The 144,179-nt window shown below is 44.8% G+C and overlaps 1 protein-coding gene across 1 annotated transcript; it reads left to right on the top strand.

Annotated features, from left to right (window-relative positions):
* The first annotated feature begins 25,643 nt into the window (after positions 1–25,643).
* LOC117368835 (sialic acid-binding Ig-like lectin 8) lies at positions 25,644–122,551 on the top strand. Its single transcript, XM_033962580.1, has 4 exons — positions 25,644–25,757; positions 103,566–103,973; positions 109,296–109,598; positions 122,418–122,551. Exons 1-4 carry the CDS (start codon positions 25,706–25,708, stop codon positions 122,549–122,551), a joined length of 897 nt encoding a protein of 298 aa, XP_033818471.1. The 5' UTR covers positions 25,644–25,705.
* The last annotated feature ends 21,628 nt before the right edge of the window (positions 122,552–144,179 follow it).

Raw genomic sequence — 144,179 nt, 5'->3', positions numbered from 1 at the left:
AGGACAGCTGAGGACATCATGAGATCATGAGAGACACATCGAGGAGGAAGTCAGGGAACTCGAGAAATTCATTGAGGAATCATACAGGAAGAGGGTGGAAGAGAATGAACTTCAGATGGAAGATGAAGTTACACCAACATGAAAGGGAGAACAACAAGTAGATGACCTCAAAGTCAGAAACAGAGGAATACCACACGAGAGGGAGAAATTGGCTTGTCGATACCCAGAAGAAGAAAGAACGAGGAACATCGAGGACATTGACTTGAGACCGAAGCGAAATTTGAAGAAGGGAAGAAGGTATCCCATGAAGATACTGAGGGGAAACAGAAGTCAACTAACCCAGAAGAAGAGGTTAGAAAGATTGTAGTAAAAGAGAAGACACTAAAGACCGCAGCACAGGAAAAGGAAATGAAGACAACAAAATACCAGGATCTAAATTGCATATATACTAATTCAAGGAGCCTAAGAAATAAAATGGGGGAATTAGAAGCCATGGCCAATGCAGAGGACATTGACATCATTGGAATCTCTGAAACATGGTGGAATGAGGAAAGCAAATGGGATACAGCACTGCCAGGGTACAAGCTCTATCGCCAGTAAAGGTCAGGGCAAAAAGGAAGTGGAATAGCCCTATACATAAAAGAAAGCATACAATCGACAAGAATGGACACAGCAGAGACGACAAATAGGCTAGAATCACTATGGGTTAAAATACCGGGAAGGAAAGGGACTGAAATAAAGATGGGCCTATACTATCGTCCACCCAGGCAAACCGGAGATATCGAGGAAGAAATGGAAGCCGAGATGAAGCGAGAATGCAAAAGCGGTAACATGGTTATTATGGGAGATTTCAACTACCCTGGGATAGACTGGAGTCTTGGAAGATCAAAATGCGCTAGGGAGACAGAATTCCTGGAGGCTACACAAGATTGCTTCTTGGAGCAGCTTGTTAGGGAACCAACGAGAGGAAATGCCACTCTGGATCTAACCCTAAATGGGTTAGAGGGACCTGCAAAGGAAGTAGAAGTAATGGGTTCGTTGGGAAACAGCAATCATAACATGATCAAGTTCAAGGCTGAGGTAGGAATACCGAAAGGGAAGAGAACCATAGCGACAACTTTTAACTTCAGGAAAGGAAACTACGAAGCAATGAGGGAAATGGTAAGGAAGAAACTTAGGAGAACTTCCAAAAAATGGCAAACGGTAGAACATGCCTGGTCTTTATTCAAGGACACGGTGAGCGAGGCACAAAATCTGTATATCCCCAGATTCAGAAAGGGGTGCAAAAAGAGTCGAACAAAAGACCCAGTGTGGATAACTAAAATAGTGAAGGAAGCGATAGGCAATAAGAAAAATTCATTCAGAAAATGGAAAAAGGACAAAACTGAGGGGAATAGGAATGAGCACAGGAAGTATCAAAAAGAATGTCACAGTGTGGTTCGAAAAGCCAAAAAAGAGTATGAAGAGAGTCTAGCCAGGGAAGCTCCAAATTTCAAACCGTTCTTTAGATATGTTAAAGGTAAGCAGCCGGCTAGGGAGGAGGTAGGGCCGCTGGATGATGGACAAAGGAAGGGAGTGGTGAAGGAGGAGAAAGAAGTTGCGGAAAGATTAAACACGTTCTTTTCGACTGTATTTACAAATGAAGACACAACCAGCAGACCGGAACCTGAGCAATTCTTCAATGGTGATCAAGCAGAAAAATTAACATCCTTGGAAGTGAGCCTTGAAGATGTGCGCAGGCAGATAGAAAAACTAAAAACTGACAAATCCCCGGGTCCGGATGGAATCCATCCAAGGGTTTTGAAGGAATTAAAGGAGGAGATAGTGGAACTAATGCGGCAAATTTTCAACTTATCCCTGAAAACAGGCGTGATCCCAGAGGATTGGAAGATAGCCAACGTCACGCCCATTTTTAAAAACGGATCAAGAGGTGTCCTGGGAAACTATAGACCGGTGAGTCTGACCACGGTTCCGAGGAAAATGGCGGAAGCACTGATAAAAGAAAGCATCGATGAACATTTTGAAAGAAACGAACTTCTGGCTTCATGGTTTCTGCAAGAGGATATCGTGCCTAACTAACTTATTGCACTTTTTTGAAGGAATTAACAAACGGATGGACAGAGGAGACCCCATAGACATCATATACCTTAATTTCCAAAAAGCCTTTGACAAGGTGCCTCATGAACGTCTACTCCGGAAACTGAAGAACCATGGAGTGGATGGAGACGTACATAGATCGATCAGAAACTGGTTGGCGGGTAGGAAACAGAGGGTAGGGGTGAAGGGTCACTACTCAGACTGGAGGACGGTCACGAGTGGTGTTCTGCAAGGCTCGGTGTTCGGGCCGTTGTTATTTAATATATTCATAAATGATCTAGAAACAGGGACGAAGTGTGTGATAATAAAATTTGCGGACGACACCAAACTATTTAGTGGAGCTCGGACTAAGGAGGACTGCGAAGAATTGCAGAGGGACTTGAACAAACTAGGGGAATGGGCGATGAGATGGCAGATGAAGTTCAACGTTGAAAAATATACAGTATTACATGTGGGAAGCAGAAACCTGAGATACAACTATACGATGGGAGGGATGTTATTGAATGAGAGTACCCAAGAAAGGGACTTGGGGGTAATGGTGGACATGACAATGAATCCGATGGCACAGTGTGCAGCGGCCGCTAAGAAGGCAAATAGAATGTTAGGCATAATCAAGAAGGGTATTACAACCAGAACGAAAGAAGTTATCCTGCCGTTGTATCGTGCGATGGTGCATCCGCATCTGGAGTACTGCGTCCAATATTGGTCGCCGTACCTTAAGAAGGATATGGCGTTACTCGAAAGGGTTCAGAGGAGAGCGACAAATCTGATAAAAGGGATGGAAAACCTTTCATACGATGAGAGATTGGAGAATCTGGGTCTCTTTTCCCTGGAGAAGAGGAGACTTAGAGCGGATATGATAGAAACTTACAAGATCATGAAGGGCATAGAGAGAGTAGAGAAGGACCGATTTTTCAAACTTTCAAAGAATAAAAGAACAAGAGGGCATTCGGAAAAGTTGAAAGGGGACAAATTCAAAACAAATGCCAGGAAGTTCTTCTTTATCCAACGTGTGGTAGACACCTGGAATGCGCTTCCAGAGGATGTAATAGGGCAGAGCACGTTACTGGGGTTTAAGAAAGGATTGGACAACTTCCTGCTGGAAAAGGGAATAGAGGGGAATAGATAATTACTGCACAGGTTCAGGACCTGTTGGGCCGCCGCATGAGCAGTCTGCTGGGCACGATGGACCTCGGGTCTGTCCCAGCGGAGGCATTGCTTATGTTCTTATGTTCTTAGTGCCCCCAGTGCTTCCTTCCCATGTCCTTAGTACCCCCAGTGCCTCCTTCCTATATCCTAAGTACCCCCAGTGCCTCCTTCCTATGTCCTTAGTTGCCCCCAGTGCTTCCTTCCCATGTCCTTAGTACCCCCAGTGCCTCCTTCCTATGTCCTTAGTCCCCCTTGCCATGTCCTTAGTTCCCCTAGTGCCTCCTTCCCATGTCCTTAGTTCCCCTAGTGCCTCCTTCCCATGTCCTTAGTACCCACAGTGCTTCCTTCCCATGTCCTTAGTACCCACAGTGCTTCCTTCCCATGTCCTTAGTGCCCCCAGTGTCTCCTTTCTATGTCCTTAGTGCACCTTCCTATGTCCTTAGTGCCTCCTTCCCATGTCTTTAGTGCCCCTTTCATGTCCTTAATACCCCAGTGCCTCCTTCCTATATCTTTAGTGCATCTTCCCATGTCCTTAGTGCCCTTAGTACCTCCTTCCTATGTCCTTAGTGCACCCAGTGCTTCCTTCCCATGTCCTTATCACCACCAGTGTCTCCTTCCTATGTCCTTAGTGACCCTTACTATGTCCTTAATGCCCCCAGTGCCTCCTTCCTATGTCCTTAGTGCCCCTTCCCATGTTCCTAGTACCCCGTGCCTCCTTCCTATGTCCTCAGTGACCCTTATTATATCCTTAGTGCCCTCAGGGCCTCCTTCCTATGTCCTTAGTGCCCCTTCCCATGTCCTTAGTGCCCCCAGTGCCTCTTTCCCATGTCCTAAGTGCCCCTTCCTATATCCTTATTGCCTCCTTTCCATGTCCTTAGTGCCCCTTCCTATGTCCTTAGTGCCCCTAGTGCTTCCTTCCCATGTCTTTATTGCCTCTTCCCATGTTCTTAGTGCCCCCAGTGCCTCCTTCCTATGTCCTTAGTGACCCTTCCTATATCCTTAGTGCTCCCAGTGCCTCCTTCATATGTCCTTAGTGCCCCTTCCTATATCCTTAATGCCCCCAGTGCCTGCTTCCCATGTCCTTAGTGCCCCTTCCCATGTCCTTATTGCCCACGTTGTCTCCTTCCTATGTCCTTAGTGCCCCTTCTCATGTCCTTTGTTACCCCAGTGCCTCCTTCCTATGTCTTTAGTGTGGAAAATTTCATGGCGACACCAGAAAGTATTTCTTCACAGAGAGAGTGGTTGATCATTGGAACAAGCTTCCAGTGCAGGTGATCGAGGCAGACAGCGTGCCAGACTTTAAGAATAAATGGGATACCCAGTGGGATCCCTACGAGGGTCAAGATAAGGAAATTGGGTCATTAGGGCATAGACAGGGGGTGGGTAAGCAGAGTGGGCAGACTTGATGGGCTGTAGCCCTTTTCTGCCAACATCTTCTATGTTTCTTCCCATGTTCTTAGTGCCCCCAGTGCCTGCTTCCCATATCGTAAGTGCCCCTTCCCATGTCCTTAGTGCCCCCAGTGCCTCCTTCCTATATCCTTAGTGCCCCCAGTGCTTCCTTCCCATGTCCTTATTGCTCCTTCCCATGTCCTTAGTGCCCCTTCCCATGTCCTTAGTTCTTCCTTTCTATGTCCTTAGTGCCCCCAGTGTCTCCTTCCTATGTCCTTAGTGCCCCTTCCTATATCATGTCACAGTGTAGGCCTTGTGACTGAGCTGCGTAGTGAAAAGACGCCGATGCCTAGGGCTAGGCAGGGAACAATACTCTTCCAAAAAGAAAGGATACTACCTACACCTACACCCAGAACCAAAGCCAGACAAGGAAAGTTTAGTGTGGAATAGAGAATGACACGGTGGCGGTTTACCTGCGGCCACCCCGTTTAGCCGTGGGTGACCCGCCCAAATGGGGAACGAAAACTAGCAGTCGCTGCGGCAACGGGGACAAGGCCATTCACCGCCCCGTGGGGCAGTGAATGGTCTTGTCCCCGCAGTGAGGCATGAAGGATCACGCGGTCCCCGCAGCCCACACCCGCCTGCCCAATCGATCCTAGTGTTTAGCCAGCTCTCTCCCTTCTCCTCACCTTAGTTTGTAGGTTTTCTTTTTCGGCGACCCGCACGCTATCAGAGAGCCGCGCACCCGCTGCTGCTCAGTTTCGATCTTCTGCTCTGACGCAACCGGAAACAGGAAGTTGCAGCAGAGCAGAAGATTGAACACTGAGCAGCCGCGCGTGCAGGTCGCCGAAAAAGAAAACTTACAAACTAAGGTGAGTAGAAGGGAGAGAGCTGGCTAAACACTAGGATCGATTGGGCAGGTGGGTGGTGGCTGCGGGGACCGTGCGATCGCTCGTGTTCCCGGCTCAAACTGGAAGGAGGGAGTGAAAGGGAAAAGGATTCTGGGCCAAGGGGATGAAGACGGAAAGAAAAACCCACAGCAGGAAAGAAAGGGAAGGACAGGCAGGTGAGCCAGATGCTAGAAGCAGGGGGGGGGGGGGAAGAAAGAGGGAAAAAAGCTAGATAGGGTTGAAAAGAAGAGACACACTGGTATGGAAGAGGAAGATAGGGGAAATCTGGACACAGGTAGGTAACAGAAAGAGGGGAAATTATGTGCATGGGGCATAGGGACAGAGACATAAAGGGGACATGCCATGGGGATGGTATATGGACACAGGGGGGGGGGCAATGGCAGATACATAGGGGAGATATTAGAAATGGGGAAAATAGGAGCACAGAAGCGAGATGGTTTGTGGGGATGGACAGGGACCGAGCTCGCAGGCTCCAGTGGCTTGCACAAATTACATTGTAACGTGCCATGAAAATAAGAGGGAGGAAGGTAGATAGATAGGCCAAGCGAGAGGAGCTGAAGGGTAGTAGAAAGGAACAGATGGTAAAGGAGGGAGGGAAGGGTGGTGGTGGAAAGGAATAGGACAGACATTGAAGGAGGGTGGAGAGGAACAGACCCCGAAGGGAAATGTGGAAGACAGAGTGGGAAGAAGACAGATGCCAGACTATGGGGGAGCGGAGGGAAGAAGATGGGTGCTAGACCAATTGGGGGGTGGGGGTGAAGGGAGAGGCACAGTAACAGCAAATGGAAGACGCAGAGAGAAGACACACAGTGGATGGAAGGAATTGAATGAGAAGATGTGGAAAGCAGAAACCAGACAACAAAGGTAGAAAAAAAAATTATATTTATTTATTTAATTTTTTGCTTTAGGATAAAATAGTATATTAGTTGTGTTGATAAAAATTTATAAACAAAGCCCTGCCAGCTGAACATCTCTTTCTCTAGTTCAGCAGCAGGAACTTTGATTTATAAGAAAGGAATAAGCTAAATATTACAGTACTAAGGCTTATATGGATGCAGCGGGGACGGTGACGGGGCGGTGAAAGGGATGGCGGTGCAGAGGATGGTGGGCCGGGGACGGGGCGGTGATGGGGACAGATTTTTTCTCCGTGTCATTCTCTAGTGTGGAGCAAGAAAGTACCATTTGTTTTCGCCTGAATTAGAGAAGGGAGAACAGTGGGCAGGGCGAACTAAAAGTGCTCAGGATAGTGTTCCTAGAGGGAAGGTGCACCAATTCCAGGTGACACCAGGAACATTCTAGCCCGGAACAAGCCACACCCATAGCTCATTATCCTGAGGCTTATAAGGACCAGCAGCAATACTCAGTGGGGATGCAGCCACTGAACCAACCCGCACTGGAGAGGAAACAGAATGCTGAAAGTGAAGGAGTCTGGGACTGGTTTCCTGAGTCTTGAACTAAGTTTTCTCCTTAATAAAATGCTAAATTATGTTTAATTGCAGACCTGACTTATCTCATGTTCTAGCCTGCCTACACTGGGTGTTGTAGCTTGGGCATTTTAGCTTCTTATGGTTATCTCAGCATACACAGTATTTTATTCCACCCTCCTGGACATGTAACAGAAAGACTGCAGGGCTTAGATAAGTGACCTGCTAGTGTGAGCTTAGGACTAGAGAATGACACGGGGAAAAAATCTGTCCCCGTCCCCATCCCACCATCCTCTGCACCGCCCTGTCACCGCCGTTCCCTTCACCGCCCCATCACTGTCACAACCATCCCTTTCACCGCCCCGTCACCGCCACTGCCATCCCATTCACCGCCCCGTCACCGTCACCGCAGCATGCATAAAAGCCTCAAACAGGTATGATTTTATATACTTATCTTTATTAACGTATTCCCATGGGTTACATACTGAACATGTGCTGGATTCCTCCATTCTTGCAGCACATGTTCAGGAATAGGATTCAGTAACCCATGGGAATGGACACAGCACACTACTACACTAGTACTCAGATTTAAAAAAAAAAAGAACCAGCTCCCAGCTCAGCCAGACTCCCGTCTCCAACCGGTCAAAGAATCCCCACCCCACCCCCACCCCCACCCCTGCCGCCGCCAACCCTGGGCAGGCAAGTAGTAGGAAAGTGTGCACCTTACCTCTACTTGTAGCGCCGAAGTTTTCAATGAAATTTCAGCTCCTCCAATCCAGGCAGCGACTCCAAAAAAAATCCTGGGCTTGCCTCTCAGCTCCGAAATCCCCCGATTTCCAATCGCTACTGCAACCCATTAAATATCATGAGTGGCAGTAGCGATTGGTCCCCTTCTTGAGCAGGAAAGAACTGACTAATGAGGAGCCAGAATATTGAAGGGGGCGGAGTCAGGCAACGTGTAAGTCGGGTGGAGAGAGACGAGTTGGAGGAGACCACATGGCCGACAAGCATGGCCGCCGGAAAAAAATCAGACACCCGTCCCGAAGTGAACCGAACACACGGTGAAGACCCGGTAAATCGCGGTATGTAGAAGGGGATACATTTGCCTGTGGGGACAAATCTTTTCACCGTTTTTGCGGGCGGTGAAAACTTTTGTCCCCGTGTCTGCAGTGATTTGGCTATGGAGTCTCCATAGTCTGCAGCCAAACCGCAGCCACGCCGCAGTTCCCTGCGGGGTTCACTCCCTGTGTCATTCTCTACTTAGGACCAATGATTGTTAAGAAAATGTAGCAAAATTAACAAATGAGAAGCTTTATCTAGCATTCAGTTGTTTAGCCATAAAATGTATAAATATCACTGTAACTTCCTGTTTTTGGGACTTCTGAAGCTGCCAGCATATGCTGAATAAAACATTTGTGCTTTCTTCAAGTCTCTAAGTTTTGTGGCTGACCAAAGTGACCTTTCAAAAGAAGACCAGTTCCAAGGACGTGTAGCAGCATACCTCAGCCTAACACCCAGGTCAGACCTAGTTATATGGAATGTGAAATGTTAGAAGATTTCATGAGTGAAGCTTCAGATAATGAAGATTATTTAGACCCTGAGGAAGTCATGGACTTTAAAGAGGGATATGGGGATACTGATCTTTGGGATATGGAAACAGAAGGGGTTTAATTGAGTTAGGCTGGGTCTTTGACAAATAGCAAAACTGAGAAATTAAAAGGACTTGCTAGTTTGTTCTGCTAGTTAAGGGGCTGGCTGTCTCAATAAACTTAGGTTAAAGAAAGTTTACTGTTAAGCCTGTAAGGCTTGTGTAGGATCCTGCATCCTTCTTGTGCAAGAACCAGAGTTTTTTCTGGGCTGTGGCAGGTAGCACTGCACAGCTCTGACAGTAGTTTTGGAGATATTTTTCCTTTTTGAGTTTTCTCATTAGACTGAATTGTGGGTCCTATGTTGGGAGGGACCACAACCAGCGGTCATTGTGGGAGGAGGCCCCTTCTGCCCTGAGCTCTGGATCCAAGGAGCTCAGAGGCAAGATCCAGTCTGAAGCTGTCAGAAATTATTGTGAACAAGAGACTGAATCAAACTGCATGAAAGTATTTTGAGACCCATTGACTAAAGATCTAGGAAAGCAAAGAGTCATTTTGGACTGTATCTTTGGAATACAAGTTTTTCTGTTGAACTATGAGTGCAATTTGGGTTTTTTGGAAATTGAAGTTCCTAATGGAATAAAGTATTTTGAGTTGGAAGCAAACTGGGTGTTTTATTTTACTTGATCCACCAACTCCAATTAAGAACTGATAATCCGCTCGGTTAGCACCGTGTGCTCCGGGCTATTTCGGCCATTCCCTCTTGGGCACGGCCCTGCCTGGTGACGCACGGTGACAATTCTTAGTGCCTCCTTCCCATGTCCTTAGTTCCCCTTCCCATGTCCTTAATGCCCCCAGTGCCTCCTTCCTATGTCTTTAGTGCCCCAGTGTCTCCATCACATGTCCTTAGTGCCCCAAGTGCCTCCTTCCTATGTCCCTAGTGTCCCTTCGTATATCCTTAGTGCCCTCAGTGCCTCCTTCCTATGTCCTTAGTGCCCCTTCCCATGTCCTTAGTGCCCCTTCCCATGTCCTTAGTGCCCCAGAGTTCCTCCTTCCTATGTCCTTAATGCCCCCATTGCCTCCTTCCTATGTCCTTAGTGCCCCCAGTGCCTCATTCCCATGTCCTTAGTGCCCCCAGTGCCTCATTCCCATGTCCTTAGTGCTCCAGTGCCTCCTTCCTAGGTCCTTATTGCCCCCAGTGCCTCCTCCCTATGTCCTTAGTGCCCCCAGTGCTACCTTCCTATGTCCTTAGTGCCCTCAGTGCCTCCTTCCTATGTCTTTAGTGCCCCAGTGTCTCCATCACATGTCCTTAGTGCCCCAAGTGCCTCCTTCCTATGTCCCTAGTGTCCCTTCGTATATCCTTAGTGCCCTCAGTGCCTCCTTCCTATGTCCTTAGTGCCCCTTCCCATATCCTTAGTGCCCCTTCCCATGTCCTTAGTGCCCCAAGTTCCTCCTTCCTATGTCCTTAATGCCCCCAGTGCCTCCTTCCTATGTCCTTAGTTCCCCCAGTGCCTCATTCCCATGTCCTTAGTACCCCCAGTGCCTCATTCCCATGTCCTTAGTGCTCCAGTGCCTCCTTCCTAAGTCCTTATTGCCCCCAGTGCCTCCTCCCTATGTCCTTAGTGCCCCCAGTGCTGCCTTCCTATGTCCTTAGTGCCCTCAGTGCCTCCTTCCACTGTCCGCCTATCTGCCTTCCTCCCTCCCTGCCATGCCAAAGCCTGCCTGCCTACCTACCTCCCTCCAGCGCTGATTTAACCCCCCTCCCAGGTCCTCCGCAGTCGCTGCTTCTTGCCGCCCAGAAGCCTTCTTCCCGACATCAATTCTGATGTCAGAGAGGAAGTTCCGGGCCAATCGCTGCCTGGCTGGCCCGGAACTTCCTCTTCGACATCATGATTGACATCAGGAAGAAGGCTTCTGGGCGGCAAGAAGCAGCAGCTGCAGTGGACCAAGGGGTGGGGGGTTTTGAAACTGGAGGGATGCAGGCTTTAGCGCAGCAGTGAGGGGAAGTGATCGCTGTTCTGTTGTCTCCATGCACAGCTTTGGGATGCTGTCACTGAATGCGGGACATTTCGGTGTCCCGAAGCAGTGGGTAGGAACAACGGGACGGTTCCATTGAAAATGGGACGTATGGTCACCTTACAAATACCTTATAAATATATAAATTCTCCCTCCAACCTTGCAATGTTCTTTTCCTCCCCTTTTGCTACCCTTGTTGACATCTTTTCAGCTGCTTCTCCTCCACCCATTTAATACTCTTCACATCCGTCTCCATCCAATACTTCCCCTCCACTGATCTCCCGAAGACTTCATAGGAGACCACCATACCTCCTCCCCTCCAATACACCTTTCGGGGTCCTGCACTCATAAATGCCACTACCCATTTGTGGGCCCCTCATTGGTTAGTTCTGGGATCTTCCCCTCCTCTACCCATCTCCTTCCAAAGTCTTCCACTCCCACTCTTCATCCTCCATATACCTTTCCCATGTCCTCTCCCTTTTGGCTAGCCCCTGTTTCCCTCTCCTCATTCCACAAGTTCCTGGTACCCCTGCCAACACTCACAGACCCTGTAGCACACCAGGTCCCAGCTCCTCTTTCTGCAGGAGTTTCCTGTTACCAAGGTAACCATAGTGAAGGTGGCATGGCAGCAAGGCTCAACTATGACTTAGTGGCCCAGGTCCCGCCCCCTCCTTCCTTTACCGAGGGAACTAGAGAAAGGACAGGGAGGTAGCAGGTCATATAGTCCCTACAGTAACTCTTGCCCACATTTCTTCTTCCTTACGAGCTTTCTGTTAGTACAGTAAGGTGGAGCGAAGGTCGGGGAGCAAAAATCCAGGTATCAATTGGATCCACATGCTGAATTTTCCTTAGACTCTGGGCCGGGGTTGTTCAGATTCGTATTTCTTTGGTTCTGGCCAGTGCTCTCCAGAGGACTCAGGCCCAGAAGAGGCAGTTGGCCAATCCACCTTCGATCTGTGAATTTACAACAGTTCCTGAAGCTGAGAAGCAGCTGCCCTTTCTAAAAGTCTCACTAAATCAATTTCTTGCCAGACATGCTGAAAACTGTGTTGATTTTGCTGATCATATTATGGAAAGGTATGTGTGAGACTGACATACTATGGAAGTTATGCAGTGGAGCTAAAGGTGGCTCCATGAATGATGTCTCATAATTTTGGTTCTTCATATTTTGTCACATTATTCTGACTCCCCTTCAAAATGACATCACAAGCTGAAGACACCCCCCTCAGCCTCAAACAAATGAAATGCCTAATGAAAAAAAGCCACATTGTAAATAAAGCAAAAATATCAGTCTGTGCTAGCTTACTAGGACAACATCATTCATAAACAATGTGCCCAGTATAATTAGGCCTAATGGAAATAGCTAAGCTGCTAACACTATATCAAGTCAGTGTGCAATCAGTTCAGCTGTGCAACTACAACATAATTGTGTGCATGCATTTGACTTGCCACCACATAATGCTGCTAGATTGACTTAATTCAGTGTTTCTCAAACCTGGTCCTGGACATATTACAGCCTGTCAGGTTTTCAGGATATCCAAAATGAATATTCATGAAAGAGATTTGCATGCCATGGAGGCAGTGCATGCAAATATCTCATAGTTACTCATTTGTCTTGTAATGGTAATGAAAAATAGTCTGTTATTGTTCAAATAGGAAGTCTGCTGACAGTCTTGCTTCCTGCACTAGTAGTTTGCATTAATCCAGATCATCTTTTTCATGCCACACCATACTTTCTCCATTCTCAGCTTGCATTATAATTAAGGTTGCCAACTGGTGGATCCAGATTCATTTGACATTGATCCTGAGATTACCCTGTTGCATGCAGGGGGCTTGTAGTTCTGATTTCCCCAGTTCATTCCCTAAAGAAAACAGGACTACAAATCCTAGCATACACAGGGGTAACTCGAGCACTGGATCAACTCTGTCCTACAAATCCCGATCCAGCTGGAAACCTTAGCTATAAATACCATCATTTCAAATTGCCAACAGGCAGTTACTCTCAAAGATCTATGTGAAGTAGTGATAGCATGTTTTGCATATCCTGTCATACAATACAGACTAGACTGATAGACAGGATAGGTCATATGGAATACTGGGCTAGAATCACTAAGCTCACCGATTGTGTCCCGACCACTTTGCGAGCCTTCTCCAACCCTGCCCTGATTCACTAACCTGCCCGATCCGATCCGCACCCGATCTGATCCGCACATGCAAATGAGGGGAAATGGTATGCATAAGTAGGAAGGCAGCGATTCACGAAACAGAAGAAGAAACACCGATTGAGCTTGCCAATCCAAAAAGAAGCGACTGCTGAGGACCAGTTGCTTACTGTCCCTGCCGATTCTCCTGCTCTCTGCTGCCCTGAAATCCCTGAAATCTCCCTGCTCTCTGCCGCCCTGTGAACCCATGGTTTTAACCTGTGGGTTTAAAGCATGTTCTGTTCCGTAGTCTGGCTGCAAAGCGTGTTCTGTTCCATTCTGCCTGCACCAATTTAAATGATTCCTTTCGGGAGCTGCATATTGCTGACCTGTCTGTACCTATGTCACCCCTCCCCCTTTGTTTTGACCTCATTTGTGCGGAGAGCAAGCGCATGCGGATTGCATCTACAGCCACCCAGGATGGTCTGGGCGTGCATCGCGATAGCTCTGTAGCGATCCATGGGACGTGCGTCTGATCAGATAATTTGCATGAGAACTCTTTAGCGAATCAGTCGCCCTGCAAGACTCGGCCACGGATTGCCCAACAATGGTGAGTTTAATGAATCAAGACCATTATGAAGTATTGTAGCTGAATAGTGAAAGATGTTGTTCACCTTCAAATTAAAAGCTTAAAATAGGCATGGAAATTAGACAGCTTTCCATCTTTCCTTCACTTAGGGGTCCTTTTACAAAGCCGCGCTAGCGGTATTATCGCACGCACCAGATTAGCGTGCACTATAGCAGGAAATCTACCATCTGCTCAAAAGGAGGTGGTAGCGGCTAGCGCGGCTTTCTAAAAGGAGCTCTTCATTTCAACAGTAGGTAAGAGAGGTGGAATAAACCTGTGTGTAATCACATGTAAATATTTATTTAATTCGATTTATATCCCGTCCTCCCCAGGGAGCCCAAAACGGGTTACATACTAACATACATAACAGCAGACAAGACATATAACAACAACAGGGAACAGAGGACTAAGGCCCTAGGGCACCGTGAGGTGTGTATAGTTCAATTGTTCTGGATACTTGGAGCCTGAAACATGCAAAGGAGTCAGTTGAACATCTATTAGGAATAGAGTACTTTGGTTATAAGTCTGAATGTTAACTTGTCCTGAGGGGTGAAGAGGTGGATTTTTATTGCTTTCCTAAAGCTCAAAAGTCCGTCAAGGGATTCCAGTACTTTGGTAAGAAGTGAGAGTATGACCTTCGTCTGGAACTTTCTAGTTGGAGGCTCCGACCAGGGGGTATTTGAAGGTGCATTTTCTCCTGGGAGCGGAGAGGTCTGTTTGGGACATAAGGCAGGAGTTTGGCTGATATGTAGCCAGGCGCCATGTCACGTAAGGACTTGAACGCAAATACTAAGCCTTTTAAGATGCAATGTATGGCTATGGGTAGCCAGTGATCTGATGCTAGTGCTTGGAATACTGAATTGTGGGTGCGAAGGTTCTTCAGTAGTCTGATTGCTGCATTTTGTACACGTTGGAGAGGCTTAATATTTTTTTGCCATCAGTCCATTAAATAATGCGTTGCAGTAATCTATGCAGGAGAGGACGAAGGCATAGAGAAGTTGTGAAAAGTCTGGTTCATAGAAACATAGAAATATGATGGTAGATAAAGGCCAAATGGCCCATCTAGTGTGCCCATCCACAGTAACCATTATCTCTTTCTCTCTCAGAGATCCCACATGCTTATCCCAGGCCCTTTTGAATTCAGACACAGTCTCCATCTACACCACCTCTTCTGGGAGACTGTTCCATGCATTTACCACCCTTTCTGTAAAAAAGTATTTCCTTAGATTACTCCGGAGCTATCACCTCATAATTTCATCCTATGCCCTCTCTTTGTAGAGTTTCCTTTCAAATGAAAGAGACTTGACTCATGTGCATTTACATTACGTAGATATTTAAACATCTCTATCATATCTCCCCTCTCTAACACCTTTCCTTTAAGTCTATACCCATACGCCTTATGATGAAGACCACATACCATTTTAGTAGCCTTCCTCTAGACCGAATCCATCTTTTTTAGCTAGGCTCAGCTCCTATCTTCCTACGGCTGGCTTGAGTGCTGTCCCCAATGGACTCTTCGCCGTTGGCTCCTCCCCTTTTATGGGGGAGTTCGGCTGGTGACGTCGGGCAGTATGTCATGGGCCGTATCGAGGTAGAAGATATCTTTTTTTCTTAAAGGACCCACGACAACAAGAGGCCATCTGTTGAAAATCAGGGGTGGGAAATTTCATAGCGACACCAGGAAGCATTTCTTCACCGAAAGGGTGGTTGATCATAGGAATGATCTTCCACTGCAGGTAATTGAGGCCAGCAGCGTGCCAGATTTTTTAAAAAAATGGGATCAGCATGTGGGATCTCTTCATTGAAGAAATTAGGGGGGGTAGGTCATTAGAGTGGTCAGACTTGATGGGCGTGGCCCTTTTTTGCCGTCATTTTCTATGTTTCTATGTTTTTATATCTTTTCCAGAGTTGTAGATAGTAGAACGAAGACGACATCACTTGCAAGATATGACAGTGAGTGATAAGTTAGAGTCGAAGTACCCCTAGGCTGCGGACATGATTGTTGGAAGTTATGGTAGATGATTCCTAGAGAAGAGAGGGGCGGTTGTAGGCACAATATTCTTTGCGGATCCAATGGAGTTCAGTTTTTGTGGTATTTAATTGGAGCTTGTTTGTGGACATCCAAATTTTTATTTCTGAGAGACAGTTTTATAGTTTTGCAATCTGGGAGTCACAGTTGTCTTCTAGCGGTAGGCATAGTTGGATGTTGTCGGCAAAGTAGTGAATCTTGATTTGGTGTTTGTGGACTATATCCAGGTTAGGAGTAATATAGAGATTAAACAGCAGAAAAGATTGTAGTTCTCCTTGTAGTACCCTGTACTTAATCGGCTTTGGTTTTGATAGAGTAGTATCAAGTAGAATGCATTGGAATCTGTCACTTAGGAACAACGCAAACCAGAGTAGTTCCGTATCTTGGATGTCAAGCTCAGTAAGTCGGGCAAGGAGGATATCATGGTCAATAGTGTCAAATGCTGCGCTGAGATCTAGTAGCACCAGAAGGACATCGTTTCCTTGGTCCATGAGTTTCCAACAGTCATCAATGATATCAAGGAGGACAGTTTCAGTGCTATGAAATTTCTGGAAACTTGATTGGAAAGCAAATAGGGTTCAAAAGCGGCACTCGGCACCGGTTGCTTTCGCTACTTGCTTATCCCCAATAATCACACTGACACCTCAGCTTTTCATTGAAAGAAGAGTGGATTTATTAATGGCCGCGGCCATAGACAGGTTAACACCAACTTTACATACCAATGCAACAATTAACCATTAATTTAACATTGCTAACTTTGCAAATCATACATCACTGTTCAAATCCAAGACATCATTCTCAAGCTGCACATCACACCTCCTACTCCACTTGTCCGAGGGTCTGCCTTGGATTCAACATCCCATCTCTTAGTGGGGGGTGCCGTTCAAGATGCCCCCCTCCATGTCGGCCTTCCCCCTTTCCCGTGTAAGAAAGGGGGGCCCTTACTTGCCCGGTGAGTCAATGTAAACAGGCCTCCCCACCATCCAGGCAGAGAGACACGCATCTTTGTTGTTCCCGTCAGCTGCTTCACTTAGTGCTTTGCACTGCCCCTTTATACTCTCACCCCATGTGCTGGTGTGTGATATGCGTGATGCCCCGCCACAAACCGGGCATAGCGAAACCTCGCTTATCCTGGTTCCCCACACATCTATGTCTGCGGCCATGTGCCTTGCAACACCGCTTCACTGACATCTAGCATAGTGCTGAGATAAATGTTCAGCCTGATATCGGACAGGTGTACCCCGTCAGGCCTGTATACCCATGGGCAACTATCTTCAAAGAGCCCATGTCCTAACGCCCGACCCCCTATTCTAAACATAAACTTATCCATCCATTTATTGATCTTTTTCCTAGTTCTCTCAATTGTTTGGTGTGACCTGGCCTACCTCTACATGAGCCGCGGAATGATGTGGGACCAAATAAGCACAGTGCTGGGAAGAAGACCCACCTGGGCCAGAAAGTCATTCTGTATCTTCTTTGTGAGTACCACACTGTTGGTTGAAGTCAGGTCATTGCCGGCCAAATGCACGATGAGGGCGCATGGCGGAGCATGAGTTTTTCGGGCCCAGAGGATGGTCGGGATCAAATAGTCCCACATCATTCTGCGGGACCCCATCCATACTATGACAGCCTGTGATTTTTGCAGACCCAAGTTTTCACCCATAGGCCATGTTTGTGCTCTCTGCTGTGCACAATGGATGAACGAGTGTCCGCAAATCCAGATCTGTCTTTGGTTCCGGCCATACCTGTAAGGGCAGACATTAGTTCACATTACCCGGAGGAGCAGGGGGCTTCTCCAGCCTAATGTACCGCCTATAGGCGTTGGACTTCTATCTGCTAAGATCCCTGATCTGCTGATTGGAGAGGCCCCAGGCTGCCGCGGCAGTAGCCGCCCCGATCCTGAACGAGTGCGACCTAAACTGGAGATCCCCCATACCCAATCTGTCCATGCCCAATTGCATGATTCTAATAAATCAAATCCTGGTTAGGAGAGAGCTATCCTCATGTATTAGGAGGAACCCAGCGTCTGCTGGCCTTTGGGCCATGTAAGCCTGAAGATTAAATATGGGACATGTGACCACCCCCTGCTGGTGTGCAAGGTGATTACTGCCCCCTTGCCAGCTGGTCCATCTTGGATCGGGGTACTACCACCGTAGCTGCATCCATCCCGCACCGGGTGTTAGCGAAAGACAGACCTTCCTTTGCGCCTGGGGCTTTAGAATTTGAAACTAGACGCCATGATATTTTTTCAGTCAAAGCGCCACTTATTTGGAATACTCTCCCTTTATATATCAGAAACATCAAAGACCTCACCTTATTTAAAACTAATCTAAAAACATTTCTCTTCAAAGCTTCTTTTAATCTTTAAAAAGGAAATTTTTTCCTCGATAATTTAAAATAATAAAAGGGAACAGTCTTTATTCTTTTAATACCCCATCCCTAGTGTTTTTTCCCATCCTTCACCGTTTTCTTCTCTTCCCAGTAGGGAAACAACACATTTGTAACTTTTATCCCCTTATGTTCTTTCCTAATTATTCCAGTTTTGTCTGCATTGTTAGTCTGTATTGTCCCTGTTTCTTTTTGTTTTTTTAAATTAATTGTTCTACCCCAATTTAACTGTAATGTAATTCGCTTAGAATTCATTAAGCGAACCATCAAATCTAAATAAACTTGAAACTTGAAACTAACTCACCCACCCTGAAGGCACCATGGAAGGCCAATGGAAAGGCATATTTGAATAGCAGGACTTTGAACTCAGAATGACAAATGCTATGCAAAACATCCAGCAGCCTCGACAGATGGTCCACCATTATGGGAAGTCTGCTGTCGGACTGAGATCCCTGTAAGCCCTCCCACCCCCTCATCATCTTGCGCACCACAAATGCCTTGGTGGGATTTGGCATGGCCAATGCCTCAGCAAAGAAACTGATGCTAGATAAAGTGACCACCACCCAGCTCCGCTTCACGCCATCCCATCTGCAGTCCATTATGAAGCGGACCATGGACCATATCAGGATGATAGCTTGAGGGCCCCATTGACTTGCTGTCCTCTCATAGGCCCTAAACACCTGCAAGTACTTCCTTCTGGTTGCCTCTGACAATGAGTGGAACATCAGGTCCCAAACCTTGGTGGGCTAAGTCGCCATACTGCCTCTGGGATAGATGTGGGATCTGGATCCACCTCTGGTGCAAGTGCTCGGAACATGGACATCTTAAAACGAGAGAGGGAATCAGGGATGTTGTTCAGAGCCCCAGGGATATGTTTAGTGATGTTATGCAACAGCCAAAGCAATACAATCTCCCTCAGGTTGATAGTGGGGAGGGAGTTGGCCGAAAATCTGTTTATTGCAGCTACTACTGCTGCATTATCTGACCTACACAGGAGGGGCTTGTTCACCAACATGATAACATGATAATAATAGTTTATATACCGCAGGTCCGTGAAGTTCTATGTGGTTTACAATGATTAAAAAAGTTACAGATTGAGTAGTACTAACAGAGTTAAGATTTAGCGGTCAGTTATTGTGGGGAATGATTGTGCAGTGCAGCTGCCTAAATACTTTAGGAACAAATATGTTTTTAGGTGTCTTCTAAATTCCCCATAAGTATTCACAAGCATGAATAATTATTTGAGATCTTTACCCCATAATGCTGCCTGATAAGAGAAGAGATGTTGATGATATCTTTTAAATTTACATCCTTTAACTGGTGGAGAAACAAAATTCAAGTTTGAGCTTCTCTTAAGTCTGGTTGAGAAACAGAAAAGGTCAGTTATGTATCTAGGGGCTAGGCCAAAAAGTACCTTAAAGCAGAAACATCCAAACTTAAACTTCACACGTACTTCCAGCAGCAGCCAATTCTTATGTTCTTAATGAGTTACATGGTCGAACTTCTTCAGCCCAAAAATCAGCCTGATCGCCACATTTTGCACTAGTTGTAATCATTGCAAGTTCTTCTGGGAAATTGCCAGATAGGCAATATTACAATAGTCAAGTTGGCTCAGTATAAGGGATTGTACCAGAATTCTGAATGATAAAGCATCAAAATATGTTCTAATGGACTAAAACTTCCAGAGAGTAAAAAAACCCTTTCTGATCAAAGAGTCCACCTGGTCTTTCATGGTTAGGCCCTGGTCTAGTATTACATCCAGTACCTTCATAGTAGATTGGATAGGGTAACTGAGTTTGTTGATGCGCAGCGATGTTTTAGTGTCAAGTGGGTGTAGCAAGGCTATGAAGAATTTTGTTTTTTCTGAGTTTAGTTTCAATCTAAATTCAGTCATCCATTGTTTCATCACATTTAGTACTTCTGTTGCCATAGGAGTGACTTCGGAGAGAGAGGTCATGAATGGGATAATGGTCGTGAAGTCATCTGTGTAACTAAATAATTTTATCCCCAGTTGGGACAATTGCGTACCTAGTGATGACAGGTAAACATTGAAAAGCAGTGGGGACAGTGGAGACCCCTGTTGAATGCTGGATGGATTACTCCAGGTTTCAGATAGATTGTAGTTAAAGCGTACTTGATAAGTGCGGGACGTAAGGAAACCTCGGAACCAGTCTAGCACCATACCTCTGATACCAATTGCGTCTAAGCATTGTAACAGTTTCCCATGGTCCACTATGTCAAAGGCAGAGCTCATATCAAATTGCATAATCAGTGCATTAAGGCCCCTACTAAACAAGGAGCGTAAATTATCCAACATGGCCGCAATTACTGTCTCAGTGCTAAATAGAGGTCTGACACCAGATTGAGTTTCATGTAAAAGAGAGAACTGCTCAAGATGTTCCATCAATTGGGTATGTACCAATCCTTCCATGATTTTTACAAAAAGTGGAATGGATGTTATTGGTCTATAGTTGGTGGCTACTGTTAATGATTCTTTATGATTTTTTGGAATTCGGTTTATTATAATGTGACCATTATTAGTAAGGAATTTTTCATTTTTTAAATTATCGGTCAAATAATTCAACAAAGTTAGTTTAAAGCCTGATGGGGCTGCTTTCATAATTTCTGGGGGACAGGAGTCCAAGACGCAGTATGATTTAGTGTACTTGTTATATAATTTGATATAATCATTCCATTCTAAATCTTGAAAGGAGTTCCAAATCATATCCGCTGGTATTTCATTTCTTTATATGTTAACTATTTGATGTTCATATATATCATTTGTCGAGCAGTTATTTCTTAGGTTTTTAATTTTTGAATCAAAATGCTGTGCTAGATCGTTTGCTGAAGATAGCTTACTATTGTGCATGGATTGAGTGTAGCGTGTGGTGTCGAATAAGTTCGTAACTAGGCTGAACAGTTCTTTTGTATTGATTTCTTTTGAGCTAGTGTTGAATGAGTCAATTTTGGATGAGTAAAAAGCTTTACATTTTTCTTTTATCAATTGTTTGTAGATTTTTATGTTGGATCTCCAGTTGTTCTGGTCTGACAGTTTTCCCGTTTTTTTCCAGATCCTTTCCAATCGTCTTACTACTTGTTCATTTTTAGAAGTTCAGTGTCAAACCATTTATTGTATTTATTTGAGCAGCTTTTGCTATTTTGTTTAGGGGCAATTTCATCTAAAATGGATTCGCTTGTTTTCATCCAGTGATCCCATAATTCAACCCCTTCTCCTATCGCCTCTTGTAATTCGTATTGTGACCAATATTCCTCTGGATTGATATGGCCCCTTGTGAGATGTTCCTTTTTTATCCTTGGGTGTGTTTTGGATTTTAGACGAGTCCAGATTAAAGTAAAATAATAAGTAAAGTGGTCAGACCAGATATCATGACACCAAGTACCGTCAGATAGAGAGATGGAAGGTTCTAGAATCTCCTTTGTGGACATAGCTACCACATCTAGATGATGGCCTTTTTCATGTGTTTGTGTGGTTAGAGGGAGATTATAATTAAGCAAAGATAGAAAGTTTTTTAAATCTTTCGCTTCTGGATTGTCCTCTTTGTCTAAATGTAAGTTTATGTCTCCTGTAATAATGTTATATGAAGGAGTAATTGAATTATGTAGAACAAATTCACAGAAGTCCTCTCTAGCTTTTGTCCAGCTTTTTGGTGGGACATAAAATAATATGCAAGAAAGGGATTCTTCTAGTTCCTTATTGCTAATTTTACAGGCTAATATTTCTAACTGATTGGTCATTTTGGTATCCATTAGTTCAAATTCAAATCCTTCCTTAAAAATTTCTGCTAATTCTCCCCCTCTTCTGCCATCACGATTTAGCATGTGAATTTTAAAATTATCTGGTAGAAGGTCATTTATTATTGGATCCTCTTCGGACAATAGCCATGTTTCCGTTAGAAAAAGACAGTCTATTTGTATGCTGATGATCCAGTCTTTGATTTAAAAAGTTTTATTCCTTACAGATCTAGTATTAAGATATGTGCAAGGAATAAAAGTGGATGTGATAGGTCTGGTAGATGTGGTGGTTCTGATAGATTGTACTTCCCTTGCCCTTTTTTTTAAGGATACGTTGATGTCTTCCGTTGCTTGTAATTACTTTAATATGATTTGCTCTGTCTTCCTGTTGGTTAGTAATGAGCCTAATGGGTACCTCAGGATAATAGACTAAGTGTAGTTGTGGACAGAGTGAATTAACATCCTTAATGCTTCCGCTTATTAAATAGATTAGTAGTATCAATAGGAGATTCATGTTTGCAGATTAATGTGTCTCCTTCCTGTCCCACTAACTATATTGTTTTCCTATCTCTCCCAATTTTTAGGTCACATTGACGACAACTCCCTCCCCCAAATGTACAGGGCCGTCATGATGGGGAACAACTCCAGGAATGTGATGTCTCGTAACATTGATAGAAATAGAAGTAGGTGCTTGAAATTGAGCAGCCCATGGGGATACACTTGTCAAAATAGAAGTGGCCCTCCCAACTAAAACCCAAGAGAGAAAAGGAGTCAGGGTGTACTGGCAAAAGCCAAAATGCAAATTTGATATCAGCCTTTGCCAGACAAGCCTGCCTACCAAATTGCCAAATGACTTGTACAGCCTGGTCAATAGAAGTGTACTGTATAGAAATAAGTGTATGTGTGTGTGTGTGGGGGGGGGGGGGGGGAGGTCGATGAAGTCATTCACTGCTTCTCCCGCTGGGTATGATAAATTATGAATTATCCAGAACTTGCCCAACTCCTTCTTAGAGACAACCCCTATTGGTGAGATGATCAAGTTAGCAAAAGGAGGATGGTCAAAGGGACCAGCGATCCTACCCTTGTCAACCTCCCTCTGCAACTTCTCCCGCACCACAATTTTACTTCACAAGCTCCATCCAGTTTCACTGGTTCAGTATATTCATACTATATGTACCGGATAGCTGCATCAGCGAAGAACACATTGTCCATATCCGTGGGACAGTGTGTTGTCCCCTGATGCAGTTATATACGAAATAGGGAACCCTTGCTTAGCTTGCTACCAATAAAGCCTGCTGCTTTTGCTGGAGAGATGGACAGTGAGTTGACAAAGTGAAGGCTTTCTTGGTATAAGCTGCTGCTTATCAGATAAATGGAACATTTATTATTATAGTTTGCACATCTTTCAAACTGTTCTGCCATCAGTACTGTATATGTTAAGAATGGCTCTGGTACTGTCATATGATCTGCAGAGTTCTGGGGTGAGACTCATAATAGACTAGCAGTGTTTGTTTGTTAGTTTGTTTTTACCAACTTATGCCTCACTGAGGTCTCTTTTTATCTCCACCTTTTTGTTATTTTTAATTATAACAATTATGGAATGCTCTCATATACTATATTTTAGATTTTTTTTGTGTGGTTCAGAATATTCAGAAACAGATGAATAATTGCCAGTTATCAACTGTGACCATATTTCTGCCAGAATCTTCCTAATGAAATTAAAATTATTTTCTTCAGTTTGGAGTCAGTGGTGTTCTCTTTCATCTACACTTCTCCCTCCGTATTCACAGTTTTTAGCTTGCTGGCTCCTCCCCCAAAATTACATCAGCTTGCATAGAGAAATCGCTGATTCCAAGCATTTACAGAGAAAATCGTCAATTCCGGCACTTTCTTCACCGTGTTTTGCCTCTCCTTCAGGAACAGGCCAGGTCTCCCACCATGTTATTCGCGGTTTCACCATATTCACGATGGTTTTTAATAGAAAACAGCGAACAGAATATGAAAAAGTTATTTGCGGTTTTTCTGTATTTGCAGTTCTGTTAATCCCCTATCACAGCGAATACGGAGGGAGAAGTGTATTCGAAATGACTGCCATAATGATTGTGAGGCAGGATCCATTCTCTCAGTTTGGTAATTAAAGGCATCATCATTTTTTCAACCCTGCTGAATGCACTTTGTCATAGAGTCCAATCATGGGAAAAGCCAAACTGCATGACTGTTTGGTAGTATGGATTTTCATTGGGACCTCAATGTAAATACAAAAACTGGCTTTAGCAAACAATCAGTACCAATCTTAGGGCACTTTTTGCAAAGCCCTGGTAGCAATGCTGCTGCGGTAAATGCACTGAAGCCAATAAGAATTGAATGGACTTCAGTTCATTTATCAAGGCAGCATTGCTACCGCAGCTTTGTAAAAGGGACCCTTATAACTTCAAACTCCTCCAGATTCAATAACCTTTCAAAGTCGAGACCACTGAGTGCTGTCGACAAGCGTTTTCCTGATCTGATTGCGATATAAATTGGACCTAAGTAGCTATGGCTTCCTTGTTCCCAAGTAATTAGAATATCCAACCCTAGAATTGTAGCAATCAATAAAACATGAACCATAAAATCTTCCTACAGAGCAATTAGTGTATGTGTGTGACCCATTAATTCACATATGAACTATAATCTCCAAAAGTGTATAAATACTTATTGGCGTAAATGCAACCGAGGAAAAAGCCTCGGAGCCCCTCCATTGCCCTGCAGAGATGTGTGGAGTTAAGAGCACGTCACTGGCAATAAAAAACCCTCCTTTTCCATGTTGAATAATAAACAAATAGCCTTGTGCAATGCAAGAGATAATCTACAAAACTTTAATTCCATATAAATGCTGTTGGAACACTGAAGGACACTTTGTTATTTATCCTAATATCGTGCAGCCCAGCAGGGGCTAATTTGTAAAGTTTCCAAGTTTATTTACCATTTGATTGATATACTGCCAAAAAGGTCCAGTTCTTGGTTGGGCTGAGATCTTTTCACCCCTTCATATTGGAAATATTGAGAAGTCACTTTATCAAATTTATTTGTCTTACCAAGCAAGTGCATGGCTGTATTTTGAAGAGTTTGTAACCATTTATGATTACATTACAATAGTGTTTGTGGATTGCTAATATTCTCCATGAGGAGTTCTATGCAATTTACAGTAAGAAGAAACTGGTTATTTCCAGGAGTTACAGTTTTGCATTTGCTGCATACTTAGGGATTACAATCTTAAATGGGGATTGAGACAACATGATATGTAATGTAATGTAATTTATTTCTTATATACCGCTACATCCGTTAGGTTCTAAGCGGTTTACAGAAAATGGGGAGTAAGGTATTTATATTATGGGTATATTTAGTGGTATGTCTTTCTTGAGGATGTAGTTGCATTTTCTCTAAAGGTGTCATTTTGCTTGTGTTAAGTATTTTGTGACTAGATAGATTTTCAGGTCTTTACAGAAGTTTTTATAGGAGGATGAGGTTCTTGAGTTAGGAGAGAATGCCACCATTGCTGCTTGGTATGAAAATGTTGTTGAATGTATTGTGTTGTATTTAATGCCTCTGGGGCTAGGGAATCTCAGTCTGAGGTGGTTGCTTATCAGGTTGTAGTTCTTGTTTGGTGATAGTTCTACTAATTTTTGTCAAGTAGTCAGGGGATTCACCATGAAAGATCAGTGTGCATAGTGTGACAAACCTAGCACCAGCACTAGTTTTGCCCCTAATAGGAACCAGGTTAATTCTGGTGACCAACTGGAGGCTGACCTCCCTTGCCCATATGACCAGAGCAGTGGTGATCTGGATCAGGGGCAGGCAGACTGGCAGCAACAGCAGGCTGTTCATAAGTCAGCTAAGGCAGCCAGAGATAAACTAGGTGAGCCTAGGAATCCCAGGCAGAACAAACAAGAAAAGCCTGTATGGGAACCAAAGCCCATCCCCTCTACAGGCTGAAGGGGATTGGCTCTGGGCTGATTAAAAGCAGGCTGAAGCAGACAGCAGGGGGAGGAGCAAGTGACGAGGGTGAGTCACTCCAGCAGCCCAAGGCAGGGCCGGAGCCTTGGGATCAAGCAGCAGAGGCAGAGTTTTCAGATTGGTCAATGCAGGAGGTGGAAGAAAGCCTCCCTACTTCTGACTTCCAGATTCCTGAAGGTGTAGAAGGAATGGAAGTGCAAGATGCTGGCCCTATACCAGAGAGCCAGGCAGAGCTCATGGACACAAACTGAAAGTCAGTGAGTAGCTGGAAAACTGGGGGGTGTTTTGTCCCTTTCTAAGCCAGAAAAGCTTTAAGTATTTTTGCTGCCTTTGAGCTATCTATTATTTTGGGTACAAAAACTGTACTGACCTGCATGTAGATAGCTTGTTTTCCTAAAGGGAAGTTTGTGGCTAAGAAACTTAGGAACTGTATGAATGGGTTTTTTTTTTTCTGTTTGAAAAAACAATACTGTGACTGCCGTTTGCTGGTGAAAACAAAAACAAAAACTGTGGATACTGATGTTCTGGAGATAATTTATTAAACACTGATATATAAAACCATGAAAATTCAATTAAAAAAGTACAATGATAAAAAATACTGTGATAAAAATCCAACCGGACCCTACACGGTCCGTGTATCGGCGAACACGCCTTCCTCAGGGGTCCAATGGTTTGCAACCTCACATAATTACCTGATCTCCCACAGCTGCAGAGTGTTCCAAGAGGTAGCTGCAGATACTGGGAGCCCTTTTGCAAAGCTGTGCTGTTGCTTGCTGACTGGCAGGGTATCTAATCTTGGCTGTTATAAGAGTTTGTTTTGAACTTTACATGAATGCTGAGAATCTAGGTTTCTTTCCTCCAAGACAAATACTGCTGAGAGGAAGTTTGGAATATGTTTTGAACAACCCTAGAAATTCATTGCTGAAGCAGAATATAAGAATTCAGGCAAGACAATCTGTATGTGATTTTTGCTTTTGTACTTTTATTTTTCCTTTGCAACTGAATTTGTTTTGAATGAAATTCTACAAATATTTGCCCTGGTGTTATACCTTTTTGACTTCTAAGGTCAGAATAAATACGCAATTCTTTCTTGAAGAACTTGGTCTGAGTTGTGGTAACTTGAAACCAGTATTTACCTTGTTTTCTCCCAGGCCTAGGCAGTTACCTAGGGCCAAACAAAAGTCCTGAAGATTCCCCTGGTTATAGGGGACACGCCAGAACAGGTTTGTCATAGGGTAGCTTCACTCTGAGGACTGTTTGTGACAATAGTTTAAAGACACATCTTGCTTTGATGGGCAGCCAGTGTAGTTTGAGGTATAAAGGAGACATTTTCTCATATCTTGCTGAGAATATTTGCCTTGCTACTATATTCTGGAGGGTGTGTAGTTTTTTTTTGTGTGTACATCTACTCTGCAGCCTATGTTGCAATAGTCTGAGATAATACCAGTGATTGGATTAGGAGCTAATAGGCTTTTCTTTCAAAGCAGTGGCAAATCCTTCTCAGGTTCTTCAGTGTACGAAATAGTCTCTTGGTTAAAGCTTGTGCTTTCCAGGATAAATACCTGTCAAATACGATCCCTAGGATTCTCAGATATGGTTCCAGTTTCAGTGGAGTATTAGTCAGTAGAAGTTGTTATTGTGTCTGCCCTAAAAACAGACACCTAATCCCCTCATTTTCTAACCATCTCCCATGTCACAGGCACTGGTTAGAGAATCGCGTCGTTTCTGATAAATCCCTTACCATTAGCTGATTGCAGCAAGGGAATCCCCAATCAGCTGAGCTGGCATGACTCCCCGAAGCCGCGCTTTGGAGAGTCCTACCAGCTCAAGGCTCAGCTGATCAGGGGGAAAATACCCCTGCTGTGATCAGCTGAGCTGGCTGCATCAGAGGCCCCCCACGACACATACTCCCGAAATCAGCAGGAGAGATGTCCACTCCCTTCTGCTGACACCCCTCTGAACCCCCGACACTCCCCTGCTGTAGCCCAGCAGGAGGGATGCCCACTCCTTCCTGCTGACACCCTCCCCTGAACCCCTCTAACCTCCCAACTGCTGACACCCGCAAACCTCAATATCTCCCAACACCTCCAAACCTCAAGACTCACACCTCGGCACTCCCAAACCTCAAAATCCCACCCCAAGACCCCCTCAAACCTCATGACGCCCACCCCAACTCCCCCACCCCTGTATCTTTTTTGAAGAAAGCCAGCCATAGGGATGCCTACTCCCTCCAGCCAGCCTCTTCAAAATGGCAGACCTTTCCCTTCCCATTGCATCCTGGGATGCACTGTGGAGGGGCCTAAGGCCCTGATTGGCTCAGATGGCTAAGGCCCCTCCCTTAGGCATTTTGCTGACCTACATTTCAGGCATCTGTCGTGGCTCTAGGGAGACACCTAGGGCCGCTATAACTCACCCAAGGCTATTTCCAGGCAAAACCCATGTGCACACCCAGCCTCGGGTGAGCTTAGGTGTTCCTATCCATCTATCTAGACCCATGATAAATGCCTACAATGTAGGTGTCCTACCTCAAGAATTTTTTTTTTTCTAAAAACATGTGTCCCGACTGGCTGCCAGATGGTGGTAGGATGACTACTGCCATCTATAATCGGAACGCTCATTTATAGAATCAGACCCTTATTGATTTAGTTGTTCATTCTGTTGGTGTTGCTAGGAAATTCATTATTTAAAACAGTTTTTCTCAGGTCTAGTTTTTCTTTTACTATTTTTTCAGTGTAGTATTTTCTTTAGGCTGATTTTGTTTGGTTTTTATATATGAGGTTTTATATTTTTTTTTCCTTGCTATCCTAACTTCATTTTGATTCTTGTATCATTTCCTTTCCAGTTTCTACATTTCTGTTTCCGTGATAGCAGTTTGTCTGTGAACAGGAGGAACCTCTTCTGAATGATATTTCTTCTTTTTTCATTTTGGAGTTATTTCGTCTAGCATTTCATTGACATTTTCATTCCATTTGTTGATGGCTAGTATTCCATTTTGATCATTCATTGTTTTGTCCATTTTATGCCAGAATAAAATGTTATCTATTTTTCCTCTTGTTTCTGTCCTTTTAGATGTTCTGGCCAATAGATTGTGAAATGTGATAGGTAATGGTCTGACCATATTACTTGGGACCATTTTTTGTTTACTAATTTCAGGTCTAAATCAAATTGATAACCTTTGTTGTAAGTTTTTTGGAAGGACAGGATTTCTAGATCTATGTCTTCTAAGAAGGAAAGAAATTCAGCAGTATATTGTCTTATCCCAGGACAAGCAGGCAGCATATTCTCAACATATGGGTGACGTCAACCACGGAGCCCTGATGCAGACAGCTTGACAAGCAGATTTGCTTGAAGAAGTTTTAGAAAGTTTGCGACTGCTGCACCGCGCATGCGTGAGTACCTTCCCGCCTGACGCATCTCCTCAGTTATAAGTTTTCCGTGGAGCTGAGAAGCCCTCATTTCAAGGCTCTGCATGAGAGTTAGTTCTTAACTCGTGCCTTCTCTACACCGCGGCTCATGCATTTCTTTTCTTTTACAGGGTCATTTGTGTATGCGTGTTAAGAAAAAAAGGAATTTATTGTTTTTTTCATCGGGTCATGGCGGGGCCTACTCTGCGGCCTCAGCCTGCGGACTTCAATTTGGCCACGGCTGTTTTTCATTCCATGTCTCGGCCGGTCATGGGGTTCAACAAGTGTAGCCGGTGTCAACGCACGATCTCTATCACTGACCCACATAAGTCCGGAATTGTGCACCCACTGTGCTACACTTCAAAATTGGGCCCTTAAACAACGTGTTCAACTTGAAAAAATTTGGGGGGCCATGGATCTTCCTCCAACCAAATCCTCAGCCCTGGTTGCAACTTCAACCTCGATTGCGTCAAAGCCTTCTGCGGGGTTTAAAGCTTCGACCTCGCTAAAGCCTTCTTCAATGGGGAAGTCCTCATCTTTGGCGAAATCTGCTAAATTGTCTCCGGAGGGGCCGTTATCTTCAGTGTCTCCATCAGGTCAGTTAGCTAAGCCACTCCTTCAGGAGTCACAGCCCATTTCACCAGTTGCTTCGAGGCTTCCGAAGAAGCGGGTCTCCAAATCGAGGAAGCACTCTTCTTCGAGGTCGTCTTCCTCTGAGTCTATAGCCACACCAATTGTATCAGCTCTAGTGGTCTCTGTGCCAGTTCTGCAGAATATATTGGAAACTATTCTACATCAGGAGTTTGGTAACATGCTTGCCAAATTGACTCCTGCCTCAACCCTGCTTCCTGCAGTCCAGCCTGAGCACTCAGCAGTCTTAAAAGGAGTTGAGTCCTTGAGAGTGCCTCGAGGTCAATCTGAACACTCTAGACAAGGGGCCAAGCCCTTTCAAGTGTCTCAAACTCGATCTTCAACTTTGTCACCAGTTGGGCCCACAAGGTGACTGTGGGGGACCGCCGACAGGTGGCAGCACAAGCCCTAGCGCAGCTCCCAAAGAGGGAGATCCTACAAAGCAAACAGTTCTCAGGTTTAATGCTAAAAAAAACCACTCCAAAATGCTTCAGACAAATGCAATAGGTTTAATCCGCAATAAAAAAAAAACAAAACAAAACTTTTCTACTGGCTTTTATCCCACAAGCAAACAGTTCATGATAGCCAGTTTGTATTCTCAAAACAAACTCCAGTAATTCTCCCAGGTAAGTAACCTCAGGTTCATAATAATATCCTGGGCAGCCTCATACAGCCCCAAACCAGGAAAAAGAAAAAAACACCAAAACACTTTTATTCCTCTTCCTAGAGACCTGGGCTTCAAGTAACACAGTCCTGCTCTTCACCAGGCTCTTGCAGTTTCCAAAAGAAAAAAAAAAATCTTATAGAATCACAGTTCCACACTGTTGCCTCTCTAGGCCGTATCAACTCTCCAGTTCCTGGGAACTGAGACAGAATTGCTGGGGTCACTCTTAATAACAGCTTTTAACAAGCACCCACAAAATTCCCTAACCGAGGTATTCTGTGAACCCACTCCATAATTCTGGAAGTCACCCTGTTGCAATGCAGCAAACAAAAACATACCAGCTTCCTTAGTGCTCAGTCCTAGCTGGTGTACAGCAACTTAATTAGGGCTCTGCACAATCCAAGCCCAGTTTCAGCCCAGCCCCCACTGCTGTGAAAAACAAACTTCTTAAATGCAGTTCTTTGTTAACCAGTTCATTCAGCACATTGTCCCAGCAAAATACCTCAGAAAAAAAAAAACTGGCAAGAAACTGCCAAACTCACATCCATTTGCTCTGCTGTGTCCCCAGGCATTTCAAAGGCTGTTATCTCCATATTTTCTTTTGGGGCTTCCAGCTCTGGAGTACCGTGGAGTGCAGGGCCTTCCCATTCCATGAGCTCCTGCTTGGTGCTTTGCACTTGCCTAGCCAGAAGAGTCCTATCTGCCAGGTCTTCCTGAGCTGCCTGCCTCACACTCTTTGAGAGCTGTTTTATTTTTTTTAGTTCAATAATTTTATTGAATATTATAAGAAATGTACAGAAGGCAGTTCAAACACATAGAATCTGAATAAGAAACATTGGTGTAGAAAAAATCCGTATCTACAATCATTAGTATACAACCAGACTAGCAAAAAGGATCCAGAGTATGCGGAACTGCTAATGAAAGATATAGGAAAGACAGTAAAGCAGGAAGAATGAAATAAAAGAGAGAGAAAGAGAAAGAGAGAGATAGAGAGGCAGAAGTGTCTACGGGGCAGAGTGAACATATGAATCTAAGAATGACCAAGGTGATTTATTTCGCACCAAGTTTGTGGAGAATCGAGAAATCATGTTCTTCTCATATGCATAAGATTCAAATTTGTGGTACATGCTCAAAGAGTTCCACCAAAAGGTGTAGTCCAGCAGCAAGGATGATTTCCAGTTTTTCAAAATATGCATAAGAGCTGTTACAAACATGGTGTCAATGAGTTTAGGTGGACAGTTTGATTGTGCAAAACAAGGGTGTTGAGAACGAAGGATTACAATGTCCATGGAAATCTCTTCTGAACACTTAGTAATACATTTTATGGTATCCCAAATACGAACCCAAAAGGAATGAACCATAGTGCAGTGAAAAAGCATGTGATCAAGAGTTCCAGGCTCTTTCAAACAGTTCCAGCAGGTAGAGTCTTGTTTTAGCTTCGCTTTCCACATGCGAAATGGGGTCCATATTGCATTCCACATAATAAAGAACATTGATTGCGAAACTCTGGAGGATAAAATAGGACGATTTGTAGAAGACCAGAAAAGTTCCCAATCTATTTCAGAAAGCGTAGTTTTCAGGATAGAGTCCCAATGGTTCATGGATTGTGGTGAAAAGATGAAGGAGCTGTTTTAAACTGTTAAAGCCACTCCCTAGCTTATGTGGCTGGGGCACAGGTTTGTATGCTCTCTGGCTCCATCTCAGTTCACTGGGTATATTACAGTTTAGGAACTAAACTGAACTTTCTAAGGGAGCTTGCTCTCCTGACAGGCTCTGGCTCAAGGATGGGTTCTGGGTCAGAGTGAAGCTCATTCCCTTCAGGATAGGCAGTCCTGGCTTCTATAGCCTCTGGGCTCTACATTCAACTGGTTTCCTGCCTCTGGGAACTAGTTTAGCATAGGACTTAAACCATGACAGGTTCATCCCTAGGGATGGAAATGTCACAACTTCCAGTCCTACCTCACAACATAAGGCATCGCCTTCATCGAGGCACAGGGCGAGGACACCTCAACATTCTTCATTGAGACTGGATTCAACTCAATCAATACCTTGTTCTTTGAGGCATAGTTCATCTCCATACCATCTGTTGAGACATTTGTCTAGACTAAGGTCTTCTTCTTCATGCAGACCTCGTTCATCAGGGCATCAAGACCCTTTGAGGCCACCAACTCCCTTGTTGAGAAAATCTATTGTGGAACCTCATATTCGGCAGCCACAGGATTCTTACCAGTCAAGTTTGTCTCCTGCGAGATTTTCTTCACCAGCTTGTTCCTCACAAAGAAAGCTTTCTGCTTCCCCTCATTCCAGGAGTGGACTTTCTTCCACATCTTTGCCTATGGATTCAGATCTTCACTACCAATATTCCAGAGAGGCTTCACTTTCTTTCTCTGCAGTAAGGGGAACTTAGAGGGGCTCTTGTTCACCTTCACCTCAACAGGGTCATCCCTCTTCTGATTCAGAAGACATAGACATCATTGCAGTCTCTGAAACATGGTGGAATGAAGAAAACAAATGGGATACAGCACTGTCGGAGTACAAGCTCTATCACCAGGACAAATCAGGACAGAAAGGAGGTGGAATAGCCCTATATATTATGAGAGACTTCAACTATCCTGGGATAGACTGGAGTCTTGGAAGCTCAAAATGTGCTAAGGAGACAGAATTCCTGGAGGCTACACAAGATTGCTTCATGGAGCAGCTTGTTAGAGAACTGACGAGAGGAAATGCCACTCTGGATCTAATCCTAAATGGGTTAAGGGGACCTGCAAAGGAAATGGAAGTAATGGGACCGTTGGGAAACAGCGATCATAATATGATCAAGTTCAAGGTTGAAGTAGGAATACCGAAAGGAAAGAGAACCATAGCGACAACTTTCAACTTAAGGAAAGGAAACTATGAAGCAATGAGGGAAATGGTAAGGAAGAAACTTAGGAACACTTCCAAAAAATGGCAAACGGTAAAACATACCTGGTCTTTTTTCAAGGACACGGTGAGCAAAGCGCAAAATCTGTATATCCCCAGATTCAGAAAGGGGTGCAAAAAGAGTCGAACAAAAGACCCGGCGTGGATAACTAAAATAGTGAAGGAAGCGATAGGCAATAAGAAAAATTCATTCAAGAAATGGAAAAAGAACAGAACTGAGGGGAACTGGAAAGAGCACAGGAAGTATCAATAAGAATGTCACCGTGTGATTTGAAAAGCCAAAAGAGAGTATGAAGAGAGGCTAGCCAGGGAAGCTCAAAATTTCAAACCATTCTTTAGATATGTTAAAGGGAAGCAGCCAGCTAGGGAGGAGGAGGGACCGCTGGACGACAGAGACAGAAGGGAGTAGTGAAGGAGGAGAAAGAAGTAGCAGAAAGACTTAACATGTTCTTTTCGTCTGTATTTACAAATGAAGACACATCCAATATACCGGAACCCGAGCAAATCTTCAATGGAGATCAAGCAGAAAAACTAACATGCATGGAAGTGATCCTTGAAGATGTACGAAGGCAGCTAGAAAAACTAAAAACTGACAAATCCCCGGGTCCGGATGGAATCTATGCAAGGGTTCTGAAGGAACTAATGGAGGAGATAGTGGAACTACTGCAGTAAATTTGCAATCTATCCCTGAAAACAGGCGTGATCCCGGAGGACTGGACGATAGCCAACATTACGCCCATCTTTAAAAAGGGATCAAGAGGTGACCCAGGAAACTACAGACCAGTGAGTCTGACCTCGGTTCTGGGGAAAATGGTGGAAGCGCTGATAAAAGACAATATCGATGAACATTTTGAAAGAAACATACTTCTGATAACCAGCCAACATGGTTTCTGCAAGGGGAGTTCGTGCCTAACAAACCTATTGCACTTCTTTGAAGGAATTAACAAACGGATGGATAGAGGAGAACCCATTGACATCATATATCTAAATTTCCAAAAAGCCTTTGGCAAGGTGCCTCATGAACGCCTACTTCGGAAACTGAAGAACCATGGGGTAGAAGGAGATGTACACAGATGGATCAGAAATTGGTTGGCAGGTAGGAAGCATTCTACTATTTTATTTTTATTTATTTTTATTTATTTAGATTTATATCCCATTCTCCCAGTAGCTCAGAACGGTCTACAAGTAAACATACACAGTAGAAGTAATTAGGCAAATAAGATGTACAATAGGTTTAGATGCTTGGACATACAAGATTGTGCAGTATTTATCAGGGTACAAACAATTTTTCAGAGTACAGACAATTTATCAGAGTACAGACTAAGAGAGGACTATACTGAAATTTAGGAGAAGTTAAATAGGGGAGAGAAGAGAGAGGTGGGGTTTAAGGGGGGGTGTAGACTGAGGGAGACCTTTAGTTGAAGAGGAGGGTCTTTACCATTTTACGGAATGTCAATAAAGAGTTCTGTTGCCTGAGTTGGGGGGGGAGTTTATTCCAGAGATGTGGGATGAAGTGGCTGTAGGATCGTTTGCGGGCAGTTTCTGAGAGGAGGGACCTTCCAGGGGGAATGCATAGGCGTATTTCCGATTTTGAGCGGAGGGTGCGAGTGGGGGTGTAGATGGGAAGCTTAGATTTTATGTAGGAGGGGGTGGTGGCATAAATTCTCTTGTGGGCTACTGCTAGGGCCTTGAAAGCACAGCGCTGGCTAATTGGGAGCCAGTGTTCAGCGCGGAGTGCTGGGGAGACGGGATCATGGTAGTTGAGGTTGTGTAGGAGGCGGATAGCTGCATTTTGGACACGTTGGAGGCGTTTGAGATTATTTTTGGTTAGTCCATTAAATAGGGAGTTACAGTAATCCATTCTGGAGAGGACATATGCGTAGAGGAGTTGGGCGAGGTCAACTTCACATGCATATGGTTCAGGCTGCATATGATGCTTTTGAAATGTCCTCCAGGGTCACTGTGTTCTCAGTGGCCATGCGTCGTTTAGCCTGGTTACGCACTGTAGACATGGATCCAAACCTGCAAGATCAACTGGCCAACATTCCATGTCAGAGAAATGAGCTGTTTGACTCCATTGAGGCAGCCACAAAGTGCTTATCTGAGCATGAGAAATCGTTTGCCTCTGTAGTTAGACTGAAGCCTTCCACTGCTAAGAGTTAAAGGCCTCCCCAATCTTATCAGAGGTGTTATCCTCAGAAGTCAGCACCTTATTCAAGGCCGCCGCCTAAGAAACAACAGCAACAACAACAGCAGCATAAAACTTAGGGTCCTGCTGCGCCCAAGTCCACTCAGCCTTTTTGACCATCTAACACAGAGCATATCATCAATCTTTCTGCCTCTGTCTTCCCCTATTTCCATTGGCGGTCATCTCCATCATTTTTATCAATGATGGGAACTAATTACATCTGACCTCTGGGTCCTCACAATAATCAGGGAGGGTTACTCTCTTCAATTTCTTCAGGTTCCACCAGATCTCCACCCAAGAGAGTGTCCTTCCAATTCGTCGCAGCTCACCCTTCTTCTTCAGGAAGCTCAAGCTCTGCTTCATCTCTGTGCAATTGAGGAAATTCCTCGAACAGCAGAACACGGGATTTTACTCCAATTACTTCCTTATCCCAATGAAGACGGAAGATCTATATTGGACCTCAGAGCTCTCAACAAATTTCTTGTCAAAGAAAAATTTCAGAAGCTGTCTCTAGCATCCTTATATCCCCTATTGGATCACAACGATTGGTTATGCTCTCTAGATCTCAAAGAGGCTTACACTCACATTCCCATTCATCCAGCGATCTGCATGTTTCTTAGATTCCGGGTGGGAAATCATCATTTTCAATACTGAGTGCTACCTTTTGGCTTGGCATCATCTCCCAGAGTTTTCACCAAGTGCCTAATAGTAGTAGCATCAGCTCTGCGCAGCCATGGTTTTCAGGTTTTCCCATACCTGGACGACTGGCTTATCAAAGATTCAACATCTCAGGGGGTTATTGCAGCGACCCAATGGACTATTTGGTTCCTCCAATGTTTGGGATTTGAAGTCAACTTTCCTAAATCCTAGCTACAGCTCTATCAAACTCTACAGTTCATTGGAGCTGTGCTGGACACAGTGCAACTCAGAGCATTCCTTCCTCAACGTCAGGATACTCTCATACAACTTTGCCACAAAGTGTTGCCCCTCACTTCACTCTCAGCGAGACACATGATGGATCGCCTAGGTCACATAGCCTCTACAGTTCACGTGACTATTTTTGCCAGACTTCACCTCAGAATTCCTCAGTGGACCCTGGCTTCTCAATGGGCACAGGCTTCTGATCCTCTCTCTCAGAACATTAATAATAATAACTTTAATAACTTTATTTTTTTGTATACCGCAATACCACAAATCAGTTCAGAGCGGTTTACAGGTTAAGAGACTGTACATTTACAGCGAAGTTACAGCATATCAGAAAACAGTTCAGATCAATTTATGCATTGCAGGTGCAGAGAATAGTTAACAATTATTTGGTATAAACCAGTGAACAATTACAAAATGATCCAATAATTGTTGCATGGGGGGTGCAACTGGGGAGGGTAAGGGTAAGGGAGGGAGGCGAGGTTGGGATTATTGGTTTGGTAGGGGGGCGGGGGTTAGAGGAATTTATCAAAGAGGTATGTTTTGAGAGATTTCCTGAAGGATTGATAAGTAGGGGCAAGAGAGATGAGAGTGGACAAGCAGTCATTCCATTTGCCAGTGACTCCTTTGTTCAAACAGTCTCTCCATTGGTGGATGCTTTCTTCCAATCTCTCCAGAGGTTTACTGTTTCAAACGCCCCCTCATCAGAAGGTCCTCACGATAGATTCCTCAACCTACGCTTGGGGGGCTCATCTCGATGGTCTCCGTACTCAAGGACATTGGTCCATCACAGATTGAAGTCACATAAATCTGTTGGAACTTAGAGCGATTTTCAATGCTGTCAAATCTTTTCAGCATCTTCTTCACGATCAAGTAGTCCTCATTCGTACAGACAAGTAGCCATGTACTATGTCAACAAGCAGGGAGGAATAGGATCCCTTCCCCTTTGCAAGGAAGCTCAGAAGGTTTGGAATTGGGCAATTTTTCACAACATCTTTCTGAAAGCAGTCTACATTTAAGGAGAGAGAAACTTTTTGGCGGACAAATTGAGTCATCTTCTACAACCTCATGAATGGACACTCCATCACATTTTTTTCTCAGTGGGGACCTCCTCAAATAGATCTCTTTGCGTCTCCCCACAACAAGCTGCCTCCGTTTTGCTCCAAGATTTACTCTCCTCACTGCCTGGAAGTAGATGCTTTTCTTCTGGAATGGATGAACAAATTTCTGTATGCGTTTCCTCCATTCCCTCTAATTCTCAAGACACTCGTCAAACTCAAACACGACCATGCCACCATGATTCTAATAGTTCCTCGGTGGCCCAGACAACCTTGGTTCTCCCTTCTACTTCAATTCAGCAGCAGGATGCCACTACTTCTACCAGTTTTTCCATCTCTGCTTACACAGAGTCAGGGTTCTCTGCTTCATCCCAACCTGCAGTTTCTGCACCTGACAGCTTGGTACCTCTCAACATAACTGACAGCCTACGGTTTCCTCAATCTATAGCAGACATTTTAGAGGCTTCCAGAAAACCTACCACTAGACAGTGTTACAACCAGATATGGACTAGGTTTTCTGCTTGGTGAGCTCTTCACAAGAAGCCTCAGTCTACCTCCTTATCTTCAGTTTTGGATTGTTTTATTTATCTCAATCAGACCTCAAATCAACATCCATTAGAGTCTATCTCAGTGCAATTGCTGCTTTCCATCAGCCACTGGAGGGGAAACCCCTCTCTGCTCATCCTGTGGTTTCCCGAATTATGAATGGACTTTTTAATGTCAAACCACCTCTCAAACCACCTCCAGTAGTTTGGGAGCTCAATGTGGTTCTTGCTAGATTGATGAAGAACATAAGAACATAAGAAATGCCTCTGCTGGGTCAGACCAGAGGTCCATTGTGCCCAGCAGTCCGCTCGCACGACAGCCCAATAGGTCCAGGACATGTGTAGTAGTCCTCTATCTATACCTTTCTATCCCCTTTTCCTTCAGAAAATTGTCCAATCCCTTCTTGAACCTTAATACTGTACTCTGTCCTATCACACCCTCTGGAAGCGCATTCCAGGTGTCCACCACCCGTTGGGTGAAGATAAACTTCCTAGCATTGGTTTTGAATCTGTCCCCTTTCAACTTTTCCGAATGCCCTCTTGTTCTTGTAGTTTTCAAAAGTTTGAAGAATCTGTCCCTCTCCACTTTCTCTATGCCCTTCATGATCTTATAGGTCTCAATCATATCCCCTCTAAGTCTTCTCTTCTTCAGGGAAAAGAGCCCCAGTTTTTCCAGTCTCTCAGTGTATGAAAGGTTTTCCATACCCTTTATCAAATATGTCGCTCTCCTTTGAACCCTCTCGAGTATCGCCATATCCTTCTTAAGGTACGGCGACCGATATTGGACGCAGTACTCCAGATGCAGATGCACCATTGCCTGATACAACGGTAGGATAACTAGATTTATAGTTTGACATAATAAACAGTCAATTCAAAGAAATATTCCAATACCAGTCTCAACCATTGTTACATAATAATCAAAAAGGTAAATTAAAATAACAATAGTGCAGTACATTAGGAAAAATTTTCCCTTATAATTCTAAATATACTGGTTTGGAGAAATTAGACCTCAATAAAGGGGGAGAAAGCTACTTTCGCTGAATTTTAAATCAAACATTACTAAGAAAATACAGATGGTATTGAGTAGGGGCAACGAACCTAATTAAACTAAGCGGGTTGTAACTACAATTCTCTCGGGAATATTAACTTTGCTCTTTTGCAGAAATAAATTTTATCAACTACTGAGGTTCAAAATAAACATGTCTATTCCCCTGATAGACCATCACACATTTACAGGGGTATCTGAGTACGAACGTGGCACCCAACTGTATGACCCTCGGTCTCAAAATGAGAAACTGTTTTCTTCTCTTTTGGGTCAATCTTGACACATCAGGATACATTCTCACAGTTTTTGTCATAAATGGTCCTTAAACTTAAAAAACATCTTAAGCATCCATTCTCTGTCAGAGTCTATAGCAAACTGTACTAGTAGCGTCACAGTTGCCGGTGGTTCATTATGTAATGTAATTTATTTCTTATATACCGCTACATCCGTTAGGTTCTAAGCAGTTTGAAGAAAATATACATTAAGATTATAAATGAGAAGTAAGAATGTACTTAAAAAATTCCCTTACTGTCCCGAAGGCTCACAATCTAACTAAAGTACCTGGAAATTAATAAAGAAGAGAAAATAAAGATGGTTGAAAAAAGAAAAATTCTATGTGAACTTATAGGATGGAAATTAAACTGACAGTGAAGAACTGTATGAAAAATACATATGGAATGCAGTTAGAGAGGGTAGGTTACAATCTATTTATGGTATTTGTTTAATTGGAAGGTGTTAAGGTGGGTAATTTGGGGGAAGGTTATCTGAAGGTAGGTGAATCTTCTGGAGGTAAAAGAGGAGGGGTTAAGATATTTGGATGAATTTTATGAAAAGCAGGGTTTTGATTTCTTTTCTGAATGTTTTGAAGTTGTCTGATATTGTCATAAGAGTGGAGATGGAATGGTTGATTTTTGCTGCTTGTGTTGCCAGAAGGTTGTCAAACATTTTCTTGCGTTGTGTGCCTTTGAGTGGGGGGAAGGCGAAAGGGTTTGAGGTTCTTCTGTGTTTTGAGGTGGAGATTTGGTTTAAGCGGTTGTTTAGATAGGAGGGGGAAGAGCCGTGTAATGCTTTGAATATCAGGCAGTGGAATTTGAATTGGATTCGTGCTTGTATGGGTAGCCAGTGAGAGTCTAAGAAGGCAGTTGTTATGTGATCATATTTTTTGAGTGAGTAGATCAATCTGAGGGCGGTGTTTTGTATGGTCTGGAGTTGTTTTATCATAGTGGCTGGACAAGGAAGATATAGGGAGTTGCAATAATCCAGCAGACCTAAGACTAGGGATTGGACGATTAGTCTAAATTGTGCTTGGTCAAAGAATTTTCTGATTTTACGGAGATTTCTCATGGTTAGAAAAGCTTTCTGGGTTGTTTTGTTGATCTGGGGCTGCATTGTGCAACATCTGTCTATCGTAACTCCTAGGAGTTTTAGTTCGGGTTGTATTGGGTATTTGGTATTTTTGATTTTCAGTTCAGTGATGGTAGGAGTTTGGGCTTTTTCGAGCAAAAGGAATTTTGTTTTTTCAGAATTTAGTTTTAGTTTGTGATCCATCATCCATTTTTCTACTGTGTCTAAGGTTGTTTCTAGCTTTGTTGTGGTGGTGGTCTCTGATGGGTCGAAGGGGAGGATTATGGTGATGTCATCAGCATAGCTGAAAGATGTGGCATCTAGGGTATCTAAAGGAAATTTGTTAGGTCCAAACTATCAGCAGACAAATTCTGCTGGCCTGGTTCCTGACCCAAAGTCCTAGTTGGCAAATAATATATTTTAGTGAGGGGTGGATAAGAAGTTTCGGGCACTTTCAAAATCTCTTTCAGGTATTTCTTTTTTTTTCAATGAAAAGCTTTTATTGAAATACACTCCAAACTGTACAATTTCACAGGAAATGCAAGAACAAAGATACATAGAGCAAAATACCTCGCTCCAAAATAACAACAGAAACATGTGCAATTCCTCCAGACTAATAAGAGCAGTCAAAAATACCCACCAAATCACAGCCCATACCCCCCCCACCCACCCCTCCAGGGACATAACACAATACCTACAGCTCTCAATAAGGTTGAGAAACAATCCATTCCAAACAGAAACCAAAACGTGAAAAGGAATATGGTTATGGGAACCCCCCAAGTATCGCCCATCCATTCCTACTCCAAAACCAACCCAAATCCCCTAGCCTCCCCTGCCACAAACCCCCACAGAAGCCCGAAAACTACACCAGATATGAGCATAGCCATGTAATTTACCATGACGCAAAGCCGTTAAGTGATAAAGGTTCTGCCAATTAAGCAAGCGTTGCTCCACCTGGGCCCACGTGGGAGGGAGCGCCTGATTCCACAAAGAGGCAATGGCCAATCTAGCAGTAGTGAATGCCAACTTACAAAATAAAGAGTCACCCCAAGCCAAATCCCCCAAGCCAAGGGGGGAGGCATAGCACTATATATAAAAGACTCTATCTACTCGGTCGGGATGGATATGGCAACGAAGGCAGAAGGGCTGGAATCGCTATGGGTCAAATTGCCGGGAAACAAGGGTGCAGACATAAAACTGGGGCTATATTATCGCCCACCTGGTGCGCCGGAAGGAGTCGGACACGACTTGGAAGCTGAACTGAGACAGGAGTGCAGGACTGGAAGTGTAACAGTGATGGGGGACTTCAACTACCCGGGGATAGACTGGAGTACGGGTCACTCCAACTGCACTAGGGAAACAGGATTTGTAGAAGCTGTGAGGGACTGCTTTATGGAGCAACTGATCAGGGAACTGACGCGGGGGAGTGCTACTCTTGACCTCATCCTGAACGGATTAGGAGGGCCTGCAAGAGGGGTAGAAGTGGGAGGACCACTAGGCAACAGTGACCACAATGCGATCAGATTCACTTTAGAAAGGGGGACACCCATAGTAAGGAGGACCACAACAACTGCGCTCAACTTCAAGAAGGGGAACTATGTTGCTATGAGGGAAATGGTGGGGAGGAAGCTCAGAAACATCTTTAGGATGGAGACTGTGGAAAGCGCCTGGACCCTATTCAGGGACACCCTACAGGAAGCACAAAAAATGTACGTCCCCAGTTTCAGGAAAGGCGGCAAGAACAAGCGGTCAAAGGACCCGATTTGGATCTCAGCAGAAGTAAAGAGGGCAATAAACGACAAAAAAGTATCCTTCCGGAGATGGAAAAAGGATCCAACGGAGGAAAATCACCAGGCGCACAGGAAATGCCAAAAAGAATGCCACCGAGAGGTTAGAAAAGCAAAAGGGAAATACGAAGAGGGGCTGGCCAGGGAGGCGAAAAACTTCAAGGCATTCTTCAGTTACGTAAAGGGGAAACGACCAGCGAGAGAGGAGGTGGGGCCGCTGGACGATGGGGATAGGAGGGGAGTGATTAAAGAGGATAAAGAGGTAGCTGAGAGGCTGAACACGTTCTTCTCGTCGGTTTTCACGAGAGAAGACACATCTAATATACCGGACTCAGAGGAGCTCATGAGTGGGGAACAGGCTGAGAAATTGGAGCACATAGAGGTAAGTAAGGAGGATGTCCTCAAACAGATAGACAGGTTAAAATGCGGCAAATCACCGGGTCCGGACGGGATCCACCCGAGGGTTCTGAAGGAGCTAAGACAAGAAATAGCGGGCACAATCCAGCATGTTTGTAACCTATCCTTGAAAACTGGAGAGGTACCAGAGGACTGGAAATTGGCGAATGTCACACCTATCTTCAAAAAGGGATCGAGGGGTGACCCCGGGAACTACAGGCCGGTGAGCCTGACTTCAATTATAGGGAAGATGGTGGAAGCTATAATAAAGGACGGCATTTGCGAGCACATTGAGAGAAATGGCCTACTGAGAACAAGCCAGCACGGATTCTGTAAGGGAAGGTCATGCTTAACGAACCTTCTATACTTCTTTGAGGGAATAAGCAGTCGGGTGGACAATGGGGAACCCATCGACATCATTTACCTCGATTTTCAAAAGGCTTTCGACAAGGTGCCACATGAAAGGCTGCTTAGGAAGCTGTGGAACCACGGGGTGGGAGGGGATGTGCACCGATGGATAGAGCACTGGTTGTCGGGTAGACTGCAGAGGGTCGGAGTAAAGGGCCAATATTCTGACTGGCGGGGAGTCACGAGCGGTGTGCCGCAGGGATCGGTGCTGGGGCCGTTACTCTTCAACATATTTATCAATGACCTGGAAAAGGAGGCAAAGTGCGAGGTTATAAAATTTGCAGACGATACCAAACTGTGCGGCAAAGTTAGCTCCAGGGAGGAGTGTGAGGACCTGCAAAGGGACCTAGACAAGCTGGAAGACTGGGCGAACAAATGGCAAATGCGCTTTAACGTGGAAAAATGCAAGGTCATGCATATAGGGAAAAAAAAACCCGTTGTTCAACTACAAATTGGGGGGGGGGGCATTGTTGGGAGAAAGCAGTCTTGAGAGAGACTTGGGAGTGCTGGTGGATGCATCACTGAAGCCATCTGCACAGTGCGCAGCGGCCTCAAAAAAAGCAAACAGGATGCTGGGCATCATAAAAAGGGGCATAACAACCAGGACGAGGGAAGTCATCTTGCCACTGTATCGAGCGATGGTGCGTCCGCATCTGGAATATTGCGTTCAATATTGGTCGCCGTACCTCAAGAAGGACATGGCGGTACTTGAGAGAGTCCAAAGGAGAGCAACAAAACTGGTAAGAGGGCTGGAACACTGCCCATATGCCGAGAGGTTGGATAGGCTGGGGCTCTTCTCTCTGGAAAAAAGGAGGCTCAGGGGTGATATGATAGAGACCTTCAAGATCATGAGGGGCATAGAGAGGGTGGATAGGGACAGATTCTTCAGGCTGAAGGGGACAACAGGTACGAGGGGGCATTCAGAGAAACTGAAGGGAGATAGGTTCAAAACAAATGCAAGGAAGTTTTTTTTCACCCAAAGGGTCGTGGACACTTGGAATGCGCTACCGGAGGACGTGATTGGGCAGAGTACGATACAAGGATTCAAACAGAGACTGGACGGATTCCTGAGGGATAAAGGGATCGTGGGATACTGAGAAAGCTAACCAGAAAATAAGTATAGAAACCCGACCAGGTCGTGCATGTGCAAGACCGGAGGGCTAGGACTTTGATGGGAAGATAGGACTCAATAGGAAACCAAGGTGGCATGGGGGCCCCTTCTGGTGATTTGGACAGGTCGTGACCTGTTTGGGCCGCCGCGGGAGCGGACTGCTGGGCAGGATGGACCTATGGTCTGACCCGGCGGAGGCACTGCTTATGTTCTTATGTTCTTATGTTAATTGATGCCAAAACAACAAGGCGTGTCGCCAATCAGCCGGTATCTGGACATCTAAGATCCGGGATACCCGAACAAAAACCTCAGTCCAGAATCCACACACCTGCCCACACTGCCACCACATATGAAAGTAAGTACCCACTTCCCCACAGCCTCTCCAACATAGGACACTCGCACCTCCCTACCAACGAGCCACAACCTGAGGGGTATAATACCACCGAAAGAGGACCTTGTAACCATTCTCGATCAGCAAAGCAGCTACACCTGCCGAGGAGATCTCCGACCATATGTCACCCCAAGTGTACCAGGAAATAGCCGAACCACAATCATCTTCCCAGGCCCTCATATAGGGAAGGGGAGCCCCTCGACAATTAAGGCACCTATATACCGCAGAGAGAGCTCCCTTCCGAAGCACTGGACCTAATAGCAGCTCAAAGGGCATCTTGCCACCCCTCAAGTCTCCCAGAAGACCCGAGGTCCTGATATAATGGAGAACCTGTAGGTAGGGGAACAAATCCCTTATCCCAAACCCAAACTTGCCCCTGAGTTCTGTAAAGGGTCTAACACCGCCCAGGACCGGGTCCCACAACTGTCCCACACAAACTAAGCCCCGTGACTCCCAGTCTGCAAACACTCCCCCATCCCTTCCCGGTGGAAAGTCAGGGTTATGTCTCAACGGAGTATACCAGGAATGTCGCCTACTCCCCAATAAACAAGATCGGGTCTGATTCCATACCCTCAAGGAAGTCACTACCGAGGATACCTCCCCTACCAGTCGCACCCTACCAGGCACCCACGGCCGATGCAACAAAGGCACCCCATCACTTAAACTTTGCTCAATTTCCACCCACGGTTTCGGCGTCTGCGTCTGCCATTCTAAAAGGGCGCGCAGCTGAGCAGCCTGATAATATTTCACCACATCCGGAACCCCCAACCCCCCATCCCCTCTCCCCATACATAAGACCTTCCTATTCACCCTTGGCCGCCGACCAGCCCAAATAAAATTAAAGATATGCCTTTGAACCCCCTCTAACGTTTTTCTACCCACCCAAAGAGGCAATACTTGGAATAAGAACAACAAACGAGGCAGAATCATCATCTTCACAATGGCCACCCGGCCCAACCAAGAGAAATACAGATCTTTCCAATTAAGCAAATCTTGGCGAATACGACGAAAGAGCGGAGGAAAGTTAAGGTCATATAAATCCACTCCCGGCGGTCCAAAATAAACCCCGAGATATCGCAAAGAACGCTGAACCCACCGAAACGGATACCGGTCTCGGAGATAGGATACCCGGTCAGCAGGCAAGTTAATATTGAGAAGCTCCGATTTACCAACATTGACCCGAAATCCCGACACCCCACCATAAATATCCAACTCCCTCAATATAGCCGTCAGGGAAGTTGCAGGGTCTTCCACCGTAAACAAAATATCATCCGCAAACAAAGCCAACTTAAAATCACCTCCCGGCACCGTGACCCCCTTAATATCCTGATTCATCCGCACTCGCTGCGCCAGGGGTTCCACCATCAAAGCGAAAAGGAGCGGGGAAAGGGGACACCCCTGACGGGTTCCCCTTGCCAGAGAGAAAGTCTCCGAATAACCACCATTCACCTTGATGCAACTCAGAGGTCCACTATATAGGACCCGAATCCAGTCCCGCATTCGTGGTCCCAAACCCACAGACTCCAGGACCTGAAATAAAAAAGGCCAAGATACCCTATCAAACGTCTTCTCAGCATCGATAGACAAAAACACCGTTTCTCGCACCCCCCCCCCCCCTGGCCCAGTCATACAAGTTATAGACCCTACGAGTATTATCACCCACCTGTCTGCCTACCACAAAGCCCGACTGATCTGGATGGATCAGCCGAGGGATCCAACTCATCAATCGGTCCGCCAAAATTCACGTGAAGATCTTAGTATCAACCCCCAACAAGGATATCAGCCTGTAGGAAACACATTGGAGGGGATCCTTCCCCTCCTTAGCCAACACTGTCACTCCCGCCAAGCGCATAAAGTAAGGGAGGGCACTATTCCCTTGTAAAGAGTTAAGAAAACGCAACAAAGGAGGCAGCAGCAGATCTTGAAAACATTTATAGTACCGAACGGTAAAACCGTCTAACCCAGGCGACTTACCAAGTTTCATAGAGCGCAACGCATTGCGAGCCTCAATCAACGTAAGAGGGCGGTCCAACCGCGCCACATCAGCCTGTGCGATCCGGGGCAACTCTGCTGAGGTTAAATAAGCGTCCGGGTCCTGTGAGGGCCCTGGAGCTTCCGGAGTATAGAGTTGGGAATAATATTCCACAAAACGGGCCCGGATAGCATCCTCAGTCTGTAACACCTCCCCAGAGGCCGCCCGGAGCGAAAAGATCTGGTTGCGCGTCTGTCGCACCTTAAGACGATGTGCAACCAGTCGACTAGCTTTATTAGAAAACTCAAAATATCTCTGTTGGAGGAGCTGTAAGTTATGATTCAATCTGTCTAAGTCTAGAGCCTGGAGATCCCGACGGGCCTGAAACAAGCGCTCCCGCAGTTCCACATCCCAAGGAGAACGCTTATGCAAACTCTCCAACCTACCAATCACCTTCAACAGGCCCGCCGCATCCTCCCGCCGTTTACGCTGCCGGGCCAACGACAGGGCTATCAATCTGCCCCTAAGGGTAGCCTTTAACCCCTCCCAAACCGCTTCCAACGAAGCTCCACACTCCACATTTACATCTAGATATTCTTGTATCCACCCTTCAATCTGTGTTCCCACCTCTGGGTCATCTAGAAGACTATCATTGAAACGCCAAAATTTCCGTCCCGCGCCTCCACCCATCCCCTGGAATCGCAACCACACCGGGGCATGGTCCGACCACGTGAGGGACTCAATCCCCGCGGACTCCACCCTCCGGAGTAGTCCCCGCTCCACAAAAACATAATCAATTCTAGAATATGAGGAATGTATTCCCCCCATATAACACAAACCCAAAACCTTCAACTTCCCCCTCCCGTCTCATCCCAAACCAGGTAGTATATAACCCCCACAAAACTCTCTCCCAAGGAGCAAGACTCAACAATCCAGTCCCTCGGGGGGGAGTCCAAAGACCCATGCTGCCACGTGCAGCCCGGCTCAGCGCTTGTTCCATCGTGCGCTGGCCGGGTTTGTCGCCAGGCAACTTTTTTCGCGTTGCCATAGTGGTCACTGTGACTTCGCACACCTCACCAGCCCCCGGGGACAAAAAAATTTGCGCTGTTTACACACCGAAATGATAGTTATTTCGCCGGCCCGAACGGAGCTCTCAGTTCAAGCTCCCATCTGTGGCGATGACGTCACTTCCTCTCTCTTTCAGGTATTTCTTAAACATATCTTGTGGAGAAATAGTTGAAAGTTTTGGAAAATTTATAATCTGAAGATTACATCTTCTGGTCATGTTTTCCAGCATTTCAACTTTAAAATTAAGATTTCCACTATCCCTGACCCACACCGAGGCATGGGACTCCACAGATTTTATTCTGGTCTCATGTCCATCCACTTTTGTTTCCACACTAGATAGTCTATTTTTCAATTCCATATTTTCAGAAACAGTTGTATATCTTGTGGTAAGTTGCTGCATTTGAGATCCTAAAGAGAGTTGTAATGTAGATATTGCTTCCCATAATGTTTCCATAGTGAAGACTTTGGGCCTCTGCATGGGAACTAGTTCAGACCCCTGACCCTCTGTTGCAAATAAGTTACCTGAGACCTCAGCTGGAGATACGTTCAATTTCAAGAAATCCTGATGAATTTGCAGTTTCAATTTCTCCGAGTGCTCAGATAATCCACTTGGCTTCCATTCACCGCTAACCGAGACGTCTCCCGATCTCGGCTGCGCTGGTGAGGAAACACCCTGGGGCGCTCCGACCTCCATCTGCTGGTCTGACGCCCCCGGGCGACTCGGAGGACTCCGCTCCTCCGGAGACAGCGATGTTACTTCGAGGGAGGGATCTGACGCCTCAGCCAGCGCGTCTCTCCCAGCCGAAGAAAACCCCGGATGACTCATTCCGGCCCCACGCTGGAGGAAAGCATCCATTGGGCCCGCAGCTGCCACTGAAGATTCCTCCGGGAAAACCCGGAGCTTAGTTTTTCGTTTAACCATCAGGTAAAAGCTGGCATGCTCAGAGCCTGCGTGAGTGCTCAACGCCAGCTACTCGCGGCCATCTTGTCCAGCACACGCCCCCCCACTTCCACCGTACTTGACTTCTCCCTCGAAGCTAGTCGAATATTGTCACACTAGGAGAGTATCTTGAGGTCTAAGACTTTATAAAGAGCCGAGATTTCATGAAAATGTGGAGTATATTAAAAACTGGAATGAAACTTTAACCAGATGCTCCATTGATCTTATGCTCCTCACTATTGATGCTCTGGCCCCCATTATTGAAACACAACAAAACGAATTGAAGACTAAGTTGGACCAGATGAAACAACAGGAATCAGAAGAGGAATTTAAGAAATCATTTGGGGAATATACTTCCGCTATGGACAAATACAAAGCGGAACAGCGACAATTTAAAATCAAAAAGTTCCGTAGGGACGAAATGGATTTCACTAAAGGGTATGTGTACCCATGGATGAATCATAATTCCAAAACAAAGCGACAACGTAAACATTTGAATAATAAAAAAGTTGGTTTCTCTTTATCTACAAGCGATTCATCATCAGAAAATGAGAAAGTGATCTCCAATTCAGTAAAATCTTCAGGAGCTTCAGCTAGATCCAATAATCTATCTGAATCTTTTTTACGCATTCCATCAGTGGAACCTTCAACGAAAGAGTCGTCCAGAATAGAAACCAGAAGTTCCAACAAGTACAAGAAGTAGTCTCGGCTTCAAATAAAGGAATATTTAATATTTTGTCAAGAACACTTAACAGACACAAGGAAGAATTATTCTCCAAGGGGTTATCATTTTTACCTAGCATCAAATATGACAGTTTTGATATGCATACATGTTTAAGTAGATTTTTTAGATCACTAAAACTTAAGGTATTTTTTCAAGACAGTCCAACAGATATGAGTAATTCTGTTTTACCTGAGGGTTTAATATATAAATCATCTTGGCTTCCTCCTGGCCCCCCTGATCCAGTAGTTACTACTTTTGAACGTTTAGTACAGAGAGATGTAAAAATCCTAGAAGCTCAAAATAAGAGATGTAGTTCCAATATTTCAACTGATCAAATTAAAATCATTCAGAGTTTACAAAATGATCAAACTATAATCATACATAGAGCTGATAAAGGGGGTGGTATAGTCATCCAAGATTATAGGGATTACCAAAAAGAAGCCTTAAGCCAACTACATGATACTGCCTATTATACTGTCTTGTCAGATGATCCTACTAATGATATTAAACAAAAAATCGATCATTTAATTCAATCAGCTAAAGATGAGGAATTGATTACTTTAAAAGAATTTTGTTTCCTGACCAACAATTACCCGAGGACACCACACATATATTTCATCCCTAAAATACACAAATCGAGTACCCATCCTCCTGGTCGCCCTATTGTAGTGGGGATCGATTCAGTATTGGAACCATTATCCAAGTATCTCGATGGATATCTGAAACAATTTGTTCCATATGCTGAATCATATATTAGGGACTCATCTCATTTTCTCCAAATTATTGATAATTTTGGTCAACAACCTTTACCTGATAACAGTATTTTAGTGACAGCTGATATCACGGCAGTGTACACAAACGTCCCCCAACAGGCAGCTTTGGCAGTGGTCGAATTAGCGTCCTCTAAGCTTGATATAGTAGAGTCTAAAAAACATTTTCTCAAACAATTAGCAGAGATGGTCATATTTAACAATTATTTCAAATTTGAAAATACCCTATACTTACAAACTAAGGGGGTGGCAATGGGGGCGGCTGTCGCCCCCACCATCGCCTGCCTTTATATGACCAACTTTGAGGAGACGTTTGTGTACAGTTCCAGTCATTATTGCCATGTGAAGTGTTGGAGGCGATTTATAGATGATGTATTTTTTGTGTGGACGGGTGGTGAAGATGAATTGGGTGAATTTTTGACAGAAATGAATCATAAGGATCTTAACATCAAATTCACGTATAAAATCAATAAATTTCACCTTTCATTCTTAGACATCAGTCTCTACATTCAGGATAAAGTTATCACCACCAGTCTACACAGAAAACCTTCTGATCGCAATGCCCTTCTCCAGTATCAAAGCTTTCACCCTCGTTCCCTTAAGAACAGCATTCCAGTGGGCCAATTTTTGCGTATACGTCGCATTTGTTCAGATGAAGATGAGTTTAACAAACATGCTACTGAAATGTATTACAAATTTATTGAACGTGGATATCCTAAAAAAAATCATTAAAAGAGCTTGGAAACGAGCCAGGAACTGCCATCGTTCCTGGCTCATGCAACCAATTGTTAAAGATAAGGAATCTCATACTGTTTGTGTATTACCTTTTACTAATAACAGTAATTCTATCAAGAATATAATCTTAAAACATTGGCCCATTGTTCAATATTACTCCTCATTAAGGGACAAACCCAAGTTTGCGATCACTAGGGCCCGGAACTTGAGTGAAAAACTTAGATACAGGAGGGGTATTCCAAGTAGTCAGAGATTACTCGCTCATAAACCCTGTGGACATTGTAGCACCTGCGGTAATGTGTGGTGTTTTATTATTACTCCAACACCACAGAGGAAAAGATTTGATCTTATTACGGGTACCAACTGTGATTCCCAGGGGGTCGTATACTGTGTGATCTGCCCCTGCGGATTATTGTATATTGGTCAAACCAGTAGAAAGATTAAAACCCGTATAATCGAACATCTTAGCAATATCCGCAGGGGCAGAGTATCCGCCCCCCTGGTAGATCATTGGTTGAGGGAAGATCATTCTTTGTCTGATTTCAAATATACAGTTCTTTTACATATCAATCACTATGAAGGAGATATCTGTAAATTCTTATTACAGAAAGAACAATGATTCATTTATAATTGGAATACATTAACTCCGAATGGTTTGAATTCAGAGATCGAGTGGTTGAATATTTAAATTGATGTGTGGTGCCCTCGGGTAAAAGGTTACTTCCGGTTTATAAGTCAGCAAGTTTTGATCTGGTGGGAGTGTCTGTGTGAGTATATTTAAATCCGGGGATTTAGGTTGTTCCATCCAGTTCCTGTTCCGGTGCCGTTCCCCGGTTGAGTTCGCCTGCATAGGTATGTTTATTAATCCTTTAATGGTATATGAAGGGTAGAGTTGTGGATTATAGTGATTCAGTTATGCAAGTAGCTATGTGTTAGTTTTATTTTGTAATGTTTTTAACTGTAGTTTGTTTTAACCTAGACCCCTCCTGACGAAGAAAACGAAACCTGGGTCGGGGGGCCAGGCATTGAAATTAATATGCACAAGGCACTTTAACAACACTTTTGCACTTTTCACTATTGTTTACATTAACTGCATTAGTTGCACAAATATTCCATTGACGCTGCTATTGAACTGTATATTTGCCCGCCATTTGCTGGTAGGAGCATGAAGAAAAATGTGGTTGGTTTTTTAGCCATATGAACTTTTCCAGTGTTATTGGAAGCTGAATCAATGCAATGTTGCTGTGAGTGAGTGATTTGGTTTTAACATACAAGTTTGTAAGCCAAGAAAAGCTGTGATTCAATAAAGATTAAGATACTTGTAGAATCTTTCACATAAGATGGAGCTAGAGGGACGTGAGATTTGAGATAGGAATCTAAAAAAGCTGATAACGGTTCTAACAGTGAGCCTATCCCTGACACGATAGATCTCCCTGGAGGATCTGTCAAAGATTTATGTATCTTCGGGACAAAATAAATAACTGGAATATGAGGATATTTGCAGTTCAAAAATTTGAACTCCATCTCAGTAATAATGCCCGATTCAAGAGCTGCTACCAAAAGGTGGGAGATGTCCTTAATGTCCCACCGGTTCTTCAAGCAAAAGTTCATAGTATGTAGAGTCTGAAAGTTGACGCACAGCTTCCTCTGCATACTTCACTGTGTCCATAACAACCACCCCTCCTCCTTTATCAGCAGATCAGATAATAATACTGTCATCATGTGCCAAAAAGATTAATGCTTCCTTCTGAATACATGAAAGATTAAATCGTGTCCTGAAAGAGTTTTGTAAACGTGCCACATCTTGATGTACTACATTTTCAAATGTTTGAATATGGGGGTCCACTATGCCAGGGGGACACCATGTAGACTTAATCCACAAAGTTGTATCCCAAACCTGTGATTCTTATGTTTGGTGCTAATCCTTATAGAAAAAAATGCCTCAACTTGCATAGACCTAAATTTAAACAATGTAATTTTGATGTCTAAGGGCTGGTAAGTTGCCATGGGCACAAAAAATAAACTTTTGATTAACACTGATACTTCAATGGACGTAAGAACTTTAGAAGACAGGTTGAATACATTAGATGTCAGGGTTGCGGTTTCGTCTGCTTGGTCTGGACAGATCTTTTGTTGGCTGGTCTTTGGACCCCTTGGAAATGGACATTCTGGCCTCTGGAAGTGGCTTTAGATTGTTTTTATCCTCGTCAGATGTATCTGTAGATGTCTGAGCATATGTCAGATGTTTAACATGTCTGTTGGTCCTGGTCTTATCCATCCATAAGTACACAAATCCTTTAACGTAATCAGTTTCATCCCAACGTAGTTTTTTTAATTTTCATCTTCTTCAAATCAGTTCTGAACTTCTATTTTGGAATTAAACTCCTGTAACTTCACACTATAGTCATCTGCTGTAAAAGCACTCTCCAAAGCATGCTTTCATTTTTGTATGATAAATTTCCAATTCAGTTTTAGTTGTTTCAATAATGAGAAGCATGAGATCTAAAGAGCACTTGTTAAGTACAGCGTTCCATCTTTCCAAAAAAGTAGAATTGTCCACAAACAATCTGGGTTCTGTCTTCATGCGTAGGTATCATTTAGGTATCCTCTTTAGGTGACAATATTCTGCCAAAGTTGCGGCATGCAACTCTGCCCTAACAATGCGTTTCTGTAAAATTTCATAATGATCCCAATCCGTGGACATGGTACTTCTTTCTTCTTCTGCGGTGAACAGATGGAAAGTATACAGCAGGTTGCTTGCAAGCTGGTCATTGTATGATAGGGCTTCCCACCCCATGGATGTCATGTTAGTAACCCTGAATATAGGTGCAGACTAAATCAACAAAACTGAACAGGGTAAATTGTGTAGAACAGGGCTGCCCAAGTCCGGTCCTCGAGATCTACTGGCAGGCCAGGTTTTCAGGATATCCACAATGAACACGCATGAGAGAGATTTGCATACCAAGAAGGCAGTGCAGGCAAATCTCTTTCATGCATATTCATTGAGGCTTTCCAGAATACCTGGCCTGCCAGTAGATCTCGAGGACCGGACTTGGGCAGCCCTGGTGTAGAACAAAAGGAGATGAGAAACAGTATACAGTACATGTAGTATACCAAAAGATACAATTATATAGCGTTTCTCCTACTACTCGAAGCTAGATGTAGACAAAGTCACAAAATGACAATGCTTCCATATGCTCAGAGGTGTGAAAACTCTATCAGGGGGTTTTCTTGCCCCCTTGTTTAAGAGCTTATTATTCCATCATTGCATAGATTTTGCTTTGTCAATAAATAGCTGTATAAGAATAACATACTCCATTCTTCAAAAACTGGTTGTCATATTATTCAAATATAATTCAGTTTCTCACAGCTGTTTTGAGCTGACCACTAGAAAAAGTGATGTCATGCTAAGGCCCTAACGTGATTTCGTAAAAGGAGCCCTAGATGTAGAAAAAGTTTAAAAATGACAATGCTTCCATATGCTCAGAAATGTGAAAACGGTGTCAGGGGGTTTTCTAGCCCACTTATTATCCAATCATTGCATAGATTTTGCTTTGTCAATAAATAGCTGACATTTTGAAATTCTGACCACAGTGAGGCTTTCCGCTGGTGACTCATCTCATCAGCGAAGTGCTTTAGAATCCTTCGAATTGGGTCTCCTGAAGCAGATAACAAAACGGGGCCGCATTGGGCCCCCCCTACCTTGAAATTTCGTGCTTCTCTGGCTAGCCTCTCTTCATACTCTCTTTTGGCTTTTCGAACCACATTCTTTTTGATACTTCCTGTGCTCTTTCTAGTTCCCCTCAGTTTTGTCCTTTTTCCATTTCCTGAATGAATTTTTCTTATTGCCTATCGCTTCCTTCACTATTTTGGTTATCCACGCCGGGTCCTTTGTTCGACTCTTTTTGCACCCCTTTCTGAATCTGGGGATATACAGATTTTACGCCTCACTCACCGTGTTTTTGAAAAATGACCAGGCATGTTCTACCGTTTGCCATTTTTTGGAAGTGTTCCTAAGTTTTTTTTCTTATCATTTCCCTCAGTTTCCTTTCCTGAAGTTAAAAGTTGTTGCTATGGTTCTCTTTCCTTTCGGTATTCCTACCTCAACCTTGAACTTGATCATATTATGATCACTGTTTCCCAACAGTCCCACTACTTCCACTTCCTTTTCAGGTCCCCGTAACTCATTTAGGATTAGTTCCAGAATTGCATTTAAGAACATAAGAACATAAGCAGTGCCTCCGCCGGGTCAGACCACAGGTCCATCCCGCCCAGCAGTCCGCTCCCGCGGCGGCCCAAACAGGTCACGACCTGTCAGAATCATCAGAAGGGGCTCCCTTGCCACCTTGGCTTCCCATTTAAGTCCTGCCTTCCTATCGAAGCCCTAGCCCTCCGGTCTTTCACATGCACGACCTGGTTGGTTTTTACTCATTACCTGGTTAACTTTCTATACTTGTGTTACATCCCAGCTCCTCCTTCAGTATCCCATGATCCCTTTATCCCTCAGGAATCCGTCCAATCCCTGTTTGAATCCCTGGACCGTACTCTGCCTGATCACTTCCTCCGGTAACGCATTCCAAGTGTCCACGACCCTCTGGGTGAAAAAAAACTTCCTTGCGTTTGTTTTGAACCTATCTCCCTTCAGTTTCTCAGAATGCCCCCTCGTATTAGCTGTCCCCTTCAGTCTGAAGAATCTGTCCCTATCCACCCTCTCTATGCCCCTCATGATCTTGAAGGTTTCTATCATATCTCCCCTGAGCCTCCTTTTCTCCAGAGAGAAGAGCCCCAGCCTATCCAGCCTCTCGGCGTATGGGCAGTGTTCCAGCCCTCTTACCATTCTCGTTGCTCTCCTTTGGACTCTTTCAAGTACCGCCATGTCCTTCTTGAGGTGCGGCGACCAATACTGAACGCAGTATTCCAGATGTGGGCGCACCATCGCTCGATACAGTGGCATGATGACTTCCTGTGTTCTGGTTGTTATGCCCTTCTTTATGATGCCCAGCATCCTGTTGGCTTTTTTCGAGGCTGCCGCGCACTGTGCAGATGGCTTCAGTGATGCATCCACCAGCACACCCAAGTCTCTCTCGAGTCTGCTGTCTCCCAACAATACCCCCCCAAATTTGTAGCTGAACAGCGGGTTCTTTTTCCCTATATGCATGACCTTGCATTTGTCCACGTTGAAGCGCATTTGCCATTTGTTTGCCCAGTCTTCCAGCTTGTCCAGGTCCCTTTGCAGGTCCTCACACTCCTCCCTGGTCCTAACTCTGCCGCACAGTTTGGTATCGTCTGCGAATTTTATAACCTCACACTTTACCTCCCTTTCCAGGTCATTGATGAATATATTAAAGAGTAACGGCCCCAGCACCGATCCCTGTGGCACACCGCTCGTGACTCCCCGCCAGTCAGAATATTGACCCTTTACTCCGACCCTCTGCAGTCTACCTGACAACCAGTGCTTGATCCATCTGTGCACATCCCCTCCCACCCCGTGGCTCCACAGCTTCTTAAGTAGCCTTTCATGTGGCACCTTGTCGAAAGCCTTTTGAAAATCGAGGTAAATGATGTCTATGGGCTCCCCATTGTCCACCCGACTGCTTATTCCCTCAAAGAAGTACAGAAGGTTCGTTAGGCATGATCTTCCCTTGCAGAATCCGTGCTGGCTTGTTCTCAGTAGGCCATTCCTCTCGATGTGCTCGCAAATGCCGTCCTTGATCATAGCTTCCACCATCTTCCCTATAATTGAAGTCAGGCTCACCGGCCTGTAGTTTCCTCTCGTCGGTTCTCTAACAAGCTGCTCCATAAAGCAATCTTGGGTAGCCTCCAGGAATTCTGTCTCCCTAGCGCATCTTGAGCTTCCAAGATTCCAGTCTATCCCGGGGTAGTTGAAGTCTCCCATAATAACCGTGTTACCGCTTTTGCATTCTTGCTTCATCTCGGCTTCCATTTCTTCATCAATATCTCCAGTTTGCCCGGGTGGACGATAGTATAGGCCCATCTTTATTTCAGGCCCTTTCCTTCCAGGTATTTTAACCCATAGTGATTCCAGCTTGTTGGTTGTCTCTGCTGTGTCCATTCTTGTCGATTGTATGCTTTCTTTTATGTATAGGGCTATTCCACCTCCTTTCTGTCCTGACCTGTCCTGGTGATAGAGCTTGTACCCCGGCAGTGCTGTATCCCATTTGTTTTCTTCATTCCACCATGTTTGAGATTCCAATGATGTCTATGTCCTCTGCTTTGGCCATGGCTTCTAGTTCCCCATTTTGTTTCTTAGGCTCCTTGCATTAGTATACAGTGGTACCTTGGATTATGAGCATAATCCGTTCCAGGAGCATGCTCGTAATCCAAAATGCTCATTTATCAAAGCGAGTTTCCCCAAAGAAAATAATGGAAACTCGCTTTGATATGTTCCTCCCCCCCCCCCCCCCCCCCGATAACCGGCATCATTCCCCCCGGTCGCAAAGGCCCCCTCGCTCCAACCGGCACCCCCCTCCGCGCGAACCGGCCTCCCCTGCCCAAACAACTTAAACTTATCTCCCCCCCTGTTTAGATCAGGCACAGATCGTGTGCCTAGAAGATCTTCCGGCTTCTGCCTGCCTTCCTTGAGCATGCATCTGCGCATGCTCAAGGACTAGGGAGAATTAGAAGTCCTTGAGCATGCGCAGATGCATGCTCAAGGCAGGCAGGAGCAGGCCGGAAGCCGGAAGATCTTCTAGGCACACAATCTGTGCCTGCGCTAGACAGGGGGGGAGGTAAGTTTAAGTTGTTTGGGCGGGGGGGGCGGTTCACGCGGGTGGAGGGGTGCCGGTTGGAGCGAGGGGGCCTTTGCGAGCGGGGGGGAGCAATGCCGGTTATCGGTGGGGTGCTTGCAAATCGAGTCAACTCTCGGTTTGTGAGTCAAAAGTTTGCTGAGTGTTTTGCTCGTCTTGCAAAACACTCGTAAATCGGGTTACTCGTAAACCGAGGTTTGACTGCATATGCAATTTAGATCCTGGTATTTTGTTGTCTTCATTTCCTTTCCCTGTGCTTCGGTCTTTAGTTTCTTCTCTTTTGCTACAATCTTTCTAACCTCCTCTTCTGGGTTACTTGACTCCTGCAATTTGTCCCTTGTTTCATCCCAGCCTTTTTTCCCCTTAGTATTTTCACGGGATACCTTAATCTGAATCATCGACGCTTGGTCGACTGTTGGCTTTCCCCTTCTTCTTAGTTTAAAGCCTGTTCTATTCCTCTCTTGACGTTGTTTGCTAAAAGTCTAGTTCCCGCCGCGCTCAGGTGCAGTCCATCTCTCCTGTAGAGCTTGCTCTTGCCCCAGAACGTTGTCCAGTTCCTCACGAAGTGGAATCCTTCTTCCTCACACCATTTCCTCATCCATGCATTTATTGATTGTAGTTCCTCATGCCTTTTCACATCTGCCCTCGGAACCGGTAGGATCTCTGAGAACGCTATCTTCTGGGTCCTCATCTTCAGCTTCCTTCCCAGAATCTTGAACTGTTCTATCAGCGTCCAACTTTTCTTCCTCTCTCCTCCACCCCTCTTGGCAACACGTCTCCCTCTCTCTCCCTCTGTTATGATCTTGCATCTCTCTGTTCTTCCTCATGGTCTCTTCTGCCTGCATTTCCCATAGTCCAGCATCTTCTTCCTATCTTTCCCCTTTGGTCCAAGCCTCTCTCTCTGTCTTTCTTCTGCTTACAACATCCTTCCTCCCATGCCCATCATTTGTTCTCCTTTCTTCCAGTTCTTTCACTACCTCTCTCTCTCTTGTCTTCCTTCCTCCCTCATCCAGAATCTTTCCATCTCTCTGCAGTCTCTTTCTCTCTCTTCCCTCTACACACCCCAAGTCCAACATCTGCCCCCTCTCTTCTGCCTCCCCTTTGTTTCAGGTTTCTCCCTCTCTCTATATTCCTTCTGATAATATTTCGAGTCCTCCCACTTTTGTTCCATGTCTTTCTGTCCCTCTCACTCTCTTTGTCTTCCCCCTCCTCAGGATCTGGCATATCTTTCTCCTCGGTTCAGGGTGTTTCCCCTCTCTACCCCCTCTAGTCCAGAATGTGCCCTGGCTTCCTCCTCCCTTTTTGTTCAAGTCTGTTTTCTGTCTCTCTCTCCCTCCCCCCCGGTGTCCAGATCCAGTATCTCTATGACAAACCCCATCCTGCTGGGGCCCTCACGATGGATGGGGACTTACCTCCGCTGCATCCCGCACCCAGCGAGAGAGGTTGTCTTCCATGCTGTGATTTCACGCTGTGATTCCACTTGGGGGCGTTGCCATATACGTCAAAGAGGAAATTGAATCTACTGGAGAGAAAACACCACAACTGACGAATAAGTTAGTCTCTATGGGTCAAAATTACAGGAACAAATGGCCTGGAAATGAAGATCGGCATCTACTATCGACCCCCAGGGCAGTCCGAAGAAATTGACGGAGAAATGACAGACGAGATTAAACGCAACTGCAAGGGAGGCAACACAGTTATCATGGGTGACTCCAACTATCCAGGAATAGACAGGAACCTAGGCACCTCTTGCTGCATTAGAGAGACCAAGTTCTTGGATGCTGTAGGCGATTGCTTCCTGGAACAACTTGTCAAGGAAAATACTAGAGAAAATGCAATTCTGGACTTAATTCTAAATGGCCTGCGAGGATCGGCACAAGATGTAGAAGTAGAAGGGACACTGGGAAGCAGTGATCACAATATGATCCGCTTTGATCTGGACGCAGGGGATAAACATCGGTTCAATAAGACAGTCATGGCACTGAACTTCCGAAAAGGGAATTATGAAGGGATGAGACTCATGGTGGGGAAGAAGATTAAGAAGAGGATAACCACTGTAAAATGCTAGAGCAAGCTTGGTTCCTTTTTAAAGACACATTCACCCAGGCACAAAATCTACAAATACCGCATCAATAAAGGATCCAAGAGGAAAAAGAACAAAGAACCAGCCTGGCTCACTGTAGAGGTGAAGGAAGCGATCAGAGACAAGAAAACTTCGTTTAAGGAATGGAAAAAGTCAAAAACAGATGAAAACTGGAATAAGAACAAACAACATCAACGCAGGTGCCACAAGCCGGTATAAGGGGTCAAAACAGACTACAAGGAAAAATAGCCAAGGAGGTGAAAAACGTCAAGCTGTTCTATCAATATATTAAGGAGAAACGACCTGCGAAGGAAGCGGTGGGACAGTTGGATGACCAGGGAATAAAGGGAGCGCTAACAGAGAACAAAGCAATTGCCAACAAACTGAACACATTTTTTTTGTCTGTATTTACTGAAGAAGATGTACACAGCATACCGGAACCCATCAGGCTATATGCTGGAAATGAAGACGGAAAGCTGACAGGATAGACGGTCACTCTAGAGGAGGTGTGTAGGCAGATTGATAGGCTTAAGAACAATAAATCCCTGGGACTGGATGGCATCCATCCGAGGGTCATAAAGGAACTGAAAGGGACCATAGCAGAACTGCTTCACCTAATAGCCAATCTGTCGATCAAATCGGGAAAGATTCTGGAAGACTGGAAAGTGGCGAATGTTACGTCGATCTTCAAAAAAGGTTCGAGGGGAGATCTGGGAAACTACAGACCTGTCTGGGAAAGATGGTAGAGTCACTGATAAAGGACAGCATCCTCACGATGGATGGGGACTTACCTCCGCTGCATCCCGCACCCAGCGAGAGAGGTTGTCTTCCATGCTGTGATTTCACGCTGTGATTCCACTTGGGGGCGTTGCCATATACGTCAAAGAGGAAATTGAATCTACTGGAGAGAAAACGCCACAACTGACGAATAAGTTAGTCTCTATGGGTCAAAATTACAGGAACAAATGGCCTGGAAATGAAGATCGGCATCTACTATCGACCCCCAGGGCAGTCCGAAGAAATTGACGGAGAAATGACAGACGAGATTAAACGCAACTGCAAGGGAGGCAACACAGTTATCATGGGTGACTCCAACTATCCAGGAATAGACAGGAACCTAGGCACCTCTTGCTGCTTTAGAGAGACCAAGTTCTTGGATGCTGTAGGCGATTGCTTCCTGGAACAACTTGTCAAGGAAAATACTAGAGAAAATGCAATTCTGGACTTAATTCTAAATGGCCTGCGAGGATCGGCACAAGATGTAGAAGTAGAAGGGACACTGGGAAGCAGTGATCACAATATGATCCGCTTTGATCTGGACGCAGGGGATAAACATCGGTTCAATAAGACAGTCATGGCACTGAACTTCCGAAAAGGGAATTATGAAGGGATGAGACTCATGGTGGGGAAGAAGATTAAGAAGAGGATAACCACTGTAAAATGCTAGAGCAAGCTTGGTTCCTTTTTAAAGACACATTCACCCAGGCACAAAATCTACAAATACCGCATCAATAAAGGATCCAAGAGGAAAAAGAACAAAGAACCGGCCTGGCTCACTGTAGAGGTGAAGGAAGCGATCAGAGACAAGAAAACTTCGTTTAAGGAATGGAAAAGGTCAAAAACAGATGAAAACTGGAATAAGAACAAACAACATCAACGCAGGTGCCACAAGCCGGTATAAGGGGTCAAAACAGACTACAAGGAAAAATAGCCAAGGAGGTGAAAAACGTCAAGCTGTTCTATCAATATATTAAGGAGAAACGACCTGCGAAGGAAGCGGTGGGACAGTTGGATGACCAGGGAATAAAGGGAGCGCTAACAGAGAACAAAGCAATTGCCAACAAACTGAACACATTTTTTTTGTCTGTATTTACTGATGAAGATGTACACAGCATACCGGAACCCATCAGGCTATATGCTGGAAATGAAGACGGAAAGCTGACAGGATAGACGGTCACTCTAGAGGAGGTGTGTAGGCAGATTGATAGGCTTAAGAGCAATAAATCCCTGGGACTGGATGGCATCCATCCGAGGGTCATCAAGGAACTGAAAGGGACCATAGCAGAACTGCTTCAACTAATAGCCAATCTGTCGATCAAATCGGGAAAGATTCTGGAAGACTGGAAGGTGGCGAATGTTACGTCGATCTTCAAAAAAGGTTCGAGGGGAGATCTGGGAAACTACAGACCTGTCTGGGAAAGATGGTAGAGCCACTGATAAAGGACAGCATCATTAATCACCTTGATGGACACGGTCTGATGAGGACCAGTCAGCACAGTTTTAGCAATGGTTGATCATGTTTGACGAACGTGCTGCATTTCTTTGAGGGAGTAAACAGGCAGATAGACAAGGGCGATCCAGTCAACATTGTATATCTGGATTTTCAGAAGGCATTCAACAAGGTTCTGCATGAATGACTACCGTATTTTCACGCATATAACGCGCGCGTTATACGTGTTTTTACAAACCGTTCATAACCTTGCGCGGTATATAACATTTTTTTTACATAGTTCCCACCCCGCCCGACGCCCGATTCATCATCCGGAAGGACCGCTCGCACACCCACCGCTCGCACTCCCACCCTGATGGACCGCTTGCACTCCCACCCGAAGAACCGCTCGCACCCCCAGTCTCCCCCCCTCCCCCATGGAGAAGCTGTCTACCTTGTTTCCGGATGCCAGTGAGCCCAGCTGTTTCCTCTGCCGGCGGTCCTGCCCCTTCTCTGAGCCCTGCTGCGCTGCTTCCTCTTCCGGTGGTCCCGTCCTTTCTCTGACGTCAGAGAAAGGGCGGGACCGCCGGAAGAGGAAGAAGCATAGCGCAGGGCTCAGAGAAGGGGCAGGACCGCCGGCAGAGGAAACAGCTGGGCTCACTGGCATCCGGAAAAAAGGTAGACAGCTTCTCCATGGGGGGGGGAGGCTGTGGGGGTGCGAGCGGTCCATCAGGGTGGGAGTGCGAGCGGTGGGGGTACGAGCGGTCCTTCCGGATGATGAATCGGGCATCAGGGGGGGCATCAGGCTTTTAGGATGGGGACAGGACTTCAAGGGGGGACAGGCAGACCTTCAAGGGGGGACAGGACTTCAAGGGGGGACAGGCAGACCTTCAAGGGGGGACAGGCAGACCTTCAAGGGGGGACAGGACTTCAAGGGGGGGACAGGACATCAAGGGGGGACAGGACTTCAAGGGGGGACAGGCAGGACTTCAAGGGGGGACAGGACTTCAAGGGGGGGACAGGCAGGACTTCAAGGGGGGACAGGCAGACCGAAGGGAGTGAAAAAGCTATAAAATAAACCCACCAGCGTGTCAATGTGTTGAGAGGAAGAGATGTTCTGGGAAATTCTGCTGAGAAAACTCCGGGTCCATTTCCACCCCCCAGTTACCGTAGTCCACTCCACTGAACTGGTTCACACACTGAGTGGTGTTGTGCCTGCGTAGTTGTTTTGGGATCTCTTCTAGTGGTTTGTCAGTACCTCCTTGTGGTCCAAGGAAGGAAACTTTGTTAACCTTAGCATTGACCTTCAGAATATATTTGTGTGGCATTAGGCTATGTAGTGATCGAAAGAAAAAAACAGACCTTTGCACATTTTTGCACTATATGGTGGGTGTATGAGGAGATTCACATTTCCTGCACAGCTAAGTCCTTGTGAAGTTACCTTGTTCTTTCTGTATTTGACATCTAGCAAGGTCTCTGTTTGGAAGGAAAGATTTAAGTTATGGTAAAAGCAGATAGCGTTGCTGGTTTTAAAAAGGTTTGGACAAATTCCTGGAGGAAAAGTCCATAGTCTGTTATTAAGACATGGGGGAAGCGTCTGCTTGCCCTGGATCCGTAGCATGGAATGTTTGCTATTCTTTGGGTTTTGACCAGGTATTAGTGACCTGGATTGGCTACCATGAGAATGGGCTACTGGGCATGATGGACCATTGGACTGACCCAGTTAGGCTATTCTTATGTTATGTTCTCATTTGTAGGGGCCTTTGTTTTCACTTCTTATTTTAATGTATTTTTTTTCTGGAAACTTATCAGTGTTTTTTATAATGGGAACAAAAATGGAAGAGAATTACCGTAATGTGTGTGGAATGGGGGGGGGGGGGGTGTTTAACTACCATAATTTCTTCAGCTAAATACCGGTAATTCAATCCACCTCAACCAGACATAGGAGAACTCACGCACCATTCACACACCCTCCAACCAAACACGTGAAAAGAAAAAAACTGTTCATTCTTATAAACAACCGTATAACTTTTAATCTAGAGTTAGTGAGTATGAATTCAGCAACAAGAACAGAAATTACATGTTCATTCTTATAAACTATAACATTAACCAGTAGATCAAACGAAGTATCGAGGACAAAATAATCTAAATACAGTTACCGTAATTACGGTAAAGTTGTAAATAAACAAAGTTTACAGGTTTATTCAGTCATCATCATCACAGTCATCTGAATCCTTGAATCCATCAAAATCCGAATTGTCATCATCGTCATTAAATAAAGTGAGCACGGCCTGCAGACGATCCTCGTTTATTTCCGAAGTAATATCGTCATCATCGTCATCATCATCGCTGATATCCATGTTGTTGCCTCCTTCCGCTGCACTGGTAGTACCCCTAGTGTCATTGGTTTCATAAACAATGCCCGCTTTTCTAAATCCGTTTCGAATGGTATCTGGTGTTATTTTGTCCCATGCTGAAGCCACCCACTTGCAGACTTCTGTGAAAGTTGCCCGCTTCAGCCGCCCCCCGGGTGTGTACTCATGCATGCCGCTCTGCATCCACTCCTCCCACTCCTTTCTAATAAAAGTCTTGAATGGATGATTCACTGCGATGTCAAGTGGTTGCAGCTTACACGTCAGGCCTCCAGGTATCACAGCGATGTGGGCACGAGTAGAATTAATGTAGGCCTGAACATTTTTTTCTTTGTGGGCAGCCATGGCATCAAAAATTAACAAGGATTTTTTTGCAAAGAATCCACCCTGTCTTGCCCTAAAGCATTTATCTACCCACAATCTCATTACGTTGCAGTCCATCCATCCCTTCTTATTGCAGTGCACAACCACACTGGTGGGCAGCTTTTCACGGGGCATAGTGACCCTTTTGAAAATGAGCATGGGCTTTAACTTAACCCCGCTAGCTGAGCAACCAAGAATGACTGTAAAACACGTTCTTTCATGCCCAGTTGTGGTGATGGCAACAGATTTAGTACCTGTGGGGGCTATGGTTCTTGTCGCTGGAATGTCAAATGCCATTGGAATTTCATCCATGTTGATGACGTCCTTTGCAGTGATGCCAAGTTCAGATATTTCTTTGGCGACAAAGTCACGGAAATCAATCAATTTTTGCTGCCAGTCATCTGGAAGTCGCTGGCCAACAGTTGTTCTCATTCTAACTGATAGTCCGTTCCTTTTCATAAATTTTGAGATCCATGTGAAGCCAGCTTTGAAGTCGGGTATTCCTCTTCCATTGGCAAGTAGTTTTGCCTTCATCTGAATCGCAACAGTAGAGACTGATTGATTTTGCTCCCTTCTCGCCAGAATCCACTGCTTCAAGTCATCCTCCAGCTGAGGCCATTTTGGTTTGGCCCCACGATGTGCCCGTTTTCGCGGATTGCATTTCTCCAGTTCCTTCTTATCTTTTCTCCATTCACGCACCGATGTTTCTCTAACTTCGAACTCTCTCGCTGCGGCCCGGTTGCCTATTTCCTCAGCTTTCGCAACGACTTGAAGCTTAAAGTCCGCTGTATATGATTTTTGTCTCATTCCTGCCATTATGGCGGTAAATTTAAATTTAATTGATAAACTCTACTACCGGGTAGATAAATGCAGAATACCAATCTGAAGAGATCAAATTAAAATGTGGACTCTACATGCAGCATTAATCTTTTATAGGCTTACCCAAAGGCTGAGATGCTGTTGTATAGTCAAAATAGTATTCACTGGGCAAATTACAAGGCCAGATAGAGGGGGGCCACAGCCACGTGGTGAAAAGCACACCGCCAGAAAAACCGCCTTGGTGACAGGTCAAAAGCGCACCCCCACAACCCAGCGCAGAAAACTAAGCGGCAAGCATGCTCAGACCATTGCGCATGCTTACAGAGCTGGGAGCAGGGCAGGGCGGGCGAAAGGAGAGTCGGGACAGTGAACGGAAAGTCGGGGCAACCAGAGGAGAGTCGGGGCAGCGAACGGAGAGTCGGGGCAGCGAACGGAGAGTCGGGGCAGCGAACGGAAAGTCAGGGCAGCCAGAGGAGAGTCGGGGCAGTGAACGGAAAGTCGGGGCAGCGAACGGAGAGTCGGGGCAGCGAACGGAAAGTCAGGGCAGCCAGAGGAGAGTCGGGGCAGTGAACGGAAAGTTGGGGCGGGTGAACGGAGAGTCGGGGCAACCAGAGGAGAGTCAGGGCAGCGAACGGAGAGTCGGGGCAGCGAACGGAAAGTCAGGGCAGCCAGAGGAGAGTCAGGGCAGTGAACGGAAAGTCGGGGCGGGTGAACGGAGAGTCGGGGCAACCAGAGGAGAGTCAGGGCAGCGAACGGAGAGTCGGGGCAGCGAACGGAAAGTCAGGGCAGCCAGAGGAGAGTCGGGGCAGCCAGAGGAGAGTCGGGGCAGCGAACGGAAAGTCAGGGCAGCCAGAGGAGAGTCGGGGCAGCCAGAGGAGAGTCGGGGCAGCGAACGGAAAGTCGGGGCAGGTGAACGGAGAGTCGGGGCAGCCAGAGGAGAGTCAGGGCAGCCAGAGGAGAGTCGGGGCAGCGAACGGAGAGTCGGGGCAGCCAGAGGAGAGTCAGGGCAGCCAGAGGAGAGTCGGGGCAGCGAACGGAAAGTCGGGGCAGGTGAACGGAGAGTCGGGGCAGCCAGAGGAGAGTCAGGGCAGTCAGAGGAGAGTCGGGGCAGCGAACGGAGAGTCGGGGCAGCCAGAGGAGAGTCAGGGAAGCCAGAGGAGAGTCGGGGCGGCATGCGCGGTATACCCGTGAGCGCGGTATATAAAAATTAATTTACATAAATTTGTGTTTTCCGCGCGCTATACCCATGTGCGCGTTTTACACGGGTGCGCGTTATCTACGTGAAAATACGGTACTTTGGAAAATTGCGGGCCATGGAATCGAGGGTTAAATACTCACGTGGATGAAAAATTGGCTGGAGCATAGGAAACAGAGAGTGGGGGTAAATGGACAATACTCGGACTGGAAGAGCGTCACCAGTGGGGTGCTGTAGGGCTCGGTGCTTAGACCCGTCCTCTTCAACATCTTTATAAATGATCTGGACATTGGTACGACGAGTGAGGTGATTAAATTTGCAGACGATACAAAGTTATTCTGAGTAGTGAAGATGTGGGGAGATTGCGAAGATCTGCAACGTGATATAATCAGGCTTGAGGAATGGACATCGACATGGCAGATGAGGTTCAACGTGGATAAGTGTAAAGTGATGCATGTCAGTAACAAAAATCTCATGCATGAATACAGGATGTCTGAGGCGGTACTTGGAGAGACCTCCCAGGAAAGGGGAGTTCTGATCAACAAGTTGATGAAGCCATCCACGCAATGTACGGCGGCGGCAAAAAGGGCACACAGAATGCTAGGAATGATAAACAAGGGGATCACGAACAGATCAGAGAAGATTATCATGCCGCTGTACCGGACCATGGTGCACCCTCAACTGGAGTACTGCGTCCAGCACTGATCGCCACACATGAAGAAGGACACAGTACTACTCGAAAAGGTCCAGAGAAGAGCAACTAAGATGGTTAAGGGGTTGGAGGAACTGCCTTACAGCGAAAGATTAGAGAAACTGGGCCTCTTCTCCTTCGAACAGAGGAAATTGAGAGGGGAAACCCAAAGTACAGCTATACGATGGGAGGGCTGGTAATGGGTGAAGTACCCTAGAAAAGGACTTGGAGTAATAGTGGACAAGACAATGAAGCCGTCGGCACAGTGTGCAGCGGCCTCTAAGAAGGCGAATAAAATGCTAGGTATTACAACCAGAATGAAAGAAGTTATCCTGCCGTTGTATCGAGCGATGATGCGCCCGCATCTGGAGTACTGCGTCCAATATTGGTCGCCGTACCTTAAGAAGGATATGGCGATACTCGAGAGGGTTCAGAAAATAGCGATGCAATTGATAAAAGGTATGGAAACCTATCATAAGAACATAAGAACATAAGAAACGCCCTCACCGGATCAGACCGAGGTCCATCTTGTCCGGTGATCCGCACACGCGGTGGCCCATTTAGGTACTCCTTTTTGGAGACCCGGATTTACCGTATCCCTCAATATGATATGCAAGAAGGTGTGTATCCAACTTTCTCTTGAATCCCAGTACAGTAGTCTCCTCCACAACCTCCTCCGGGAGCGCATTCCAAGCACCCACCACACGCTGTGTGAAACAGAATTTCCTGACGTTTGTCCTAAACCTGCTGCCACTCAGTTTCAGGCTATGACCTCTTGTCCATGTCACCTCTGAATATTTCAGCAATGGTGCCTCCTGGTCTATTTTATCAAATCCTTTTAATATTTTAAAGGTCTCTATCAAATCCCCTCTCAGTCTTCTCTTCTCAAGGGTAAACAGTCCCAGCCTCCTGAGTCGATCTTTGTAGGTCAAATGTTCCATTCCTTTGATAAGTTTCGTGGCTCGCCTCTGCACTTTCTCCAGCAGAGTTATATCCTTTATAAGGTATGGAGACCAGTATTGGACACAGTACTCCAAGTGCGGTCTGACCATTGTTCTATAAAGTGGCATTATGACATCTTCCGATCTACTCGTAATCCCCTTCTTAATTATGCCCAACATCCTGCTCGCTTTCTTCGCCGCTGCCGCACATTGTGCCGATGGTTTTAGGGTACTGTCAATCAGTACCCCCAAGTCCCTTTCCTGATCGCATTTTGCTAACCTCACCCCCAACATCCTGTACTCATGTTCCTTGTTTTTCTTTCCTAAATGCATCACCTTGCATTTGTTTATGTTAAAGTTCATTTGCCACTTTATTGCCCATGTTTCCAGCTGGTTCAGATCCTTCTGGAGGTCCTCGCAGTCCCTTAGAGAGCCAACCGCCCGACATAGTTTTGTATCATCTGCAAACTTTATTATATTGCATGTTATTTCCTCTTCCAGGTGGTTTTTAAAAATATTGAACAAGATAGGCCCAAGAACCGAGCCCTGGGGCACGCCGCTAGTCACTTTCTCCCAGTCCGAGAAATTCCCATTTATGCTAACCCTATCATGTGCTGAAAGATTAGAGAAACTGGGTCTCTTTTCCCTGGAGAAAGTGGAGAGGGACAGATTCTTCAAACTTTCAAAAACTACAAGAACAAGAGGGCATTCAGAAAAATTGAGAGGGGAAAGATTCAGAACCAATGCTAGAAAGTTCTTCTTTACTCAAAGGATGGTGGACACTGTCACAAGCCCGACTCTCATGACAGCCTTGTGCCAGTTAAGAGCCACAGAAATTGCCAAATAAAATTGATTAGAGCTGACCAGTATGGTCCTGCTGGGCAGGAACAGGAAATGCAGGCTGAGTTTAGGCAGGCCTTGGTACATAACCCTGGGGAAAACAGTTTGGCCCCTTTAAATCCTCCATCTTGGAAACTGCTGACCAAGCAGGGTAGAAGGCAGCCTCAGGTGGAGAAAGCCTTTCCCCACGTAGGGCTGGGCATGGCACAGCAACTCTGGAGCACTTAGCGAGCTGGTTGTCTCAGAGGAGAGGGCAGTCAAAGGAGGCTCTCATGTTGGAAGAGCCTACACCTCCTCCAGAGCTCATGGATGTGGAAATGTTGAACCCGGAGTCAGAAGAAGCAGCCCTGATAAACCAGGAACATAAGGAAATGGACTGGAGTGCGTTGCCAGAATTTGGGCTTGCTGAAGAGATGGAAGTAAGCTGATTGAATTGTGGGCTTGTGTTTTGAAAAGCTTTCTTTATGGTGAACTTTCTTTTTTGGATTTTTTGGGATGTTTGAGTGCTGGGACAATAATTTAACTACGGTGATGTTTTGAGGGAAGTCACTGCTGTATAAGTGAATTCTCTGTGTATAATAGCAGAGGGAAGTGTGCTGGAAATTTATTCTGCTTTGGAAGTTGTTTTTTTTTTTTTTTTTTAAACCAAGATGGCTACTGCAAGCTGAGGCTTGGCTGCAGTGAGGAGCTACTTGCAGTGTTCTTCCTAGAGTGAGAAAACCCTGAAGGCTGGGGCAGGATCTGCCCAACATCTTGGTGGAGGGATTTGAGGGTTCATTTTTGCTCCTTGTCCTGATAAGGAGCCATTCTTGGCAAATTCGCCAACCTTCTACTCTGGAACTCTGAGGAGAAGGGAAGATCTATGATATTGCAAGGTGATAAGTTTTTTTCATTTGCATTGGGGACTACAAGAGACTGAACTGAGCATTGTTGCAGTATTAATAAAAAGAAGAAAGACTTACCTGGGACATAAAGTGAACTGTTTTTGAATATTAATCAGACCAGGCTGATAAGCGCAGCATTATTGAACTGTCAATTAATGTTACTGTTGTTTTGCACTTTTGTTTTTTTCTTTTGATCCTGACTGGATAACAAATTTAATTTATCCTTTTGATACTTACCTGTGAGAGGGCATTCTGTTCAGTGTGCACAGTGTAAGCTATCCACCACAGGACTTCCTTCCATTTGAGGAAGCACACCGGGGCTATTCAGTTGTCGTGTGCCAGTCCCTGCTATGCCCTAAGGGACGGCCACGCTACAACACCTGGAATGCGCTTCCAGAGGGTGTAATAGGACAGAGTACGGTATTGGGGTTCAAGAGGGGATTAGATGATTTCTTGAAGGAAAATGGGATAGAAGGGTATAGATAGAGGATTACTATACAGGTCCTGGACCTGATGGACCACCACGTGAGCGGACTGCTGGACATGATGGACCTCTGGTCTGATCCAGCAGAGGCACTGCTTATGTTCTTATGACATGATCAAAACATTCAAGATACTGAAGGGGATAGACTAAGTAGATAAGGACAGGTTTTTCACCCTCTCCAAGGTAGGGAAAACGAGAGGGCACTCTCTAAAATTGAAAGGGGATAGATTCCGTATGAACATAAGGAAGTTCTAATTCACCCAGAGTGGTAGAAAACTAGAATGTTCTTCCGGAGTCTGTCACAGGGGAAAACATCCTCCAGGGATTCAAGACAAAGTTAGACAAGTTCCTGCTGAACCGGAACTTATGCAGGTAGGGCTAGTCTCAGGGCGCTGGTCTTTGACCAGAGGGCCACCGCGTGAGCGGACTGCTAGTGTCACACCCACGCTCTTGAGCTGCGTCACAAGCCCACGGGATCGTGACAAAGTTCTTGGGCCCGGCATGTCCCTTACCACCAAGGGACCATATAATAATAATAACAGTTTATATACCGCAGGACCGTGAAGTTCTGTTTACAATAATTAAAAGATGGTACAACTTGAGTGAAATAAACAGAGTTAAGAGCTAGTAATTAGCAGGTATAAATTAACAGTTATTTTGGAGTAAGAATTGTACAGGTCAGCTGCCTAAATACTTCAGGAACAGATATGTTTTTAGGCGTTTCCTAAATTCCCCGTACGTAGTAGGCGTAAGCAATTGATCTAGATCTTTCCCCCATAGTGCTGCCTGATGTGAGAGAAGGTGTTGATGATGTCTTTTAAGTTTTCATCCTCTAACTGGAGGGGAAACAAAGTTCAAGTGTGAACTTTTCTTATGTCTGTTGGCTGAGAAGGAGAAAAGGCCAGTTATATATTTAGGGGCTAGACCGAATAGTGCCTTAAAGCAAAAACAACCGAACTTAAACTTCACACGCACCTCCATCGGCAGCCAATATAGTAGTCGGTAGTAAGGTGTTACATGATCAGACTTCTTCAGTCTGAAGATCAGTTTAATTGCTGCATTTTGCTCCAGTTGTAATCGTTGCATATTCTTTTGGGCAATTGCCAGATAGGCGATATTACAGTAATCAAGTTGACTTAAAACGAGGGATTGTACCAGAATTCTAAAAGCTGACATGTCAAAATATGCTCTAATGCACTGAAGCTTCCATAGAGTGAAAGCTCTTTCTAATTAAGGAGTCAACTTGGTCTTTCATGGTTAGGCTCTGATCCAATGTTACACCCAATATCTTCATAGTAGATTGAATAGGGTAAGTAAATTTATTGATGCAGAATGATATTTTGGTGTCAAGTGGACGTGGGGAGGCTACGAAAAATTTTGTTTTTTCTGAGTTGAGTCTCAGTCTGAATTCAGACATCCACTGCTCCATCAGATTTAATACTTCTGTTGCCTTGGGAGTAGCTTCCAAGAGAGAGTTAGCAAATGGGATGATGATCGTAAAGTTATCTGCGTAACTGAATAATTTTATCCCCAGCTGAGTTAATTGTGCTCCTAATGAGGACATGTAAACATTGAAAAGCAGTGGTGAAAGTGGTGACCCCTGCGGTACGCCGGATGGGTTGCTCCAGGTATCAGAAAGATCGGTGCCTGATACCTTATGTCATGTACCTTATAGGTGCATGACATAAGGAAACCCCGAAACCAGTCTAAGACCTCTTCCCTGATACCAATTGCATCTAAGCATTGTACTAGTTTCCCATGGTCCACCAAGTCAAAGGCAGAACTCATATCGAATTGCATGATCAGGGCATTAAGGCCCTTACTGAACAAGAGATGCAGATTATCTAAGATAGCCGTAATTACCGTCTCAGTGCTGAACAAAGGTCTAAAACCAGATTGAGTCTCATGTAGGAGAGAGAATTGATCAAGATATTTCATCAATTGGATATGTGCCAGTCCTTCCATGATTATTACAATAAATGGGATGGATGCTACTGGTCTATAGTCGGTTACTAGTGCTAATGATTCTTTACTATTTTTTGGAATTGGGTTTATTATTATGTGACCATTATTAGTGAGGAATTTTCCATTTTTTAGTTTATCGGTTAGGTAATTCAGCAAGGATAGTTTAAAGTTTAATGGAGCTGCCTTCATAATTTCTGGGGGACATGAGTCCAAAACGCAGTATGATTTAGAGTATTTGTTGTATAATTTAATATAATTATTCCATTCTAAGTCTTGAAAGGAATTCCAGATCATGTCCGCTGGTATTTCATTTCCTTGTGTGATAGCTATTTGGTGTTCATTGATGTCATTTGTCGAACAGTTGTTTTGAGTTGAAATGCTGTGCTAACTCATATGCTGAAGGTGGTTTAAAATGTGCACGGTGTTGAGTGTGATGTGTGGTGTCAAATAAATTCATAACCAAGTTGAACAGCTCTTTTGTATTGATTCCTTTTGAGCTAGATAAGTCAATTTTAGAAGAGTAAAATGCTTTACATTTGTCTTTTATCAGTTGTTTGTAGATTTTTATATTGGATCTCCCGTTGTTTCGGTCTGACAATTTTCCTGTTTTTTACCAAATTCTTTCTAGTCGTCTTACTAGTTGTTTCATTTTTAGAAGTTCAGAGTCAAACCATTTGTTATATTTATTTGCACAGCTTTTGCTGTTTCGTTTAGGGGCAATTTTATCTAAAATGGCTGTGCTAGTTTTCATTCAGTGATCCCAAAAGTCGACTTCTTCTCCTGTCTCCGCTTGTAGTTCATATTGTGACCAATATTCCTCTGGATTGATATGACCCCATAGTGAGATGTTCTCTTTTTATCCTTGGATGTGTGTTAGATTTTGAATCAGTCCAGATTAACTTGAAATAATAATTAAAATGGTTGGACCAGATATCGTGACACCAAGTGCCATCAGGTAGAGAGATAGAAGGGTCTGAAATCTCCTTTGTGGACATAGCTATCACATCTAAGTAATGGCCCTTTTCATGTGTTTGTGTGGGAAAAGGGAGTTCGTAGTTAAGCAAAGAGAGAAAGTTTTAAAAATTCTTTCACATCTAGGTTGTCCTCTTCATCTAGATGTAAGTTTATGTCACCTGCGATGATATTATATGAAGGAGTAATTGAATTATGTAGCACAAATTCGCAAAAGTCCTCTTTGGCTTTTGGCCAGCTTTTCAGTGGGACATAGAATAAAATGAAAGAGAAAGATTCTTCTAGTTCCTTATTGCTAATTTTACAGGCTAATATTTCTAACTGATTGGTCATTTTGGAATCCAATAGTTCAAACTCAAATCCTTCCTTAAGAATAATTGCTAATCCTCCCCCTTTTCTTCCATCACGGTTTAGTGTAAGAATTTTAAAGTTATCTGGTAGGAGATCAATTATTATTGGATCTTCTTCAGACAATAGCCATGTTTCCGTTAGAAAAAGACAAGCTATTTGCTTGCTGATGATCCAATCTTTAATTAAAAAAGCTTTATTTCTGACAGATCTAGTGTTAAGATATGCACAGGGAATAGAAGCGGATGTGATAGTTTTCATAGATGTAGTGGTTCTGATGGGTTTTACTTCCCTTGTCTTTTTTTTAAGGGTAGGTTGATGTCTTCCTTTATTTGAGTTAACAATAATCTGATTTGCCCTATCTTCCTGTAGGTTAATTATGTGCCTGATAGGTAGATCAGGATAATGGACTGAATGTAACTATGGATAGAGTGAATTAACATCCTTGATGCCACTGCTTATTAAGTAGATCACTAAGATCCATAGGAAATTCATGTTTGCAGGGTAATGTCTCCTTCCTATCGCAATAGCTATATTGGTTTCACCTACTCCTCCCAAATTCTAGGTTGCGTAGTTGATAACAATCTGATAGTTCAACTCTTAGGTGTAGCTAGTATCTGATGGCAATGAATTGTGTTGGGGGGGTTAGCTCTCACAGCCCTAGATCGCACATGCGTCTAACAATCATACATGCATCTAACAATCTAGCAGGTACAGTGCAGAGTGCTAAAATCTTGAATTAATTTCACAACCCAATTCATTGGAGTACACTGAGCAGTCTAGCAAGTAAAGTGCAAAGTGCAGAAAACCTGAATTACACAAGCATTTTACAGACTAGCAGGTAAAGTGGGGAGTGCAGATAGCCTTTGCTTATTTCTCGCCGTACTCACAGTTCAGTGAAGTGATTGGAATTTTGAGTAACGTCTCTTCTATGAATTCTGTCCAGCGAGTGAAGGGCCAAATCTCTGTTTTTTAGGTTCCACACGCTTTCCGCAAAAGCGCAAGTCAAAGGCGAGCCGAACGGCAGTGCGCCATTATGCTCTGCCTTTTCACAGGGCTGAAGATTGTCAGAAGAGGCTTTGGGGGAGGGACCAAGGCCCCGATGTTGTCTGTGGTGGTCAGGTCGGTAAGGCAGGGAGGGATGATGGTGACTCCCTTCTTCTCTGTCATATCTTTCAAATCACAGGATTGTACCAAGTTATCTAATCCTAATGACTTTAGTATCTCACTGGGTTTTTTGTCTAGCAATGGATCCATAACAGCATTAAAGTCCCCTGCCACTACTACATTAGAAGCAGCCAGTGGTAGTATCAACTTCTGAAGAGTTTTGAAAAATTCAACTTGATTTGAATTAGGCGCATAGATGTTGAAAAGCGCCAGCATATTATTCCCCAAGCTCATATCCACATGAATCTATCTGCCTGAGCGTACTGCAGGAATCAAATTAAATACAACTGAACATTTCCTATGGACCAGGAAAGCCACCCTAGCCTTCTTACCCACAGCAGGAGTGAAAAAACAATGTTTTACCCACCCCCTTCCAACTTGCTCGATTCTATGGCGGATAAATGTGTTTCTTGTATATAATAGATATCCGCATCCTGTTGCTTTAGAAAATTAAGTATTTTCTTCCTCTTAATTGGATGGTTGAGCTTATTGACATTTAGGACTCCTTTTATGAAGCCGCATTAGCGGCTTTATCGCAAACACATTTTTAGCACGCACTAACCCCCGCGCAAGCTGAAAAGCTACCGCCTGCTCAAGAGGAGGCGGTAGCGGCTAGCGTGGCTGGCAAATTAGTATGTGCTATTACATGCGTTAAATCGCTAATGCAGCTTTGTAAAAGGAGCCCTTAAAGAGAATAATTTTAAATTCATTTTTCCATTTAACATATCCAATCAATTGTTCTCTTAATTTCCCACTTAACAGATGACTAATTAAAATTTTCCCCCACATCCAGGGTCCCCAACAGAAAATATCTTCATCACCCCAACCCACCCTAATTTTAAATAATCATGCATATCCAGACTCCCTCCCCCTAAACCCCTTCCTTCCCTTCCCTCCCCTGACCTATCCCAGTTCCTCATACGAAAGATTGTATGCGAACATATGGACTAGTGAAAACTCCCCCACCACCACTCAATTCCTAGCATACAGTAATAAAATATTTGAATATAAAATCCTTCCTAAACAAACATATATGGATATTCTCCCTTATATTTAAACCCAAATTTCATTTGCAATTACCCTTAAAATATATTTCTCCCTGCATAATTAGTTGTCATTAATACTATAAATAATCATATAATATTTCCCATAAATATATCATTTAGCATAGTAACAGCTCTTATTACCATACATTCCGGAACTTGGAGGCGAGGAGGATGGCAGTTTGAGTGCAGAGCTCCTCTCCCTGGACAATCTGCCTGCTTTTAAATATCAGCAGCAGTGGGAGATCAATTGCTTTTACACCTAAGCAGCAACGGGACCAACCCACCAAAAACCCACAGTCCCGGTCCTGCAAAAATATGAGCTCCACCCTCCCTGCAGTTCGCTAGGAAAATCAACTGCTTTTACACCTAAGCAGCAGCAGGACCAGCCACCACTACCAAGAGCCCTTTGCCCCGATCCAGCCAGGCATGTGAGCTCCTCCCTCTGCAGTCCATTGGAGAGATCAATCTACCTGCTTTTAAATATCAGCAACAGTGGGAAATCAACTGCTTTTACACCTCAGCAGCAGCGGAACTATCCGCAACTACCAAGAGCACACAGACCCGATCCAACCAAGAGTGTGAGCTCCACCTCCCCCTGCAGTCCACTAGGAAGATCAACTGTTTTTTACACCTAAGCAGCAACAGGATCAGCCACCACTACCGAGAGCCCTTTGCCCTGATCCAGCCAAACAAGTAAGCTCTTCCCCCAGCATTCCGTTGGAAAAATCAATATGCTTGCTTTTAAATATTATCAGAAGTAGGAGATCAACTGCTTTTACACCTAAGCAGCAACGAGACCAGCCACAACCACCGAGAGCACACAGACCCGATCCTACCAAGAGTGTGAACTCTTCCCCCCATGCAATCCGCTAAGAAGATCGACTGTCGGCTCCGGGCGGCTTTCCCGCAGAGGAGAGAATCCTGCATTCACCGTGGGCCTCATCTGGGGCAGCCTCCTTGGAGCGGCTGGGGCACGGGCAGTGTATCTGGGAGGGAATGCATGGATGGGAGAACATCGCAGGGGAGGAGACATAGGCATCCTGGGACTGTCTGCCAAGTCTCTTCCCTGAAGAAGCCCTTTCTGGAAACGTCAATCGCTCCTCCTAAACTTACTTGCTCCACTTCATCACTGAGGCTGAAACCATGGATTGAAGACAAAGTTTTATTTTATTTTTCTTTCCAGCTTATGATTTATCTTTAATCTTATCTATTGTTTTGCCTTTTGTCTTTGTTTTGTTCTATTTCTATCATTTAAATTTCTCCAGAATTCTACTGTTCAACGGCTCCCCCTTCTGCTTCTATTCCTTTCTCTCCTCTCTTCTACCTTCCAAAGTATTTAGATCAATGCTGTCTTGTTAAAATGTTTATTTTATTTTTATTTTTCCTCGAACTCTACTTTTCACTTCTCTATTACCCTCCAGGTACTTTAGTTAGATTGTGAGCCTTCGGGACAGTAAGGGAATTTTTCAAGTACCTTTCTTATTTCTAATCTTAATGTATATTTTCTGTAAACCGCTTAGAACCTAACGGATGTAGCGGTATATAAGAAATAAATTACATTACATTACAAATTACATTACATTCAAATTGAATCACCTTAAATAAGATTAAAAGCAATCTTAAAATGCATGACATCACTAATATAACAATTTAACCCTGTTACCCTCATTAGCTTAAATTGTCACTACATAATTTACTACCCCCAATCAATTTATTGAAATTAGTTGTGCCAAGTAAAGCTTAAAATACTCTTTCAATTAAATAAGCTGATATACAATCATATTAATTTCTATCATCACCAATATATGTTCATCAAATTTCCATAGCACAATGCTCAGACTAATGTTTAATAAGTAACAAGTAATTAGCAGGAACTGAATCAAGTTGATGGCTCCTAGAATACAAAAAAATAAAGTAAATTCTGGCAAGTGTAAAAGAACAATTGCAGATAAATGGAATACAAACTTCACCATACAGGATCTGCCAATTATACAAATCCATGCTTCTCATTGTAAACAAACTTCATGGCGGTGACAGCTCTAACTTCCCCTTCACTCAACGTGCCACTTTCGCTGGATTATTCCTACCCATCCGAAGTCAGTAAAAAGTCCCAGTGCAGGAAAATGGACTGCGAGGACTGGCACAAGGTGTAGAAGTAGAAGGGATGCAGGGAAGCAGCGATCACAATATGATCTGCTTTGACCTGGACACAGGGAAGAAACATTGGTCCAGAATGATGGCCATGGCGCTGAACTTCCGAAAAGGAAATTACAAAGGGATGAGACTCATGGTGGGGAAGAAGATTAAGAAGAGGATAACCACTGTAAAAACGCTAGAGAATGCTTGGTTCCTTTTTAAAGACAGTCACCGAGGCACAAAATCTACATAGACTGCATATCAACAAAGAATCCAAGAGGAAAAAGAACCGGCGTGGCTCACTGTAGAGATGAAGGAAGTGATCAGAGACATGAAAACTTTGTTTAAGGCAGTGTTTTTCAACCTTTTTTGGGCAAAGGCACACTTGTTTCATGAAAAAAATCACGAGGCACACCACCATTAGAAAATGTTAAAAAATTTAACTCTCTGCCTATATTGATTATATATAAAGTAATTCTCTTGAATAGGAATCAAATAAACACAAAGAAAGTATTTTATAATTACTTTATTATGAAATATTAAGTAAACAGAATAGTGAAAAATTATAAAATACTTTATTCAGTGCGAAACCTGAGCCTGTTTGGCTGAACACAAAGCTGATATTCTGGCTGGAATCGAAGAAAGACACACACGTAGCTCTTCGTCAACAGCTCTCAGTCTCTCTCTGTATTTGGTTTTTATAGCATACAAAAATAGACAAATATACCCTCCTCCATCCTTTTTATTAAACCACAATAGCAGTTTTTAGCGCAGGGAGCTGCGCTGAATGTCCAGCGCTGCTCTTGACGCTCATAGGCTCCCTGCGCTAAAAACCACTATTGTGGTTTAGTAAAAGGTGACCATATTGTAAAATATAGACAGCAGATATAAATTCAGAACTGTGCATAGTAAGTGAAGGGAAGTTTTCATCTCTGGGAATTTACCCAGTTAACTATTAAGTTATTTGGGCAAATTCCTTTGAAAACTGTGGTAATACTGCCTCCACTTTGCTAAATTTAAAATAAAATCATTTTTCCTACCTTGTCTGGTGATTTCTGGTTGCACTTTCTTCTTCTGACTGTGCATCCAATCTTTCTTCCCTTCTATCAACCTGTATGCTTTCTCTCCTCCATACCTCATTCCCTCCCCCAACTTTTTCTTCCTCTCTCCCTGACCTTTCTTTCTTTCTTTTTTTCTGTTTCTCTTCTTTCCTTCTGTTTCCCTGCCTGCCCCCTTTCTTTCTTTCTCCCTGCCGTTCCCCAAGCCACTGCCACTGCCGCTGCCATCGGGGAACAGGACCCACCAATGGATAACAGGCCCCAAAGCCAACTCCGACGCATGCTCTCCCTGACGTCAATTCTGCAATCGGAGAGGAAGTTCCGCCCAGCCAGGCAGCGATTGGCTGGCCCGAACTTCCTCTCCGACTGCAGAATTGACGTCGGGGAGAAGAAGACTTATCGGCTCGATAGATTAGATCGCCAAGACAAAGTGAGTCCTGGGTGATCGACTCACTTTGCCTTGGCGAGCTACTGGCGCCCCTGCCTCAGGCCCCCTGTCAGCTCCGGGCCCGGCGGCCCTGCGGCACACCAGGCAACATCTCGCGGCACACTAGTGCGGAACAGCGGTTGAAAAACACTGGTTTAAGGAATGGAAAAGGTCAAAAACAGATGAAAACTGGAATAAGCACAAACAACATCAACACAGGTGCCACAAGCCGGTGAGAGGGGTCAAAACAGACTACAAGGAAAAAATAGCAAAGGAGGTGAAAAACATCAAGTTGTTCTTTCGATATATTAAGGAGAAACGACCTGCGAAGGAAGTGGTGGGACCGTGAGATGACTGTGGAATAAAGGGAGTGCTAAAGAAAGACAAAGAAATCGCCAACAATCTGAACATATTTTTTGCATCTGCATTTACCGAAGAGGATATATACAGCATACCGGAACACATCAGGCTATATGCTGGAAATGAAGAAGAGAAACTGACAGGGTTGACGGTCAGTCTAGATGAGATATGCAGGCAGATTGATAGGCTAAAGAGCGATAAATCCATGGGACCAGATGGCATCCATCCGAGGGTCATCAAGGAACTGAAAGGGACTGTAGCTGAACTACTTCAATTAATAGCCAATCTGTCGATCAAATCGGGAAAGATTCCGGAAGACTGGAAGGTGGCAAATGTTATACCGATCTTCAAGAAAGGTTCGAAGGGGGATCCGGGTAACTACAGACTGGTGAGTCTGACCTCAGTACCAGGAAAGACTGTAGAGGCGCTGATAAAGGACCGCATCATTGATCACCTTGACGGACACGGTCTGATGAAGACCAGCCAGCACGATTTCAGCAAAGGCAGATCTTGTTTGACGAACTTGCTGCACTTCTTAAAGGGAGTACCAGGCAGATAGACAAGGGCGACCTGGTCGACAATGTATATCTGGATTTTCAGAAGGCATTTGACAAGGTTCTGCATGAACAACTACTTCGGTAAATTGTGAGCCATGGAATCGAGGGTTAAATACTCACGTGGATTAAAAACTGTCTGGAGCATAGGAAACAGAGAATTGGGATAAATGGACAATATTCAGACTGGAAGAGCATCACCAGTGGGGTGCCGTAGGGCTTGGTGCTTGGACCCGTGCTCTTCAACATCTTTATAAATGATCTGGCATAGGTATGACGAGTGAGGTGATTAAATTTGCAGACGATACAAAGTTGTACAGAGTTGTGAAGACACAGGGGGATTGCAAAGATCTGGAACGGAACATAATCAGGCTCAAGGAATGGGCATCAACATGGCAGATGAGGTTCAACGTGAGTAAGTGTAAAGTGATGCATGTCGGTAACAAAAATCTCATGTACGAATACAGGATGTCCAGGGCGGTACTTGGAGAGACCTCCCAGGAAAGAGACTTGGGAGTTCTGATCGACAAGTCAATGAAGCCGTCTGCACAAAGTGCGGCCATGGCAAAAAAGGCAAACAGAATGCTAGGAATAATTAAGAAGGGGATCACAAACAGATAGGAGAAGGTTATTATGCCGCTGTAATGCGCCATGGTGCACCCTCACCTGGAGTACTGCGTCCAGCACTGGTCGCCGTACATGAAGAAGGACATGGTACTACTCAAAAGGATCCAGAGAAGATCAATTAAGATGGTTAAGGGGTTGAAGGAGTTGACGTACAGCGAAAGATTAGAGAAACTGTGCTTCTTCTCCCTTGAACAGAGGAGATTGAGAGGGGACATGATCAAAACATTCAAGGTACTGAATGGAATAGACTTAGTAGATAAGGACAAGTTTTTCACCCTCTCCAAGGTAGGGAGAACGAGAGGTATAGAAGTACACCTATACTTCTATATCTCTTTGAACCCCTCCTCCCCTGAAGGTTTGTTCCCTCTGAAGGCCTGTAACCCCATCCCTGAAGGCCTGTCCCTCACTTGAAGGCTTGTCCCCCTCTTAAAGGCCTGTCCCCCTGAAGGCCTATGCTACCATACCTGGCCCATTGTCCCCTTAAAGGCCTGTCCCCCCCCTTTAAGGCCTGTCCTCTCTGAAGGTCTGCCTGTCCCCCTGAAGGCCTGTGCCACCATTCCTAGCCTGTCCTCCCCCTTGAAGGCCTGTCCCACCCCCCATTCTGAAGGACTGTGCAACCCCCCTCCAGGAAGGCTTCAGTGTTCCCCCTGGCCTCCCCGCACTGTTTACCTTATAGGTGCAGCCTCCAAAGAAGATCGTGGTTATAGCGTCTTTGAAAACTGCTTTGAGCTGTTTCCTCTGCTGCGGTCCCGCCCCTCCTCTGACATCAGAGGCAGGATCGTGGCGGAGGAAACAGCTCAAAGCAGTTTGCAAAGACGCTATAACTGTGATCTCTTCAGGCTGCACCTATAAGGTAAATGGTGCGGGAAGGCCAGGGTGGGAAACTGGACGCCGGGGGGGAACCAGACACCAGGGGGGAAAGCCATATAGCAGCAAAGCAGCACTTTCCGACTGACCCTTCCTCCTCGCCCTCTAAAGCAGGTGCGGCAGTTGCTGGCCAGCAGGAGCAGCGCTGCCGCTCCTGCTTTAGGGGGTGAGGGGGTAGGGTCCGAATCGGGAAGCTGATTTTTTTTTGTTTTAAATCGATTTGAATCGATTCACCCAAAATGAATCGGTGAACCGATTCGAATCATGAATCGGGCAGCACTACTGGGAACATGCAGGGCTCTCAGAACGTTTCCCTGCTGAGACGTTACTGTGATCAATTATGCACAGCTGTAGGGGAGGAACGTACTTTGCTCAGCCTGATAACAGGGAAATACCTTCAAACATTTGTTAGGCTCAAAATTAAAGCTCTCAGGCACAAACTTAAAGTTCAATATAAAAGGAGAGAACTGCAAATCTCCTTCAAAAGCAAAACACTGTCTTCCCTGGGGCTCAGAGACTGCAGGCAAAACACAGCACCAAAGGCTCACTGCATTTCTATATCCAGTGGAAAAACATCAGGTCCTACCAGACTGTCCTGCATGTCCATGGCTTCCCCTGGGTTTTGCTCCCAACTCTCAGAAGCAGACACCAGCTCCTCTGCATCTGTCATATGACAATCAGTTTCCTTAGCCTCCTTAGGCTGGGGAGAGAAAATCTCCCTTTCTCTCAGGCTCCTGCCAGCTTCCGTTCCCCACAGTCCAGCTTGATTCTCTCCTGCTGGTCTCCACTCGGCTTGCCTTTTTACTGCTCTGCTTCATTTTAAGCTGTGGAGAGCCACTCCCCCTGAGCCTAGGTGGGTGAAGGGCCTTCCACACACTAGCTGGTTCCATCTGGCTAAGTGCAAGTTCCTTTCTAGCCTTGACTCTTACAGGGACAGGCTGCTGGAAAGATAGACATTTCCTGGCAGACTTAGGGACAGGTTTAAACTGTGTGCAGCTTTCAAGTCTGTCCTCTCCCTGCCATACCTCATCTGTTGCCAACTCTCTGTCCCAGCAGTAGTCAGCTAGTTCTGTAGTCTGTGATTCTACTTGGTCAGCTCTCTTGCATAGGGGTATAGTGTATTTCTTCCCTATCTCTGGGACAAAACCCGAACAGGACTTGGGTTTGTCACAGACAAAACCCAAAATGGACTTGGGTTTGTCAGACTGGGCACAATGGACCACTAGTCTGACCCAGCAGCGGCAATTCTTATGTTCTTATGTAAAATGATGAGGTGACTCTCAGACACCAAACGTTCAAGATAAACAACTCGATGTCACTCAGCCAGGACTTGAAGATTTTTTTATTAATGTTCCATATTGCCAAAGAACAGTGACTGAACACATCACCAGAACTCGATCATGTGACTCTTTAATATGGTTCCACCCCTCCTGAGAACAGCAAACAACTTCATCTCAGGAACTCAATCTGTTGACTTCCAGCTGCAAAGCCCGTGGGGAAAAGTAGTCCACAGTCATTCAGCCAGGACTACAGTCCTCCAACAGACCAACAGTCTTTCAAAATCGCTGAATGCTGACAGTTACAAAATCACATCCAGAATATTCAAACTCCCCTCTCTCACTATCCAGACATAATTTGTGTCTCGTCTCATTTCTTACCCCAGTGCGATTCTGCAGCTCACCATTTTTTCCTGCTCCCCGGGTCTCCCCACTTGCAATTCATTTGAGATCTCCTTGAACCTTATCTCTCAGAAGTATAAAGTCCATAGTGTATGTCCCGATATGTTTCAGCCTAGGATCACAATTTACATTTTCTGCCACTTTTGTATAATGACCGTTAAGCAATTCCCCTTTTGCCAGTGTTGAAGAGAATAAAATAAAAACAAACAGTAGCAAAAAAAAAATCAAGAACTTTACTGCCTTTTAATCAGTTCATTGGTTCAGCACATTGACTAATGTATTCTTTTAACTTGTCTGGATCGTCATACTGTATAGTTTTATTAAGATGAGTCACCTTTATCAAGGCTGGGTAGAAGAGCCCATATTGTGCTTCCAACTGCTTTATTGCCGGACGTAGGGCTAAAAATCTCTCTCTCAAATTAGCCGTGTTTTGAGCAAAATCTGTTACAAGAATTAAGTTTGAATCGTGCCACTGAATATTTTTTTTATTTCTTTGGCTGAGTTTAGGATCAGCATGGCCTGCTGAAATCTTAAAACTTTAAAGTTTAATGGCATGGCTAACAGTTCCTTGCACAAGCAGATTCTATGAGCCCTCTTTATCTCAAATGGCAGTTTAAACTTGATATTTAATAACTTAGGGATTAAATCTTCTAAAAAGGCAATGGGATCATTTCCCTCTACGTGTTTAGGGAGTCCCAATATCCTCACATTGTTTCTTCAGGATCTATTATTCATGTCTTCAAGAGCCCTCTCCAGCTTTTTAACAGTCAGGTGATCCATTTTACTTTGAATCATAATAATCTTCATTGCTTCAACTCTTTTTTTTCTAGTTGATCTATTCTGCCATTGGATATTTGTAATTGATTAGACATTCCAGCCACTTCTTCTTTAACTTCAGTAATCCTGTCCGAAATTTTCTCCAGCCATTCTCTAATGGATCTCAGCTGATTCATTACCTCTCCTTCCTCCAATTTGTCCTTAGGAAGGGGGATCTTAGAAGGAGTGGGAGGATCATGTTTTTGTCTCTTGGGCTGGAAATCCAGATAAGATTGTTTCCCAGAAGACATCTTTAAGCAAATTATAATCCAATACTGCCAAAAAAATTCTGTATGTCTGAAAAAAAAAATTTAGAATACCTGGGAAGGAGGAGCAGCACACTCACACGTCCATCTTTATTGGCATTCAAGCCATGCCCCGATGATTGAAGTCTTTAACTTCTCCCTCTGCTAGCATATCCTGGAGCATGCCCCTTGGACACCAGTCATGCTTTCTACAAGCCAGCCTCTAAGAGCTTTTCTCTTCTGCTTGTGTTTCTTTTGCTAGTTTTCAGTATATTTTTTGGTATTTCCTTTGCGGGTTTGCCCTCGTGTTATGGAGGATCCTTGCATGGACATCCTTGTGGTTGGAGATCGCAGACTGTTGGGGAAAGTCTGCTTCTGGGCAGTTCCCAGTGCTGAGGTAAGCCCCCTGGACAGCCTGCAGGACAGATCAGGGTTCCAGGATCAGGAGCTAGCTCACCCCAGGTTCATCCGATAGTGGGTATAGTGCAGGCTGAGCTATTCCATGGAGACACAACCAGGATCATAACCGGACTGCGTGCCTCCACCTTGTGGTTGTGCGACATATCTAAGGGTAACGGAGGTCACTGGCTGTGGTGGTCGAGCTGATGAGGCAGTCAGAAGTCTTGAAATCCAGCTTTCCAGCTGCCTGAGGCTTTGGATCTCCCTACATGCTGTTCCAGCATTGCCTGCATTTTCTCCCATTCAGCACAATGGAACAGTGTGTAACAGATTGACAGCCTGTTATAACGATTTGGGGAGGGGTTTCTTAGGGGGTTTTGGGTGGTTTTTCTGCATGCCCTATCCCTCCCCACCTCTAAAATCCCAAAATCACCATTTTCTAGGGATTCCTGTTGCTTTCCCGGGCCATGTTATTGCAAAATCGGCACCTGCGGTGGCTATTTTGAATTTTTCTTGATTGGAATAATTAGAGCTTCATTTTTGCTCCAAATTTCACAGATGGCCTTCTGAGGTTGGGATGGGATGGATTCATGCTTCGTTTGCGGTGGATGGCTGTCGGATGTGCAGCCATGTTCCTTGTGCGCTGCGGTCCATGAGGGGGGGCGAAGTTTGCAAGGATGCATTGCATTCCACCTCCAGGGAGACCCTTCTTGAACCTTCTGCCCCAAATTCAGCAAAAATTGTGACTGAGGGTTTTCGGGAGAGCGCTGGCAGCATTTTGGCGAAACGCAAGTGCAGTTCCGGAAAAAAAGGCCTCATAAGTCTTCCAAGTACTCTAAGTCAGGAGCATAGGGCAGCTCACATTGTATGAGATATTTTTTCTCTGGAATGTGTGAAAAAAGGCTCTATCAGGCATACTTAGTTAAAAAGTCCATGCCTGTGGTCACCCCACCGACATCTGAGCTGTCCATGGAGTTTCAGCTTCTGCTGGATCTGAGTCTTTCACTTTGTTCCCTGGTGGGGACAAAGGAGCAGAAATGGGCAATGCTTGCGATTGTGTCGAGCACTCTCTTGATCCCTCTGCTTTCACAGGGAGGTTTGGCAGCGTCCACAGATATGGCAAATTTGACAGGATCCATGTGGCTGGCTCATGATCCAACAGGTTCTTCAAATCTGCTCATCTGGAGGACCTCATTACAGAATCTCTGCTGGAATTAAAACTACAGCCGGATCAGCCGATCGAGGCGGAATATTCTCTCATGAATGATCAGAGGCCACTACCAGCCTCCTTTCCTGATAACCATGTTGTGGTTCATATCCTGTCTGAGATTTGGGATATCTGGAGGGTCCCTTGAAATGTGCTTGGGCCATGGTGAGGCTTTATCTCATGGTGGCTGGTTTTTCCAAGTGTTTTGCTTTTCTGAAGGTGGATTCAGCTGTGGCTCAGGTCACCAAGTGTACTTCCCTCCCTTCTGACAGAGGGGTGGTCCTGAAAGATGTTCAGGACAGACGTGTGGTTTTTATCCTTAAATGCCTTTTTGATTTGGCTGCGGCCGGTGTTAAGGTGGAGATAGCCTGGCCCTTCATTGCTTGGATCTGCCACTCCAAACTACATCATGACTCTGATACTATGGTGATGCGTGATTTGGTCTTTCTCATCTCTGGGGTGGATAATGTGGCTGATGTCTTCTATGACATACTGAAGATTTTTGCCAAGCTGGGTGAATATTCAGTGTCCGCCCAGAGTTTGCTATGGATCAATCATTGGTCTGGAGACTCCTCCTCTAAGGCCATCTTGAGCAAATTGCCCTTTAGGGAACAGCTTCTGTTCGGCCAGGGTCTGGATGACCTTGTGGCAAGTATACAAGATGGCAAACCCAAGGCCTTGTTCGGGAACAGGTCATGGAACAGGTCGGGAACAGGAGTTCGGGGCATTCCAATTTTCATCTGTTTTAACATTCTCCCTCCTGTGATCAGATTTACGTGGGAATGACAACAAGTTTTCAAAAAAAGAATGTCTCTAGCAGGATATATATTTCAAATCTGATATATTCTAATGACAAAATAGATTAAATGATTTTTTTTCTACCTTTTGTTGTCTCTGGTTTCTGCTTTTATCTTCTTTTCACGCTTTTCCTTCCAGTGTCTGCCCTGTCTCTTCAATCCAGCATTTGCCCATTCCATCTACTGTCTGCCCCTTCCAGATCGGCAACTCAGCTTCCTGTTTCACCCAGGCAGTTCAGTCAGAAGGAAGCTTTTGACTGAGTACCACGTTGCCGATCTGAAGTGCTGTTGATGCTGGGGGCAGAAGGAGGCCTGTTGCCGATCTTATGTGTCATCGCGGGGGGGCGTTGCTGATCATGAATTGCATCATGGGGGGCTGCCTATGCCGCTCATGCCGTTGCAGCCCAGACGCTGCTGATGGCCCCAATGCGATTTTGCTGGCCCTGCGCAGACCGGCACCGGATGACCCGGACCTGGCTGGCTGTGCACCCCCCCAAGGCGTACACCCGGGGCAGACCACCACCCGCCCCCCCTTGGTACGCCACTGTATTAGTTTGTTAATCCATTATTTAAAAACTGTAATTGTTCTATTGACTAAAGTAAGTGAGTTATTTTTAGATTTAATTCAGTGACAATGTGTTATATCCACCTGAATTTTAACTTTTATAGTCACTTATTTGGTTAAGTTTAAAATGTAAGATGTATTAAGTAATTTGATAGTATGGATGTATGAAATTTAAGGTTATTTATATGGTAACAGAATAGGTATTTATAATTATGAATTGTCATAAATTAGATAATTATACTTATTCTGTATAGTATTCGATTATTTGTTTAAGTTATATGTGACATGAATTAACAATTGATTATGAATTTTTATGGAAGTTTTTAATACAGTCATAAGGGTGTCAATATTGCATGTTAGTTTTGATTTTTGTAAATAATGTTTTTGTATTATGCAGAGCTCCTTTATGGATCCTTGAAAAAGCTCTTGTGGGCGAAACGGGTCCCGTCGGTGCATGCTAGAGACATGCATTAAAAGGATAAGTAAAAAAGAATTGCTGTTGTTTAGTATTTGTTTTTATAAAGGAATAGTAAGAAATACAGCAACAGACAAGCAAGCTGCATTTAAAGAGGAGGCAATTAGATGAGCCAAAGCTGGATCATTGGCTTTGCTAGCTCTCTTGCCATCCTGTTATTGACCTAAATAAGTGAGGGTTGTGATTGCTGTGGATGTTTCCAGTTTGCCTCACTTTTTCATCTTCTACATCCTTCTAGTTATTTCTAGATTCCCCTGAAAGCTGCCCCGAGAAGGCACTTTGGGTGCAGGCCACGGCCCGCAGACTGTTGGATCTTGCGGCAATGAAGCCCATGCCAGAGGGTGACTTGGGCTCTGGGAGATACTCAATACTACATTGTCCCATAGAAAGGCTGCGAAGATTGGAGACCGATCCTGGATCTCAAAGCGGTCAATTTGGCACTGGAGGTGCCCCACTTCCTGTGACAAACCCAGGTCCATTTCGAGTTTTGGCCAAAACAAATCCGAATCCGTCCCGGGTTTTGCCTCAGTGATCAGGAGAAAACACAGTGTACCTAGATGCAGGAGAGCTGATCAGGTGACTAACCAATTAACTGAGCAAGCTGACTTCTGCTCTGATAATGATATGGAGGTAGAAGAGGCAGGGCAGGAAAGATTAGGAGGAAAAGCTACACTCCATGCAGACCTGCCCCTGCCACTGTCAGAAATCTGAGTCAATTTGAACAGCCGGTTAAAACCAGGACTAGGGAGAAACCTGCCTGTAATAGTGTGTGGAAAACCCTTCCCCCACCTTCTCAGAGGGGGAGTGGCTCTCCACAGGATATAACGTGGCTCCTGAGAACAGGAAGGGGGCACACAGGAGAGAGGCATTCCGGAGAGTGGAAAGCTGGGGAGAGTCAGTCTCTCAGACTGGCCTATAGTAGAGGCAGAGGAGTTGTCTCCTACCGGGAATCCATGGGAACAGCCAGAGGAAGAAGCTATGGAGGTACAGGCAAGCCATGCAGGCACTGAGACCCAGCGATTACCCATGGAAACACAATAAGCATGAGAGTTGGGTTTTTCCTGTTGCTTATACCTCCGTGCTGCCAGCTAAACTATAGTTTGTGTGAAGTAAATTTAGAAACTCTCTTGGAAAGCCAAACTTGGGGGGCTTTCTCTGAAGCAGTAAAGTGTGAGGTTCTAGCAAACGTATGAGTGTTTGTTTTCCCTGGATTGTTGCCAAGCTGAGCAAGTACGTTGCCTTCCCTAACAGCTGTGCCGGATTACTGCAGCAACGTTTCGGAGAGAGAGAAACATAGGCATGATACTGAAGTTTCGAGCATTGAATTTCCGAGTATATAGCAACATAGGTAGTTAAGTGGGATATTCAGTACTTAACCAACTATGGGTTATCACATAGAGAGGAATTATTTATGCAGTAAGCCTGGCCAGTTAAGTACCGAGTATTGGTACTTAACCAGCAAAGTGCTGACTTCACCCCTGGAGAACCACCAAAATAGCTGATTTTAGATTTTTCAACAGCACTGTCTGTGCCACTAAATATGTTCAGTTTGTCCAGGGCAAGTGATTTAAACAACCAGGAGCCTTTCCTAGCCGTTTAAATTGTTTTAAATATCAGGCCCTTAGTTTGCTGAATAATATTTTCTCACATAGAAACATGAAGGCAGATAAAGGCCAAATGGCCCATCCAGTCTGCCCATCCTCAGCACCCACTATCGCAGTGATCTCAAACTCAAACCATTTGGGGGATTTTGTTTGATATGAACTGTTTGATAAAACATGATTTGCTTAAAGCATTACTGCTCTGGTGAAGAGGACTGTGTTACTCACCTGATTTAAGTCTAGAAGCAGGGGACTGTGCTTAATGCAGTGCTAACCAAGCTTTAACTTTCTGTTTGCATTATTTGAACTTTCTTGCTATGATTGCATGCAATATAAGTTTACACTGATCTGCAAGGCTGAAGCCTATATTTTTGATTTATTTAACCCATGGCTGGAATAAAGCTATTTTTGTTTTGCCATCTCTGACTTGGACTCTTTGACCTTGCTTTATTCCTGAGGCACATATTGTGCTGATAGTAAGACTTGAAGGATTCCCTTGGTAATAAGGGACACGCTGAATCGGAATTTTGGTCACGGACCCATGTGCTCACTGCGTCTTCAGGAGCGCGGGTGTGACATTCCGCATGGAGACAGTGCAACCCGTCATTGCTTCAGTAACACCAGGGGAGTTTCTGGCCTCTCTGGATCTCAAAGAGGCGTATCTTCATATCCCCATTTTTTCCAGCGCACAGGAAATTTCTGTGGTTTCACGTCCTGTGGCAGCACTTTCAGTTTGCGGCTCTTCCCTTCAGATTGGCGACGGCACCCAGGACCTTCATTATGCTTATGGTGGTAGGGGAACTTTGGCAGTTGTTTTGGATGTGGTCCATTTTCTATGCGACGATGTTCATCTGAGGCCTTCTTGTGCTTCCCTTGTCTGGCATGGAATCTGAATCTGGTTCTCTGCTCCCTGGCTTGCCTGCCTTATGAGTTTCTGGAACAGGCGTCCTTGATGGACCTCACTATCAAGACAGTATTCCTTGTGGGAAAAATGCTTGAGTACCTGAATAAATTCATGTAAACCATTCTGAGCTCCCTTGGGAGAACGGTATAGAAAATTGAATAAATAAATAAATATCATATCAGCTCGGAGAGTTTTGGAGCTTCAAGCTCCTTCATGTCGGGGTCCTTTCTTGCATATTATGGATACTGTGGTGGCCTTCTGTACTGTCCTTTCCTTCCTTCTGAAAGTGGTTTCTGTGTTCCCTGTGAATCAGGAAGTTTGACTTCCGGCATTTGTTCCTTCTGATTCAAAGGCCCAGGACCGAGTGCTACAGTCCCTGGATGTGCGCAAGCTTTGCTGCAGTATTTAGAGGTCCACAACGAGTTTCTTGTCTCAGACAATCTGTTTATCCTGGTGGGTCCTGCCCACATGGGCAAGCCTGCCTTTCAGGCTACCATATCAAGATGTATTTGAGTGACCATTTCTATAGCTTATGTAGCAGTAGGAAAGAAACCCCCCCTCGGTGTGCGGGCTCATTCTACCAGAAGGGTTTCTTCCTCATGGACCGCGTCTTCGGCAGTGTCTCCAGATGAGATTTGCAGGGCTGCTACGCTTTATAGGCTTGATGTGGCGGCCAATCAGGATGTTGCATTTGATGCGTAGGTGTTGGCAGTGAGCTCATCAGTCCCACCCTGATGTTTTTGGGACTGCTCTGATATGTCTCACTTGTCACGGAATAAAGGGGGATTGTACAAGAACGAAAGATTAGGTTCTTACCTTTGCAAATCTTCTTTCTTGTAAATCCTCCCTTTATTCTGGGAACCTGCCCTATGTATGCCTGATTCACTGATCGCCTGCCTTGAAATACAGTGGTACCATGGTTTACGAGTGCACCAGTTTGTGGCGGGGGGGTGCCCGATGGCAGCAGGGGGGTGCCGGATCGCGGGGGGGAGGGTGCCGGTTCGCGGGGGGGGCCTTCGGGGGGGGAGCAATGCTGGTTCTCGTGGGGGGGAGCAGCGCTGCTGGCCTCGGGGGGTGGGGGGGGGAACATATCAAAGCAAATTTCCTTTATTTCCTATGGGGAAACTCGCTTTGATAAACAAGCATTTTGGATTACGAGCATGCTCCTGGAATGGATTATGCTCGTAATCCAAGGTACCACTGTACTGGTAAGCTGTATTTAAGTTTCAGACCAGCCTTTATATAAGTGCCATCTGACTGAATTCAGCAATATATTTGAGGGGATCCCTGGTTTAGCACCCCCTTCTGACAGTTCAGGCTGTGTCTTCCTATAGCACTGTTTTTGTCATTCAGGTTCCTAATGTTTCATAACCTGTTTTCTACTTTTCATTGTTGCTGTTTTGCATTTGTTAACATGAGCAGAATTGATTTGTTTGGCAGGGAGTTCCCTATTTCCTTCTCTCTCTCTCTCTTGTTTTTTCTTCTGTAGATGTTCCTGGCTGCTTTAAGACTGACTGACTGGTGTCCAAGGGACATGCTCCAAGATATGCTAGCAGAGGGATGAGTTAAGACTTTAATCATCTGGCTGCAAAGGATGCATAAACCTACTTGTCCAGGAATAAAGGGAAGATTATAAGAAAGAAGATTAGAAAAGGTAAGAACCTGATCTTATGATTGATGCCCCTGTATAAGACTTTGGTGAGACCTCATTTAGAATATTATGTACAATTCTGGAGGCTGTACCTTCAAAAAGTTAAAAAACGGATGGAGTCTGTCCAGAGGAAGGCTACTAAAATGGTGTATGGTCTTATCATAAGGCGTATGGGGACAGACTAAAGATCTCAATCTGTATACTTTGGAGGAAAGATGAGAAAAGGGAGATATGATAGAGACGGTTAAATACCTTCGTGATGTAAAAACACATGAATCAAATCTTTCATTTGAAAGGAAGCTCTGCAATGAGAGGGCATAAGATGAAGTTAAAAGGTGATAGACTCAGGAGTAATCTATGGAAATACTTTTTTTACTGAAAGGGTGGTAGATGTGTGGAACAGTCTCCTGGAAGAGGTGGTGGAGACAGAGACTGTGTCTGAATTCAAGAAAGCCTGGGATAGGCATGTGGGATCTCTTAGAGAGGAAGAGATAATGCTTATTATCCCAGAACAAGCAGGCAGCCTATTCTCACGTGTGGATAACGTCATCCACGGAGCCCAGATGTGGACAGCCTCGCAAGCAGACTTGCTTGGAGAAACGTAGAAGTTTCAAGTCTTTCGCACCGTGCATGCGCGAGTGCCTTCCCGCCCAGCACAGGGTCAGTCTCCTCAGTTCTCAGTTTTCCATGGAGCCGAGAAGTCTGTCTTTGACGCTCTTCGTGAAACTTCTATGATTCGTGCCTTCTCTTCACCGCGGTTTGTGTTAATTATTTTGTGAATCGCTGTGTTCATTTCATTATTTTTTGTTTTTAAAAAAAAGACTTATTTTTTTCTTCATCAACTGATTGGTGGGGCAGGTTGCTCGCCCGCAACCTGCGGGCTTCGACTTCACAGCGGCTATCTTCCCTTCTATGTCCCAGCCAGTAACGGGCTTCAAGAAGTGTAACCAGTGCCATGGTGCGATTTCCCTCACGGACCCACACCACTGGTGTCTTAAGTGTCTCAGACCTGACCATAGTCCAAAGTCGTGCCCGCGCTGTGCCACTCTTCAACCTCGAGCCCTTAAACGATGTCGAGTTCAAGTGGAAAACCTGTTCAGGATGGACTCTTCAGCTACACCTTCGACCTCGGGTCCTGACTCAGTTCAGACTTCAACCAGGAGTCCTCCTGATTCCACGACTCCAACCTCGAGTCTCATAAGACCTTCCTCATTTGGATCATCTTTGGCCTTGAGTACACCTGCTTTATCTTCTCCTGAGCTTCCCTCAGGTCAGATACCTAAGCAGAAGGTTCCTGCAGTGGTCCTCAAGTTATCTAAGCATCAGTCCAAGCCAAAGCATGCTTCTACTGCCATCTCGGAGCCTATAGCCTCAGCAAGTGATCCAGTTTTAGACTCGGATCCACAATTGTAGGCTTCTCTCCAGACCATGTTAGAGCAGAAATTTGTTCAGTTACTGACAGAATACATTCCTGCCTCGACTCTGTTTCCTGCAGTCCAGCCTGGACAATCAGCAGTCTCCCGCGAGGTTGAGTCTCTGCCTGTGCCTCGAGCTGAGTCTACACACTCTATGCAAGGAGTCGAGTGTTTGCGAGTGTCTGGTCTGGAATCTACACACTCTATGCAAGGAGTCGAGTCTTTGCAAATGTCTCGATTGGAATCTTCACACTCTATGCAAGGAGTCGAGTCTTTGCAAATGTCTCGATTGGAATCTTCACACTCTATGCAAGGAGTCGAGTCTTTGCAAATGTCTCGATTGGAATCTTCACACTCTGCAAGGAGTCAAGTCTTTGCAAATGTCTCGATTGGAATCTTCACACTCTATGCAAGGAGTCGAGTCTTTGCAAATGTCTCGATTGGAATCTTCACACTCTGCAAGAGGTCGAGTCTTTGCAAATGTCTCGATTGGAATCTTCACACTCTATGCAAGGAGTCGAGTCTTTGCAAATGTCTCGATTGGAATCCTCACACTCTATGCAAGGAGCCGAGTCTTTGGGAGTGTCTCAACAGGAATCCTCACACTCCATACAAGGAGCCGAGTCTTTGGGAGTGCTTTGAGATTTCTCGATCCAAACCACTGAGTCTATGGGGTTTCGATCTACAGCTTCTAGCCCTATTCATTCACCAGCAGCACTGCCCGTTTCCAGGCATAGGGCAAACTCTCCTCGATCTCAACTGAGACCTACTTCCAGGCAGCACTCTCGTCATAGATCAAGGCCCTCATCAAGGCATCCATTGAGGTGCAGGTCTTCTTCCGCAGAAAAGCCTTCCTCGTCCAGGCCTCAATCCAGACCTTCCAGCTCTTTGAGGCCTCCAACCCCTCAATCGAGGACTCCACTTCCAGACCCCAAGGACTCAGCTGATTCCAATTCCTCCTCCAAGTCTGTGTGTTCTTTGGGTTACCAGTATTCTAGAGCGGCTTCACCTTCCTTTTCCACTCGAGGCGCCTCGAGGTCATCGAGTCCTTTTTGAGGCCAGGCTCTGGCAGATCAATTATCTTTTTCCTCCTTTCTTCATCAAATGGCTGACAACCTGGAAATTAAATTGGACGCTGGTTCTAAATATTCTAAGGAGTATTTTGAGGAAATGCATCTGCCTCAGCCTCCTGCAGAGTCACTCAAGCTTCCTCTTAATAGACTTTTGTCTCAAACTTTCAAACGAAATCTAGAGACTCCTTATGCTATACCTGCTGTTCCAGGTAAATTGAAATCGAGGTATAGAACACTACATTACAAGGGATTTGAGAATTCACAGTTATCTCACCAATCCCTTCTTGTGGAATCTTCATTAAAGAGGACCTATTCTTCCAGATTCTATGCTACAGTACCTCCTGGAAGAGAGGGAAAGACCATGGACAAGTTTGGCCATCACCTTTATCAGAATTCCATGATGGCCTCTAGAGTCCTAAATTACAATTTCATCTTCACGACTTATTTAAAGTTTTTGATTGACCATCTTCCAAGTCTTATGAAGAACTTGGATGAACATAGACATGTGAAATTTTTGGAGCTTGGTGTTACCTTGGCGCAACTCCGACTACATCTTCTCCAGTCATCTAACGATGCTTTTGAACTTTCTTCCAGGGTCACTGTTTTCTCAGTAGCAATGCGCCGCCTGGCCTGGCTTCACACCATTGATATGGACCCTAATCTTCAGGATTGTCTGGCTAATATTCCTTATGAGGGCAATGACCTCTTTGATGAATCCATAGAGGCCACCACCAAGAAGTTGTCTGAGCATGAAAAATCTTTTGCTTCAATTGTCAGACCAAAGCCTAAGCTAGTTCCTGCAAAGCCTTTTCGACCTCTTCCAACTTTCCAGAAGTGTTATCCTCCAAGGGCGGCTCCTTCTACTCGAGCACCAGCCAAGAAACAACAGCAACAGAAGCAACAGAAACCTCAGCCCTTTGCTGCACCTAAGGCTGCTCAGACTTTTTGACCATCTCACACAGAGCATACCCTCCATCGTTCTGCCTTTGACCTCCCTTCCCCCCATAGGAGGTCATCTCCATCATTTTTACCATCGATGGGAGACCATTACAATCGACTTCTAGGTGTTGTCAATAATCAGGGAAGGATACTCTCTTCATTTCTCTCAGATTCCACCAGAGCTTCCTCCAAGAGAGTATCCTTCCAATCCATCCCAGACTGCCCTTCTTCTTCAGGAAGCTCAAGCTCTGCTTCATCTCCCTCCCATCAAGGAAGTTCCATTGGAACAGCAAAGCAGGGGTTTTTACTCTCGTTACTTCCTAGTTCCGAAGAAGATGGGTGATCTGTGACCCATTCTGGATCTCAGGGCTCTCAACAAATTTTTAGTCAAAGAAAAATTTTGTATGTTGTCCCTGGTGTCCCTGTATCCCCTTCTAGATCAGAACGATTGGTTATGTTCTCTAGATTTCAAGGAGGCTTAAACTCATATCCCCATTCATCCGGCCTCCCGTCAGTATCTCAGATTTCGGGTGGGAAATTTGCATTTTCAATACAGAGTGCTACCCTTTGGCTGGCATCATCTCCCAGAGTGTTCACCAAGTGCCTCGTAGTGGTAGCAGCAGCTCTAAGGAACCATGGTCTTCAGGTGTTTCCCTACCTAGACGACTGGCTCATCAAAGATTCAACATCTCAGGGGGTTATTGTAGCGACCCAATGGACTACTTGGGTTCTACAAAGCTTGGGATTCGAAATCAACTTTCCCAAATTCCAACTTTAGCCCTCTCAGAATCTACAGTTCATCAGAGCTGTTTTGGACACTATCCAACTCAGAGCATTCCTTCCTCAACAACATCTGGATGCTCTTCTTCAGCTCTGTCACAAAGTGTCTTCCCGCTCTTCACTCTCAGCAAGACACATGATGGTACTACTAGGTCACATGGCCTCCACAGTACACGTGATTCCTTTTGCCAGACTTCACCTCCGAATTCCTCATTGAACCCTGGCATCTCAGTGGACGCAGGCTTGCGATCCACTATCTCGACACATTCCAGTCACTCCTTCATTGAGACAGTCTCTCCGCTGGTGGATGCTCTCTTCCAAACTCTCCAGAAGATTACTGTTTCAGATGCCACCTCATCAGAAGGTCCTCATGACAGATTATTTGACCTATGCTTGGGGGGCTCACCTCGACGGTCTCCATACTCAAGGCCACTGGTCCGCCACGGATCGTAAGTGTCGTATCAATCTGTTGGAACTTAGAGCGATCTTCAATGCTCTCAAAGCTTTTCAACATCTTCTTCACGACCAGGTAGTCCTCATCCGAATGGACAACCAAGTCGCCATGTACTATGTCAACAAGCAGAGAGGAACAGGATCTCTCTCCCTTTGTCAAGAAGCTCTGAAGGTTTGGGAGTGGGCAATCCTCCACAACACATTCCTGAAAGCTGTTTACATCCAAGGGGCGAAAAACTGGCGGACAAATTGAGTCGTCTTCTGCAACCTCACGAATGGACACTCAATTCCTCACCTCTTCATCACATTTTTTCTCAGTGGGGAGCTCCTCAGATAGATCTCTTTGCATCTCCCCACAATCACAAACTGCCTCAGTTCTGCTCCAGTATATATTCTCCTCATCGTCTCGAGGCAGAAAAATTGGTTTTTAACCAACTTTCTGATTTTATAGAAAACACAAACGCACTCCATCCTAACCAAACAGGATTTTGAAAATTTCATAGTACAGAGTATTCTTTAATAGGTCTAACAACAAACATTCAATACTTCTTAGACCACCATAAATCTGTCATTCTTTTCTCTTTAGACATCTCTGCCGCTTTTGATACCATTGATCACAATTTGCTTTTAAATTGCCCCGATCCAACCAGGCATGTGAGCTCCTCCCCCTATATCCCGTTTAAGAGATCAATCTACCTGCTTTAAATATCAGCAGCAGTAGAAAAACAACTGCTTTTACATACAAGCAGCAGCGAGACCTACCGCAACCACCAAGAGCCCACAGACCCGATCCTGCCAGGAGTGTGAATTCCTCCCCCTGCAGTCCATTGGAGAGATCAATCTGCCTGCTTTTAAATATCAGCAGCAGTGGAGATCAACTGCTTTTACACCTAAGCAGCAACGAGACCAGCCACAACCACCGAGAGCACACAGACCCGATCCTACCAAGAGTGTGAACTCTTCCCCCCATGCAATCCGCTAAGAAGATCGACTGTCGGCTCCGGGCGGCTTTCCCGCAGAGGAGAGAATCCTGCATTCACCGTGGGCCTCATCTGGGGCAGCCTCCTTGGAGCGGCTGGGGCACGGGCAGTGTGTCTGGGAGGGAATGCATGGATGGGAGAACATCGCAGGGGAGGAGACATAGGCATCCTGGGACTGTCTGCCAAGTCTCTTCCCTGAAGAAGCCCTTTCTGGAAACGTCAATCGCTCCTCCTAAACTTACTTGCTCCACTTCATCACTGACGCTGAAACCGTGGATTGAAGACAAAGTTTTATTTTATTTTTCTTTCCAGCTTATGATTTATCTTTAATCTTATCTATTGTTTTGCCTTTTGTCTTTGTTTTGTTCTATTTCTATCATTTAAATTTCTCCAGAATTCTACTGTTCAACGGCTCCCCCTTCTGCTTCTATTCCTTTCTCTCCTCTCTTCTACCTTCCAAAGTATTTAGATCAATGCTGTCTTGTTAAAATGTTTATTTTATTTTTATTTTTCCTCGAACTCTACTTTTCACTTCTCTATTACCCTCCAGGTACTTTAGTTAGATTGTGAGCCTTCGGGACAGTAAGGGAATTTTTCAAGTACCTTTCTTATTTCTAATCTTAATGTATATTTTCTGTAAACCGCTTAGAACCTAACGGATGTAGCGGTATATAAGAAATAAATTACATTACATTACATTACATTAAATAGGCTAGAAGAAATAGGTATAACAGAGAAAGTTCTTTCTTGGTTCACTTCATATCTTGCAAACCGTAATTCCTTAGTCAGGTTTAATAACGATGAATCCGCAACTTATTCCTCCTCATTCGGCATCCCCCAAGGATCTATACTGTCACCTTTGCTTTTCAATATTTTTCTTTCTCCTTTATTAGTTATCTGCCAGTCCATAGGTTTTATTCCATATTCCTATGCAGATGATATTCAACTTATTCATCCCTTGGATCCGGAAAATAACACTGAAATCACATCTATTAATCATAAATTGGAAATAGTACAAAACTGGCTTAATACAAATTAATTAGCACTAAACATAACTAAAACCAAATCAATGTTATTTTCTTGGAAAAAAGACTTAACTCTGTCAAATCCTTTTATCCTTAATAATATCCCACTTAACTTAGTCTCCTCTGTTAAAATCCTTGGAGTAACAATTGACGACAAATTGAATTATCAAAACTAAGGAATGAAATAGCTGAGCCACTTAGACAAATATGCAACCTATCCTTAAAAACTGGAGAGATTCCAGAAGACTGGAAAATAGCAAATGTCACGCCCATCTTCAAGAAAGGCTCAAGGGGAGACCCAGGAAACTACAGGCCGGTGAGTTTGACCTCGGTCCCGGGAAAGATGATGGAAGCGCTGATTAAAGACTGCATCTGGGAGCACATCGAAAACACTGGGCAGCTAAAGCCGAGCCAGCATGGCTTCTGCAAGGGCAGGTCATGCCTCACTAACTTATTATACTTCTTTGAGGGGTAAACAGCCAGGTGGATAAAGGGGAATCTATAGACATCATTTACCTTGACTTCCAAAAAGCCTTCGACAAAGTACCACATGAAAGACTACTAAGGAAGCTATGGAACCACGGGGTGCAAGGGGAGGTCCACCGATGGATCAAAAACTGGCTGGCGGACAGGAAACAGAGGGTTGGAATAAAGGGCCATTACTCAGACTGGCAATGGGTCACGAGCGGAGTTCCGCAGGGGTCGGTGCTGGGACCGCTCCTGTTCAATATATTCATTAACGACCTGGAAACAGGAACAAAATGTGAGGTTATTAAATTTGTGGATGACACCAAATTATACAGCAGGGTTGAAAGCAAGGAGGACTGCAAAAATCTCCAAAAAGATCTGACAGCGCTGGAAGAGTGGGCCAAAAAGTGGCAAATGAGCTTCAACATAGGGAAATGCAAGGTCATGCATGTAGGGAAAAAGAACCCGATGTTCACTTACAAAATGGGGGGATCACCGCTAGGGGTGAGTAACTTTGAAAGAGACCTGGGAGTGATGGTAGACACATCATTGAAGGCATCGGCGCAGTGCGCCACAGCCTCAAGGAAGGCAAACAGAATGTTGGGCATCATCAAGAAGGGTATCACGACCAGAATGAAGGAAGTCATCCTGCCACTGTATCGTGCAATGGTGCACCCGCACCTGGAGTACTGTGTCCAGTACTGGTCGCCGTACCTCAAGAAGGACATGGCGGTACTTGAGAGAGTCCAGAGAAGAGCAACTAAGCTAATAAAGGGTATGGAAGACCTCTCATATAGTGACAGACTGAAGAAGCTGGGGCTTTTCTCCCTGGAAAAGCGGTGACTTAGAGGAGACATGATAGAAACCTTCAAGATCATGAAGGGCATAGAAAGAGTAGACAGGGACAGATTTTTCAAATTACGGGGAACCACAAGTACAAGGGGGCACTCAGAGAAATTGAAAGGGGAAAGGTTTAGAACAAACGCCAGGAAGTTCTTCTTCACTCAGAGGGTGGTAGATACATGGAACGCACTACCGGAGGATGTGATAAGCAGGAGCACACTACAGGGCTTCAAAGAGGGTCTGGACAGATACCTGGAGGACAAAGGGATTGAGGGGTACAGATAGAAGTAGAGGTAGGTATTAGGGATAGGATTAGAGGCAGTTACAAAATTAGTCAGGGGCACTGTTCAGGCAATTAGGCCTGATGGGCCGCCGCGAGAGCAGACCACTGGGCAGGATGGACCTCTGGTCTGCCCCAGCGGAGGCAACTTCTTATGTTCTCTTATGTTCTTATGTTCACATTTCTCTTACAGTTAAAAACTGTTATTATAAATTAAGAATGATTCGCTCAATTGCTAAATTTCTTAGCTTAACATCAATCAAGATACTTATACATTCATTAGTAATATCTACACTTGACTACTGTAATGCCCTTCTTCTCAATATTACACAGAAAGAAAAAAGGAGATTACAACTAATACAAAATACGGCCATCAAATTAATATATAATGCAAGAAAGTATGACCATGTTATACCTTTGCTAATAGATGCTCACTGGCTACCAATCGGTCACAGGATTACATTCAAAATAATATTACTCATTTTTAAAACACTAGCATCAAATGAACCTTTATTTATATCTAGATATTTAATCCCACATAGTACACAACGACCACTTCGTTCATCTGGACAAAATCTGCTTACAGTACCTTCTCTAAAAATTATTGGAACACGTAGATCAGACATGTTCACTGTGATGGGACCTCAATGGTGGAACGCCCTACCACAATACATTAGAATTGAAAAAGACATCTCAACATTTAAAAAATTATTAAAGACTTATTTATTTAATGATGCTTTTAATATTTGAAACTTTTATACTTTTTGGAGATGCTTTTAATAATGCTATGGTTTTAACACCCCCTCCTTTTGTATTTTCCTTTATTTTTCTACTGAAAAATTTAAAAATTGTAACTTTTAACCTTTTTTCCTCCCGATTCATGTATGTATAATATGTAACCACTATGTATATTGTTAGTTTCTTTTTATTGCTCCTTATTGATTTTGTACATCGCTTAATAATTTTAATAGGCGATTAATCAAATACATTAATAAACTTGAAACTTGTATGCATTCCCTCCATTCCCTTTCATTCTCAAAGCTCTTGTCAAGTTGAAGAACGATCATGCCACCATGATTCTGATAGCTCCTCGGTGGTCGAGACAACCTACTTCAACTCAGCAGCAGGGAGCCATACCCTCTACCAGTTTTTCCGTCTCTGCTTACACAGAGTAAAGGATCTCTACTTCATCCCAATCTGCAGTCTATGCACCTGACAGCTTGTACCTCTCAACATAACTCCTCTTCAGATTTCTCAATCTATAAGAGACATTTTAGAGGCTTTTAGAAAGCTTATCACTAGACAATGCTACCACCAAAAATGGACTAGATTTTCTACGTGGTGCATCTCTCATGACATGGAGCCTCGAGATACCTCCTTGGCTTCTGTCTTGGATTATCTTTTGCACTTGTGTGTGGTGCAGTGGTTAAAGCTACAGCCTCAGCACCCTGGAGTTGTGGGTTCAAACCCACACTGCTCCTTGTGACCCTGGACAAGTCACTTAATCCCTCCGTTGCCCCAGGTACATTAGAAAGATTGTGAGCCCGCCGGGACAGGCAGGGAAAAATGCTTGAGTACCTGAATAAACCCATGTAAACCATTCTGAGCTCTCCTGGGAGAACGGTATAGAAAATTGAATAAATAAATAAATAAAATAAAATAAATTGTCTACTTCTGGCCTCAAGTGTATATCCATTCGAGTCCATCTCATTGCAATTTCTGCTTTTCATCAGCCTATTGAAGGGAAACCCCTCTCTGCTCATCTGGTGGTTTCCAAATTTGTGAAAGGCCTTTCATTGTCAAACCTCCTCTCAAACCGCTTCCAGTGGTTTGGGATCTCAATGTTGTTCTTGCTCAATTGATGAAGCCTCCATATGAACCAATGTCTATGGCTCATCTGAAGTATCTCACTTGGAAAGTGGTGTTTCTCATTGCTCGAAGAGTCAGTGAGCTGCAAGCGTTAGTTGCTGATCCATCTTTCACAATTTTCCATCATGACAAGGTGGTCCTCTGTACTCATCCTAAATTCTTAGCTAAAGTGGTTTCAGAATTTCATTTCAACCAATCTATTGTACTTCCAGTGTTTTTTTCCAAGACCTCATTCTGATCCTGGAGAATCAGCTCTTCATATTCTGGACTGTAAACATGCTTTGACCTTCTACTTGGAACACACCAAACCACACAGATCTGCTCAACTTTTTGTCTCCTTCAATCCAAACAAGTTGGGATATCCAATTTCTAAGCGTACCATCTCCAACTGGATGGCTGCTTGTATCTCTTTCTGATATGCCCAGGCTGTACTGCATCTACAGAGTCGAGTCACAGCTCACAAAGTCAGAGCCATGGAGGCTTCAGTAGCTTTCCTCAGATCCACTCTTATTGAGGACATTTGCAAAGCTGCCACCTGGTCCTCGGTTCATACTTTCACCTCTCACTATTATCTGAATGTTTTCTCCAGACAGGATGGCCATTTTGGCAAGAGAGTATTACAAAATTTATTCTCCTAAGTTGCCAACACTCCCACCATCCCATTCTGGTTAGTTTGGAGGTCACCCACATGTGAGAATAGGCTGCCTGCTTGTCCTGGGATAAAGCACAGTTACTTACCGTAACAGTTGTTATCCAGGGACAGCAGGCAGCTATTCTCACAACCCACCCACCTCCCCTGGTTGGCTTCTCTGCTAGCTACCTGAACTGAGGAGACTCGCCCTATACTGGGCGGGAAGGCACTCGCGCATGCGCGGTGCGGCAGACTCGAAACTTCTACGTTTCTCCAAGCAAGTCTGCTTGCGAGGCTGTCCGCATCTGGGCTCCGTGGATTATGTCACCCACATGTGAGAACAGCTGCCTGCTGTTCCTGGATAGCAACTGTTACGGTAAGTAACTGTGCTTTATGGGCAGACTTGATGGACCATTTGGCCTTTATTTGCCATCATATTTCTATGTTTCCATAATAAATAGAAAGAGCTACTGCACTTATCAGGAGTCTGCTGTAGGGTTGTTTCCACATTCTTCTGTGTTAATGGTAGAAAACATGTCTTGTGTCCTGTTCCAGGAATAATCCCCAGGGGATTATGAATCTCTGCCTGAAAAAAGGGGATTAGATTAGATAATAAACTTTTTTTCCCAAATTTAAGTGTAGCAGCTGTAGAACCTGATTACTTTGTCTATGTTCAGTCTTGAATTAGTAATATGTGAATGTTAGGTTTAACCTGTATTTAAATTCGAATTCACTCTGAAATGCTGTATATTTCTGTCCCTGCAGGCTATTACTGCAAGACCCTGAATTCTCCTAATCTCAGTGACCAGTTTACTGTAAGAAACTCTACACTACACATACAGTTGGGCCTCTGTGACACTATGAATTGCACTGTAGATTACCCTCTTTCTGCCAATAATAAGACTATGGATTCACTTTGGTATATTACATCTACACCAAATTATGATCTAAAGCCCTATTTCAGTGATGATCCTGTAGTAGGACGTACAGAAAAAGAAGGTCGCTACAAGGTGATCGGGAACTTAAGCATTGGTGACTGCAGTTTTAGGCTTGATCGGGCCCGGCAGATCGATGATGGAAAAAAGCTTTACTTGAGGGTTCGTGGAAAAAGCAGAAAAAACAAAAGGATTAATTGTCTCTTTTCGCTAGAATATTTCTTAGTGAGGACACTTCGTAAGTAGTTTTGTGCTTTTGTCACTTTTAAAATGATTAACAGCATTTTGGTTAGTTGAAACAGATGTTATTATTGTTTAAGTTTGAATGCATTAGAGCATATGGCAGTTAACCCCTTATCTTCCATAGTGAACTTATCTTCCACTAATGCTACCATTTCACCTCCAAGGCTGAGCAGACTACATGTCCCAGACCACACTGGGCTTTAAAGCTCAGTGCAGAGCCACCTTAACAAGGTAACCCTGCTGAGTTAGGGGGTAGGACTCAGCAGGGAGGTGTTTATCTGCAACAGAGGAGAAACATACAAAGAGGTCCTAGAGTGAGAGGATCTCAAAGGAGAGAAACCTTCCCTGCATTCTAGCCGTGCAGAGGACTGGAGTGAGAAAGAAGAGAACCCATCCAGGAAAACACTAGAGAGATGAGTTTCAAATCCAAGACCTCTGTAAATTGAACCTGCTTGTGTAAAGGTGATTGCCCTTTCTTTGGGGTGTGATAGCTGAGCTGAAGCGATTTGAGTTTGTTGGAGAAAAGGGGTTTCTTTCTCCTAAATGTTCTTCTATTTGAACTATTTAATAAGTGAAGTAGGAACCAGACTTATGGTGCTTTAAACCTGAGAGAACTGGGGAAATTGACAAAAGTTGAGGAGAAAGTCGGGAGGCAGGCAAACAGGAGACAAGACAGAATCGGGAGCTAAGAGAGAGGAGTAGAAGGGGAAAAGAACAGAGAAGAAGGGCAGGTGAGAGTGAGGGGCAGTAGCGAGAGATAGCTGCGCCCACCCCTCCTACATCAGCCAGGCACTGATCCGGAGCTCCCCCTTAAAAGGGGAGGAGCCAATGGCGAGTTAACAACTGAGCCCAGAGAGCAGGGCAGGCAGGAGAAAGTCAGGAGGCAGGCAAACAGGAGACAGTTCAGAATTGGGAGCTGAGAGAGAGGAGTAGGAGGGGAAAAGAACAGAGAAGCAGGGCAGGCGAGAGTGAGGGTCAGCGGTGAGAGATAGCTGAGCCCACTCCTCCGACGTCAGCCAGGCACTGATCCAGAGGTATCCATTAAAAGGGGAGGAGCCAATGGCGAGTTAACAACTGAGCCCAGAGAGCATAGTAGGCAGGAGAAAGTCGGGAGGCAGGCAAACATGAGACAGGACTGAATCGGGAGTTGAGAGAGGAGTAGGAGAGGAAAAAAACAGAGAAGTTGGGCAGGTGAGAGTGAGGGGCAGCAGCGAGAGATAGCTCTGCCCACCCCTCCAATGTCAGCCAGGCACTGATCTGGAGCTCTCCCTTAAAAGGAGAGGAGCCAACGGCGCTCAGCCGTTCAGCACGCGTCAAAGATGAGCATTAAAGGTGCTTTCTTTAGTGAGAGCGCCTTTGTGAAGGGCCTTAAGAAGGGGTGAGTCACTGCACGAACAGCAGAAGGACAATCACAGCAGACACAGGGAACAACCACAGCAGTCAGAGGACAGCCACATCAGACGCAGAGGGGCCTTAAGAAGGGGTGAGTCACTGCGTGAATTGCAGAAGGACAGCCACAGCAGACGCAGAGGACAGCCACAGCAGACCAGCAAGCAGGCAACAATGGAAGCAACAGACAGAAGCAGGAAGTTGAGCTACCCAGTTATCTGTACCGTCTGCCATATGTATGACTACCTCCCCTCTGGGAGGCGGTCTTATGTATGCACTCGGTGCGGGGAACTGGAGAGCCTGAAGAAACAAGTCAGACTCCTGGAGGGCAAAATACTGGAACTGGAAGCACTTCGACCAGTGGAGGAGGAAGACATAGATGCAGAGAACGTCAAGACAGAGGAAACCATTGAGGAAGAAGTCCGGGAGTTAGAGAAGTTCATCGAGGAGGCATACAGGGAGGCCATGGAAAATCACCAGCAATAGTGGAACTGCCGAGATACACCTACAGAGAATGAGGACCATCTGGAGGACAACCACAAGGAAGAAATGGGCAAGACCTGGAAACAGCGGAGGGAACCCACAGGAAGATGTCTGGTGCAAGCCAATGTCAGGATGAGGGAAGATGGAAGTGCACAGAGGACACGGATCTATGGCTGGAGAGATGATCATACACCAAGGACACAGACCTGCGGCTAGAGAGGCAAGAGAAGATAGGGAGGACAGCGATCGTTGTGGTGGACTCCATCATCAGACAAGTTGACAGCGCCCGCATAGTAGGAGGAAGACAGGATTGACTGGTGAACTGCCTACCGGGAGCCAAGGTAGAAGACATAGTGAGCCACATCGACAGGATCATCAACAGCGTAGAAGAGGAAGATGCGGCAGTGGTGATTCATGTTGGGACAAACAACATGAGCAACAGGAACTAGAGCAGGGAAGTACTGAAGGACCAGTTCCGGATGCTAGGAAGGAAGCTGAAGACCAGAACGCAGAGGGTAGCGTTCTCAGAGATCCTGATAGTACCCAGGGCCAATGAGAAGAGGCAAATGGAGCTGCAAGCAGTCAACGCGTGGATGCGGTGCTGGTGTGAGGAAGAAGGATTCCACTTTGTGCGCAACTGGACGATGTTTTTGGGGAAGAGCAAATTATTCAGGAAGGAAGGACTCCACCTCAGCAGAGATGGAATAAGGCTACTTGCAGGCAACATCAAGAGAGAAATTGAGAAGTTTTTAAATTAGGAAGAAGGGGAAAGCCAACAGTCGACCAATCTAGACATTGGTACGACGAATGAGGTGATTAAATTTGCAGATGAAACAAAGTTATTCAGAGTAGTGAAGATACAGAAGGATTGCGAAGACCTGCAATGTGACATAATCAAGCTCGAGAAATAGGCATCTGTAGGGTCATGAAATGGTTAACTGTTATTTGAAATACTGCTCTGGCCTACATAGCTAGAAACAGTGTACAATCTGCTGACATCATCTGCTTGAAATGTATGTCCCTGCCTTACACATTGTAAGCTAAATAGATAAGAGTTTGAGCCATGATGTCCCTGCCCTCCTGAACATGTAACAATTAGAACTGCAAGGCTTAGATAAGCAGGTAAATGAACTAGCTTCCTATAGGACTATAAGTTGTACCACTGAACCTATCACAAGTGCTGGCTTAGGACCAATAATAATTGTAGAAAAGTTATAGAAGTAACAAATGAGAAGTTGTAGATTTTGCATATATTAGTTTGTGAAAAGGGCATAAAAGTTTGTGTATTTCCTGTTTCTGGCACTCTTGTAAGCAGTGTGCTCACTGCACAAGAGTCCGGCATGTTGTAAATAAACCTCTTGTACTTTCTTCACGCCTCTGACTTTGTGTGTTCAAGTGACGACATGGCAAATGAGGTTCAACATGGATAAGTGTAAAGTGATGCATGTCGGTAACAAAAATCTCATGCACGAATACAGGATGTCCGGGGCGGTACTTAGAGAGACTTCCCAGGAAAGAGACTTGGGAGTTCTGATCAACAAGTCGATGAAGCCATCTATGTAATGTGCGGCGGCAGCGAAAAGGGCAAACAGAATACTAGGAATGATTAAGAAGGGGATCACGAACAGATCAGAGAAGGTTATCATGCCGCTGTACGAGGCCATGGTGCTGGATGCAGTACCTGGAGTATTGCATCCAGCATTGATCGCCATACATGAAGGACACTGTACTATTCGAAAGGGTCCAGAGAAAAGCGACTAAAATGGTTAGGGGGCTGGTGGAGGTGCCGTATAGCGAGAGATTAGAGAAACTGGGCCTTCTGTCCCTTGAAAAGAGAAGACTGAGAGGGAGCTTGATAGAAACATTCAAGATACTGAAGGGAATAGACTTAGTAGATAAAGACAGGTTGTTCATCCTCTCCAAGGTACGGAGAACGAGAGGGCTCTCTCTAAAGTTAAAAGGGGATAGATTCCGTACAAATGTGAGGAAGTACTTCTTCACCCAGAGAGTGGTGGAAAACTGGAACACTCCAGGGGTTCAAGCCAAAGTTAGACAAGTTCCTGCTGAACCAGAATGTATGCAGGTATAGCTAATCTCAGTTAGGGCACTGGTTTTTGACCTAAGGGGCCGCCGTGTGAGCAGACTGCTGGGCACGATGGACCACTGGTCTGACCCAGCAGCGGCAATTCTTATGTTCATGTGAATGTGATATGGTCAACTGCCTAAAGTGTATAGGCTGATGCACTAGACATGAGATATAAAAGTTAAAAGCATATCTTTGCCTTTCCTGAGCCTATTAGAGAATAGGCTCAGGCAGATGTCTCAATAAAACATTTTATTGCACCTTCTAAAGTGGCTTATGTGTGCTGATTGGGTGAATGTGCAAGGTTTCTGGAAAACCCGGCCAGGAATCTCACATTCACATACTTTGCCTTTGCACCAGTGGTGTAGCCAGAAATTAATTATTTGGAGGGCCAATGGTTAACATGAGTGCACATGAGGCACTGAGCACCCCATATCTTCTGTCTTCTCTTGTTTTTACTTGCCTCTTCCCCCTATTCCCCATCAAAATTTAAGTAAAAAATAACTTAGCTGACTGGTATCTCCCAAGTCCCACCAGCCACAGAAATCCAGAGCTCAATTCACTCAGATGTGCAGTACAGTACAGAAGCTAGCAGGAAGTAGCAGCACTTGATGCTGGCACCACAAGCACATTTACTGGTGGCTTAACACTGTCTCTTGCTGATCTTGCAATACTAGCATCAGGAGGTGCTCCTGTAAGACCTGAACAGGTTCACAGTGCTCCCATATACCCAGGAAAATATAAAGAGGAGTTAATCTGTGAATACTCTCACAGACAGAAGTACAGAGCAGAATGAGAATACTGCAATTTTACTGGATCAGCCAAGCCCAATATAGCCATGTTTCATCCTCAGGCAGCATTGGGAGGGGAAATTACTAGTCCATACAGCAAGAGAAGAGGTATCACCCTGGGTTTTTGAATTCTGCTTGATTTGTGAATGTGAAAGTTTTTTTTGCTTGAAAAGGAAGAATACTTGCTTATCCTCTTGCAAGTTTCCCCTGACACAGCCTGAGGGGGAAACGTGGCCACATCGAGTTTAGCTTATCCAATAAATCACAGTTTTCTTGATATCACTACTCTGCTCTGTGTTTGTGCAGATTCACAACGCTGGAATTAGCAGCTAAAAGTGCTGCTCCTGACTGCCAACTTCTTCACTGTCTTGCAATGGTGTCTCAAAGCAAATTCCAGAGTTCCTCAGCTGGCAGGGCTTGGAAATCCCCCCATCAGCTACATCAGTGGTATGCCTGGCTGCTGAAGGAGCCCAGGCCCATCCACATTCATCTAGTACTGGCTTATGTTTGATGTGGGTTTTAACTTATGGAGGCCTGGATTGTAGCAGTTTCTTTTGTCTTTCTTGTTTAGCTCTCTCTGAAAAGCCCACCATCATGCACAGTATACTATATGCAAATCGTCCAGTGAAATTCATCTGCACAGCACCAGGGAAGTGTAAAGGACTCCCTATCCCCATCATCCGTTGGAGTGGTAGTTTAAGTGGAATTCCTACCATAGAAAATACAACTACATATGACGATTGGTCAGCCACTTATTCATCCAGTTATGTCATTCAAGGATCTTTAGCAGACAATGGCAAACTGCTGAAATGTTTTGTGAGTCTTGATGATGGGGACCATGAAGTGAGTTCTACGGTCACATTAAATTTTATTGGTAAGAAGCTTGGTTCTGTGGGGGAAATATTATGGAACATGCATTTTACTGAGCTAAACCAAATAGTGTATTTTACGATTTGGCTGAACATGAATAATGAAAAATATTATTTAGCTGAATACGAATATCAGATATGACTAATGAGCATTGAGCTTTAACATAACAAATAATAATAATAAAAAAAACAATGTGAAATCGGAGATCAGGTGTTTGCTTCAGTAGGATTTAGCACAGTAGAGCCCCAGATTATTCATATTTGAATTTAAATCACTATTCGGCTAAATACAAATTACTAATCGGGGCGAAACTGAATACAAATATTTGGTACAGCCCTAATTGTAAAAATTTTTTTTTTTTCTTGTGACAATTGTTCATACAGGCAATTTAGGAGGTTGTTTGGTTTTTGGTGGTGGTGGGGGGTTTATGGGGAGAGGGGAGTGTGAACACTTTGTGCTGCATATGGGCTCACTTTTCTATCTGGAATAAGCCAAAGCTCAAAGAACTCATCTGAAAGTACTGCTGCTAGACTTTTTATGGGTAATCATCAATCTGTTTATTTGCAAAATACTGGCTGCCAATTAAGCTGGCAAGCCAAGTTTCAGATTTGGTGTTGTTTTTTTGTTTTAAATTGAAAATCTTTTATTAAAAAGAAATCACCAAAGAACAATACAAGAGCATGGGAAATTATATTTGCAACGAACAACAAATATACAAACCCCCACTCCCTACCCCTACCCAAGTAAAATCAATGTTACAAAAAGCATTAGATGAAAAGTAAAAAAAACAAACACGTGCCTATACCGAAATATAATGCAACGAGGGTTTCTAAACCAGCAACACCACATTCCATACCCCCCAAAACCCTCCCACTAATACCAAGCCCAGAGTCTGGAGACACAGTGGGAACATAGACAAAAAAAGAAAAAGGAGTATTGGAACAGAGTCAGAAGATAACAAAAGGGGGATCACAAGTTGACCAGAAAAACTGAAAACTCAAGAGATCCATAGAAAACAAGACAATATTCAATGCCCCCCCAAGAGATGTATTTCCCAGCTTATTCAGTATTTGACTGCAGGCTCTCAGTGTCGGAAATTGCAAATGTGGTTCCTATAGAGATAAAAATAGCTTCCTCCTTTTATTTTTTTATTTTTCCCTTGAAAATTTATTGAAGGTTACACTAGCATCCTGCATCTCCCAAATAATCAATGTAGAAAAACTGCTTTCCAGGTCCAATAAGAGGGAAGTTGTGAGGTAGTCCAGTCCTGCAATATGGTTTTGTGATACAATAGACTAAGTTTCCAGATCCATGGTAAGGTGCCCCTCCCTCTAAGACTAGAAGTTCCTGGTAAGCCCAATAATAACAGAGTAGGAGTGCAGGGCCTAATACCTGCCACATATATGCACAAACCCTCTTCCAGAAAATGTGCACAACAGGACAGGTCCAAAATACATGAATATAAGTAGCGCTCTCCAATAAACATTTAGAACATTCACCCCTGACTAGAAAACCCATGTGATGAAGCTGTGATGGGGTAATGAACGCCCTATTAAGAAAACTATACCTACACTCTTGGAGGGAGGCACTGTAAGCAATACTGGGCATGGCTCATGGACTAGTCCCTATGTCCCAATTAAGGAGGGAGATTGACAAGTCTTGCTCCCAACTAGCTTTCAGGGAAGAGAAATGCTTTGGCAGTCTACTAGAAAGTAAGACCTCCTGAATGCCGGCATCAAAGGATGATCAGAAGCCACCTTATTTAAAAAAGGATTGGCAGGGAAATCTGGAGTTCCAAAAGATACACTAACAAATCATCTGCAAAAGTGGCTACTTTAAATTCACGGTCTCCCAACCGCACTCCCTTAATATCCAGATTAACATAAATATCTCATATAAGAGGGTCAAGCGTAAGTAATGAGAGCAATGGTGAGAGGGGGGTAACCTTGTCTAGTCCCTCTACAGATAGGAAAGGGATCAGAGAGGTGGCAGTTGACCCAAAGATGAGCACTAGCACTCAGAGTTTGAATGCCCTCCACAAAAGACCCCTGAAACCCATAGGCTTGAAATACTGCATAAAGGAAATTCCAGCGAACATGATCAAAGGCCTCCGTGTCAAAACTGACCACCAGAAAAGCCACCGCCTCCTGTAGGGGTGGTTCCTTCCTCACACACCTGAAGGTTAGGCCTCTCCCTGACGTCATAAAGCCTGAACAATCTTTTCATCATGAACCATTGTCTGCAAGAAAGCTTTCCAGCATGAACCATATCTTTGGGACAGTGCTGTGAACAAGGCTGCCCTGCGAACTTCTAAAAGCTAAGTTACTCAGCATTTCATATTCTGCTCTTTTCACTGGTTTTCAGCATTATATCTGCTTAATTTCTCTACTCCTCCCTGTTTCTTACTTAAAAAAAACAAAAAAACACAAAAAAATAAACCCTTGTCTTTTCTTTGTTAAATCGTATTTCCTCTTTCCCGTTCCCTTCATAGGAATAAGGGTAAGGCTTATAGTCTCACCAATCCCAGGGACCACTTTTCATATATAGAGACCCAAATAATCAGGACAACTCAAATCAAGTCACCTCACAACCAATCAAGATGACCTTTATTCTATGCAATCACTGTGGTGCTTTAATTTAAGACATACTATTTGGAGGCTTAAGGCTTGTCCCATCTGTCTTCAACTTGCTAGTATTAAGGAGGAGCTCTGCAAACTTAAACAGGAATTGAATACAATTAAAGCAGCTTCCATCACTCCACAAAATCATACCAACTTACCACCTCTACCTCAAAGAATAAAACAGTCCAGGAATAAAGGGTCACAGTAGGCTCAGGAAGACTACGACATGTAACACAGAAACTTCCACCTTCACAAATATTACCTCTACAGAATTCCTTCACTCCACTAGTGCACTGCGATACTCATGAAAACAGAAGGGAGGTGGAACTGGAACCAATGAAGGTAACTCAAGAGAACAAGCGCACCCTAAGCACAAATAAAAAAGCCAAAAACAGAAAACTATTAGTGTTGGGGGATTCCATCATCAGAGGCATTAACCTTGGAACACAAGGCGAGGAGACCAAAATAGTGAAATGTCTTCCAGGATCCTCAGCTACCAGGAGTTCCAGGCAAATACAGATTATAATTAAGGAAGAAACTAAGGATTTTAACACTGATGTTATCCATCTGGGAACAAATGACCTGGCCAACAACTCCACACTTGCAGCACAGAAAGCTTTTCAGGAGCTTGGTGAGGGCATGAAACCTTTTGTAAAGACTTCAGCTTTTTCTGAAATACTGCCTGCATATGGAAAGGGAGAGCAAAGAGTGAAAAACACAGAGGACTTTAATAGATGGCTCAAAGCCTGGTGTCATAAAGAAGGCTTCAGGTACATAGGAGGATGTGGAAATACATGGAAGGACAAGAAGCTATATTGCACTGATGGGCCTGAAGAAATGGGAACACATCACCCCATACTACAACCAACTTCACTGGCTGCAATTCGAATCCAGAGTTCTTTTCAAATTTGCATGCATATGCTACAAATCGATAAATGGTCTTTCGCCAAGATACATCACTCCCCACTTAAATCTTCACTGCACCAATAAGAAATCCCGCAGAATTCAGCTGTTCGCATTCCCTTCGCTAAAGCTTTGTCAACTCAAAAGATTTCTAGATAAAACCCTCGCCTTCCAAGCAGCCAAGATGAACCCATGGCTAGCCCAAATGATACTCGAGGCCCCCACCTACCTCGACTTCAGAAAATCACTCAAAACCTACCTTTTCAGCAAACAAGACCCTTAACCGACCCTTCAGATAATCTCAGGGCCCCTTACCCGACTCTTCTCCTTCACGATAGCTCCTATCTCCCCCCTGCTTCTCCTACCCACTTCCTTCCTCACCCACCAAGTCTGACCAAATCCGTTGTAAATCCGATAAATTTGTTGTAATTCTGCCCTCTTCATCTACGAAGTTGGCTAAATTTGTTGTAAATTTCCCTTTTTCATCTGCCAAGTTTGGCGACAGTTGTTGTAAATCCGATAAATTTGTTGTAAATCTACAAGTCTATGCGGATCCTAATCTAATTTATTGTAAACCGCCTAGAACTCGCTGGGTATGGCGGTATATAAGAATAAAATTATTATTATTATTATTATTACATATTACTACAGCAGGAAAAATTGGGTCTGTACTATCGCCCACCTGGACAAACGGAAGCAAACGACAAAGAACTGGAAGCAGAATTGAGGAGAGAATGCAAAAGCGGAAGTGTACTGGTGATGGGGGATTTCAACTATCCCGGGATAGACTGGAGCATTGGGAACTCAAGCTGTGCAAGGGAAACAGAATTCCTGGAGGCTGTGGGAGACTGCTTCTTGGAACAGCTTGTTAAAGAATCAACTCGAGGAAATGCCACTCTCGACCTAATCCTAAACCGACTAGGGGGACCTGCAAAGGAAGTGGCAGTTGTAGGACCACTAGGAAATAGCGATCACAACATGATCCGGTACAAACTAGAGGTAGGAACATCCAAAGTGAAGAGAACTGCAGCGACGACGCTCAACTTCAAGAAAGGGAACTATGACGCTATGAGAGCAGTGGTGAAAAAAATGGAAACCGTAGAGAAAGCATGGTCCATATTCAAGGACACGATGCTGGAAGCACAAAACCTGTACATTCCCAGGTTTAGGAAAGGGTGCAAAAAAAATCGAACAAAAGGCCCGGTATGGATAACGACAGAAGTAAAGAGGGCGATAGGAGATGAAAAAAAATCGTTCCGAAAAAGGAAAAAGGACCAAACCGAGGAAAACCGGAAAGAACACAAAAATTACCAGAAAAACTGTCACAGAGTGGTTAGGAACGCAAAGAGAGAATACGAGAAGCTGGCTGAGGAATCCAGAAACTTCAAATCATTCTTCAGATATGTCAAGGGGAAGCAACCGGCGAGGGAGGAAGTAGGACCGTTGGATGATGGAGACAGAAAGAGGGTGGTAAAGGAGGAAAGAGAGGTAGCCAACAGGTTAAACAAGTTCTTCTCGACGGTCTTCATGAGCGAGGACACATCAAATGTACCATTACCCGAAGAGATCATAAGTTGAGATCAAGACGAGAAACTGGTGCATATAGAGATAAGCCATGAGGAGGTCCTCAAACAGATAGACAGACTAAAAAGCGACAAATCACCGGGCTCAGACGGAATCCACCCAAGGGTTCTAAAAGAGCTAAGGAACGAAATAGCGGAAACTCTCCGACAAATTTGTAACTTGTCCTTGAAAACTGGGGAGATCCCGGAGGACTGGAAAATAGCAAATGTCACACCTATCTTTAAAAAGGGATCGAGGGGTGACCCGGGGAACTACAGGCAGGTAAGCCTGACTTCAGGCCCAGGCAAGATGATGGAGGCACTGATAAAGGACACCATCTGTGAACACATAGAAAAAAATGGACAACTGAAAGCGAGCCAGCATGGCTTCTGCAAGGGAAGATCGTGCCAAACGAACCTACTGCACTTCTTTGAAGGGATAAACTGCCAGATGGACAAAGGAGAACCCGTAAACATCATCTATCTCAACTTCCAAAAAGCCTTTGACATGGTACCCCATGAGCGGCTTCTTAGGAAACTGTGGAGCCAAGGGGTGGAAGGGGACGTACACAGATGGATTAAACACTGGTTGGCAGACAGAAAGCAACGGGTTGGAGTGAAGGGCCACTACTCAGACTGGCGGAAGGTCACGAGCGGTGTACCCCAGGGGTCGGTGCTCAGACCGCTGCTGTTCAATGTATTCATAAACGACCTAGAAGCGGGGACAAAGTGTAAAGTTATAAAATTTGCGGCTGACACCAAACTCTGCAGCAGGGTTAGAACCACGGAGGAATGTGAAGACCTACAAAGGGACCTAAACAAACTGGAAGAGTGGGCAAGTAAATGGCAAATGCGCTTTAATATAGAGAAATGCAAGGTCATGCATTTAGGGAAAAAGAACCCGATGTTCAGCTACAAAATGGGGGGATCAGTGCTAGACTTGGGTGTGCTGGTAGATACTACAATGAAATCAACGGCACAATGTGCAGCAGCCTCAAAGAAAGCAAACAGAATGTTGGGTATTATTAAGAAGGGCATTACAACCAGGATGACGAAAGTCATCATGCCGCTGTATCGTGCGATGGTGTGCCCGCATCTGGAGTACTGTGTCCAGTATTGGTCACCGTACCTCAAGAAGGACATGGCGATACTTGAAAGGGTCCAGAGAAGAGCGACGAAAATGATAAAAGGTATGGAGAACCTTTCATACGCAGACAGGTTGGGAAGGCTGGGGCTCTTCTCCCTTGAAAAGAGGAGACTCAGAGGAGACATGATAGAGACTTTCAAGATCATGAAGGGCATCGAGAGGGTGGAAAGGGACAGATTCTTCAGATTATTGGGAACCACAAGCACAAGGGGGCACTCAGAGAAGCTGAAAGGGGACAACTTTAGAACCAATGCTAGGAAGTTCTTTTTTACACAGAGGGTGGTGGACACCTGGAATGCGCTTCAGGAGGTTGTGATAGGGCAGAGTACGCTATGGGGGGGTTCAAGGAAGGATTGGATAAATTCCTGAACGATAGGGGGATTGAAGGATACAGATAGAGGTAGAGATAGGTTTTAGACAGAGTATGGATAGAAGGATAAAAGGGATTAGAGAAGGATCACATTACAGGTCATGGGCCTGATGGGCTGCCGCGGGTGCGGACTGCTGGGCACGATGGACCTCGGGTCTGACCCAGCGGAGGCAACTTCTTATGTTCTAAACCTTGCAGAGAAATTTAGACAATATTTTTTTAGGCATTTAAACTAGAAGGTGGGGGTGGTGTATATACGAAAGACAATTATAGAGACCACCCCCGGCAAAAGAAAAGATGTGATAGTAGTAAAAACTGCAACATAAACAATATCAGCAACTCATTTCTTAGTATTGAAACGGAAAGTGAAACAAAACAAAAATCCATACAAAAAAGGAGATTATCGCTGAAAAATAGCTGGAAAGCGATGACCACAAATGCTCGCAGTCTAAGCAACAAAGTTCATGATCTGCAAGCCCTGATGTTAGAGGCAGATCTAGATATTGTCGCTATCACAGAGACATGGTTCAGTGAATCACATGGATGCGATGCAAACATACCGGGATATAATCTTTTTAGGAAGGACAGAGATGGTCAAAAAGGTGGAGGAGTAAAAATCAATATCCAAGTGACTGAAATGCAAGGGACCTGGGGAGAGGAAGAAACGATATGGATCACTCTGAAAAGAGAAGATGGAACTTCTATCTACATGGGTGTAGTCTACAGACCTATGATTCAATCGCAGCAAATTGATAAGGATCTGATTGTGGATATCCAAAAGTTTGGAAGGAAAGAGGAGGTTCTGCTGTTGGGAGATTTCAGCCTGCCGGATGCAGACTGGAATGTTCCGTCTGCAGAATCGGAAAGAAATAGGGAGATTGTGGATGCCTTTCAAGAGGCTCTGCTCAGACAAATGGTGACGGAACCCACAAAGGAAAAAGCGATATTGGATCTGGTCCTCACAAATGGAGACAGTATATCTAATGTTCGAGTGGGTGCTCACCTGGGAAGTAGCGATCATCAAACGGTTTGGTTTGATATAACGGCTAAAGTGGAGAGCGGCCGCATGATACTTAAAGTCCTAGATTTCAAATGTACGAACTTTAATGCAATGGGAGAGTACCTGAAGAAAGAGCTGTTAGGATAGGAGGACATAAAAGAAGTGGAAAGACAGTGGTCTAAGCTGAAAAAAGCGATAAAAATGATTACGAACCTTTATGTGAAGAAAATCAATAAAAACAAGCCGATTTGGTTCTCAAACCTAGTGGCTGAGAAAATAAAGGTGAAAGAGTTGGCGTTCATGAAATATAAAAAAACCCAAGAAGAGGAGAGCAGAAAGGACTACAGGGTGAAACTGAAAGAAGCCAAGAGAGAGATACGTCTGGCAAAAGCACAGGCGGAATAACAATTGGCTAAAAATGTAAAAAAGGGAGACAAAAATTTTTTCAGATATATTAGTGAAAGAAGGAAGATGAAAAATTGAATTGCTAGGCTAAAAGATGCTGGGAACCAATATGTGGAGAGTGATGAGGAAAAAGCAAATGTGCTAAACAAATACTTCTGTTCTGTGTTCACAGAAGAAAATCCTGGAGAAGGACCGAGATTGTCTGGCAAAGTTACATGAGAAAATGGAGTAGATTCTGTGCCATTCATGGAGGAGGGTGTTTATGAGCAACTTGAAAAACTGAAGGTGGACAAAGCGATGGGACCAGATGGGATCCATCCCAGGATACTAAGAGAGCTCAGAGAGATTCTGGCGAGTCCTATTAAAGACTTGTTCAACAAATCTCTTGAGACGAGAGTGATTCCTGGGGATTGGAGGAGAGTGGATGTGGTCTCTATTCATAAAAGTGGTCACAGGGATGAAGCAGGAAACTACAGGCCGGTGAGCCTCACTTCAGTTGTTGGAAAAATAATGGAAGTGTTGCTGAAAGAAAGGATAGTGTACTTCCTTGAATCTAATGGGTTACAGGATCCGAGGCAACATGGCTTTACAAAAGGTAAATCGTGCCAAACGAACCTGATTGAATTTTTTGATTGGGTGACCAGAGAGCTGGATCGAGAACATATGCTAGTTGTAATTTACTTGGATTTCAGCAAAGCCTTTGATACAGTTCCTCATAGGAAGCTGTTAAACAAATTTGAAGGGCTGAAGTTAGGACCCAAAGTGGTGAACTGGGTCAGAAACTGGCTGTCGGACAGACGCCAGAGGGTGGTGGTTAATGGAAGTCGCTCGAAGGAAGGAAAGGTGAGTAGTGGAGTCCCTCAGGGTTCGGTGCTGGGGCCAATCCTGTTCAATATGTTTGTGAGTGACATTGCTGAAGGGTTAGAAGGAAAAGTGTGCCTTTTTGCAGATGATACCAAGATTTGTAATAGAGTAGACACCGAAGAGTGAGTGGAAAATATGAAAAAGGATCTGCAAAAGTTAGAGGAATGGTCTAATGCCTGGCAACTAAAATTCAATGCAAAGAAATGCAGAGTAATGCATTTGGGTATTAATAATAGGAAGGAACCGTATATGCTGGGAGGAGAGAAGCTGATATGCACGGACGGGGAGAGCGACCTTGGGGTGATAGTCTCCGTAGATCTAAAGGCGAAAAAACAGTGTGACAAGGCAGTGGCTGCTGCCAGAAGGTTGCTGGGCTGTATAAAGAGAGGCGTAGTCAGTAGAAGGAAGAAGGTGTTGATGCCCCTGTACAGGTCATTGGTAAGGCCCCACTTGGAGTATTGTGTTCAGTTTTGGACACCGTATCTGGCGAAGGACGTAAAAAGACTTGAGGCGGTCCAGAGGAGGGCGACGAAAATGATAGGAGGCTTGCGCCAGAAGATGTATGAGGAGAGACTGGAAGCCCTGAATATGTATACCCTAGAGGAAAGGAGAGACAGGGGATATATGATTCAGACGTTCAAATACTTGAAGGGTATTAACGTAGAACAAAATCTTTTCCAGGGAAAGGAAAATGGTAAAACCAGAGGACATAATTTGAGGTTGAGGGGTGGTAGATTCAGGGGCAATGTTAGGAAATTCTACTTTACGGAAAGGGTAGTGGATGCCTGGAATGCGCTCCCGAGAGAGGTGGTGGAGAGTAAAACTGCGACGGAGTTCAAAGAAGCGTGGGATGAACACAGAGGATTTAGAATCAGAAAATAATATTGAACTAAGGCCAGTACTGGGAAGATTTGCACGGTCTGTGTCTGTGTAAGGCCGTTTGGTGTTGGATGGGCTGGGGAGGGCTTCAATGGCTGGGAGGGTGTAGATGGGCTGGAGTAAGTCTTAACAGAGTGTGACAAACCTGTGGCCAGCTTTGTCCCTGTAAGGGATAAAATCAAAACACGGTCCCTGGTCAGAAAGGCTGACCAGGTTAAAAGTAAAAGTTTGGTTTTGGCTGACTACCCCTCAGACAGTGAGGTAGAGCAGGAGAGGCAGGAATATAGGTACCTCCAGCAGAGAGCGCCATCTCAGGACAGGTACCCTAGAAAGCCTGAGAGGACTCTTATTGAGAAGTGGAGTCCTAGGGCTGGAAGGTATGCTCATTACCAGCCTAGGAGAAACCTGAGTTATGTCCCTAGGGATTTCCTGCCTAACACAGCTGCTCTGAGGAGAGAGGGGTGGGGCTTCAACCAACATAAAAACAGAGTATGGAATCTCAGTAGGGGGAGCAGGGAAAGCTGGGACGGAGCTGGGGCTAACGAGCTCAGGCAGCGGCAGGAGAAACAGCCGAGCTTGGAGGCAGATGAGGGGAGAAGTCTCTCTCCTCCAGCCCGCAGCAGTGAGGACGTGGAGATGACAGAGGACTACCTCAACTCCACCCCAGAGGCTGCTGAGCAGACAGAGGCTATGGACGTAGCTGAGCCATTGCTGGAAGCTAGCCATTTCCCCACTGACATGGAGGTTAGTTGTTAAGGGGAAGGAAGCAAGGCTGTGATTGTGCTGTCTCCCGTAACCCAAGCCCAGCTGACAGAGATTAGGAGAAGGGCAGGAAAATCTCTCCGCTACTCTGTATGACTGCCCGGAGAGCTTTGTTTGCTCAAGGAACTTTTATCTGTAGGGGTGTGAAAGCTCCGTGGGAAAAACCCAAGTAAATTTCACAGCTTACATAATGCCTTGCTGTGTTCCTTCGGTCAGGAAGCCTAGCTGATAATAACGAGCTGTGAAGCCTGCTCTGCAAACCTGTCCGTGTCTCAGCTAGGTAAGCTGAAACGTTTAAGAAATTCAGTGCTAGGTTTTGAAACTGTAATTACTCTGGCTGTAGTCACAAGGTGTGCAAAGTTTGAAAGTTTTATTTTTCTGATAATTTTCATTTGCCTTTTTCCCTGGTGAAGAGGACTGTATTTAAACTGGAAAGTCCAGGATATTGAACTGTATGTGGCATTTATAGCAAGCCATTCTGACAACTGCAAGTTATTTTGTATTTTATAATTTTTGCCATAACATACGGGTGGCTGATGGTATTCAGACCCCCGGGTTCAATAAAGCTCAAGAACATTCTTTTGTAACAAGACTTACCTGTGTGGTCTTCTCTTTATAAGTTACTCTCAGTGTGGTCTGGCAGACTAGGCAGGCGTCTAGGTCTGTTCTACCCTGAAAAGCCTTCCTCCAACCTGAGGAGGCCACGCCGACAGGCCAGAACTCAACACACTTAGTCCCTCTGCTGGTTAGAGCAAGGAATAAGTGTGTCACAAGTGGTATCAGAAGTGCTGGATTATTTTTTTTGGACATTTGATTTTGGCAAACCTTTTCAGAAGCACTGAGAGTCAAAAAGTTTGCTGGAGAAATTATTTGACCACTATATGGAAACTTGATATTGAGGATACTTCATCCTGGTTCCAGTGGAGGAAATCCTTGAGGACTTCACAGCGGCGGATCCGGAGTAGAGCGGCTCAGGAGGGAGACCAACCCCACAGACGGACGGAGAGGCCGGGACCAGAGGGATAGCAGGATCGTAAAGAAAGGGCAGTGCACCCTTAATGAGCACACCTGCGCAGACTCACCAGTACTGCGGTAAGCACGCTAGGCTGCGGGGACTGCTGAGGGCAGTAATTGGTATTTGGGGAAACCATAAAATACCACACTTGGAGGTTTTTTTTTCTGATTACGTCCATAGGTCTGCAGGATGGATCCACCGCTGCTTGCAGTCTTGGCAGGAGAACGCCAGCACCGGAGTGAGGATCTTCGCGAAGGCTGGGAGTCCAACAAAGAACTTTGGCAAGCCAGCCAAGAGGGGCCAAAAGCCACCATAAAGACTTTGTGGGACTAATGGAGGCGCAAATGCAAATAATGGGACAACTGTTGCAAGTGATGGAGGCATATTTGGACGCCCAAAATATGGTAGATATGAGACCTACTTTTAGAGAACACCCATCCACACCCACCCTGACACACACACCTGGGGATATGACCCCTAGTGGGAATAAGTTGCCCAGAGCCCGGGTAATACCCAGAGGAAATTTACACCAGCCACGGAGATTCGGTGTTTTAAGTGTGGGGGAAAAGTGTGGGGGACATCGACAGTGGGAGTGCAGGCAGAAAGGAGACTTCACCATAACTAGCGGGATGAGGCGGATGCTCAGGGAGAGTATCTCCGGAAGGTATGGATTGGGGATAGACCGGTGACCGCCCTTATAGATACTGGGGCAGAACAGAGTGTGATGGACCGTAAGCTGTGGCAACAAACAAGGAGGCTTAGCTCTGACAGTAAGGGTCGTGGTGAAGCTATGATACACTGTGTTCATGGGGATGTAAAAAAATATCCTATGGTCCCAGTGTCCTTTAAGGTAGAGGGCAAACGGACCACATTAAGAGTGGCGATCATTGAGGATTTACCTCACGCCCTGATATTAGGCAGGGATTGGAATGATATGCAGACTCTAATGACTCAGGTTACTGCTAAATCAGCCAATAGGGAGAGAGAGAATACTCTTCATAAAGATTCTTGGGTATTGGGGTCATGGTCTAAGGGGAACCCCGAGAACAGGAATCCTGGGAACTCAGGAGGTCGGCGGCCTAGGTCCAAGCGGAGGAAATGGCAACCCACTACTAGATGGGCGGCAATATCCGATAGGACTATTGCTCCTACATGAGCGTATAAAGGGGCTGCAGGGTATGACTTATATGCAGCCCACGAGCAGCAGATCCCTGCTAGAGGGAGAGCTTTAGTGTTAACTGACTTACAGGTCTCTTGTCCCCCTGGTTCATATTTGAGGATTGCTTCTCGTTCAGGTCTGGCTTTAACAAAGGCTTTAGATGTAGCAGCAGGAGTCATAGACCAGGATTTTAGGGGAAATGTGGCTGTCCTACTGGTCAACCACGCGGAGACCCCTTATGTAGTGAAGCCTGGGGATCGCATAGCATAGATGTTGTGCGAACGGATCTGGCAGCCTCGATTAGAGCACTGGGCGAGGTTCCCTACCACAGAGAGAGGGGGGAAAGGATTTGGGTCATCTGACAAATCGCACCCCATGAATCATCAAGTAGGGGGCCAAGGATCTAACCCAGAGGCGCTTCCTCATGAGGATGAAGCAGCCACAATGAAGGAAAGGGGAAGTCCTACCTTGAGAGAGGATATGGAGATAATAAAGCAGGAATTGAAACAAGTAATAGGACTCATTACAGCCTCTCATGAAATAGCAGTTAAGGAAGTCTCCCGGGAAATACTGGATCAGTGTCAGCAGGATAATGCCACTTTGAGAGATACTATGATGCAGGTCACTGACCAACTATCACAGATAGGGAAGCAGGTCACTGAGCAACAAACCCAACAGGAAACAGTAAAACACCAATTAAACAAAATAGAAAACCTTCAGGGGAAGAGTAGAAATAGTGGGGTAACAACCGAGAAATGGGGAGAACAAAACCAAGCTCTCCACACCCAGCTAGAACACCATAACACTTTATTGGGGAAACTTGAGAGGTCACTGACAGAAGTAGGAGACAATGTAGGCAACCTACAGCTTCAAGTTAAGAACATGCAAAAGGGAGAACTGAGTGAGGTCACCAAGGCAGTAGCCTCCTTAGCTCAGAAAGTGGACAATATAGAAGACAGAAACCAACAGGATGTGGGGGAATACATAGAATCTACCCAATATCCTAGGCTAAGGTGGGGTGATGATCTTCAGGGCTCGGGAAAAGGGAGCCGGGAGATCATGACAAGTGATGAGGAGGAAAGAGCTAGGTTTGAAGCAGAATTGCCCTCGGTTGGGGAGGAGGTGCAACTCTCGCCCGAACAGTGGGCAAAGTTGTTTCCTCATTTATGTCTCAGTCAGCCTGGGGGGAATTCACAGGGACCTGGGTCTACTCAGTACACAAGTAAGAAAGGTAAGAATAAGAAACGTTATTGACGTGGAGGTTTTATTCTTTCCAGAATTTCAGAGAACACAGGACACCCTCAAAGTCTTCAGGATAGTCATCCTTTAAGTGGGGGGGATTGTGACAAACCTGTGGCCAGCTTTGTCCCTGTAAGGGATAAAAGCAAAACACGGTCCCTGGTCAGAAAGGCTGACCAGGTTAAAAGTAAAAGTTTGGTTTTGGCTGACTGCCCCTCAGACAGTGAGGTAGAGCAGGAGAGGCAGGAACATAGGTACATCCAGCAGAGAGCGCCATCTCAGGACAGGTACCCTAGAAAGCCTGAGAGGACTCTTATTGAGAAGTGGAGTCCTAGGAGAAACCTGAGTTATGTCCCTAGGGATTTCCTGCCTAACACAGCTGCTTTGAGGAGAGAGGGATGGGGCTTCAACCAACATAAAAGCAGAGTATGGAATTTCAGTAGGGGGAGCAGGGAAAGCCGGGACGGATCTGGGGCTAACGAGCTCAGGCAGCGGCAGGAGAGACAGCCGAGCTTGGAGGCAGATGAGGGGAGAAGTCTCTCTCCTCCAGCCCGCAGCAGTGAGGACGTGGAGATGACAGAGGACTACCTCAACTCCACCCCAGAGGCTGCTGAGCAGACAGAGGCTATGGACGTAGCTGAGCCATTGCTGGAAGCTAGCCATTTCCCCACTGACATGGAGGTTAGTTGTTAAGGGGAAGGAAGCAAGGCTGTGATTGTGCTGTCTCCCGTAACCCAAGCCCAGCTGACAGAGATTAGGAGAAGGGCAGGAAAATCTCTCCGCTACTCTGTATGACTGCCCGGAGAGCTTTGTTTGCTCAAAGAACTTTTATCTGTAGGGGTGTGAAAGCTCCGTGGCAAAAACCCAAGTAAAGTTCACAGCTTACATAATGCCTTGCTGTGTTTCTTCGGCCAGGAAGCCCAGCTGATAATAACGAGCTGTGAAGCCTGCTCTGCAAACCTTTCCGTGTCTCAGCTAGGTAAGCTGAAACGTTTAAGAAATTCAGTGCTAGGTTTTGAAACTGTAATTACTCTGGCTGTAGTCACAAGGTGTGCAAAGTTTGAAAGTTTTATTTTTCTGATAATTTTCATTTGCCTTTTTCCCTGGTGAAGAAGACTGTATTTAAACTGGAAAGTCCAGGATATTGAACTGTATGTGGCATTTATAGCAAGCCATTCTGACAACTGCAAGTTATTTTGTATTTTATAATTTTTGCCATTTTTGCTGATGGTATTCAGACCCCCGGGTTCAATAAAGCTCAAAAACATTCTTTTGTAACAAGACTTACCTGTGTGGTCTTCTCTTTATAAGTTACTCTCAGTGTGGCCTGGCAGACTAGGCAGGCGTCTAGGTCTGTTCTACCCTGAAAAGCCTACCTCCAACCTGAGGAGGCCACGCCGACAGGCCAGAACTCAACACACTTAGTGCCTCTGCTGGTTTGAGGGATAAGTGTGTCACAAGAGATTTTGGCAGTTGGAACTCAAGCACAGTACCGGGTAAAGCTTTGGATTCTTGCCCAGATATAGCTAAGAAGAAAAAATTAAAAATTTAAATTGAATCAGGTTGGGCAGACTGGATGGACCATTCGGGTCTTTATCTGCCGTCATCTACTATGTTACTATGTTACATACAAGAAGAGAAAAAGAAGAAATCATTGTTGCTGCCTGCCAGATGCATTCTGGGTATGTTCACCAGAACTGTGTGTTTCTCCATTCAAGGACATCTGACTATGCATACATGCTCAGCCCATGTGAAGCTGTAGGAGTCATCAGCTTCTATGCTGTTATCTAACTATGCACCTCTTTCTCATGGCCTGTACTAGACTTTACATACAGAAAGGCTATTGATCCAGGTTCTGTTTCTGTATTGGTCCTGAGAGGTCATCTGACAAAAACTAAGGAGAAGGTGTCTAATTAATTATTAGTCTGTGCTGAGGTATAAGGGAGCTTGGATCTTAGCATAGGTTTCTCTGCACACCTTCTATAATAATAAAATCTGATAAATTACCTCTTGTGATTAGCTCTACCAAAGAGTGAGGAAACAGGACTTTATACAGACCTGGTTTTCATATCACCTAAGGAACTGTTGCTGACAGACTTTTAAAGCTCACTTCAGTAAATAACGAACTCTTGCTGACCGGAAGAAATTCTACATCGTGCCATGCCGAGGACAAGCACTGATTCTATCTCCATTAGGCTTGACCTGAAGGATGGTGAGCAAGGAATCATATTTTCCTTATCAGCTGGGTTTGTTAGATCTCTGATTAGTTTCAGGAAAGGAGATGTTAATTACTTTTGGTGATAAACTGTAATAGATTACTGCTAATCAGGAATTATTATTATAAGGAATTACTTAGTGTGTAAGAATTAGTATATATACTAATTTACTTAGGGATTATTGTGTAATAATTATGTACTGAGTTTCATATATGTATTCAGATATTTTGTGAACAATAATTAGTTATTATTTATTGCTGGCTTATGAATTATATTTTTATATCTGTAATAAAACTCTTTCATAAAGCCCTGGTTTCTATTTTTGCATAAGTTGGCAAAGATTACAGAACCCCGGGATAAGGTGTTTATAGTTTACCCTAGCAAACACGTGATTTGCTTATATAGCAATCATTTGTTATACCCATAAATCTACCTACACTCCATAGCCAAAATAATTTGTCACATATTACCGACAATATAGAAACCATTTACAAAACTGACCTGTGATTTGTGTATCAGATCAGGCAGCACCTGCATCAATCTGTTGGCTAACACTTTCACTAAGAGTTTAGTTTTGAAGTTAAGAAGGGAGATAGGCCTATAAGACCCCAGGCACAAAGGATCTCTCCCTGGTTTCAGTAGGACTATTATATGGGCCTCCTGAAGGCACTTTGGCATAGCCCTATTATCTATACACTGATTTAAATTTAACTCAAGCCTCCACAGGAAGCCAATGCAATTCTTGATAATAGGGTTCACATGGTCAAACTTTTTCAAACCGTTGATCAGAATGATGAGGGTCAGCTTCGCTTTTTATACCAGATATTTTCCTGCTCATTTCTAAATTTGACCTGTATTAAATGCTCTATTTATGTGATAGAACTATCAGTTGTTCAGACTTTTGACAAAGGCAAAGATGCCGAAACACTGTCCGTTTTGAGTCATTGAGTCCTCGCAGTGCTACTTTCAATAAAGTGAACTTTGAAATGTACACCTGTGGCTGAATTATTGACATCTCATCCTCATGATTCCTTTGTTGTGCCTTGATTATCTCATCGTTGAGGCCTCCTTGGGCTCTCTTTAAGGTGTCTGATCACTTCATGCTCAGTTTTTTGTTGATGCTGCATGTTGATGGTTTTGATATTGGGCAGCAGGTGAGAAGGATAAAGGAGGGGGCCTTATTTGAATTGCATGACTTGCGGAGAGAGTGGGTATCTAGGTTATTTGATGCAGGCATGGCTGTATAGTTAGGGGATACCCATACTGTCACAAATGAGGCTGCTAGGTATCCATTTGGATTCAAAATTAACAATGGAAAGCGCATGTATTACAGGTGATAAATGTATCATTTTTTACTTTCAGATGTTGTCTAGAGTTAGGCCAATGTCTGTTTGTAATTTAGGACAGCGATACAATGTCTAGTAATCTGTAGACTGGATTTCTGCAATGTTCTATGGTTGAGGCTGGTGAAATCAAAGATATGAGCATTGCAGCTGATAAAGAATATAGTTGCTAGGATGATTGGGTGCATTACGTTTACAACATGTATAACCATTGCTGAAACTACATTGGTTTCCTGTAGTATATAGAAATATAAGATCTTATCAATTTGTTCAAGTTGTGTATGGTTATTCTTGGCAGAATGGATTTGATTTAAATCAAATCAATTTAAATCACTAGTCAGACTTGATTTTAAATCCTGGTTTTCTATAGAAAGACTTATCACAGAAAACATCTTCAGCTATCCATGTCAGGTAGCTAACTGAGCAAAAATAGGCATATGGATTCAGAAAACGTTGGAAGAAACGATGAAAGTAAATGAAAGATCCTTATTGCTAAAGGTCTCAGAAATGTGTGAGCAATGGAACCCATTACATCTGTCTTGGTGGGGGGAGAGTTCAGATGGTTAAAATGATGATTTTGCCTGTGGTTTGTTACCAAATGGGTATGTTGCCAGTTTATTTTCAGGGGTCCTTTTATAAGAAATTAAATAGTATTACTAAATTTATTTGACTGGGTAAAATTGCTCGAATTGCTTTAGTATCTTTACAAAAACCAATTGTGGCGGGTGAGGTAAATTTTCCCAGTTTTAATAAGTGTCATCAGGCCTATATATATATATTTTTTTTAAGTTCAATTTTTCTATACCGTTCTCCCAGGGGAGTTCAGAACGGTTTACATTAATTTATTCAGGTACTCAAGCATTTTTCCCTGTCTGTCCCGGCGGGCTCACAATCTACCTAATGTACCTGGGGCAATGGGGGGATTAAGTGACTTGCCCAGGGTCACAAGGAGCAGCGTGGGTTTGAACCTACAACCCCAGGGTGCTGAGGCTGTAGCTCAGGGTATGTATTGGATCCTCCTCGAGCTCATGGAACATCTCCCTGATTGGTTATATTTAGAGTGGCAATTGATGTCCCCATTATAATAATAATAATAATAATAATAATTTTATTTCTTATATACCGCCAAAGCCGTATTAGTTCGAGGCGGTTTACAACAAAGAAGGGCTGGACAGTCAGCGAAGAGGTACAATCAGCGAATATAGATACAATCAGCGAATACAGATACAATCAGCAAATACAGATACAATCAGCGAAAGGTACATGTGTTGAGTATCAGATTATCCAGATATGTTAAGAACAATAATATTTTATTTGATACCTGGAAAGCTTTGAAATTTATTAACAAATTAACAGATGTTCCAATAGAGAAATCTACTTATCAATCCCTATGGTTAAACTCCAAGATTCAAATAGGCGGGTCTGGGATCTTCTAGAGGCATTGGATGCAGGCATTCACACATTAGATGATATTATGTCAAATGGGAAAATGCTTGATTTTTCACGATTGCAACAAACATTTGGGGCTCCTTTTACAAAGCCGTGCTAGGGCCCTAATGCGCGGAATAGTGCACACTAGATTGCTGCACGCACTAGCCACTACCACCTCCTTTTGAGCAGGTGGTAGATTTCTGGCTAGTGTGCACTATAGCGTGTGCTAATCCGGTACGTGTGATAAAACTGCTAGTGCGGCTTTGTAAAAGGACTCCTTGGTATTGCTAAGTCATGACCTTAGAATTACAAGGTTCTAAGTGACAATTTTCAGTATTTTTAACTCCAATGACTTCTGGGTTCTGTCTGACATTTAGATGTTACAACATTCATGAGGATTTATTGCAACTTTAACCGTTCCTTCATTTCATAAGAAATTACATGGTTCTATGTACTGAAATTAGTCTATGCATGGGATTACAAGGTTCCAACTGCGAGCCAACTTTCGGTACATTTAGAACCATGTAATTCTAAGATCACGAAGTCTCAAAATTATAAGTGGTTGCAGTTGAAGCAAGCCATTCAGAAGGGGTTCCCTGATTGGCAAAATCTAAAAAATTATTACAGCTTGCAGGTCCTATGCTTCCAGATAAATTTGTTAGAGCATCAGGCTGCCTGGTGGTATAAATTAATATCTGATTTCTTGAATAAAAAACCAAAAAAATGGTCTTAGAGACATTTGGAGCATTGAGATTAAGCAGTATATTCCTGCATCTTGATGGCCACGAATTTGGACTTTGAGGATGAGATGTACAGTGTCAGCATCTATGAAACAAACATGGTTTTTTTTTCTGTTGCATAGATCTTTTTGGACCCCTGTTAGGTTACACAAGTTAGACAGTTCTAAATCTAATAGATGCTGGCATTGTCATCTGGACATAGGGACACTGGATCATCTGTTGTTCTATTGTCCTTTGATACTTAACTTTTGGAGGTCAATATGGGGTACGATTAACAACATATTGGAATTGTCAATTCCACTGATGTATGAGGCGGTCATATGTGGAATGTTATTACATGTTAAACCCCCTATGGATCGTTATAAATGTCTTCTTTTTCTTGTCATGACCGGGATAGCCATGCAGATGGTAACCCAAAATTGGAATAACTACGACCACCTAAATTTTCCTTTCTGGTGAGCAAATTTGTGCTCCACCTATAGATATGAAAAAATGAATGCCGATAGTTTGGGGCACAGTAATTTATTTAAGCTGGTTTGGGGGCCGTTGACATTATATATTACCTCACTATAGTAGGTCTTTGATTATGAGTCAGTTTTTGTTTATTTTCGTACACATCCAGGAAAGGGGGGGGGCTATTTCTGTCCTAATTTGACTTTTGAGTATATCCACCTGGGGTGGGAGGATATTTTTTATCTGAAAAGGGTAAGGTTATTGGGATAGTCTATGTTTCTCTGTTTTATTGAATAATCATTGGGTGGGGGAGAAAATGGTTGGTTATGCATAATGTGACCATTTATTTTTTTCATCAAAATGGGACATCTATTAATATTCAGTCCCGCCCCCAATCCCGACCTAGCCTCGCCCCAGTCCTTCCCCCTTCAGCTACGGGCCTATGTTTCTATGCTTTCTTGTTGTAACAAGGTCAGCTGTAGTGCTGGGCTTGTGACAGCTGCTGTGGTTGCAATAACCATTCTCTATTATTATGCAGCGCTTTTTTGACGGTGTTATTCACAATTTTCTTGGGATAGCCCCATTGCATGAATTTAGATTTCAATTCTCCTCATTTATGAACATACTGTTCTGATGTGCAGATTCGTCTATATCGGAAAAACTGATATCGGCAGGCTATCTTTAAGGTACTTGGGGTGCATACTTTCATAACTCAAAGTGTTATGATCTGTCGGTTTTGAATAAACTTGGGTATTTAAAATCAGTAATTTAAAGAATGGGTAAGGTTGGGCATACTGGATGATCATTGGGGTCTTTATCTGCCGTCATCTATGTTACTATGTGCAAGTGATTGCATTTTTTAATGTGTGGGTATAAGTCATTTCAAATCTGATGGTAGAATGAACTGTGCTAGAGAATGACATGGTGAAAAAATTTGACCCTGTCTCTGCCCCGTTCCCGTGAACTCAGTCCCTGTTCCTGCCTCATCACTTTGAGCTCGGTCCCCGTCTCTGACTGTCCCCATGAGCTCGGTCCCCATCTCAGCCTGACCCCATGAGCTCGATCCCCGTCCCCACCCCATTTTTGCAAACCATTTAATCCCATCCACACAAGCCTCAAATAGTTTTATACCCCTGAACACAGCTACAATACTACTTTATCCTAAAGCAAAAAAATAAAAGAAATAGAAATTTTTTCTACCTTTGTTGTCTGGTTTCTGCTTTTCCCATCTTCTTGTCATTCTCTTCCTTCCATCCACAGTCTGCCTTCTCTCTGCCTCTTCCTTATGGAATCTGCTTTATTTCTGTGCATCTGCTAGAAACTCCCCCCCACATTGGTCTGGCACCCATCTTCTTCCCTCTGCTGTCCCCATGGTCTGTCATCCCTACCATTTCCATGCAGCGTCAGTTCCTCTCTCCCCTCCCCCTCTCTCTCCTATCCATTTGCATACAGTGTCTGTTCCTCTCACCCCCCCCTTCCTATCCATTTCCATGCAGCGTCTGTTCCTCTCTCCCCTCCCCCTCATTTCCATGCAGCATCTGTTCCTCTCTCCCCTCCCCCTCTTTCTCCTACCCATTTCCATGCAGCGTCTGTTCCTCTTGTAGGTAGATTTATGGGTATAATTAATTAGTGCAACATAAACAAGTCACATGCACATCTCGTCTCTAGGAGATCCCATAACTACACCCACGGATCCAGATTTTTGCCAACTTACCCAAAGCTATATATGAAATATTTTATTATAGATATAAAAATATAATTCACAAGCCAGCAATAAATAATAACTAATTATTGTTCACAATATATCTGAATACATACATATATTTCAGCACATAATTATTACACAGTAATCACTAAGTAAGTTAGTAAATATAACCAATTCTTACACACTAGGTATAATTCCTTATAATACTAAATCCTGATAATAGCAGCAATCTATTAAAGCTTATCACCAAGGGAACTTAACATTCCTATCCATAACCAATACAATTCTATCTCGCCCAGCTGAAAGAAGAGATAATTCCTTTTCTCACCCTTTAGATTATGCCTCAGCAGGATGGTGATGATGGTACGTTTCGCTCTTTCCACTTGTCCCGATGATTGAGGGTAGTAAGCTATGTGCAATTTACTTTTCACTCTGAGCATCTTCCACATGTGTTGCATCACATCAGCAGTGAAATGGGATCCTTGGTCTGAGTCCACTTGCATGGGCAACCCCCATCTACTGAACACGTGATTCAGTAGCAAGGTAGCAGTAGTCTCTGCAGTACAATTAGGTGCAGGCAGGCACTCAATCCACTTGGTAAACAAACAAGTGACAGTCAGCATATACTTATTGCCACGGGAGGAACAGACCACTGGGTCGATCCAATCAATCTGGATGTCAGACCAGGGCATACTTCTTAAGATCTTGTAGAGCTCTCAATTCATCTTTAGTAAGGTTGAACTTAGATTTATAGTCGCCATAAGTTTTTTCCATACTTTCAATATCGGCTATGACCAAGTCCCGAAATGTCACCAAATTAGGATGTAATGGAGTAGTAGGACCAGGGCATAACCAAACCCTTCTTTCTCAAGGGTGCTCAGTGAGTTGGTGAGGAGGATTGAAATTGACAAGTCAAACAACCTCTCGTATATAACTGCACATCTTGACGCATATGAGGCCAGTAGGCCACTTGCTTCAGTGTCTCATAGGTAATGGGCCTGATGGGCCGCTGCAGGAGCGGACCGCTGGGCGAGATGGACCTCTGGTCTGCCTCAGCGGAGGCAACTTCTTATGTTCTTATGTTCTTAACTTCTTTACCTCTATGTCCAGCACAAGGTTCATCATGGTCATGTTGTAACATGATTCCTCACTAGGCACGGAGTACAACCCACTGCACAATACCATGCTTACTCCTCCGAGTGAGCAGGTCCTGGTGAATCGAGAATTTATCTCTGCTGATGTGGAGTATCCTCAGTTCTTCATCCTTCTGTTCGTCTTCGGACAATGGTTGTTCCTGTGGATTCTGTATGAAGTTATAAAGCTTTCCCAGGATAGGATCTTCTTTCTGAGCAGTTACAAGATCAAAGGAAGGGACATCACTGCACCACTCAATACAGGTGTTTCAGCTACCCGTTTCGCTTGGCGTCGAGTAATAGCATGCACCATCGAGAACAACTCTTCAGGGCATTGCCATAGTTCACCTGACAAAGCACCTTCTTTGGCCAGTTGATCCGCAAGTTCATTTCCGATCTTGTCAGGACTATTAACCTTGGCGTGACTTTTCACTTTCTTCCAATAGATGGTCATGCCATTGTCTCGCACCAATTGATCTAAAGCTAGAATCAAGTCTCCATGATGGACAGGCTTTCCTTTGGAATTTAACATGTCCTTCTTTTTCCACACGGGTAAGTGAGACACAAAGTTCTGATGCACATAATCAGAATCTGTACAGATAATCAGTTCTGGGATCCCCTTCTGTACCGCAGACTGTACAGCAACAAAGGCTGCTACAATCTCTGCATATTGGTTGTTTTTGGCACCCAATCGATACTTCAAGGTTTATATAGGTGTGTCTGCATTCTATATCACACCCACTCCTGCAACCAAATCATAGTCTGAGGCCTGGTGGAAGCACAGCCGTCCATGTAAACCTGAGGTATATTGGCACAGAGCTGTTCATCATAAAGATGATGATGTGGTTCCTCCTCTTCTGGTGGAACATCAGGTTCTGGTATACCTGTAAAAGAATCTTGTTCTGTACAATCATACAATTCTGCTATTCCTTGAGCTACTGTGTTATGATGTTTCTGAGCATACTTTACCTGTAAAGGCCATCCTTGGAGAGCCAAAGTCCATGAGACTATCCGGCTATTGAAGACACGACCAGTCTTGATCCTGTCACTACCCAAGAAACTAATGGATTGATGACAAGTCTCCACAATCAGTTTCTCTCCTTGGATGTAATTCCGAAAATGTTGCAGAGCCCAAACAGTTGAAAGCAGAGCTTTCTCACAGTCAGAATACTTCTTCTCTACATCCGTGAAGCCTTTGCTTGCATAGGACACCACACGCTTGTCAGAGTTGCATTTCTGGTACATGACAGCACTCTTAGAGTGCTTGGAGAATCCCAGGTCGATGAAGAATTCACGACCACTCTCGGGGTAGGCCAGACAAGGAAAGTGACTAAGCTGATCTTTCATCTCTTGCATAGCATCTTCCTGCTCAGGACCCCAAGTCCAAGGTACATCCTTCTTCAGTAAGGCCACCAAAGGTCTAGAGACCTCCACATACTGATCTATGAACTGTCGAGAATAGTTGCATATCCTCAAAAAGAAATGAAGTTCCATCAAATTGGTAGGTCTCCTTAACTGTTATAGGGCCTGTATGCTTTTCTTCTGTGGTCGAAGACCTTCAGAAGAAATTTCATACCCTAGGTAGTTCAGAGATGTTCGGCACCACTGACCTTTGGCAAGGGCCAATTTAGCTCCAGCATTCTGCAATTGTTGGAACACCGAAAATAATATTAAAATCAGAAAATAATATTAAATATTGAACTAAGGCCAGTACTGGGCAGACTTGCACAGTCTGTGTCTGTATATGGCCGTTTGGTGGAGGATGGGCTGGGGAGGGCTTCAATGGCTGGGAGGGTGTAGATCGGCTGGAATAAGTCTTAACAGAGATTTCGGCAGTTGGAACCCAAGCACAGTACCGGGTAAAGCTTTGGATTCTTGCCCAGAAATAGCTAAGAAGAAAAAATTAAAAATTTAAATTGAATCAGGTTGGGCAGACTGGATGGACCATTCGGGTCTTTATCTGCCATCATCTACTATGTTACTATGAAAGGATGTACTCCACCTTAACCGGGATGGAACTAGGCCGCTGGCACTAAAGTTTAAAAAGGAGATAGAGCAGCTTTTAAACTGAGATGAATGGTAAAGCCAACAGACACCCTGGAGCTGATGGTTCGATGTGAAATATCCTTGAAGGATACTATTGAAACAGGATATTTAGGGAATCCATATAGAGAGGTTTCAATAATGGTGAAATAAAGCCAGGAGGATTTAAGAAGAAAGCATAGTGAGAGACCCAAATTTTCCCTGTCTTCTCAGCAGTCTGTAGTTACAAGAAAAAACACAGTTTGAAGTGTCTGTATACAAATGCTAGAAGCCTAATAAGTAAAAAAGGAGAGTTAGAGTATATAGCACTGAATTATGAGGTAGATATATATAATAGGCATCTCAGAGACCTGGTGGAAGGAGGACAAATTATATCGCAAGGATAGAGTAGATCAAATTGGAGGGGGGATTGCACTATATGTTAAAGAGGGAATTGAATCAAATCAAATAAACTTTCTGCATGACATAGCAGTGTGGAATCCATATGGATAGAAATTCCATGCGTGAAGGTAAAGAATATAAAGGTAGGGTTATACTACCATCCCCCAGGGCAAAATGAGCAGGCAGATAAAGAAATGTTTTCAGAGATTAGGAAAGCTGGAGAATTGGGCAACAGTACTATAATGGGTGATTTCAATTACCACTGTAATGATTGGAAAAGAGCACGATAATTACTATAAGATAGAAGATGATTTCTATCTTCTACTGATTTCAATTACTTCAATATTGACTGGTTTAATATTACATCAGGGAGTGCTAGGGAGGTAAAATTCCTAGACGCCATAAAAGCTGCTTCTTGGAGCAACTGATCTGGGAGCCGACAAGAGAAGCAGTTATTTTAGATTTGGTCCTTAGTGGAATGCAAGGCATAGCACAGGAGTTAAATGTGTTGGGTCTGCTTGGAAATGGTGATCATAACATGATCAAATTTGAGCTGATATCTGGAGTGACACTGCAAAAGAAATCTGCTGTAGAGGCATTTAATTTTAAAAAGGGTGATTATGATAAAATAAGGAAAATGGTTAAAAAGAAGCTAAAAGGATCAATTGCAAAGGTTAGGACTGTAAATCAGGCTTGGATGTTATTTAAAAATACCATCATGGAGGCCCAGACCTGATGTATTTCACATATTAGCAAAGGTAGAAAGAAGAGGAAACGAGAGCTGGTATGGTTAAAAAGTGATGTGAAAGAAGCTATTAGAGAAAAAAACACATCCTTTAAAGAATGGAAAAAGGATCCAAATGAAGAAGATAAGAAGAGACACAAGCACTGGCAAGTTAAATGCAAAGCAGTGATAAAGAAAACTAAAAGAGAATATGAAGAAAAACTTGCCAAAGAGGCAAAAACTCATAACAATTTCTGTAGGTACATCAGAAGCAGAAAACCAGTGAGGGAATCCGTGGGACCGTTGGATGATCAAGGGGCACTCATAATTTAATAAGACAAAATCAGCATGGGTTAGGCTAAGAGAGGCCTTACCTCACCAATTTGCTTGACTACTTTGAAGGTGTGAATAAACATGTGGATAAAGGTGAGCCAGTTGATGTTATGCATTTAGATTTCCAGAAAGCTTTTGATAAAGTTTGTCACCCCTAAGCGCCCAACCGGCTTGGTTAGCGGGTTCGGGACATGACTGTATTCTCTCCAGCATGCCCTCTCTAACTTGAAGGTTCCCTTCAGGTCTTTCAACCACCCTAGGCAACTGCCTAGGGATACAGGTAAGTCAGGTGATTCAATAAACAGACACCACATCAGAATGGCTTCCAAAATCAAAATTAAGGTTTATCAGGCCACCGGCCAGATAAGCTTCAGAGCTTGGGTTATGTTTCACACAGAGCAAATAATGTTCATGAAAAAGCATCCAGCAAATAGTCTCCAGTTCATTGCACTGGAGCAATTCAAAAATGAAAACCAAAAGGATAGCAAAGTCCAGGATAAATGCTCTACAAACCCTAGGTATTTTTGGCTATACCTCCCAGCATCTGTTAATAGCTGTGCTGATTTATCCCTGGCTTTGAAAAGAAGCAGTTTATACCAGCTTGGTTCCTGGAACACTTTCAGCAGCAGTATTATGGTGATATATAGTTCTCCTAGGACAAGCAGGATGAGTCAGCCACATATGGGTGTTGTCCCAACAGCTCCCAATTTGTGGATAAGCTCTCCAATAGCTCAAAGAGTTGTTTTTTTTTTTTTCTCTGAGCACGTGCAGTGCCCGGGCCCCACTGGGCATGCCCGAGCCCTACCCATTTCCCCCTGCTTCCCCCTAATCCCCAGTCTTTAGTTTCCGCCGTTCCCATCAGTCGGATTTTCTACAGCTCTCCATTACAACTTTTCTACTCATCACCTTGAAGACCTTGAATCATCTAAAGAAATGACTGGGATGCAGGAGAAGGATGAATGCACTGGATCCTCATGAATTGTGCGCCCACTGATTGGATCTGGTGCACGAGGTTTCCGTGTTGCTTGCATTGTGCGCACATATCTCCAAGTGCACACAAGCTAAGGAAGAGGGCACTGAGAGACTTCATGAAGAGAAGTGAGGCCCGAGAATCTTCCTCCAGCAGCCATCCTCATCGGAATGCAGCAGCGGGGGGATCCACAAGCTACAGCGGCAAGGAGTCTCCAGGATGCCCTGGCTCAGCTAATCACCCCGCCTGCACTCGGCCCGGCAGAGAAATCTCTCCCGGAGTCCCTGCATGCTGCTGCGTACAGCCAGCCTCTGCAGGCAGCCGATAGGGGTCTCGCCAGACCCAGAGATCTCCCCCGGAGTCCCTGCATGCTGCTGCGTACAGCCAGCCTCTGCAGTCAGCAGATCGGGGTTTTCGCCCTCCAGACTGAGAGATCTCCCCCAGAGTCCCTACATGCTGCCGCGTATAGTCAGCCTCTGCAGGCAGCCAATCGGGGTTTTCCCCTCCAGCCCCAAAGGTAAGTTCTATCTGCTTGTTTTTGGGAAAACCTCTGATAATCTTTTGCAGCCCCGAGGGCTCTGCCTCACCCTCCTCCCAATCTGAACTTAATGAGAAAGTAACTCCCATGCTTCTTTCCCTCGGGGGGACCTGCAGACCTCTCCCACTGGCAGGAGACATGCTGCTCCAGAGTTCAGCTTGTACAGCAATCTCCCCACATTCTGGAAAAAAAAAATAATAAACTCAATGCAGTGCAGACCTATCCCCCCCCCTTCTCCCTCTCATGTCGGGAACGAGGAGTCTGCCTTTCACATTAGCCTTTCCGAGCTCAGACTGGGCAGGGTCTCAGCAACCAGCCATGATGGAAACCACTGGCAACCAATTGCAACACAGGTTTTTCCTTCCTCCCTGGAAACAGGGGCAGTCCCGGGGAATTCTTCACAAAGGATGGTGCTGATGTCATCAGTGATGCAGCATGTCAGACCACACCTCCCCAAAGATGGGGGTTTGAAACTGCACTTCAGATACCTAGGCAGAGAGTGCTTTTCCAGCCAGCATGAGGGTCTCTGCTACTATTTATGATTTCTATAGCACTGAAAGGCATATGCAGCGCTGTGCAGTTTAATATACAATAGGCAGTACAGCAGGAGAAGCCCACACAGGAGGCATCATCACTCCTCTTTCTCTGCCTCTAGGCACAGTGGGAAACGTAGCCAGGAGCACCGGCACAGATGAAGGGGTGCATTCTGCCCCCTCTCTGCAGGCTCACCCCCCCTCTCAAGAAGGACAGGGAATGTTGGCGGGGTACATGGAGCCACCCAACCAGTCAAGTGGAGCAGCACATGAACCTGCGAACCACCAGGGGCGGGACCAGCAGCAACAGTTAATCCTGCTGACCCAACTCCTCTCTCAGTGGGCAACACTCCTCCCAATGCCCCCCTTTAGAGGGAGCCACGCACACCAACATGGCACGTTCCAGCGGCATGCCATGCACCCAAGCAATGGAGGAACAAGCAACATAGCAGCCTCCAGCCACGCCCTGAGTCACCACCCACAAAAATAAATAAATAACTTTAAAAAACCCAAAAACCAAAAAATCCACAAATGAGGATTTACCCCAAGTTCCTCCAGAAACTTACAGCCTTTATCAAGATCCACATGGGTGGACCACAAGTACCCAACACAGATTACTACAATGCCTGAACTACGTCAGGCAGGCAGTGGCTATCCCAGTCCACAAGAACCTCCTAGACTGCAGAGACAAGATTTGGCAGACTCCCTCTTCAGGGCAACCAACATCAAGGAGACTGGGACTGAAGTACCAGATCTTTCCGGCCCGGGGATTCGACAACCCGCAGCAGCCATACATGGACATTGCGGTAGCCTTGGCACTTAAGAGAACTAGGGCAGCATGACCCCCCCTCCAACGCCCCATCAGGGAAGGACCTGAAAAACCCTGGTTCCACGAGGAAAAAGACCTTCGAGGGCGCAATGCTGAGCGCACGAATTGCTGCGCTCCAGTTCCAGATGCGGCTTTATCAGGAGGCCATTGAGAGAAAATAAATAAATAAAATAAAACAGGGACTCCAGCGCACCACCGAGCCAGTCCACACTGGCAGCAGTCTGTGCCCCAGTGCTCGCAACAGTAACATAACTGCTACACAAACAAGCACTGCCCGAGGGGCAGAGGCATCCAAGGGCAGCCCTCTCCCCAAAACAAAAACAGAACCTTGACCACCCTCCGGACAGCAGGATCAGATTGTCTGCGAAGGTTTGGCCCAGGATCACCATCGACCAGTGGGCCCTCAGCATCATCAAGCAGGGATTCCGAATTTGTCTCCACTCCCGCCCCCGGAGTGGGCGGGGCACCCTTCATCTGACGACCCAATTTTCCTGCAGCAAGGAGAGGACCTGCTTCGGCAGAATTAATAGAGGCGGTGCCGATCAGAGGAGGTCACCAAGGGGTTTTTACTCCAGGAACCCCCGCATCCCCAAGGACAAGGACAACGCTCGATCCTGGATCTCTGCAAGCTCAACAGGTGCATACACAAGGAATGATTCCAGATGCACTCTCTGGGTACAGTCTTGGCCCTGTTACAGCCCGAGTATTGGCTAGTATCCTTGAACTTACATGATGCATACACTCACGTGCCCATGCACCCAGCCCACAGGAGGCATCTTTGCTTCTAAAGCTAAGACAGACACCTCCAGTACAAGGTCCTACCCCTTGGACTCTCAATGGCTCCAAGAGTGTTCACAAAGTGCGTGGCAGTGGCACATCCTCGCCTTCAAGAGGTGTGCGTCCTATCTTATCTCGACAGCTGGCAGCCCCGACAACCACCATAAACCTCCTCCAAGAACTGGGGTTCCTCATCAACTACAAGAAATTCCACCTGATACCCACCCAGGGGATACCGTTCATCGGGGCAGTAATCGACACCACACAGACCAAGGCTGTCCTACTGGTCTACCATGACATCCCTGGCCCAGTGCATCCCTGCCAGCAGCTCATCGTTAGCACACTCCCTCCTGTGTCTCGGCTGTGATCGTTGTTGTCCAGCACACCAGACTACACATGAGATCCCTGAAAGGGCACCTCAGACGTCACTGGGACCAGTATACCCAACCTCTGACCACCCAGATACCCATTCACCAGCCCATACATAAGACGCTTCACTGGTGAACGGCCCGAGATAACTTAGCGAAAGGGGAATCAGACCACCACCTCACCAGCTGGTGGCCACCATGAATGCCTCCAAACATGGAGGGAGGACACATCTTCTCCATCTTCGCACAGGGAACATATGGTCGGCCCAGGCGTCCTCACTCCATATCTACCTACTGGAGCTCAGGGCCATAGGGAATGCCCTCGAAACCTTCAAACAATGGGTGACAGGCAGGGCAGTCCTCACATAAAATAAAACCAGGTGGCCATGTAATACATCAACAAGCAGGGAGGGACAGGGTCAGCTTCACTGTGCAAGGAAGCTTGCCGCATGTGGGAGTTCACCAACTCCATTCAATGCCCCATCCAGGCAACTTACCTTCCAGGGGAGCAGAACGACCTGGCAGAAAGCCTCAGCCGCCAGCTGGATCCCTATGAGTGGTGTCTCAATCCAGCGGCGACAAAGAAGATCTTCAGCACCTGGGGCACACCGAGCATCGATCCGTTTGCAACTGAACTGAACTCAAAATACTCGACCCTCTGCTCAAAGAGATCAACCCATCGCCATCTCAGCCCCGATGGTCTGTCTGTGAGTTGGAACCACGGACTCTTATACACCTACCCGCCACACCCTAAGCCCTGCAGAAGATCCTTCAGGACAGAGCAACGGTGATCATGATTGCCCTGTTCGGGCCCCAGCAACCATGTTTCCCGTTCCAGCAAGGGATAGCGGTTCACCCACCTCTCCCCCTCTTGATCAGTGCAGTTCTCATAACACAACACGGGAACCTTACCCTCTACCACGACCTGCATTCCTTAGCCCTGACCGCATGGATGATGAGAGGATGAACGTGGAGCACATTCTTATGGCAGCCAGAAGACCTTCAACCAGAAAATGCTATGGGTTGAAATGGAGAAGGTTCCGCTACTGGTACACAGACACGCAGCGAGACCCCTACAACTGCCCCATACCGGACATCCTGCAGTACATACTGAGCTTATCTCAGTGGGACCTAAAACCCACTTCCATCAAGGTCCACCTAAGTGCAATCGTGGCATACCACACTGGCCTAGACAACAAACCAATGTCGAGGCATCCAGTAATCACAAAATTTAATGAAGGACTGTCCAATCTGCACCCACCGGTCAGACCACCACCGCCCGGATGGGACCTCAACTTGGTGCCGCATCAGCTCACCTCGACCCCTTCAAACCTTTGGGGAAGGCAGATCCCATATTCCTGGCCGGGAAAACCCTGACCTCCATCGCGTCGGCCAGATGTATCGGCGAGATCCAGGCCCTGGTCCATCACCCCCCGACACACTCCTCCATGAGAACAGGGTGGTACCCAGAACCCACCTCCGATTCTTGCCGAAGATGGCTTCAGCGTGCCTCCCGGCACTCTGTATCCCCCTACAGGGAGGCACACAGCCACCTCAGCGACACCTCCTGGACTGTGTGTGGGCCCTGACTATGCAACAGACCAGACAAGCCTCAATTGTTCGTCTTCTACAACCAAAACAGACCAGGACTGCTGGCCAACAAACGCAGGCTCTCCCCTTCACCTATAGAAGAGCGCAGCGTCAACTGCAGGTGGGAGCCCACGCCCACCAGCGCAGAGCCATAGCCACCACAATGGCTCATCTGCACCACACACCAATAGGGGATATCTGCGATGCAGCCACTTGGTCCTCCATGCACACCTTCACCAAGCACTACTGCCTCGACATAGCATTCCACGCTCCAAATGCATTCGACCGAGCAGTCTTGGAAGTGGCTCTTCCCTCCCGGGAGGGACATCAACCACTAGTACAGCCTTGACAAACACTGATCAAGTAAGGGGTTATAAATATCGACAAACACTGATCAAGTAGGGTGTTATAGATATTGATTAAGTAGGTCTTCCAGCATTCCTGTCTAGACTGAATGTGGAATATGCAAATATGAATTCTCACATGCAAGTACGAATTGTCACTGTTGACCAGTTGGTTTCTCACTGTTCATTGATTGCTATTGACCAGTTTCACTGTTCTGTGAGTATTATTGCTCAGTTAACACAGCACTTTATCAAAAACCTTGTTTCCACAACCCCACCTGCTTTGCCTGGTTACACTGCCCGGCTCGGCCTCCACAGCCAGGCAAGGGATGCACAGAATGCTAAGGCGCAGGTCCAATCGGTACATCCCTCGGCTAGGGAGTCACCCATATGTGGCTGACTCATCTTGCTTGTCCTAGGAGAAAGTATAGTTACTTACCTGTAACATAGGTTTTCCGTGGACAGCAGGATAGTCAGCCACACAACCCACCCTCTTCCCCATACAGCCGACCCGGCCACAACTAGGAACATCCTGGGGATTAGGGGGAAGCAGGGGGAAATGAGTAGGGCTCGGGCATGCCCAGTGGGGCCCAGGCACTGCACGTGCTCAGAGGGAAAAAAAAAAAATCTCTCTGAGCTATTGGAGAGCTTATCCGCAAATTGGGAGCTGTTGGGACAACACCCATATGTGGCTGACTATCCTGCTGTCCACGGAGAACCTACGTTACAGGTAAGTAACTACACTTTTTAAACAGTCTTGTTTGAGACACAAAGAGTCAGGTATAATATAACAGCATGTAGCAGAGAACAGTTCATGCAATTTGCAGCTCTAGCTCTGGCTCTGCTCTCAGACACCGTAGCAACCTTACTGAGTTAATCACAGCTGCACACAGCACATTAATCAGCACCAACGTGGGAAAGGGAACTGCAATGCAAAGTACAAATTCAAAGAAAAACATTTCTCTTCTGAAACACAGTAAGTATTGGGCTTTCACACAGTGGCGTACCTAGCATATGTGACACCCGGGGCCCATCATTTTTTGACACCCCCCATCTGTATGAAAACATGATTTTTAGTAACAATCCACACGTCACACATGAGTACCTAGGAAAAGGCAGCATCTTACATACTGCAACGAGCAGTACAACATCAATACACCCATTGTAAAACTAAACAAGCCAGACTAGTACAGATCAATCCTGCAGTCAATCCTATCAAAAACCATGTCTTTTGAACACACAAGTAGTATAATGGGTACACCTCATGTCAAAATGATTGACAGCTGTCAGAGATAAGGATCGACCAATCAGCCCTGCCCACACCACGCCCACACCTGCCCATTGCCCCGCCCCACTCTCTGTCCATGCCCCACCTCTCCCATAGGAATGAATGGTGGTAGCCCTGCCCATGCCCCACCCCCACCCATGGCCCCGCCCCTCATGCACCGCCCCTTTCATAGGAATGAATGGTGGTAGCCCCACCCATGACCCACCCCCCACCCATGGCCCTGTCCCTCATGCCCCAACCCTGCTCATGGACCCGCACCTCATGTCTCGCCCCGGAAATGCTCTTTCTGATGACATCACCGGAAATGGGGGCGTGTTTGACCCCGGAAATACGCTTTCTGATGACATCACCGGAAATGGGAGTGCCTGCCCTACCGGAAGTGCACATTCTAATGACGTAGGCGGAAATAGAGTTAATGAAGCGATGGAAATGCGCTTTTCTGACCACTTAGGCGGAAATAGGAGAAACAGACTTAGTCAAAACCCTCCCGGAAAGGATGTGGCCAGAAAAATAAGTGTCTTTATTTTAACAGTTTTTAGTTAAAAGATAGAGTTTAAGAGCTCATGGATAGAGCAGATTACAAAACAAAAGACATTCTCAAAATCTTTCCTGTTTTTAAAACAGATCAGGGGCAGAAACAATTGAGAAAAGGTTGCATTTATTTATTTATTTATTTTCTGGTTTTAACACACTTTCAGTAGGAATTCTGAGCTAATGGTTAATGGGCCAGCTCCCCTATTGTCATGGTAACAGCTGATAAGCCCCTTACAGCCCCCCTCCCCTGATAAAGCCAAGGGGGAGAGGTGGAGGTGTGTTCAAACATGTCTGAACTTATCCCAGCCCCCTACTGTTGTCTTAACAATCTGAAAAAAACCCCAAAAACAGCTGTCACCTAACAGGGGGTCTGTTAAAAAGGCAGA

Source organism: Geotrypetes seraphini, chromosome 11 (assembly GCF_902459505.1).
Source record: "Geotrypetes seraphini chromosome 11, aGeoSer1.1, whole genome shotgun sequence".
Taxonomy (NCBI): Eukaryota; Metazoa; Chordata; class Amphibia; order Gymnophiona; family Dermophiidae; genus Geotrypetes; species Geotrypetes seraphini.
This window is presented reverse-complemented; position numbering and strand designations above follow the sequence as displayed.

Coding starts and splice junctions, on each gene's coding strand:
- LOC117368835 (XM_033962580.1), top strand. CDS start 25,706: ATGCTGGCCCTATACCAGAGAGCCAGGCAGAGCTCATGGACACAAACT. Junction 103,974..109,295: donor TTTCTTAGTGAGGACACTTC/GTAAGTAGTTTT, acceptor TTTCTTGTTTAG/CTCTCTCTGAAAAGCCCACC. Junction 109,599..122,417: donor GGTCACATTAAATTTTATTG/GTAAGAAGCTTG, acceptor CTTCTCGTTCAG/GTCTGGCTTTAACAAAGGCT.